The sequence below is a fragment of the Macaca fascicularis genome, chromosome 10 (assembly GCF_037993035.2).
Source record: "Macaca fascicularis isolate 582-1 chromosome 10, T2T-MFA8v1.1".
NCBI lineage: Eukaryota > Metazoa > Chordata > Mammalia > Primates > Cercopithecidae > Macaca > Macaca fascicularis.
Window position 1 is genome coordinate 82,987,714 of NC_088384.1, and position 143,000 is coordinate 83,130,713.

At 48.6% G+C, this 143,000-nt stretch overlaps 2 protein-coding genes, 2 long non-coding RNA genes and 1 pseudogene across 15 annotated transcripts; 3 read left to right on the top strand and 2 right to left on the bottom strand.

Moving 5' to 3' along the window:
* The first annotated feature begins 38,225 nt into the window (after positions 1 to 38,225).
* Positions 38,226 to 66,687, top strand: ADRA1D (adrenoceptor alpha 1D). The gene is made up of 2 exons (XM_045362554.2): positions 38,226 to 39,663; positions 65,247 to 66,687. Exons 1-2 carry the CDS (start codon positions 38,553 to 38,555, stop codon positions 65,846 to 65,848), a joined length of 1,713 nt encoding a protein of 570 aa, XP_045218489.1. The 5' UTR covers positions 38,226 to 38,552; the 3' UTR covers positions 65,849 to 66,687.
* On the bottom strand, positions 61,658 to 83,607 carry LOC123567120 (uncharacterized). 4 transcript variants are annotated; one of them, XR_006689812.3, is made up of 4 exons: positions 83,241 to 83,607; positions 71,025 to 71,263; positions 69,244 to 69,320; positions 64,059 to 68,193 (listed from the first exon to the last, which is right to left on the bottom strand). It is a non-coding gene; the product is annotated as an uncharacterized lncRNA (long non-coding RNA). The 4 variants fall into 4 exon arrangements; XR_012419172.1 differs by lacking the exon at positions 71,025 to 71,263; XR_012419171.1 differs by lacking the exons at positions 64,059 to 68,193; positions 71,025 to 71,263; positions 83,241 to 83,607 and adding an exon at positions 61,658 to 62,451 and having other exon boundaries at positions 69,244 to 70,729.
* LOC102129292 (large ribosomal subunit protein P2 pseudogene) lies at positions 71,033 to 87,514 on the top strand (annotated as a pseudogene).
* A 15,571-nt stretch (positions 87,515 to 103,085) lies between these two features.
* On the bottom strand, positions 103,086 to 142,537 carry SMOX (spermine oxidase). Of its 8 annotated transcripts, none has more exons than XM_065522805.1 (8): positions 142,388 to 142,537; positions 115,798 to 116,031; positions 113,499 to 113,725; positions 108,558 to 108,731; positions 107,686 to 108,040; positions 106,880 to 107,040; positions 103,972 to 104,061; positions 103,086 to 103,542 (listed from the first exon to the last, which is right to left on the bottom strand). In XM_065522805.1, exons 2-8 carry the CDS (start codon positions 116,003 to 116,005, stop codon positions 103,405 to 103,407), a joined length of 1,353 nt encoding a protein of 450 aa, XP_065378877.1. In that variant the 5' UTR covers positions 116,006 to 116,031; positions 142,388 to 142,537; the 3' UTR covers positions 103,086 to 103,404. The 8 variants fall into 8 exon arrangements, with proteins under 8 accessions (XP_065378877.1, XP_005568476.1, XP_073860929.1 ...); XM_005568419.4 differs by having other exon boundaries at positions 107,686 to 108,445; XM_074004828.1 differs by lacking the exon at positions 142,388 to 142,537 and adding an exon at positions 135,477 to 135,653.
* LOC123567121 (uncharacterized) lies at positions 118,440 to 120,454 on the top strand. Of its 2 annotated transcripts, XR_012419173.1 has the most exons (3): positions 118,440 to 118,638; positions 118,988 to 119,402; positions 120,147 to 120,454. It is a non-coding gene; the product is annotated as an uncharacterized lncRNA (long non-coding RNA). The 2 variants fall into 2 exon arrangements; XR_006689813.3 differs by lacking the exon at positions 118,440 to 118,638 and having other exon boundaries at positions 118,844 to 119,402.
* Positions 142,538 to 143,000: the final 463 nt, after the last annotated feature.

The following is a 143,000-nucleotide window of genomic DNA, read 5'->3' on the forward strand; positions in this document are numbered from 1 at the left end:
TATAAATAAATCTCCAAGCTATATTAAAGAATACAATTCACTGAAAAATAAGTAAGCCTTGATATAAATAAAAAGCCCAAGAGTATAACAGAAATGGTTTTATCTACAAACAAACACTCAAGACACCTCAGTAACAGTGGCTTAAACAATAAGGATGTTTAATCATCTCACAGAACAAGAAACACAGATTGGGAACCCAGGGTTGGTAATGAAATCAAGGACCTATCTTTCTGCTCATGATCGTCTTCCTGTTTCTGCTAGACACAGGGACTCTTTGGAGGTTCAAAGATATCAGAAAATGTCATAACCCAGGGAATGACAGTCTGTAGGAGGTTTCCAGCATTAGGGCAGGCAGGGTAGGGGAGGAAATAGAGAAGTAGAGGGTCTGTTCTAAATCCACGACCTGCTCAGAGGATCACTTGCTGTTACAAGATGGCTGCCTCTACTGCAGGCACCATATCCATACTCAAGGAAAGAAAAAGGTGGAAGATCTAATACCAATGACCACTCTTCACATGCCCATCTCTTTCATCTCATTGGTCAGAACTGTGTTCTTGACCACCCCCACCGCCATCTAGTTGCAAGAGTTTCTGGGAAAGTGAGTATTAGCAAAAAAAAAAAAAAAAAAAAAAAAAGGAATCTATTACCATGCTTGGCTTAACCAATCATGGTTTGTCTTCAGAGGCTGGGCACTTTGCCACTCTAAACAAACTCCTCAACAGGGTTTATCTGGGTGCTAGCCCATATTTTGTTAGAATTACAATTCATTAATTTAAGCCTAACTGTAAAAATATTTTAAATGAATGGGCAATGAACCATCTACACACTAGGGGTTTGGCCATCTGGTTGGCTTTACTGAGAGCCAATGATAGATAATAACTTATGTTAGTGACCCCAGGTGGGGCAACTTAGAAGTTCTGCCACCAGAGAAGATGGAAAAGCAATTCTCAGGTCTGTTTTAAGCTCCTATATCACTCCCAAAGGACTACCAACTGGACCCCAAATTTAACAATAGCCCCGTCTTTTTTGAGTACATAATTACCATAAGACCTGGGTCCAGGTCTCCTCCTTCAGGGGGCCGGGACTTCCCCTAGGGCACAGGTGGGTTACCCTGTCCGTGGTGCTGAGCGCCTCAGGTGATTTTTTTTTTTTAACTTAGCCCGAGCTACTGACTGGCGCCCCCTGCTGGACAAAGAAGTGATCCCACAAAACGCACAGGACTGGGGCAGGATCTGGGGCTCTTGCTGGGCTCCCACTCTTTCTAGCAAGTCTCTTCACTTTAAGGGAACTCCGCTCCCTCATTTGTAAAGTGGGTCAGGGAATCTATAAACTGAAAGGCCCTTTCCAGGTCTTCCAGGAAGTCGTTCCAAACATTCTCCCTCCATCACAGCCTCTGTGGGATTCACTTTCAGAGTGGTCCGACACACCTGGATTCAAATTCCAGCTCCTCCATTACAAGCTCTGCGACCTTCAGAAGTTATTTAACCCCTCTGGATTAATTTACTCGTTTAAATAACAGAAAAAAATAATAATACTTCTGGGGAGAGGAGGTTCACTTTGTTTCTACTCTAACATGGAGTCCCAAGTGGCCTCCACATTGTCAAACCCAGTGGGCACTCCTTTGTCCTCATCTTACCTCTTTGCACATCTGACAGAGTCCCTCACATCCTCTTCTTGTCTTTGAAGCTCGTTTATCCCCTTCTTTGACCCTCCTGGTTTTCTCCTCCTTCCTCAATCACTGCTTGTCATTCTCTCATTTTCTCATTCCCTCTCCTGGAAGTTTTTCTGCAATTACCCTTTAAATGTCAATGTTTTTAATCATATGAAAAGATGCTCAACCTCACTCAAAATAAGAGGAATGCAAAATTAAAACAATGCGAAATCATTTTCCACTAATTGGATTAGCAAACCATGAAGAGTTTGGCAGCAGGCTGTAGGCAGTGATGTAGGGAAACAGGCATATTCGTGCACTGTGGAAGTGCCCTGGCACAACCCCTTTGGATGACAATTTGGCACAGTCAAAATTTCAAATGTCTGGGAGTATTTAATCCAGCAATTTCATTTACAAAAATTGGTACTAGAGATAAAATCTACTAGACATCTACCCAGTGTCCATTCTCTCCTTTACAACAAAACCTGATTTTGTTGGCAAAAACAATGAGCCCAACTAAAAGACAACTCCAAGTCTCCCTTGAGATAGGAACAGTTGCTCGACACAGGTCTGGCCAATGAGATATAAGCAAAAATTATTTGGAAAGCTTCCAGAAAATCTTAAAAGGATATGACAGACTTAGCTTGTGATTAACTCTTCTCCCTCTTATTGTCTTCCCTCCCATGTCCTGCCTGGAATATGGATGTGGTGGCTGCAGCTTTAGCAACTGTCTTGTAACAATAAGAAAAGGGGCATGAGAACTCACTGTGACACTATTGAGCCACTAAACCATGTCAGTTTTGCCTAAGCTAAATTTCTTATTATATGAAAGAAAAAAAAATCTTTTCTGTTGTTTGATTTTTATGTTACATGCAGCCAAAATCAATACCTAAATGTTTGTATACACAAGAATATTTTTATGGCATTGTCTATATAGCAAAAGCCTGAAAACAGACTGAACCCCTACTAGTAGAGAACTGGTTAATTAAATTATGGGACATGTATATCTTGTGACATTATATTAATATTACCCAGCTATATAAAATAATGAGGTGGATTTCTAGTACTCATAAGGAATGATCACCACCATATTTAGCTAAATTTTAGAAGAAAGACATAGAAAGGTAAATGGAGTGTGCTAACATATATATATTGCTTCATAGACATAGAACATCTCTAAAAGAACACATAAGAAACTGATATATCTCTAGGGATGGGGTTTGTAGGGATCGGGAGGGAGAGGGGAACTCACTGTTCACTGTATACTCTTTTGTATTGTTTAAATATTAATTATGTGCATCTTTTATCATCCCAAAAGTTTGTTAAGTAGGTTTGTACTGCTTTACCAAAGAGAGAGAGAGAGAAATAGGTTGGGGGAAGTAAGGGAGGTCAGTCATTTCCAGGACTCATTCGTTTCACTGGGCAACCCTATCCCATGACCTCAACTGCCAGATATGTTAAGGGATTCAAACCTCAATATACAGCCACGAGTCCTCTGATGAACACCACATTTATCTCTCTGACCACCCACTGGACATCAGCACATGGAGGTCTCCTAGGAACCTGATTCAGCACGTCCGAACCTGCAACCCTACTCCTTCACTGTCTAGGTAATGTGCTTCAGCCTTCAGCTAGCAATGCCCACTCAGCGACCCTGCCAACTGTGAAAGAATAACTCCAAGTCCTGCCTTTCTCCCTCTGTCTCAAACCTCCCTCCTATCTGGGTTCCTTGGTGTCCCTAGAGACCCTGCACTAGTTAGAACCTTCCAAGAACTTAGCCAGATGCCCTAACCCACCTTAGGGGCCTCTTCCTCATCACTCAGTACCATGCACCACACTTGTCACTTTTAGTTCACTGTCTTTCCTCCTAGGCTGGAATCTTATGGGAAGAGGGCTCACTTTTGTGTCTTTCTCTGCTACATTTCTCATATCAGTAGCAGGATCTGAGAGCAAGAGTCCTGTACCAATTGCACAAGCTAAAAGAGGTGACCATTGCATCACTCCAACATTGATCATGTCGTCTCCATTCAACTTCCTGACTAGCCCTGGGACCATTCACTCCTCTCCACCTCTGAAGCTGCTGTCCTAACTCAGACCTGACACCATGCCAGGTACATAAACGTCCAACAAATTTACTTTTATTCCTTCCTTCCACTCTCCCATGATCCAGTTTCCCCAGGTCTTTCCAGCCTTTGTGTTTGTACAAGTAGGGTCACCGTGGCCGTAAGAAGGTGCATGTTGCTGGTGCTGCTCACGAAAGATACCTCCTCTTTGCTTGCTCAGTGATTCTGAGAGTCCCCAGAGGGTCTCACAAGATAACCCATCAGCTACCTTTGCCACATCACATTCAGCTTGTTTTTCCTCTTCTGCCCCAGCCTCACCTTCAGGACCCACTAAGCCACTGTCTGCAGGGCTCACAGGACAGTGTGAGTGCCCCTGCCCATAGCACTATCATGATGCTCCTTAACATCATACTTGCAGCATCTCCTTCCACCAGGTTTGACACGTGCCTGAAGCAGGGCCAGCATGTGAGGGGTGCCCCTCACCACGCTGGCCTCTCCCTCCTACCTTCTCTGCCCTCCCCTGAGTGGGCCCTTCCCCTCACATCCACTGTGGAACTCCCAAGAAGACAGCCCCTTTCCCTCCTTCCTCTCCCAGCCTGGGAGCTCACTCAGAGCTCTCCAAGTACATTTCTGTCTCTCTGGCCTGGCAGGAGCTGGATCCCTACAGCCGCCAAGAGGCCAGAGTGGACACAGTTTATTCCCATCACTGCTTCCCTCTAAATCTGAACCATGACCAAGGGAAAAAAAAAAAAAAAACAGGAGAGAGAGAGACAAAAAACCATAGGAACAGGACGTCCTTTTCAGTTGCCTCTCCAGTTCTGTCAGGGGCTTGATCCAAAAGAGGCTTTAATTGGTCAAACTATGTGTTTTTCACTGAAAGAAAATGCCATAAAATGAAATATGATTCACATTTGTACAGAAGGGTGAAGGGAGGGAAACCCTGCCTTTGTCAGGCCCTTCAAAGGGAAATTGGAGTAGGATGGGGTGGGGAGGGCCCAGAACCCCCATAATCCCCAGAAGGACAAGGACACATCCCCAAGCACCCTGGAGCTTGTGTCCCGAGCTGGACTATGGTGGCCAGTGATGGCCATCCTCAGCTTCCCAACTGGGCACCCAGTGCTGACCTCACGGCAGCCACCTATGCCACCCCGAGTGTGTGGAAGACAGGAAGGGCATCTGCAGCCTAGGAGCATGGGGACCACCATGGGAGGAGGCCAGGAGGGGCCCCCACCCCTAAGCAGAGGAGACATCTAGGGGATGTGGAGGAGGCCTGTGCAGGGAGCTTGAGCAGGAGCAGCAGCCACTCCTCTGCCCGTGTCTGCTCCCTTCTCCCATCTCCCGCCTCACTCAGCAGCACCCCATTTAGATATTCCTTCCAAGACGAGAAACATGCTCCATGTCTACTGGAAGATGAGTTGAAAACAAGATATGTCAAAATGACAGAAAGGTAGTCAATTCAGTGCCACATGTCACAAACCCGAACCCCCCCATTTATAAATTTCAGGAGCTCTCAGATGAACTCACAGCCTCACTCAAACCTGCCCCAGCTGAGGCCTGGAGCTCCACCACTAGTGCTGCATTTCATGACTCCAGATTGAAAAGACCCAGAGGAAGAGGTTTATTAGTTCCCACAACGTTTTGGTAAGAGGCATGGGAAGTAACCTTGAGGACACTGGAAATCCACTGTGTGTGTATGACGAGTCAGAGGAGAGGGAGAAGGAAACCAGGAAGGTGGGTGGAGAAAAGGTGGAGAAACGGACACTCCAAAAAAGTAGAAGGAAACTAGATGCCAGGGAGACCAGACGCTTCCAGTGGCAGGAATCCCTACCTTTGTGTGATGTTCTCCAACAGCCTGGCAATGTAGGTGCAGGAGTGGAGTGGGTGGTTGGGTTGATTTGATGTTAGACATTTTGAGGATGATATTGGTGGGGAAACAATGGGGACAAGAATTTTGAGACCCCTTAACAAGGAAAGTGACCAGAAATACATGCTTTCCAATGATGAGGAGAGACAGCAGGTGGCATGTATCACAAGCAAAGAATTTTTTTTCAAGGCTGTTATAAAGTGATGGTATAAAAGTGATACTTGCAACCCAACACAGCTCCATGTTTGATGAAAAGTGACATTTTACTCAAGGCAAGAAAGTCAAGGGAACTTTCCAGGAAAAACCCAACACTGTAAGAATATTTGTTTGCCTAGAAACTAGGCTAGAAAAGGCAGAGTGAAAAGGTGAAGACGGCAGTCAGCTAAGGATGGAAGGGTGTATAGGAGGTGAAGGGAATAGGCAGAGAGACCCTGGAGAGACCTTCTCCTGGAACAGAATTCCTGGTCAGTGGACTGACATACAAGGCAGCAGCTACAAGAAGAATTCACTAATGATCTTTTGCAATTATACTGGGAAAGATGGTCATTTGGTTGCTTAAATAAGTATGATCTCTCAGTAAGTGAAAATATTTAAGCTTCTTATTGGAATATAATGAAGGACCTCACATTTGTTAAAATGAAAGGAGGGAGAAAGGGAGGAAGTCAAGCATAGTGTTTTCTTTTTCACAGGCCATAAGTGCAAACAAAGAAACCACTATTACTTCTTAAAGGAGGAGGAAGAGGAAGAGGAGGAGGGGGATGAATATAAAGAAGCTGGGGCCTGGCGCCATGGCTCACGCCTGTAATTCCAACACTTTGGGAGGCCAAGGAGGGCGGATCACGAGGTCAGGAGATCGAGACCATCCTGGCTAACACAGTGAAACTCCATCTCTACCAAAAGTACAAAAAAAAATTAGCCGGGCGTGGTGGCGGGCACCTGTAGTCCCAGCTACTCAGGAGGCTGAGGCAGGAGAATGGCGTGAACCCAGGAGGCAGAGCTTGCAGTGAGCCAAGATCGTGCCACTGCATTCCAGCCTGGGCAACAGAGCAAGACTCCATCTCAAAAAAAAGAAAAAGAATAAGAAGAAGCTGGGGACCACAACCCCTTCTCAGTATATCACAAAAGCCCAAGATCAATGTGGACCAGAGCAATCAACAAAGGCTTCCTGGAGGAAGCAGTATTTGAGCAAGTCCTCCAAGGAAAGGTCAATGGGAAGTTCACATCTCAGGATGATAGCTTGGGCCAAGCTGAGAGGCAGTACCATCCTGAGAAGGCTCCTATAAAAACAGATAAATTTTACCCAGGGGACTGAGGAGATGTTCCCTGGCAAGCAGTTTGTTACATCCACAAGCAAAGAGAGCTGGATCCCAGGAAGGGGGAGATGGGGTAGGGAGCTCCCCTGGGGATGAGGCAGATGGAAACAGTGGGCCAAAGCAAGAGAGCCTGGGGCCAAGAATGAACAGGAGATGTGCCTGGGGCCAATGGAGCTGGTAGAAAGGCCAGCCCACAAGAGCAGGGAGCCCAGAAGGGGCACTGGAGATGAAGTGTGCCCACCTCACAGCTATGCCTGGCACTAGCCCTAGGAGATGAGGAGGTAAGGTGCCCTGCAGACCTCTTCACATATGGTGCTCTGCAAGCCCTAATGCTGGCTCACACATCTCATCCAGGTCTTGGTCCCAAGCTGGTGTCCAACACCTACTGTTTGCTTTCCTCTTCAGAACCTCATTCCCTGAATCCCGCTGACCCTACCCAAGCTAACATTCTGAAGAGTCTCTGCCCCAGCCTCCTGCCCTGCAGGCCCCACCAGATAGCCTCTCTCTCACTCTCTCCCAGTGTGGAAAGGGCCCTGGATGAGAAGTCTAGTTCTGATCAGGACCAGGAAAAGCCAGCACCCATCTCTGGTCCTCTCTGTCCCCCACTGGCACAACGGACGCCGTAACACCAATTCTGTCTATGTCGCAGAGTGCTTTAGGATGGAACGAGGTAAATGTGCAGGAAAGCACTTTGGAAACTTTCAAATGTTTTGAAGGTTTATTATGATTATTATTCATGTCTGATTTCGCCGCCTCTGTGGAGCCCCAGCTCGAGTTTGTGCCTACGCGATGCCAAAACAACCAGTCAAATCCATCAAAAAGTCACTCAATTGAGTGGGAAAAAATGCAGACAGCTCTGTTGTGTATTATCAAAAAAATTAAGCTGCAGGCAGATCACTAGTGTTTTTGAGAACGTGCAGTGGGTTGTTCCAGGCACTGTTTTGAGTTTTTCTATCTAAGGTTTTCACCTCTCATGAACCAATTTTTTAAAAAAGATGACAATGGAAAAACCAAGGCCCTCAGTTGTTTCCCAGGAGTAAATATGGCTTCGAGATGTCAAGCTTACGAGGGAAGAAGACAGATATTCTTGCAGAGGAGGGCCTATCTCTCTCTTGACCCCTCACTCACAGCAGGTCTCAGGCCAGCGGACCTTCCGTTGGGAAGGTCAGTTAAGAAGCAATTTTGAAAGCTCGCCACATGGGTTGGCATGGGGGTGGTGGGCAGTGGGGTGGGAATGAGACACCTGAACAGTCTGCCAACCCCACAAAGGCTGCAGGAGCCCTGGTCTTTACTGAAAGAGGCAAGCACCCAGGAGCTGAGGACCAGTGGTATGAGGGGTTGGCAACAGGGGATAGAGAAGATTTTGAGATAAGAAGATGTTTTTAAAACATAAATGTCCCAAGAGGGTTGCTCCAGAGTGGCAGAGGAGAAACTCAAGCCAGCTGATTTTCCTTCGTGTGAGCAGTTCCACTGAACATTTTGCTGGGGGAAAAGATGGAATCTAATTTTTAAGAAGAGGTTTGGCCATCATTCGTGACTTTTATTTATGCAGGCCTCCCTGACACATCATTCTCATCAGGAGGTATCTGGCTCAAAAATGAAATTTCTGGATGGAAATGGGAATACACATGAGTGAAAACTCATGTCACATCCTGAATTTAATTCTCTAGGTTAACAAGTCCTTCCTGAGCATCTGCGTGTTCCTAATCCCTTGCTAGGTGGGAGGTGGGAGAGGGGGAGGAGACAGTGTCAAAGAGGACAAGACCAACAAGTATGAGAAAGGCTAAATGAGGCCATGCCACTGGGTCATAGGAGTTTAGACTTGAGCGTGGGCCGGAGCCGTTCCCATGGACAAGGTAGGTTTTGAGACAGTAATTGTAAAGAGATTTGGGGAAACACTAACGCAAGCACCTCTATCCAAATACTATTTTGATTATGATAATTAGTATGCTGTAATGGAATTTGAAGGATAGTTACAGTAGTAGATACCATCAGTGCTCCACCTGTATCCCATCAGAACCAACAATTTCCATGATTTCCAACTGCCTGCACCTGCAACTCCTTTCCTAGGTGCTCCCCTTGGGCTGCTGGAGCTCTCCCTGCATGAGCTGGGGGCAGGCTAGGAGCAACAGGGAATTAACGCCCACCCCCAGCAGCCCACATCAGTGACTGATGGGAATGGGCATGTAGATACCTCACCTCCCTGACCCCACTATGGCGATAACTGTAAGGTGTTCGTTCCATGCTAGGTCCCAGAGTTCTGCAGTGGACAGAGCCCTACATGCCCACAGTGGTAACTGGCTTGAGATCTCATCTTTGTTGACTGCCTTCCCTTCTCTGTCTCCCTTCCCCACTCCCAACCAGTGTTTCCTCGGATCATCTCCCAGATAAACTACCTGTACTTGAAAATCTTATCTCATTGTCTGCTTCTTGGGAACTCAAATTGAAATAATATGTATCTTATCCTTTTGAGTGTAATTTCATATCTTTTATCCTATTTAATCTCCCAGCAGTCTAAAGAAGCAGGAATTATTCTCATTGTTAGGGTTTGGAATTGATATCCAAAAAGTTAAGATATCCAGCTGAAATCACATGACTAGTAGCCAGTGGATTTTGCATTGTGTTTAACATCGGCTTTGCTGATTCCTAGCCTGGTACTATCTCCACCACACCCTACTACCTCTGGTCATTCCCATCTCTAAATGAACACTGCATGCTAATTCAGCCCTAGAGCTCATGTTGGCAGCAACCTTAAAGGAGGGGTGCATAGAATTATACATTGTCTAAAACTTTGCGTATCTTGGCTATAACTAAATATAAATACACAAAGTCCTGTTACCTTTACATATGAACAACTTGGTGGAGCCAAGAATTTTTGGGTCACAATCCTGGAACTCTGCTGCTGAATAATTTCCAAAGTAGCAGTTTCTGAGACACTTTTATATGGACATTAATAAAAGTACAAAATTTTTTCTTGTAAGGGCATGCACAGTGGTTCATGCCTATAATCTCAGTACTTTGGGACCCTGAGGTGGGAGGATCTCTTGAGCCCAGGTTTGAGACCAGCCTGGGCAACTTAGTGAGACCTCCATCTCTGCATAAAATTAAAAATTAAAAAACTTTATTTGAAAATATGGATAAACAAAGATAAATCATTTTTTACTGAGCTAATAAGCTCTGTAAATTTCCAAAGGAAGCCTATAGCATTTCCCAAGCATGTTTGATTGATTAAGATATCTTCCTTTCCGAGCATACCTCTTGGTCTCCCAAAACAATGATGGGCATAACATCTACTTAAGAACCGATGCTGTACTATTCACCCCATTTTCTTGATAGAGAAGAGATCCAAGTTCAGACTGAATTTCTTTTCCCATTTACCCAAAACATAAAATCTTCACCAGGATGCATTGAAATATCAGACTCTGTTAATATTTTTTATATTTTTCAATATGTGTTGCTGAAACACAGTTCAGCTCTTTTGATCATCCTTTCTCATCCCAGAAAAATATTATTTTATGCCTTTGATTGTTACTTCCTTTCCATTTTTATGGTGGCTTTCTGGTTTGCTCTTCAGGAACTGTCATCCTTCCTTTTATTAATTTCATCTCTTTGGCCTGTTGCATGGCATCCTAGAAGCTTTTCCTGCATTCACTCCCTCCATAACTGATTTTATATTCCACAATGTCAGGTTCTTAACCACTTTCAACACATATTGAAACACATAGGCAAACAGTGAAAAGTATGTCCGTCTTCCAAACTTGCCCCTGTAGGTAAGAATTATATTACCAGTCTCTTAGAATCTTTCTAGAGATAATCTATACACAAATGTATGCACACACACAGGCACACATGAACACACACACATCTACATATGTATCTCTTTATATGTATTTAGTGGCAAATCCTTCTGTGGTTGGGGATGGCAATATGTCTGAAGATATATGTACATTTTCCAACCTCCTCCAGCCTCATGGTGTCAGTTATGACACTTATGGATCCAAATAACAGAAAGTCCAACTCAAAATAGTGTATAAGGACATGTATTGTTTTCCATGACAAAATGGCAGCTCCAGGGCTGCCATTGATTAAGTACTTCAACACAATCATCAAGAACCCAGAATCCTTCCATCTTTTTATTCTGCCAGCCCCGGCACGTTAACCTTTCAATCTGAGTTGCCTCATGGTCCCAAGATGGCTGCACGTATTCCAAGCATTACATCAGAAACAATCATTTCTAAAACTTACTGTCTTTTCCCTGTGTCTTTTTTTAAGAATGATAAAAAATTCCCAGAAGTCCCCAAAAGACATGGGGGTGGTTTCCCCCATGCTGTTCTCATGATAGTGAGTGAGTTCTCATGAGATCTGATGATCTCTTCCCCACTTCACTCGGCACTTCTTGCCACCATGTGAAGACGGATGTGTTTGCTTCCCCTTCTGCCATGATCGTAAGTTTCCTGAGGTTTCCCCAGCCATGCTGAACTGTGAGTCAATTAAACCTCTTTCCTTTATAAATTACCCAGTCTCAGATATGTCATTATTAGCAGCATGAGAACAGATTAATACAAGAGGTGACATCAGCAAAAATGAGAATTCTGAAAATTCTGTCCTCCACAAAAGCAATGAAAAACTGGCTGAGAAAAAAATAGTCAGAATCAACTTTTTTAGAACTCTGAAATTTAACCAGAGTTCATTGTTAACAGAGCATTTATTCAAGAAAAATGACCGAATCTCATTAAAAACAGCAAGCTTTGTGGCATTTTAACTTGCCTCTTCCTATTTTCCACTCCCTCGCTCCTTAATTGCCTTAAAAAAGAACAGCCTAAAAGGAAAAATAATAATAATAACAGCCTAGGCCAGTCACGGTGGCTCACAACTGTAATCCCAGAACTTTGGGAGGCCAAGGCGGGTGGATCACTTGAGGTTAGGAGTTCGAGACTAGCCTGGCCAACATGGTAAAACCCCATCTCTACTAAACATAGAAAAATTAGCCAGGCATGGTGGCACATGCCTGTAACCCCAGCTACTCAGGAGGCTGAGGGAGAAAAATCAATTGAACCTGGGAAGCGGAAGTTGCAGTGAGCTGAGATCGTGCCACTGCATTCCAGCCTGTGTGACAGAGCAAGACTCCATCTCAAAAGAAAAAAGAAAAAGAACATCCTGCACTCACAGAGCGAAGTAGCATCCTGGCAGCCACCAGACAGAGCAAGACAGAGCTGGAACACTTTCAAAGTCTCAATCCTAAAGAATTGTCATTATTTGACATGTGTGGTAATTCCCTGGAAGATCCCACTTGCAAGACTCTCTTTATTTCAATTTTTTTTTAACCTGACTCAGTACTTTCTCAGGGTGAAAAGGTTTTTTCCCCTTGGAGATATTGAAAACAATTAAAGACAAATGTTTAACTTCACACTATGTAAGGTGGTGGATAACAGTTGGAGCAAACATTAGACTAACCAAAAAGGAGGAGCTGGGGAATGGGATGTCCATGGGGGCTTTGAAAATCTCTGACATATTTCCAGGAACCTAAAAGGCCACATGCATGCTCAGGTCTGTGCACATGCTCAGGAAAGCCCTGTGGAGGCCCTCGGCCCTCACCTCTGGCTGAATTTGAGGACCTGTACAAGCAAATGAAGGCTGAGAAAGGCATGTCACTTGCCTGGCTGAGTGTTAAAAGTGTTTCCCAACACTCACATAGAGACCCCTTGGCAAAGACTGGGAGACTTACTGGTTTCAGGCATGTAAGGAATATCTGCCCAGTCATCATCTGACCACTAAACTCACCAAGCAGAGACTTCAGTGACCACACATGACAAAGAATACAGATTATAAGTTCAGAAAAGTCATTAAACAGACAGCAACAAGATCTACACCACAAGCAACAACAACAAACTCATGATGTTTAAAAACACAGCTAGTCAACTAGTAGTATGAAGTAATTTCCTTAAGCTAATCAGTAATCTGATTTCTGAAGTTGCCACACTATATTATTTTATACATATAGATTTAAACAAAAAAGGAGACATGCAAATAAATAAGAAAATATGATCCATATACAGGGAATAAAGCAATCAACAGACACAGCTCCTAAAGAAATCCAGATGGCAAATTTACTAGACAAAGACTTCAACTCAGCAATTTTATTTTGTTTGTTTGTTTAGAGATACGGGTCTCACTATGTTGCCCAGGCTAATCTCAAACTCGTGGGCAGTCCTCCTGCCTCAGTCTCCCAAAGTGCTGGAATTATAGGCATAAGCCATCATGCCCAGTTAAATCAGCTATTTTAAATGGAATGGAATAATATTCAGCCATACAAAGAATGAAGTGATGATACATGCTAAAGTTCCATCCATCAACATGGATGAACTTTGAAAACATTATGCTAAGTGAAAAAAGCTAGTCACAAAAGATTATATGATTCTATTTATATAAAATATCCAAAATAGAAAATTTATAGGGATAAAAAAATAGATTCATGATTGCCTAGAATGAGGGAAAATGGCTGTGGACGGATGGGGAGTGACTGCTAATGGATAGAAGGTTTTATAAAGGGATGATAAAAATGTTCTAAAACTGACTTTAATGATGGTTACACATCTGTGAATTTACTAAAAACCACTGAAGTGTATACTTTAAATAGGTGAACTGTGTGGTATATGATCTATACCAACAAAGCTGTCATCTTTAAATAAATAAAAAGACTAGGCCTAAGCAAAGAAGAGCAGCCAAAGAATGACTGTACAAAAAAAGAATAATTCCTTTGCCAAATGCTGCCTACTGGCTTCTTCACACCCAAAGTGACTCTGCAAGCATTTGTAATTATAAACCCATGTCTACTTTAACTTTGTTTGTGAAGAAATTGATTGCAGGTGGCCATAACAACTCCTTGCTCCCATTCAGAGTCAGCCTTCATGCCTTTGATGGAGGTCCACTAATAGCGGGTCGCTCGCTGGTTCAAGTTTCAACGTGGAACTAAAATGAAAGCCAGCCAGTATTCCTTTATTAATTACTTGAATAAATATTTGCCGGACACTTGCAGTTGAGAAGGTCCAGATGCCCCTGGAAGTCTCCAACAGGAAAGGAGCGAGAAAACATTCTGTTTCTTGATTTGGGTGATGGTTACACAGGTGTGTTTATTTTATGAAAATTCAGCAAGCTGTTTGCCTGTGATATGTGCATGTTTCTCTATATATGTATTACTTTAATACAAAGTTTACTTTAAAAATATTCCAACCAGGTGTGGTGGTACATGCTTGTAGTCACAGCTGCTTGAAATGCTGAGGCAGGAGAACTGCTTGGGCCCAGGAATTAGAGACTGCAGTGCACTATGATACCCTATGAATAGTCACTGTACGCCAGCCTGGGCAACATAGCAAGACTCTGTCTCTGAAGAAAAAAATATGTATTCCATTGCAAGGAATATTTGAAGAGGGTGGAGGGAGGGAACTGGTAGAGATGGGGTGTTTACAAGAAATGATGACAGTGAATATAGACCACTCTTTTTATTTAATTGTAAACTGTACAAAATAAACCCAAAAATGTGAAAGCATATATGCACAGGTTTCAAATGATCATAAAGCACTCATGTGTTTGTGCAAGGAAAAAATATAGGACATCACCAAGTGTTTACAGATGAATCGATATTCACAGATTTTTGTTAAAATACTTTGGCAAAAGAGGGTAGTGGAAAGTATAAATGAAATTTCCAGATAAGCTTAGAGAATAATTTCTCTTAATTTTTATTAAATTAGATTCTAGTTCTCTGGTGAAATTCTCCATCTTATCACTTATATTCTTAAGCATGCTAACCATGGTTATTTAAAACTCTGATACATTCAGTATCCAGATTTCCTGTGGGCTTTTTTTATTCCTTTGATTTCAAGTCAATTGCTTTGACCTCTTGATATCCCTGGTAATTTCTGATTGAATATCAGACATTGTTTAAGAAAAATTATAGACAGTTTAGGATTATGTTATAACCCTTTTTTTATGGCACACAGTAGAGAAAATTGCCTTAATCCAACCAAGGATGGAGATGCTTTGAGGTATCTTCACGGGTCTAATCTGAAAGTCTGGATGTTCACTGATGTCCCTCCCTGTTGGAAGGCTTTGAAAATTTATTTTTGCCTCCTCAGCACCACGAGAATTCCAAAGACTCTACTTAGTTTCAGAGTTGGATTCTCGATAGATGCAGAAAAAGCATTTGATAAAACTCAACACCTGTTTATGATTTTTGAAAACACAGTTAGCAAACTAATAGTATAATTTAGTATAATTTCCTTAAGCTAAAGAATAATATCAACAAAAGCCCTACATAAAATAAAAAGCTGAGGCTGGGCACAGTGGCTTGCTCCTGTAATCCCAGCACTTTGGGAGGCCAAGGCGGGTGGATCACAAGGTCAGGAGTTCAAGACCAGCCTGGCCAAGATGGTGAAGCCCCGTCTCTACTAAAAAACTACAAAAATTAGCCAGGCGCGGTGGCAGGCGCCTGTAATCCCAGCTACTCAGGAGGCTGAGGCAGGAGAATTGCTTGAACCCAGTCAGCAGAGATTGCCGTGAGCCAAAATTGCGTCACTGCACTCCAGCCTGGATGACAGAGAGAGACTCCATCTCAAAAAAAAAAAAAAAGAAAGATAGAAAAAAGAAAATAACGACAAATTTAAACCTTTCTACCATAGACTGAGTGTTGTATCCCCTTCAAATTCATGTTTTTGAAACCTAATCCCCTATGTCATGGTATTAGGAGGTAGAGCCTTTGGGAGGCGATTAGGCCACAAAGGTAGAGCCCTCACGAATGAAATTAGTACCCTTATGAAAAAAAAAAAAAAAAAGAAAAGACCCCAGAGAGATCCTTGGCCTCTTTTGCCATGTGAGAACACAGTGAAAAGATGGCTCTCTATGAACCAGGAAGGGAGCACTCACCAGACACTGAGTCCGCTGGTGCCTTGATCTTGAACTTCCCAGGCTCCAGAACCGTGAGAAATAAATTTCTGTTGCTTAAGGACCCCGGTCTATGGTATGTTGGTATGGCAGTCCAAACTGACTAAGACATGTCCCTCCTGAGATCAGAAATGAGACAAAGTTCCTACTGCTGGTTGTCACTTTAGCTTTCTTCCGTGTGAGTTTTCTCTGTGCCTCTAACTGTAGTGAACACACAGCAAACCTCCCCAGAAGGCTTGCTAATTGCTATGGACTGACTTTTTGTGTCCCTCCAAAATGCATATGTTGAAGCCCTAGTCCGCAACGTGATAGTATTTTGAGATGGAGCCTTTGGGAGGTAATTATTCCAAACGATAGAGCCCTCATTATGGGATTTAGCACCCTAATAGGAAGAGACATGAGCTGGGCATGGTGGCTTGCCCCTGTAATCCCAGCACTTTAGGAGGCCAAGGCAGGAGGATCACTTGAGCCCAGGAGTTCAGGACCAGTGTGGGCAACATGGTGAAACCCCATCTCTATCAAAAATACAAAAATTAGCCTGGCATGGTGGTGTGTGCCTGTGGTCTCAGCTACTCAGGAGGCTGAGTTGGAAGGACCACCTGAGCCCAGGAGTTTGAGGCTGCAGTCAGCTGTGATTGCACCACTACATTCCAGCCTGGGTGACAGAGTGAGACCCTGTCTCAAAAAAATAAATAAAATATTATAAAAAATAAGAAGAGATGAGAGATGATCTCTCTCCTCCTCATGCGAAGATACAGTGAGAAGGCGGCTGTTTACAAGTCAGGAGGCGGGTTCTCAGGAGGCACTCAATCAGCCAGAACCTTGACCTTGAACTTCCCAGCCTCCATTACTGTGAGAAATAAATGTTGTTTAAGCCACCCAGTCTATGGTACTTGTTACAGCAGCATGAGCTGACCAAGTCACTAACCTTAAAGTGAGGAGGCTACATCCTGCACCCCTCTCCACCTGGCATCCATGGTGAGGCCTCACCACAGAGCACTGACACATTCCAGAGGAATCTCCTCACCCAGTCCTCTCTTCTTCACTGTCTGGCCCTTCTGGTCTCCTTGCTCTGATTCTGGGGCTCAAGAATCACAGCCTTGGGGACCATTTCCTTTTTAAACTCTACTTACAGGGATCTTTCTCTGGGATGTCTCATCCGTGTCACTGGGAGCCCCAGTCAAAACTTCAGTTTTAACACCTACCATAAGACGTTTTGATTGTTGGCCAATGAGATGGGTAAGAAATGATGTCTCATTGTTGCCTCCCTTGCATTTCTTTAATTAGTGGTAGCACTGTGCATCTTTTCACATACGTGTTGGCTCTTCAAGCTTCCTTTTCTGCCTGCGTGTTCCTTCTTCAATTCACTTCAACCTGACTCCTCCTCCAACGTGACACGGGAGATGTTCTTGTCAAGGTCCCCAGGGACTTCCATGTTACCAAACCAACGGATAATTTTCTTTTCTCAGCATCATTCAGTATTTTCGACCACATCTTCCCTTTTAAAGCTTCGTTCCCTCCTGCTTTCATGTCGCCACGCTCCAGGTTTCCACCAACCTCCCTAGCAGTTCTTCCTCTGCTCCACTGCCAGCTCTTCCTCCTTTATCTTGTACCTCCAGAGGCATTTTTTTGCTCTCTACCTGCATTATTTTCCCAGGTGACTTTAGCCATTTCCAAGGCCATCTGTGTGCCCTCCACTCCCAAATTAACTTCCCTTAGACCTCTCCTCAGGACTCTAATCTAGTATCAAAATGCCTCCTGACGGCCAGGTGCAGTGGCTCACACCTGTAATCTCAGCACTTTGGGAGGCTGAGGCGAGAGGTTCACTTGAACCCAGGAGTTTGAAACAAGCCTGGGCAACATAGGGAGAACTCGTCTCTACAAAAAAAAAAAAAAAAAAAAAAGATTACCCAGTTGTGGCGGTGCATACCTGAGGTTCCAGCTACTCAGGAGACTAAGGCAGAAGGATCACGTAAACCTAGGGGATCGAGGCTGCAGTGAGCTGAGATCACTCACTGGCCTGGGCAACAGAGTAAGACCCTGTCTCAAGAAAAACAAATGCTTCCATACCTCCACTTGGCTGTCTCACAACATCTCAAATTTAATTTGTCCCAACATTAACTCTCAATGTTCACTAAAAATGTCCTTCTTCCCCCTCTCCATTCTTCCCCATGTCAGTAAATAGTACCTCCCACCATTCAGCCAGTTATGTAAGTCAGAAATCTGGGAGTCATCCCTGACGCCTTCCATTCCCTCAATCCCCCTCCACATCCAGTTCATCAGGAGTCAGTTCACCTCCAAAACACATCTCAACACTGACTCCTCTCCCTCTCAGAGCCACCACCAGCTCCTGTCTGGTGGTGTACCAAGTTCTGAATGAATTTCTGTAGCTTCCCATCACATCTAAAACAAAGCCCAGGCAGTTCATTACCACCCACAAAGCCCACCATAGCCCGGCCCCCACACTCGTTCCTGCCCACAGCCTTGGCTTCTTCTCCTGGCTCCTTCTTGTCACTCATATCGTAGCTCAGATGTCACCCCTTCAAAGAGAGATCCTCTCATTAGGAATCTCAAGACACTGCCTCCATGTTGTGTTAGCCTGTTTGGCTGTCTGCATATCACTAATCACCAGCTGCATCCAACTTGTTCGTTTCCTTGTACCTCCCCAAGAATGCAGGAACCTGCTTGGCTGTGTTCGCCACATCCCACAGCTGAAAAGAGTGTGTGACAGAGTAGGTGCTTCACAGGTATTTGTTTAATCAATAAGTGACTAATGAATGAGTTCCCACTCCTATTCTTGCCATTCGTAGCCTGGCACCCAAAGGAATGGGTTAAAAATAGACATCACGGTGAATCATTGCTCCTCTTAGTTTACTTTTCCCTATTTTGTGAAATGTTTGTAATGCACATGGTCATTTTTATAAAAGCAACAATCATGACTTTGTTTTATAGATGAGACCATTTATTTATTTATTTTAAGGTCTCACTCTGTTGCCCAGTCTGGAATGCAGTGGTACAAACATGGCTCATGGCAGCCTCAACCTCTGGGCTCAAGACATCTTCCCTCAGGAGGCTGAGGCAGGAGAATTGCTTGAGCCCGGGAGGCAGAGGTTGCAGTGAGCCAAGATTGCGTCACTGCACTTCCAGCCTGGGTGACAGAGCAAGACTACGTCTCAAAAAAATAAAAAACCCAAGAAACCCTCCCTGCTCAGCCTCCCAAAAAGCAGGAACTACAGGTGTGCGCCACAAAGCCCACACCATCAGAGTGCAGCCAATGTTTGTATTTTTGTAGAGATGGGGTTTCACCATGTTGCCCAGGCTGGTCTTGAACTCCTGGCCTTAAGTGAGTCACCTGACTGAACCTTCCAAAGTGCTGGAATTACAGGCATGAGCCACTGTGCCTGGCCATAAAATGAAACTATTATAAAGCCTAAACCCAATCATATTGTAACATTCCTACCTAAACTCCTCCTGGGCCTCCTCTTATATTTGCACTTTTCTGCATCTCCAAGTGGCCCCCAGCTTCCTCTCCAGCTGCACTTCGTGCCCTCAATCTCATCCTCTGTGCTCTAAATTCACCAGCCTTCATTTGGTGCCAGGAATGCCAAGGCTTTTCCACATGTTTTTCATCTGCTCTTCAGAACCTGGCATTTCCTCAATATCCAATCTCATTTGACGTCCCACCCTCAGATAGGCTTGCCCTCTCCCCTCCACCTAAGTAACCCATCCCCTCCATTATCCTGGCCGGTACCCTGTGTGTGTTCCTCATTGCACTTTTATTCTTATCACCTGTTTCCTATAATAGACTGTGAGATCCATGAAAGTCAAGGCTTTGTCCTACTCAACATTTTATCCCCAATAACCAGCAAAGTACTTGATACATAGTTTGCACCTGTAATAAATATGTGTGGCATGAATTAATGAAGATGTAGAAAGCAACGTTGGCCAGGTGTGGTGGCTCACACCCGTAATCCCACACTTTGGGAGGCCAAGGTGGGTGGTCACTTGAGGTCAGGAGTTCAAGACCAGCCTGGCCAACATGGCAAAACTCCATCTCTACTAAAAATACAAAAATAAATAAATTAATAAATAATAAATAGCCAGCATGGTGGCACATGCCTATAATCCCAGATATTCAGGAGGCTGAGGCACAAAAACAAAAAACAAAGAAAGCAATGTTCAACCTGAAAGAGTAGAGCAATAATGTAGCCTTTTAGGCACTGTGATAAGACAGTAAGTGAGGTTACCCCTCAATTCAATCACCCTAGATAGGCAATGAGCGAAAATTACGGATGATAGTTACTCCGACAGCCAACGTTTCATGGAGAAGGAAATGCATTAAACAGCATAATGAAAGGAACAAAGCCCCCTTTCATTCCCACCATCTCCTCACACCCCTACCAACCTGAGAGATCAGCCAGTCACAGCATCTCGATTCTTAACACAATGGCACAGGGGCAGTTCCGGCTTGTCAGAGGAGGGGGTCTAAGAGCACCTTCCTGTGCAGGTGAGATGATGCTTTCATCACACAGCAGGGAGAGACTGCAGGCTGCAGTTTCACCCTAGTTGCCTGTTATCAAAGCCATGCCACTTCCTCCCCAACCTTAGACTATGCCTAAAAGAATTCCCTCAAGGGACCAGGTGCAGCTGGAGGAAGTTTCTTCATGCCAACGAAATGTTAGGAAAGTAGGAAGAGCATGACCTTAAATCAGAGCTGGTCAGAGACAGGGCTAATTGGGCCAGGGTCACTGAGTCAGTCCTACATTGGTGACCTACCCTCTGAAAGAAGCTTCTGGCCAACTCCCTTGCCCTACTCTGACCACTCACCTATCCACAGCCCAAACCCTCACCTGAATACAACCCAGCCCTCCCTCTACCTGCAGCCTGACCTTCAGCCTGGCCTCATGCAGATGCCTGATCCCGGGAACAGACTATCTTGTTTTTGAATGTACATCTAATTGTCTTACTCTGACTGTGAACTTTTTGGAACAACGCAACAATACCTCCTCAGGGACTTAACATACAAATCCACAATGGCCAGACTGTATACAACAATAGAGTCTGCAGCAACCAGCGCAGGAAGCCAAATCCCTGCAGTAATCAACCCAGAATGGTGGGCAGGAATTGGTTAATGACTTTCTTTTCTTTTCTTTTTTTTTTTTTTTTTTTTTTTTCTTTTTGAGACAGAGTTTCCCTCTGTTACTCAGGCTGGAATACCATGGCACAATCTCGGCTCACTGCAACCTCTGCCTCCCAGGCTCAAGCAATCCTCCCACTTCAGCCTCCCAAGTAGCTGGAACTACAGGCATGCACCACCACACCCAGCTAATTTTTGTCTTTTTCGTAGAGATGGAGTTTCACCACATTGCCCAGGGCTGGTCTCAAAGCAATCCACTGGCCTCAGGCTCCCAAAGTGTTGGGATTACAGGCGTGAGCCACTGCACCTGGCCAGGAATTGGTCAATGACTTTCAGCTTCCCTGTTTTTTGCCCCTGCTTCCAACTCAAGACCAATTAGAAAAAGTCAAATATGCTCCCCAGTCAACCATATAAGATGGCCCTCTTCCAGTTTGCCCACCTCTGGTGTCCCCATGCCAGCAACCTCCAATCACAGCATACCTGCAGTCTTCCCTTTTTTTTTTTTTTCCCCACTGTGAAGTTTCCCAGTCTCTGCCTGCTTTTGAGTCACTTCCAAATGCAAATGATGGCTGACTCCTTTGCAAGTTCTGAGTAAATGGCTTCTGTCTTTTCTCATGTGGGTGGTCTTCATTTATCTCCACGGTTTTCCTGGAGGTCCTGCTGAGATACAGTCTGCACTGCCCATCACCACGGACCTCAGCCCCTGGCCAGGTGCAGTACTTGCAGAGGTTTCTTGTGCCTTGTCGCCTGTGGCTTGTCAAATCCATACCAGCGTGGGAAGTCAGCGCTAGGTTTGAACTCCACTCTCTTTGCAGTGAGTTCTCAGCTATTTATTATTAGTTTTGCCCCTGATTTTTATTATTCTTCCCATTTGTTTGCATCTTTGGTACAATCAGACCATTCTTTTTCTTTTCTTTTGTTCTTCCATTTTCTGCTGTGCTGTCAAAATTATTGTTTGTCACAGAACAAGAATCACAGGGTAGAACACAGGCATACATCCCACAGGCCTGTTGATCAAGTCAACCTCCTAGACTGGTGAGTTTGTGGTTCTTAGTGGATCAGAATCCATTCAGACAAACTTTGCTGTGAGTCTCCAATAAACTTGGGTAAGGTTTGTCTGCCATCTTTTGTCCAGAGAGAATGTTCTCTCTGGTTTTCTGCAAGAAGTGCAAATTGTTAGGTCTCCCTTTGGAGACCATTAGCCATCAGGCTGGGGACCCAAGACACAAGGTACCCAAGGGCTCTCATGGGGTCATCTGAATAAAAATCCTCTCCTCTTCCAGGAAAAACTCCTGATTCTTACATAAACCTTCATTAGAATTCTAATTATTGTGCCTCATCTCTCTTAATAGCCAAACTCCATCAAGAATCATTTGGATCTCCAATGGCCACTGTGGAGAATGTGTGACTTGAACAAAATTGTTCATTTGAGAGGCACCTTAAAAAGCAAAGAGAATAAGATACTTTGATCAGGGTGCAGAGGCCTGCAGATACAATTCCGATTTTAAAATTGCTTCACTGAAACATTATCTACCCAAAGGTAATGAGCAAGTTGAAAAACTTAACAGCAGACTAGACACATTCTCCTAGTCAATCTGCAGCTCCTTGTCCTCAAGTTCCTTCCCTGGATCCAGTCCTCGCTCTCCCCCCTTATTGCTCTCCCTCTGCACTTCTACTGACTCCTCCCTCCTCTTCCCTTACCCAGTTCCCAATCCTTTGTCAACAATTCCTAAGATCTTTAAATGCCAGGTGCCTCAAAGATACATCCCCTTCCATGAGCCAGATAGGCAAGCAACTGTGGAATTTAAACCTTGGGACGGAATTGAATTAATAACCATAAGAACAGATTTTCCTAAACCCAGACAAGACCAGCAACTATTCACAGATGAATTTAGAATTATTTGGGGTGCATGTGACCTAGGGTTACCAGACCTCTATCAATTTTACACACGTTGGTCACCTTTGTGACACATTACACACCTTTGTGAATCAGAGTTAGACAAAGATTTATTAGTTACAACATCAAGTACATGATCCATAAAAGAAAATTAGATCAGATGCTAAATCCTACTAAAGGTGATTGGACCGACCTGGATCCCTCTTTCCACAACAAACCTCAAGATGAAAAAACAGGCCCAAAAAGTAGGGCAAAATCTCCTAAAAGCCCTACCTGAAATATTTCCGATAAAAATCTATTGGACTATAATCTCATCATGCAAAAAAAGAAAACCTAGGCTATGATACCCCATTGTTTGCTCAAACACTAGTCTAGATGCTGCTGTGAAGGTATTTTGTATTCATAGATGTGACTGACATCTCTAATCAGCTGACCTTAAGTAAAAGAGATTACCCTCCATTATGTGAGTGGGCCTCATCCAATCAGCTTAAGAGGCCCTAAGAGCACATACTGAGATTTTCCAGAGAGGAAAGAATTCTGCTTCAAAACTGTAACAGAAATGCCGCCTGAGTTTCCAGCCTGTAGCCTGCCCTACAGATTTCAGACTTGTCAGCCCCCACAATTGAGTGAGTCAATTCCTTAAAATAAAGAAAAAAATGTTATACACACACACACACACACACACATATATATATGTATATATATCCCAGAGAAACAGACCCAGACCAAACAGGTATATATATATACACACACATATATATATCCTGTTGGTTCTGTTCCGCCAGGAGAGGGACAGTGGGAGAACCCAACTGTTACAACCCTGCAGATCAAAGAGCTCTGGATGGCTCACTACCAAACTGGTCACCTGTACTAATGACGATATATTTAGATATCATAAACAGAAGGGACACTGGAAAAAAAAAAAAACATCCCATTAAAAAAAAAAAAAAAGTCTCTCAATTTAGATGAATGAGGGATGAGGGTTCTCTAAGGAAAGAAAAAGTACTCAATATCCTGCCTTACCCTTAAACATCTAAGGCAAATTAACTATTATAAATATAGATGGTCAACCTCATTGACTCCTGGTAGACATGGGTGCTGTTATTTCTACAATGAATGCTGCCACCTTCGTTCAACCTCTTCTTTAAACACACCACACAGGTGGCAGATATGTCAAATAGCCCACAAAATTTCCCGATGTCTTAGCCCTTAAATGTAACCTTTGGGCCCTTCTTAAATGACGGCCCTGAATTAATGACTGCCAAGTGGGGGTGGAACTAAGAATCCGGCTCCTTCATTCTTCTGGAGACATTTCTGAGGCATAATGTATATTTCAGAGCTTCCCTGCAGGATCGGGTTAAAGCTTCCTCTGTGGGACATTGCGGGAGACAATACCCTTGCTTGGCTTTCTCCCTTGCCTTGTGTCCCAAACGTTACCTATTTCTCCTGGGAGAATCATTATACATGAGTCAAGATCTGTTTCTGGAGAGCTGAAGATATGCAGGGAGCTTTTTTCTAAGTTGGCCTTATCAGAATTCCACTTCTAGCCAAGACTGCTTAACAAAGATCAGATTTACTTTCCACTGGAAGCAAACAAAAAACTGGACAAAATATATAATAAAATGGCTTTCAAGGTATTGAACATTAATAAGTAGGAACAGTGATCCCTGAGAGATGAAAAACAAATGAGTCCTAAAATTGCCTCACATTACTCCCTTGAGAGATTTTCCAGGCCAAGCCAAAGAGAAGGGGCACCCAGGTGGAGTCCTGAAACTCCCTGAGGTGAGAAGATGGGGCAAGGAACTCAGGGAGCCAGGGAAGCTAGAATGTGTAGAATAGAGCACCAAAGAGGAGACAGCCGCATGGAAAGAGAGCTCTTGAGATGTGCACCCAGTCCCCCTTCAACACTCAGCAAAGCAATGATCTGTGCATGAATGTGAGGAAACTACCCAAGCTGGGGGAAAAAACACCCTAAAGGATTAGACCTATGATTCCTGACACTCACATATGGCCCTGAATAGTACCTGTTTCCACTAACCAAACTGGAAAAGCTCACAATTCACAGACCACTAGGAATAGTACTGAAAAGGGTTTTGACTTAGTAGCAGGGCAAAATTACCCCTATATCAAGCATTGTGGTGGTCCCATCTAAAAGAAAAACATAAAAACAGTATCTAAAAGGACCGAACTATTTCCGAGTAACTTAACTGCATCCCAGAACAAAGTTCAAGAATATTTATAATGACACAAAAAATATCCAGCACTCAAACAGGCAAAATCCACAATGTCTATAAATTCAATCCACAACTAAAATTTACCAGATCTTCAAAGAAGTAGAAAAATATCACCTGTAATAAGGAGAAAAATCAGCGCATCAAAATCACACCACAGCTGACATAGATGTTAAGTGAGAAAAGACATTAAAACATCTGTAACAGTATTTCACATATTCAAAAAGTTAAATAGATTCATGGAAAGTATTTAAAAGACCCAAGTCAAACTTGTATAAAGGAAAACTAAAATATCTGAGATAAAAAATATACTACAGGCCGGGCGCGGTGGCTCAAGCCTGTAATCCCAGCACTTTGGGAGGCCGAGGCGGGCGGATCACGAGGTCAGGAGATCAAGACCATCCTGGCTAACACGGTGAAACCCCGTCTCTACTAAAAATACAAAAAGAAATTAGCCGGGCGCGGTGGCGGGCGCCTGTAGTCCCAGCTACTCCGGAGGCTGAGGCAGGAGAATGGCGTGAACCCGGGAGGTGGAGCTTGCAGTGAGCCCAGATCGCGCCACTGCACTCCAGTCTGGGCGACAGAGCGAGACTCCGTCTCAAAAAAAAAAAAAAAAAAAAAAAAAAAATATACTACAGGAAATTAACAACAGATTAGACATTGCAGACGAAAAGATTAGTAACATGAAGACATGGCAAGATAAACTGTCCAAAATAAAACACACAGAGAAAAAAAAAACAATTAGAGGAAAAGGAGGACAAAGAGAAGGAAGAGAAAGAAGATGGGGAAAATATACCATGAGTGAGGTATGAGACAACTTCAGGTGGTATAATATATGGGTAATTGGAGTCCCTAAAGCAGGCAGGAAGGATGAGGAAAAATATTTGAAGATATAATGGCTGAAGATTTCCCAAATTTGATGCAAACTATAAATCTAGCAATCTAACACACATCATAACCAAATTTTTTAAGTGTAAAAGAGAAAGTCTTAAAAGTAGACTGAGGGAGAAGATGTATGACATATAGAGGAACAAAGATAAGTATGACAGCACACCAAACTACAGGCTGGCTACAACAAATATATTAGGTTGGTTCAAAAGTAATTGCAGTTTTCACCATGACTTTCAATACTTTACCTATAAAGACAAAAATAGGTTAAAGCAAAAGGATAGGGAAATATATACTTTATGTAATTATTTATATAGCTAAGTTTAGATCTGTCATCTCATTTTTAATTTGTTCTTCGTGTTTGAAATAAATTTTTGCTGGGCACAAAATTCTAGGTTGCCATTTTTTTTTTCAGTATTTTAAAGATATTGCTTTGCTGCATTCTTTCCTGCATTGTTTCCAGTGAGAAGAAAACATAGGAGGAAACCTTTGTGAATCAGAGTTAGACAAAGATTTATTAGTTACAACATCAAGTACATGATCCATAAAAGAAAATTTGATCATTTGAACTTCAACTAAATTAAAAACATCTGCTCTTCAAAAGACACTGTCAAGAGAATGAAAAGACAAGCCGCAGACCGGGAGAAACACCTGCAAATCATATATCTGATAAGTGGCTTGTATTCAGAATATATTAAGAACTCTCAACAGCCAATAATAAGAAAACCAACAACCCAATTTTTTAAAATGGGGAACGGTTTGAACTGATACTTCACCAAATATACATGGACGGCAAATAAGCTCCTTAAAATAACTCACCGTCATTAGGAAATGCAAATTAAAACCACTATAAGATATTATCACATACCTATTAGAGGAGCTAAATTTAAAACATCAGAGAAGATCTAGAGCAACTAGAACACTCATACAGGGCTAATGGAAATTTAAAGTGGTATGGCATTTTGGAAAAATGTTTGGTAGTTTCTTCAAAAGTCAAACACCTACCACATGACCATGCTACTCCCAGATATTTACCCAAGAGAAATGAAAGCCTGTGTCCCTACCAAGATTTGTACTTGAATGTTCACAGCAGCTTTGTTTGTAATAGCCAAATATTGGCTATGTCCATCAACAGGTGAATGGGTGAACGCATGGTGGCATCTACACACTATGGTATACTACTCAGCAACAAAAGATGAATTATTGATACATGAAACAATATCTCAAAATAATTAAGCTGAACGAAAGAAGCCAGACAATAAAAGAGTACATACTCTATGATTTCATTTGCATAAAATTCTTTAAAATACACACCAATTTATAGTGAAAAAAGCAGATCAGTGAAGAATTACAAAAGGGCATAAGGAAATCTGAGGGCTTATGTTTATGTTGATTATCTTAATTATGGTGACGGTTTCACAGTTGTACGTATAAGGTAAAACTAATCAAATTGTACACTTTAAATGTTCACGATTAACTGGATGCCCATTATCTTTCAATAAAGTTGTCTGAAAAAAAAAGTCAATCTTACCCAAAAGATAACAGCTGAGCCACTCTGCTTGGAGCAATAGAGGGAGAGACCTCCAAGGCCTCATCCACTGCCTTAAATGGCTTCTTAGATCCTCAGACTCACCAGGGTCTAAGGCACCAATCTCCTTATATCACTAAAAAGAGTAGGACTATTGCTGGGCGCGATGACTTATACCCTGTAATCCCAGCACTTTGGGAGGCTGAGGAGGGTGGATCACTTGAGGTCAGGAGTTCAAGACCAGCCTGGCCAACACAGTGAAACCCCACCTCTATTAAAAATACAAAAATTAGCCAGATGTCATGGTGGGCGCCTGTAATCCCAGCTACTTGGGAGGCTGAGGCAGGAGAATCACTTTAACTCAAGAAAGTGGAGGTTGTAATGAGCCAAGATCATGCCACCGCACTCTAGTCTGGGTGACAGAGTGAGATTCCGTCTCAAAAAAATAAAATAAAAGAGTAGGACTATTGAGTCCAACATGTATTCCTCCCACAGAATCACTAGCTCCGCAGGCTTCTCTATACCCTAAAATCCCAGACATAGAGCAGGCCAATCTCTTAATTTCTTGGTTCCCATATTCAGGTTGCTGAATCTTGTTAGAAAGCATCACAATTTCCTGGTCTCCAGCCTCTCAGCTGGACTTTTGGAACTTATTAGCAATCATATTTGCCCCTGGACAATCTTACTGGCCCCTTTATCATTTCCCACAATGGTTATTACAAATTCTCGTTATTCTTTTTAATTCCCCTAACTCCCCACCACCCACATCAGGAAGGACACTTCTGGATTTCTGACCCCAGCAACCTACAAACATCTTCATCTTCCTACCCTCTGTTCCAGTTTTCTCTCTGAAGCAAACTCCTGCATCTGGGCTTAGAATACCACGCCCTGCTACCTATTGAACATCTGACTCTATCCCTCTGCACCTCCTCCTGAACCTTCAACTTCTACCCCTTATTGAATCTTTTCTCAATGCTTATAAACACACTCAAACCTCTTCCATCAGAAAGATTCTGCTCTCATTTGTTCTTTCATCTCTTTTTGCATCCGCCACAACTTCCTGCCTCTACTTTCTCATTCCCATTCCCCCCTTGGCCTTCTGTGCTGTACTGGAGGACACCTGAGTTATTTCCAGGTTTAGTATTATGGCCGAAGTTGCTATGAATATTTTTATACATGTCTATGGGGGGACATAAGCTGATTATCTCCCCCGTAGGCATTTCTAGATCACAGGCTATATGTATATTAAGCTTTAGTAACTGCTGCCTTGCAAATTAAAGGCAGTAAATAATTTCCTCAACTGTCGATGTCAAAAAGCCTGAAATTTAAAAAACTCATTTCGCCTTGTATCAGTCAACTTTTGCTACATAACAAACTCCCTTGACATCTCCATAACATGTGGCTAGAAACATTTATTTCTCGTTCATATGTCCGCAGATTGGTTGGCATAGCTTCACTCCAGATGTCTCATTTTGGTGTCTGACATGAAGACGCAATGGCAACCTGAAATATGGTATTTTTGTGGTGATGGCAGAAGCACAAGAACACAAACCCAATCACACAAGCAAATTCAAGCTCCTGCTTTTGTCACATCTGCCAACGTCCCCTTGGCCAAAGTAAGTCATATGACCAACCTCAATATCAAGGGGCAGAGACAATTATTGTTCCCACCATGAGGCTATGGAAGGGGTACGGATGTATAATATTACTACAGAGGAGTGAAATGTGGTCACTAATTATTCCATCTTCATGCACTTATAGACCAATCTTTGCCTCAGCCACAATTGCTTTGGGGAAAAAATCCACCCACATAGTATGCAGCAGCATCTTCCTTGAGGTGAAAATCCAGTGTGCTAGGCTCCAACCTCTCTGCTAAATCCCAAGCCTGATGAGACAAGAGCCCCATGCTTAAGCAGATTTATCCACCCGCTACCAGGCAACACTATTCCTACACAGGTCTATCTACATGAATGTAGGGACTGCTCCTAAGGAAGGGATTCCTAGGTAGGGCTCATGGCTTACATCAGAGATAAGTTCTATTCCATGGGACAGTCACCCCCACGTTGACACCAGGGGCATGTACTCCTCTGATCCAACTCTGTGTTCGTGCCTCTCAAAGTGTTCCTCCTAGGAGAAAGGTCCCCAGTCCTACCCTCGACAGACTATGCTCCTTGGGATGAATGAAAGCCCTCTCCAATCATCTCTTGCAGAAGAGCTGACACCTTGGGACACAGACATATACTGTAACCCTCAGTGACACTCAGAGGTACACAGTCCTTCATGCATTCATTTGTTTACTCATTTGTTGATGCATGTTTTCATCCACTGACTCAACAAACATTCACTGAGCCACTTCAAGAAGCGAGCACTGCACTGGCTGCTGAGCATAAAAAGATAAATATGTTATAATCACTGAAAAACCCAAGAAGTTCACTATCTCCAGATAGGAATAGGACAGCTAAGCAACTAAATTACTAAATAGTACTCTACAGAGGAATAAATCAAAGACAATAGGGACACAATGGAGAAGATAAATGGGAGCTTCGCAGACACTTAATCCCCAAAGGGGGCAGGGTTATTATCACCATTTTACAAATGGGAAAATATAAGATCAGAAAGATTAAGTGACTAACTCACAGAGAGGAGAGGAAGGAGAGTTGTAGGAGCCCAAAGGATCAGGCATGGAGAACTCCGAAGTAGGAAAGGCCAGCCTCAATTCCTAATCTCTTTCCTGGGACAGTTGGAATTTTTTGCTTTCTCCATTCTTCCATTTCTCCAGGGAATCATTATCAAGGGAAGTCCTTCTTCACTGTCTTCTCCAGATATTGAATCTTGGCCCAGGAGAAAGGAAATGGAAAATGGCTCTGGGCCATCTTATTCATGAGCTGGAGGGTTGACATCCCAGCAGGAGTTATCTCAGCCTCCCTAATTGGGATTGGAGTCTGGCAACCCTGCCTAGCCTCTCAACCTGATTATAGGTCACTTCCTCTGAATGGACTGCCTATTTTAATTCTGTGTTAGGAAATCTCCCTCATTAGCACTTGCTGCTCCATTTGGGAGCCAGAGCACTTGTCAGGTTAGTAAAGTTTATCCCCGGAACTTTCTCACCTTTCCTTCCATCACCACCGAATATCCCCATTGGATGGGTTCCCTACTCCTCCTAGTTCACCATCCCACAATGGCTAAGCAGATCTAAGGGGCTGGAGGAGATAGTGACCTTGTATGTCACGTCTACTAGGAGATGAATTTAATATAATGAGAAACACACTTGCTCTTGGAGTTAGTAAACCCAGATTATAGGGGTGGAATTTCAGGTAAAATTCCTGATAAAGGAAGGTAAGAGAATCTCATGAGGTAGATTCTATAGGGAGGGATTGATTGCTTACTCTCTGTGAAGGTTAGGGCAATGTTAGCTGAGCCCCTGATGCCCACCTTAATTTTCCTATTGCATTCCCAGAGCTGAGTGAGTTGGAATTGTCACCAACTGTCAGCAGCACATCCCCAAATGGCATTCCCAATTCTAGCCCTTTTTAGCAAGCCATGCTGGAAATGTACATGTTGAGCCTGGTCTGGAAGAAACAGCAAACATGAAAAGTCATGGAAGAGTCTACTGGGCCTGGGTAGAGTTCTAGTGGGGGGGGGTGTTCAGGGCAGTCAATCTCTCTGCTCTTTTCACTATGCACCTCATAAGGCATTTCCTAGCCAAGACCCAAATTGAGTATTCCTGGGACGCTTGCTGTCCTGCACTATAGACAGGCTGGACAGTTGCCAAACCCATTCCCTATTCCTAGGTACCTGGCTAAACCACATTTCCCCCTTGCAAGTAAGTGAAGGCATGGGACTAATGGGTTTAGACACAACTGTTGTTTTTGGTTTCTAAAATATCCATGTAATTCTCCACAGTCTCCCTTTCTTCTTTGGATGTCTTTTATAGACAATCCAGAAGAGATCTCCAGGGTTCTGGAGCATTCCAAGTCTCTAGAAAACAATGAATTCACACATCAAAAGGAGCCTAGATCCCTGAGTGGTCCCATAGAGGAGATCTGTCCAGGACAGCTGTTCAATCAGGTACTTTCACATTGGCCTTTGAGTAAATGAGAAATGAAGTTGTATTGTGTTAAGTCACTGAAATGTGGGCATTGCTCATTATGGGTTTTAACATATCCTGACTAATCTCTGCCCTGAGAGTTTTCCACTCCAGTGTGTGTTCCAACTTTGTTCACTATCCTGCTTCCCAGCTTATCTCCTCTCCTGAAGAAAGTAAAAAGAAACAAAAGAATATCTCTTAGAAGCAGAAGCAAACACAGCTGCAAAGCAAAGAGCCATTCCAAGGGTCCCTAGAGCGGTGGGCTGCTAGCCAGGTTCTGAGTGGGAATTTCATTTCATTGCCACCCGCTACCATTTCTATTAATTTCCAACTCTATTAATTTTAGGCAAATATTAGCACAAATCATCAAATCATAACTGGCTCAAGTTCCCTCCAGCCTCTGCTGACATAGGAATGGGGCTGAGACTACTCAGAAATTCCTTCCTGCAGAAATCACATTCTTTCTCCAGATACTCCCTGGCCCATGACCTGAGCACCAAACTGTGCTGTCCTGAAGGTATGGGAGGGTCGCACTGAGACCTTACCCTTTCACCCAGTGCCCTTCCCTACCACAGCATGGATCTAGGGAAGAATGGCCTAATTAAGGGGATCAGGAAGGTTTTGGGTCAGTCAGTATTATGGGTTAGGATGTAGCCAGGGTAAGGATCAGGCATGGTAAGGTAAAAGGTCAAGCCAGGGCCAGAGATCAATGTGCAGCTGAAGAATGGAATGGATGTCCATATTCTTCATAGGAGCTGATCCCAGGAACTGGCAGCTTTAACGAAGTCTTCCAATGACATGCATGAATTTGCACCCTTTGCTCTGGCAATCAGCTCCCACTGCTATTCTAGGATGGGGAGGTTCTGGAAAAGGGTTCTTTTAGATTTAGATTTTCTTTGGCAATTTCATTGCAAAGAATCTTCAAGACCCAGATATCAAACCCAGAGAAAACTTTTGCCCATGGCAATGCGAAACTCTCCTCCTAACTCTTCTGGGTAGCACTCTCTGCCATTTGAATCAAGCCCCAGGATAGCAGGGAATTTGCTTTATTTACCATCATGAGCTGAGCGAGGTGGCTCATGCCTGTAATCCCAGCACTTTGGAAGGCTGAGGCAGGACAATAGCTTGAGCCCAGGAGTTTGAGACCAGCCTGGGCAACATAGCAAGGCCCTGTCTCTACAAAACAAAACAAAAAAATTAATTAGCCGAGCATGGTGGCACGTGCCTGTTGTCCCAGTTACTCAGGAGGCTGAGGCAAGAGGATGGCTTGTGCCTGGGAGGTTGAGTTCACAATGAGCTATGATCATGCCACTGCACTCCAGCCTGGGTAAACAGAGTGGGACCCTCTCTCTCAAAAAAAAGAAAATATATATATATACATATACATGTCCAGAACAGTTCTTTGGCATATAGCTGGTGCTTAGTTAACTTGTATTGAATGAATGAATAAAGGCTGCCCAGGCTTGATGAGGTGGGAGGAAACTGGGGGTTGACCAGCTGGTTCCCGCAAACAGGATACATCTGTCATGATTTCTTCTCCATCACCATTGTCTCCCATTTGGCATCCTGACTCTGACAGTGCCAACCAATCTGTATCATCTTCACAAGCAAGGAGGTGGTCCAGAACTCCTCATTGTCTTCATGACCCCTTGCAGGGTTCCGTCAAGCCTCCTCTTTAGGGGCTACAGTCCAGGGTTTGTCAGTATAGGAGTTAACTTCTCAGTTGTGAGACAAACCGCTCCTTTTTATTTGCTGTCACTCTAAAGATGTCTCATAAGGGAGAAGAGATAAATGCAGGTGCTTAGTCTTCCATGTAAACTGGGCGCCATACTGCCAAATCACACAGAACCCATAGACCAACAGGGTCTCCAGGCTCACTGGGCCAGGAATTTGCCCGCAAGGCTCCTGGACTCACAAGGCCATGAGAATGCCTCAGGGAACAGGATGCACCGTGACAGGGAGTCCTCAAGGGTCTCAGGACTTTGCCTATGATCCAATCAAAGCCTCTCCACAAATATCTGCTTGTTTATATTGGGCTTCTTTTTTTTTTTTTTTTTTTTTTTTGAGACAGGGTCTCACTCTGTCACCCAGGCTGAGTTCAGTGCTGCCATCACAGCTCACTGCAGCCTCAACCTCCCAAGCTCAAGCGATCCTCCCACCTCAGCCTCCAGAGTTGCTGGGACTTCAGCTGCACACCACCACAGTCAGCTTTTTCTTTTTTTCTTTTTCTTTTTTTTCTTTTTCTTTTTTTCTGGTAGGGACAAAGTCTCACTATATTGCCCGTGCTGGTCTTAAACTTCTGGGCTCAAGCAATCCTCTTGCCTTGGCCTCCCAAATTGCTAAGATTACAGACGTGAGCTCCCATACTCCAAGCTATACTGGGTTTCTATGAAGGCTTCACTTAAAGAATTACCTTGCTTTGATCTCTGATCTAGTTCAATCCCATTTGCCCCATTTTATAAAGGACACAACCAGGTCCAAATATTTGCCAAAGACTATATAGGGAGGAAGCACAGAACACCAATGTTTGGCTCTTAGGTAAGAGTTCCTGCCAAAACTGCTGATGACTTCCCTTGCTGCCCCAGGAAAGGCTCTGCATTTAGAAAATATATGGCCTGCTAGGAACTTGACTTTAATGGGGACAGCTGAGAGGATAGTTGATGGAATAAGGGAGAGGAGTTCACATCATATCACAATATCACAAATGATGCTACCACCAGCCCCAATCATTCTTCTTCTATCACCTACGGCAAATATTTTACCCAAAGGAATAAACCCAGTAGTATCCTTCAGCCGAGAACACTGACGGGTCATACACATGGTAGTTTCGGAAAGCCCACCAACATTTCTTTTTCTTTCTTTCTTTTTTTTTTGTTTTTTTTGTTTGTTTGTTTGTTTTTTGAGACAGAGTCTTGCTCTGTTGCCAGGCTGGAGTGCAGTGGCGCGATCTCAGCTCACTGCAACCTCTGCCTCCCAGGTTCAAGCAATTCTCCTACCTCAGCCTCCTGAGTAGCTGGGACTACAGGTACGCGCCACCACACCCAGCTAATTTTTGTATTTTTAGTAGAGACGGGGTTTCACCATGTTGGCCAGATGGTCTCGATCTCTTGACCTCGTGATCCTCCCACCTCGGCCTCCCAAAGTGCTGGGATTACAGGCGTAAGCCACTGCGCCCAGCCCCAACATTTCTTTAGAGAAAGATGGTCCCACTTTCACAGACCAAGTCAAAGTAGGGAATGATGAAGGAAGGAAGTTAATTCTTGACCCAAAGGGCATTTAAGCTCTCTCTAAAATTCACTTCCTCCAGGAAGCCCTTAAGGATAATCATCCTTAAGGATAATCTGGAGGTGACAGACTCCAGATCAAAATGCTTTGGAGGCCGGGTGCCATGGTGGCTCATGCCTGTAATCCCAGCACTTTGGGAGGTCAAGGTGGGAGGATCGCTTGAGCCCAGGAGTTTGAGACCAGCGTGGACAACATAACGAGATCCTGTCACTACAAAAACTAAGTAAATAAATAAACAAACAAACAAACAAAATGCTGTACCTATGTGCCTGAGAGACTCAGTTTCTGGACCCTGAGTTCAGATAGGAAAGGTTCTAGTCATTTTTCCAGAGCATGTCCCTCTGGATAGCATTCTATTCATGTATGAGATGCTAGAACACAAATCTCATGTAAGAATCATTTCAGGAACAAAAGCCTCTGATTCACATTCATTCATTTATAATCCAAATAAATCCCAGGGTCCCATGTGGCCCAGTTTCAAAGCAGCATCCATTTTAAAGAAACAACCACCTCAACATGCTTCCTACAAATCGCCTTCCAAACAACTTACTTTGAGCATTCCCCCACCAAAAAAAAAAAAAAAAAGTAAGAAACAGGAAAGAGTCCAGTCCCACTAGACTAAGTGTGCTATGAACTTAAAAGCAGTGGTGAGTCATCAAAGAAATATTTTTGAAAGAGTGAAATGATCAGATTTGGGAAGACCCATATGGCAACAGACTAGGAGGCATTATTGGAGTATGAATGAAAATCTGAGTGAGGCATGATCAGGGCCTGACCTTAGGCAGAGATGTTGGAGAGAAGGGGATGGGTTCACAAAGTCAAGTAGGCAAACATAATCAACACCACTCTAGGACTGGCTAAATTTGGGGTGGACAGTAAAACAGAAGGAGTTTAGGTTTCCAACTGCAGCAATTGCATAGATGCTGATTCCATTTTCATAAGTGAATACAGTAAGTTGAAGATTTTAGTGTCAGAGATGGTGAGTTTAACTTAGGAACATGCTTAATTCGAGGTGCTCATGAGGCATCCAAGCAAAGATCTGGGTGTGAATGGTGTGCTTGGGATGATATTGAGCTTTATCCCAGCCCTCCACTGCTAAGATCTCCTTTCAGAGAGAGACAGCTCTTTCTCTTGTTGCCCCTGCCACCAGCACGTTGTGCCGGCCCCTTCCCGGATTTCAGCGTCTGATAAGCAGGTACAGGAAACTCACAACGATCTCACAACCACTGTCCTTCCATATTCATTTCCCAAGAGCTCCAGAACGTCTGGAATCATCTTGCAGAACTTCTGAGGACCACCAAGACCTGAAATGGGGAAAGACTTCCCCATCTTCTTCCAGGCATTCTATCCCACAACTCTTCCTACCCTGCTGGCAGGAACACCTCCAACCAGCCTTCTGCTGGCTCCCCACACCAGAATCAGGCACACATCTCTATGTGACACCAGTCAAGTAGTCCCCAGCACCCCAGCCCCAGCTCTAGGTTTAACTATGTCTCCTCTTCCCAGTCTTTGAAAACTGGCCAATCCCAGAATCGAATGGATTCCACCAGGGTTGCACCTATTCCACACTATGTGACAGCAGCCACCCATGGACACTGACCTGCCATCTAACTCTCCCCAGAGAGGAGCTCCTGGCCTCCTCTTTCAGTTCCCACTGTCCCTTCCCTCTCAGAGAGGAAGCCCAAACCCAAGATTTTACTTTTGGTCAGCTGCTGGCTAATCCCTAGAAGTCACGTTGCTTTCATTTCAACTCACTATAGTAAGTTTCCAAAAACCAAAATAAAAGATTTAATGGGGAAGGCCATGGAAGAGCTGTTTCCAAGATATGATTATAAAAGCTTTATCTTCCTGGACTGGGCAATGGAGAGGAGGGAGGTCACCCATCTCTCAACATTTCTCCAGTTTTTTACTTTTTCTCCAAAGCAGCTTCTCATCTAAAACTCAGACATCCTGCCCCTGTGTTAACCACAACCAGTGGACACTAGGGCTATGGGTTCTCTGTCCCCTCCCAGACACTTCTGCAAACAGGCCCTCATCTCCCTGGTAGGGCTCAAGCCCTCCTCATTCTGCAACTATGAGATGGCATTACCCTCCTTACAGTTAGTGTATCCAGCATGGTGCCTGCCATGTGCCAGCAGCTGGTATTTTTATGTTGGCTAACTGTATGATTTCTTTGAGCCTCTCCCTACCCAGTCCTGCTGCTGCTCAAGAAGCTTCTCATACCCTCTCCCACACCTGCATCCGGAGTCCATACCAGCCCCACACCTCCTCTGCCTTCCATCCTCCCTGTTAAAAGCCTGTCCTGAACAAGCCCTACTCCGCTGACATACCCAAGCACTTCTCTGGGGCCCTCACCCATATTTACTCAGTTAACCCTCAGGCCAGGAGGTAGACATCACTTCTTATTCTCATTTTACAGATGAGGAACTGTGGCACAAAGAGGTCTCACAGTTAATATGGGGCGGAGCCTGGATTCAGATGCGGAGCCAGACTGTCTCACACCCGCCCCATTTAACCATCCTGCCAAGTGCCCTTTCCCACCCTCCGGCACTTACACCCTCCCTCTTAACAAGGCCAGAACAAGAACAAGGCCCCTTATTTAGGGTAGGTAGCTACAGAAAGATTTATTCCCGCATCTGGTACAGAGAAAAGTAACAGTGTATGTAGACCAGCGTGTCTTGGGCAGGGTCCGAGGGCTGTAGCCACAGCATCCTGCTCCTGAGCCCATCGTACCCAGCCTCAGCCCAGAACAGGTTTCCAACCCTTCCTGGGCGCTCTTCACGACATCGCACTGGGCAGAGGTGTCTGAAACCCTGCCCTGGCCAGTGGCCTGAGAAAAAGGAGGTGCGGCAGATCCATATGGGCAGTCCCAGGAGGCAACCCGCAGCGGCACTGCGCCGTCCGGTCCGCAGTCCCCAGATCCCAGGCGCTTGCTGCTCTCTGGCGGCCAAAGCCGGTATCCCGAAGACCCGGGACTCGCGCCTTCAACGCACCGCGCGCCCAAGGGCACCAGCGAGTGACCGAGAGACTCGGGGGAGAGGGCGGGAGGAACAGGGACGCCGCTGAGGACCAAGGGGGAGGGGGTCCGGGAGAGGAGCGGGAAGGAACGCAAAGGGCACCGCGAGGGGAGAGGGCGGGCTTGGGCACTTGCGGACAGGCGTGGGTGGCTGCTGCGGGACCCGAGCACGCGCCAGCGCCGCAGCCCCCCTAGACCCCGACACACTCGCTTGTCCTGAGCGAAGGGTCCCTTCTCCCCTGGGGTGTGGCGCCCCTCTCTCGGCCCGGGTCGCCCCCTCCTCCTTCCTGGCGCTGCCCCTCCTCGGTCCCGCCCCCCGCGCCGAGTTGGGAGCGCCGCAGTGGCCGCTGCCTGCACCGCCCGGCCCCGGAGCCGCCGCTTTGCCCGCTTGCTGGGCACGATCAGAGCGCCGCGCGCGTCGCCAGCCCCGGCTCTTCGGTGCTAGTCCACTGCCGGCCTCGGGGAGCCCGGCCGCCGCCCGGGCCAGGCAGCTCCGCTCTCGGACAGCCGCGCTCCGCGTCACAGGAACTTAGGCAGGACCCCAACAAGACCGTGCGGAGCTGCATCTGGAGCCCCGCGGCTATGCCCTGTGCTTCCCTCCCTGCCGGCCGCTCGTTCTGCGTCCCGGCCCGGCCACCGACGGCCGCGCGTTGAGATGACTTTCCGCGATCTCCTGAGCGTCAGTTTCGAGGGACCCCGCCCGGACAGCAGCGCAGGGGGCTCCAGCGCGGGCGGCGGCGGGGGCAGCGCGGGCGGCGCGGCCCCCTCGGAGGGCCCGGCGGTGGGCGGCGTGCCGGGGGGCGCGGGCGGCGGTGGCGGCGTGGTTGGCGCAGGCAGCGGCGAGGACAACCGGAGCTCCGCGGGGGAGCCGGGGAGCGCTGGCCCGGGCAGCGACGTGAATGGCACGGCGGCCGTCGGGGGACTGGTGGTGAGCGCGCAGGGCGTGGGTGTGGGCGTCTTCCTGGCAGCCTTCATCCTTATGGCCGTGGCAGGTAACTTGCTTGTCATCCTCTCAGTGGCCTGCAACCGACACCTGCAGACTGTCACCAACTATTTCATCGTGAACCTGGCCGTGGCCGACCTGCTGCTGAGTGCCACGGTACTGCCCTTCTCGGCCACCATGGAGGTTCTGGGCTTCTGGGCCTTTGGCCGGGCCTTCTGCGACGTGTGGGCCGCCGTGGACGTGCTGTGCTGCACGGCCTCCATCCTCAGCCTCTGCACCATCTCCGTGGACCGGTACGTGGGCGTGCGCCACTCACTCAAGTACCCAGCCATCATGACCGAGCGCAAGGCGGCCGCCATCCTGGCACTGCTTTGGGTCGTAGCCCTGGTGGTGTCCGTAGGGCCCTTGCTGGGCTGGAAGGAGCCCGTGCCCCCTGACGAGCGCTTTTGCGGTATCACCGAGGAGGCGGGCTACGCTGTCTTCTCCTCTGTGTGCTCCTTCTACCTGCCCATGGCGGTCATCGTGGTCATGTATTGCCGCGTGTACGTGGTCGCGCGCAGCACCACGCGCAGCCTCGAGGCGGGCGTCAAGCGCGAGCGAGGCAAGGCCTCCGAGGTGGTGCTGCGCATCCACTGTCGTGGCGCGGCCACGGGCGCCGACGGGGCGCACGGCCTGCGCAGCGCCAAGGGCCACACCTTCCGCAGCTCGCTCTCCGTGCGCCTGCTCAAGTTCTCCCGTGAGAAGAAAGCGGCCAAGACGCTGGCCATCGTCGTGGGCGTCTTCGTGCTCTGCTGGTTCCCTTTCTTCTTTGTCCTGCCGCTCGGTGAGTGACCCCTCTCCCACCGGCCCCTCCTGTTCTCCCTGAGCCTATGGCGGTGTCCTCGTGGCACCCAGACTTGGGCGACCCCCACCTGAACCTGGAAAGTTGACTTAGCAAGTCCTGAGTCTCCTAAGAGGCAGGTGTGCATGCACCATTTTGTGGAGTGCCAAAGAGAGGGTCTTCATCCTCGCCAGGTTTGTTTCACAGGCTTCTAACTTTTCTGTCCTTCCCTTCTTCTCTTCCAAGCCTTGGGCTTATGCTGCTGGCCCCTCTAAAAATAAAACATCTGTGAAAATCTGGGCAGGCATCTGCCCATATGTGGTCGGCAGTGTGTGTGTCCCCCTACAGATCCCCCTCCCTGGAGGTGGGTGCACAGAGTGGGTGGGCCTCCATGTGTTCATTCACGGGCAGCGAGCCCTGGCCAGTCAACAGGTACGTTAGCAGATGCCAGAAGCCACCCGCTTTTCCCCAGCACTCATTCAGTTTGGAAGCTGGCCCCATTTTGAGACCCTCCCCAGCTGTGTTTTTGAGTGCCCTGGGCTCTCATTTCTGAAATCCCCTCTTGGAAAGGAAGGAGGTTGTGTAGCGATGAGAAGCACAGGGATAGGGATAAATTATCAAACGGAAAGTTCATATTGTTAATCGTTATTTCTTGAGCTTACTGAGTCCTTGAGCTCTTCCGGGGAACTTTCCTGCTTCTTTCACAAGCTGCCCTGCAGTCCTGGGAGGTGGGCAGCTGTTTTCAGAGGCCGCCTTCTACCCCTTGAGGCCTCTCTTGGAAGCCCCGGGTCTGGGACTGGAGGCTGGACCAGTGCAAGGAGTAGAGGGGGAAGAGCATCTCCGGGGACAAATTTGCCGGGAGTCAGATCCACCCATGGCTGCAACCTCCGCAGGCCCAAGCTGGGCCTTCTCTGCCTTTCCCAGGCCTGGACCCTTCCACACTGCCAGGCTGAGTCAGGAAAGAGACAATGGCCTCCTTCCTGTGCCCCCGAAAGCCCTTTCCACACTGCAGCCACAGTGAACTTTATATATTATAAATTAGATGTGTCACTCTCCTATTAAAAGCCCTCAGTGCTTTCCCACTGTCCTGAGAACAAAATCCAAACTCTCTATCATCACCTATGAGAGGGTGACCTTCAAATGCATTGTTGTCCAAACCAAAATAGGACACTATGAATATTTACACCGGGACCACAGGCTAGAACTGGAGCCATGCAGACATGTGGTCCCCCTTCCTACAATGGAGATCTCAAATGAGAGCTGTCTCCCTCTCTGCCCTCTCCCCCTCTGCCCTCACGGCCTTGCCGCTTCCCTCTGCTCTGGGTTCCTCCCCTCTGACCCTTCCCGGGTTTCTTGCCGGAGCCCATGCCTGTCCTCAGGCCTTTGCACTTGCTGTTCTCTCTGTCTTCACTGCCCTTCCCAATCCCTCCTGGCCAACTCTATCCTTTAGGTCTTAAATGTTCCCTCTTCAGAGGGACCTTCTTGGACCCTTGACCCTCAGTCGTGTCCTTGTTTTCTCCCTTGAAGCACAAGGTTCTCTTCCTTCACTAGATCATCGGTCGTAATTACATCTGTGTGCTGCTTGGTGTGTCTCTGGAACTGGCCCAGAAGCTGTGTGAGGGCAGGGCGGTGTCACCTGGGTCATCACTGAGTCCACGGCACTCAGCACGGTGCCTGGTATGTGGGGAGCAATAGAGAGCACTGCAGTGGGGACTACAGGCTCTGGCGCCAATCCCAGCTCTGCCTCTCTCCTGCTAGCTGTGTAACCATGGGCAAATCCCTTAACCCCTCTCTGCTTGCTTTTTTATCTATAAAATAGAGAAGAGGTGATGGTAATAATGCCTATCTATAGGGCCATCGTGGAAATGTAGCTTTTGTAGTGGATACTCAATACGGGGTAAGAAATGAATAAGTAACCCTTGAAAATCAGCCAGCCAAAGGTTGTTGCAGGGATGGGGCAAGCAGCTGAACCTAAGCAACACACTAGGAGAAGGAGGTAAGTAAGCAGGGAGGAAAAAGTTGGTGCCCACCCCTTTAGACACCCAAGCCCATCCCCCAGGCCCATCGCCCCAACCCCTGCTCCAGCCTTGCCCAGCTGTGCTGGGCTCCTGGGTACCCTCATTCAACCCCTGCCCCTTGGTTCACACTGGGCCCCTGTAGGGAATGCCCGACCTGTGTAGAATGCCAGCTCCCTGTTTTTTTTTCCTTTTAACTTCCTTTAAAATTTTAGTTTAATGCACAAATAAGGAGAAAACAATAACGCAAGAATCCACATACCTGTAATCACGTATATTGAACAGATGTTAACGTTTTGCCATATTTGCCTTAGACCCCTTCCTCTCTCTTTTCAAATAAATAGAACAAGCCATAACTAGATCCCCTCCTCCTGTCCCTTCCTCTTTCTCTCCCTGCCTCCCCAGAGATAAATCTGGAGTTTATCACTCTTATACAGATGTTTATACTCTTGCTACAAACATCTGTATCCATAATAATATATTGTTTTGTGTGTCTTCGAGATTTATATGAATGGCACCATGCCATGCATATCATCATTCTTCAATTTGCCATTTCACCCAACATTATGTGGCTGAGATTTATCCATGCTGGGCCATTTTCACAGCAGTACATTTGAGAGTATTCCACAGTGTGCTGATCCTGCTGAATGTTAGGTTTTTCTACCTCTTCCTTGTTCCAATCAACACTGCAAAAGGCCACTGCTTTCTTTGAGGTCCACATCACGTGACTCCCTCTTCCAGGAAGTCATCCCTTAGTTTCCATGACCTTTGCTCCTTGCTGGCACACACAGCTCTTTCTCAATCCTTACATTTCTGCTGTGCCTCACATGTGATGTAGGGAATTGGGGGTGGAGGAGGCCCTACCTCCTCCTTCCTAATGGTCTGTGCTGCACCAGGCTTCTCAAGGCACCTTTCCGAGTGCCTCAGAGCAGGGCCGAGGGACACTGGTGAAGCTGAATTGAGTTGAATCTGGCAATGATGAGCAAACAGGACAGAGGCCAAACAAGGAAACAAAATATTGCGATCTGCCCCAGTATGGCTTGGAGGGCAGAAGCAGCAGAGAGGGAGGGCAGAGCCCATTTGGAGCAGGAGGGGTCTGAAGGTTGTGCAGGAAGGAGAGGGGGCCAGGAGGTCCTGACACCCCCAGCATGAGGCCCAGGCCTGGGAGGAGGGATACGCCTTTAAAGGAACAGGGAACACTGAGCAGCAACTTTTGGGGGAAATCCCAGGGGCTGGCATTTGTTGGTATGGAGGTACCAGGTATGTGGTAGGGGATAGAGAACATTGGAAACTTGGATGCAGGGATCAAAGACTGGGATGGTTGCAGGAGCATGGGGTGCAGTCTCCCAGAAAGAGGAGGGGAGAAAAGAGAAGAAAGGATCTCAGGACAGAGCTTCGGGGAGCATTAATGTTGAAAGACCCAAAGGAGGCAGAAAAAGAGGCAGCCAGGAGGAGCAGGATGGCTGTTGAGGTGGTACCTGCCTTCTTCCACGTCCTGATCACCACACCAGCTGTGACAAGCACCACAGATGGAGAGATTGAGAAACAATGTGTATGCCAGCAAGAAATGGGCCCACCTAGGCCCTGGAAGTAAAGGCACCCAGTAGGGCCACAGCAGACTGGGGTGCCCTCACTCACACTTCCGTACACAAAGCCAGGTGGTAGCAGCAGCCACAGTGGCCTGGAGGGCATCAAGAGCCTCAGGGAAGGGCCTGGAGTCCCAGAGGAACATTGGCACTGTGAGCCATGGGCTGTCACCTGTAAACCTGGAATGCTGTGGTCAGGCCAGAGAGGCAGCACCACAGGCGGGCTGTCCTGAACTGTGGGGGCATCTAAGGACCCAAGTCACTGGCTGGGAGAGACTGGGACACAGATGTGGGCACCTAAAATCCAGAGAATCCCAGAGAGTAGCTGGGGATCATCCCCCACACTTCCAGCTGCCCCACTTCCCCTGTGAGGACAAACTGCAGGGCATGTCCCCAAGGCAGGCAGAGGGTCACCGAGCACCTTAGACCTCAAGTGCCCGGATGCTGCTATTTCAGGGAGCAAGGCCAGGGAGGGCAGCACCGGCTCCTCTGGGACCCCCAGGAAGCTGCTGGTGCGGGAGGTGCGGAGGTGCATGTAGAACGCCCCTTGCCTAGAGAGAGGGGAGGGCACCCTCCTGCTGCGTTCCGTGGTGATGTCCAGTTGAGCCATCTGCTCCGTGCATAGTGACCCACGACAGTCCTGTTCCCTGCCTGTGACGGGGGGGGCGGGGATAGCTAGTAGTGCTCCGCTTTCAGTCAGAGGTGCTCCACTTTGGAGATGGAACGTAGGGACACCAATCCCTGGGGCCTGTGGAGGAGGCGCTCTTGGCAGCCCTGCCCATGCCAGGTACAATCCCCTACCCTCACCGCAGCAAGCTGGTGCAGAGCTGGGTGCCATGGAAAATCACAGGGAATTGTCTAAATCTGCCCTCCTCAACGGGATCCTTCAGCCGGATGCCCTGAGGAGCCCAGACTTGCAGAGTGAGTGTGGGAGGGGCCGCAGTGAGAGCCTGCTGCCTGCGGACTTCCAGGGAGGACCCAGAGAGAGGGGGCGTGGCTGCGTCGTTGGGACAGGTGGGCCTGTTGGAAAAGTCCCTGATAAAAGCCTCTGCAGCCTCTGCGCAGAGACACTTCGTGCGAGAATCCCCTGACCCTAGAGGTCTAGGCCAGTTGTGTGGTGTAGAATGCAGATTATCCTCCCTGTGGGTGTGAGGGGTACCGGAGGGGGTGGGGAAACCCTGCCCCAGGCAAGCACCCACCTGCAGAAAAGCTTCCTCCTCTCCCAAGAGCCTCCAGAGGCCGTGTCCCTCCTGCCTGTTTTCATGGCGGCAGCATCTCACTGCGTTTGGCTTTGGGCTGCCTGGCAAGTGTCCCCCAGCCATGCCCAGAGGTGGACTGTCTGCTGAGACCTACGTACACACACAAACACACACACACGCCAGCCCCACCCCTGTCATTCCTAGTGACCACTCACAGACCCCAGGCCTTCAATCCCAGCTCTCTCCTGTTGGACAGGTCACCGAGCATCACTGACCTCCGCCCTCCAAATGCCATCCACTCAAAGCAGCCCAGAGACTCACAGCAAAGGGCCCCCTCTCAAATGCACCTCAAGGCATACAAGCTGGGCAGAGGCTCTGATATCAGAAGTCCCAGGACAGCCCAGCCAATGTCCCACTCCAGCCATCTGAGAGCCACACCTGAGCCTCTCTCGTATCTTGTCAGTCTGTGCTCTGTGGCAGTGCCTGTGTCCCTCACCACCCCCAGACTTAGATGTCCCATGTATTCCTGAAACACTCTGCATGAACTTTTATCACAATGCACTGTAATTGTCAATATTCAGATATGTATCATGAAGTGTGAGGGCAAAGGGAACTACACATATGTAGGCACAGGAGTAGCAGTATTGCTGGGTTGCTATGTGGTTTGGGAGACCAAAAATGTGTAGCCTATGAGAAGAGGGGTCAAGAGATGAGGCCAGATGCCGGCTGCAGGAGAATGGATAAATAAACCATGTATTCATAGACTGGACCACTGTACAAGGAAAAATAGCAAACTACTGATGTGCACATGGATGAATTTCATGGATGTTTACACCGGACAAAATAAGCCAGATCTGAAACTAAAAGTGTACACTTATGATTCTGTGTAGATGAAGTTCAAAAACAGGGGAAACTTATCAATGGTGATAAAATCCAGGATAGTGGTTACCCACCTGTGTGTGTGCAGTGAGCGTACTAACTGGAAGAGAATGCTAGAAAACTTTCTGAAGGGCTGGGACAGCTCCATACCTTGACCTGGGCAGTGATGACATTGGTGCCTGCATATACAAGGCCATCAGGCTGTGTGCTTCAGACACACATGCTTTCTAAATTTAACTGTCTACATGTTATGCCTTCGTTATAGCTAGAGAGAAGGCAGGAAGAGGCAGGAGGGAGACTGTGAGCCATGCTTAGTGATTGGTGTCCAGGCTGGAAGGCATACTTTGGTGGCCCCATGTGGAGAGTGGATTATGCATATGTCTGAGAGTCGGCCAGGTGCTAAAGGACTCATCTCCACAGGCTGCCTGAGGTTGTGCAGGAGTCTGTGGATGAAGGGGAGACGCGAGGGGTGCTTTGTGGTAGGTCCTCAGTAATGGCATCATTGTCACCTGCCCCAAAAGCCTGAAGAAAGGGCTGGCATTACATCTCCTGTCTGTGCTTTTGTGGCACCTGGCACATAATAGGTGCTCAGTAAATGTGTGCAGAAGAAGGAAACAGTAGAACCCATGTTCTATTCCCATCCTGCCGTGCCAAGGGTCTGGGTGGCAAAGCACAGCCCTCCATTTATTTATTATTTTAATTTTCTTTTATTGTGGCAAGAGCATGTAGCATGAAAACTACCCTCTTAACACACTTTTAAGTGTAAATATCATATCATTAACTATCGCACACTGTTGCATATCAGATCCCTAGAACTTATCTATCTTGCCATACCGAAACTTTATGCCCGTTGATTAGCAATCCCCAATTTCCTGGCCCCCTTTCTCCCTGGAAACCACCATCCCACTCTTTGAGTCTATGAATTTGAGTATTTTAGAGACTCCCATACAAGTGGAATCATGCAGTATTTCTCCTTCTGTGACTGGCTTATTTCGCTTAGCATAACAGCCCTCTATTGAAAGACAACTCTTCTTATCTGTCATGGGTTGGGGGTGATTCCCCATTTTTGTGACCTAAAAAAAATCTTTAACAGAACAGTTAATATTTATTGAGTGATTATTATGAGTAAACAATGAGCTAGGGTTGGGGTTTTTTCATGTTTTTATCATGGAAAGTTTCAAACACATACATTGGTAGAAAGAACCCCTGTTAGTATAATGAACCCGTGTGTACCTGTGACCCAACTTCAACCCAAAAGCTAACCTCGATTCTTTCCATCCTCACCCACTTTCCCATCACTCCAGATTATTTTGGATTTTTTTTTTTTATTTTTTTTTTTATTTTTTTTTTTGAGATGGAGTCTCTCTGTCTCCCAGTATGGAGTGCAGTGGCGCAATCTCAGCTTACTGCAACCTCCACCTCCCAGATTCAAGTGATTCTCCTGCCTCAACCTCCCAAGTAGCTGGGATTATAGGTGTGCACCACCATGCCCAGCTAATTTTTGTATTTTTAGTAGAGATGAGGTTTCACCATGTTGGCCAGGCTGATATCTAAATCCTGACCTCCGGTGATCCACCTGCCTCGGCCTCCCAAAGTGCTGGTATCACAGGCATGAGCCACTGTGCCCGGCCAGTGTAGATTATTTTGAAGAACATCCAGATACGGTATCGCTTCATCTGTAAACCCTTCAATGTATAGTTCTAGGAGATAATAACTGTAAAAAAGGGCCACAATCCATTATAACACATAAAATAAAATCATTTAATATCATCAAATATCTACCTAGTGTTGAAATGTTGCTGTCTGCCTCGTAAATTTTTGGTTGGTTGGTTTGAAGCAGAATCCACAGAAGGAGCACACATCACATATGGTCAATTTGCCTACTAGGTTTCTTTACTTGGGAAGCCTCCACTGCTTTTTTTTCTTTCCATTTATTTAGTGAAGAAACCAGATTGTCCCCAGGTGTATCCCACAGTCTGGAGTTTGCATCTCCACAGTGCCATTTAACGTGTCCCTCTGTTCCCTGTCCTTCCTGGGTGCAGGTTTGGTCTGGCAAGAATTCTTCTCTTTTGTGATGTGAAGACTGACCAGAGTTCATGTGCTGTCAGCCTGCTCTGTCCATTACAAAGTGACCCATCAGCCTTTCACCCGTTGGTTTTGGCAGCCATTGACCAATGGCCTGGACCCATTATATCACTGGGGCTTGAAGTAGGGATATTCTAATCCTGTCATTCCTTCTGCATTTATTCACTAGCATTCTAAAATGATTTCACCACTAACTATTTGGTTTAAATAGAATCTGTACAGCAAAGGCAGGGAAGATGTTCAATATTCCTCTTTATTTATCAGAGAAAGAGTCAGTTCTCTAGCATTCTTTCCAGACGTGACCACTGAGGCTGCTTTAGTACCATGGTAATGTCATTATTTTTAGACATCCTTGCTGTTCCAGCACATCACAGACATCATTGTTTTGGGCTTGGCCAGTGGGTACTCCTTCCAGTTGGCTTCAGAGATGTTTGGCAGAACCTGGAGCATCTTGAGCTCTTCTTCACTTTCTGGTCTGATAAGATGCTTCAGGCTCAGCTTGCATTTTTTTCTGCCCTAGACCTGGAATTAGCCATTTCTCTAAAGAGCCCTAGTCTCTTTAAATGGAAGATGACTGTGTGAGCTGTTCATTGATACTGAGTTGGTCACTGATTCAATGGACAGATCTAGGAAATACATTTTATTTTCGGTAGAAGAAAAACACAACACTGTTGGGGGCTTCTGTCCTTGGGCATATATTCCTCCTCCGCCTCCCCTGAAGATCTTGTCCTCTGCCCAGCTCCTGCTGATATGTTTGTCCCAAACATCTGACGAACTGTTGATCACCCTGCTCCATTCATTAAAGATCTGGGCATCGGAATCACACTGTTTTTTCCCCACTCCCACCCCTACCCTGGTCATCAGTGTGACTCCACTGTACTGAGGATGACCCATGATGACACTCTGGCCTTGAGACTACAGTGACCTTCCCCTCCTCCTCTCCTCCAAGGCCTATGCCCTGGTCCATGTGCCCATTTTAATCTCCCTCCCCCAGAATTCTCGGCGAAGCTCTTCCTCCTGAGTCCATCTGCTCCTGTCCTCCCTGCTTGGCTCCCATTACACCTGCTTATCAACCCCAGCCTTGACCAAGCCTTCACCTTCCTGCCCTCACCTTGTCTCCCAGTCGATTATGCATCCCTTCCTCAGCCAGCTCCCATGATCTGTCGCCTCATCCTCTCTTGCCGTCTTTAATTCCCTCACTTCCTCCTAATTCTGTGAGCCCCAGATCCTGAATTACACCATTCCTCCCTATGATGTCCTGGTAAATTTTTACAATTGGCTCTGAGATGGAGGCTGATTTATAGCGTCTGCCTATTTTCATGGTGTAAATATTCCAAAGAGAGATCACAGCATTTCTGAAATTGTAGCAAACTAGTGCAAACCAAGGTCTAGCTGAGCACTTGCTGGAGAAAAGTCACACTTTCCATAGTCAGGCTGCTGCCTCGACACAGCCCTCAGGGTCTCCCCAAAAGTCCTGCAGATTCTCTGTGAGCTCTGACTCTCTAGAGCTCAACCCTTTTTCCTTTCTAAAGAGACTTACTCTTTCAGTTACTCCTCAAATGTCTTTGTCTCCCACCTGTCTCCTGTCCACACACACAGCACATTGACATGTCCAGAGCTTTCTTAAAGATTCTCCCTCAACCCGTGGACCCCTTTGTCCTCAGCCTTCCCCCACTTAGTGCTGTAGTCTTTCATATTCTTTGCTACTTACCCTCTTAATCTTTTTTTTAAAGATTAATAGCTGCTTTATTTTATTTTATTTTATTTGTTTGTTATTTTTTGAGACAGAGTCTTGCTCTGTCGCCCAGTTTGGAGTGCAGTGGCATGATCTCTGCTCACTGCAACCTCCGCCTCCCAGGTTCAAGTGATTCTCCTGCCTCAACCTCCCAAGTAGCTGGGACTACAGGCGCCCACCACCATGCCCAGCTAATGTTTTAAATTTTTAGTAGAGATGGAGTTTCACCATGTTGGCCAGGCTGGTCTCAAACTCCTGACCTCAAGTGATCTGCCCACCTTGGCCTCCCAAAGTGCTGGGATTACAGGCTTGAGCCACTGCACCTGGCCGACCCTCTTAACTCTTAAAAGAATATCCTGTCAGCTGGGCGTGGTGGCTCACACCTGTAATCCCAGCACTTTGGGAGGTTGAGGCCGGTGGATCACCTGAGGTCAGGATTTTGAGATCAGCCTGACCAACATGGCGAAACCCCATCTCTACTAAAATAAATAAATACATACATACATACATACAAACAAAAATTAGCCAGGCACGGTCGCATGCACCTATAGTCCCAGCTACTTGCGAGGCTGAGGCAGGAGAATCGTTTGAACCTGGGAGGCGGAGGTTGCAGTGAGCCGAGATGGAGCCGTTGCACTCCAACCTGGGTGACAGAGCAAGACTCCATCTCAAAAAAAAAAAAAAAAGTCCTGACATTGTCTTGATTAGAACACCTTTTTCCACCTGCCACATGCATCAGCCCCACTCAGGGTAGCTCCTGCCATTCTCACACCTGCCCCAGAGCTAAGGGCACACACTTCCCTGGATCTGCCTTGGCACTGTCACCAGAGGCTGCCAGATCCTCACATTCAGAGGGCTCTTTTTACTTTCTTTCTTTCTTTTTTTCAAGAGACAGAGTCTATCAGAGCAGAATAATGGAGTGAAATTTTCGTTTTAATTGTTTTTAAAGAAAGAGACAGGGTCTTACTCTGTTGCCCAGGCTGGGGTGCAGTCATATGATCACAGCTCACTGCAGCCTCCAACTCCTGGGCTCAAGCAGTCTCCCACATCTCAGCCTCCCCAGTAGCTGAGACCACATCTGGCTAGGGGTCTCTTTTAAGTCCTTTCATTCACTCCTGTATATCAGTTTGTCCCTCTCCCCTTTCTTCTTATGATCCTTAATATCTCTCTCCCATCCCCATCCTGGTCCTCTGGCTGCTCCTTCTCAGCCTTCCTCGGAGACCCCTCTCCCCTTCAGATCCACATTTCCAGACAAGCCCTCTTCAGCTCCAGCCCCAAGTCCAGCCGCTAAGGTGCCAGCAGCCCCTCAGACAAACTGTATTCATTTCCTGTTGCTGCTGTAACAAATTACCATAAACTGAGTGGCTTCAAAGAATATATTACCTCCCAGTTCTGAAGGCCAGAAGTCCAAACATCCAAGCCTCAGCAAGCCACGTTTCCTCTGGAGACTTGGGGAGAATTCCCCTTCCACCTTCTAGAGACCACTGGATGCCTCGGCTCGTGGCCCTGCCTCCATCCATCCGCAGAATGGTCCGACTGCCGCTTCTGTTGCCACCTCTCCCTCTCTGGCTCTGAGCCTCCTGCCTCCCTCCTTCCTGTCTGAGGAGTCTTGTCATTCCTTTGTGCCCACCTGGATCCTCCAGGACAATCTGCCCATCTCAGGATCCCTGTGCCATGGAAGGTGACATTCACAGGTCTGGACGTCTTGGGGGCATTATTCCATCTACCACACTCCCACACCCCAGCCACACTGTCCTCCTCTTCTAGGCCCACCTTTCTGCTTCTCCCCCTGAGCCTGCCACTCCCCGCAAATTCTTCATCTTGGCAAATGGCATCTCTGTCTGTCCTCTGGAGTCCAAGCCAGGAACCTGAGCATCAGCCTCAGCTCCTCCTCATGCCCCACTCAGACACTCCGACCTCCCAAACATCCCTCAGTCTGTTTTGTTTTTCCCATTCCCATTCTCCCACCTTAATTAATTAATTAATTAATCACAAACACATATATCCTGCGTGCCAGGTGCTGTTCGAATCATTTTATCCCCCAACAGTCCTATGAGGCAGATGCTAGTAGCAGCCCCATTTACAGATGAGAAAACTGAGGCACCAGAGAGGTTGAGTAATATGACCAAAGTCCCCCCAGCTTATAAGCGTCAGATCCAGCATTGTAACCCAACTACTTTGGCCCCAGAGTCCATGTTATTTCTTGCCTGGGTCAGAGGTCGGGCTGGGGCCAGGGTTAAGGGCCGTAGTTAGAAGCCACGTGTTCAGCTTTCCATCTCACCGAAGCCCAAAGCCCCTACACACATCCCCCAGGCTCACTTCCATGTCTTGGATACTGGCCACGAGGGGATCTTGAGGACTGCCATGGGACATGGCCCCTTCCTGCATGGCCCGATCCTCTCCCAGACCCTGGCAGATCCCCAAAGTCCCTGAGGAAGTCTCTGAGTCCCTAAGCCCATCTCTGCCCCCACCTGAGCCCAGGCCTGCCGTGCACCCCCCAGCCCCGCCATGTACCCTGTGCATGCTGGAGGGTAGGACTTCCCTCACTTTGCAACTGGTCACCTAGGAGAACAGGGTCTTGAGTCTCTGAAAGCCAGTGTAGAGCCCAGTGGGCAAAGCCCAGGCGGCTCAGTGCTGGGACTCCCAGACAGCACAGCCACTGCCTGAGAACCTTCTCTCCCCTACTATTAGTGCTGCTCTGCTCACACCCAGGAGCCATTTGTCAGTGTGGCCCCAGAGCCGAGAGGCTCATGCTTGGATCAGGGTCCAGCCTGGCCGTGGGGCAGAACTGCAGCCTTGGTCACTCAGAGCTTGGGTGTGGCCATTCCGAAACCACAAATCAGGAAATAAGTGAGTTAAGAAGTGACAACAAAGAGGAGAAAGAAGGGGGAGAAAGATGGAATGTGGGAAGAGAGAAGGAAGAAGAGGAGGCAAACAAAGAGTCAAAGAGAAATGGGTGGGGCGTGGTGGAGGCCTAGAGGAGGCAAGAGGATGTGGGACAGGCCTGTGGCTCATCTCCCTAACTTGGGCTCCATCAGGCAGCCTCCGTTGCTCTAGGAACTGCCCTCCCTTCACCTGCCCCTCAGCTACAGAAGGGAGTCAGGGGCCAGCCCCAGGTAGCTCAAGGATCCCAAAGCAAACACAAGGGCACAGAAGGACTTCTGACCTACACCTGGTGCATCTCAAGTGAGAGGACCCTGTCAGTTACCTCTCACCACAGAAAATTGGTGATGCAAGGAAGGCAAGAGACTTGGCTTGGCACAGCAGGCCCCATGGTGCCCTCGACTCACCCCTTCAAGTCTTCACAATCCATCTGAGATCTGGACCGTATCCAGGTCACCTCCTCCTGACAGGTTTCCATGATTGTGTCCCCTTCAAAACGGCCTTATCTCTTACCACTCTCCTCTCCTCCCGTTCTCCACTTTGGCAGTCCTAACTTCCTGGGTGTCTCTCCAACTTGTCAGGCACCCTGCTGCCTCAGGGCCTTTGCACATGCTTTTCCCTCTGCCTGGAATTTTCTTTCCTCCAATAGATGCGTGGCTCACTCCCTCACAGGGTCTTCAGGTCTCAGCTCAAGTGTACTGTATTAGAGAGGCTTGCTGACCCTTTATAATGTAGCAAAGAGGCCTGTGAACGACAGAGGTCCCAGCCTTTCCTGGGGAGGGCTGCTACTGAGCTCCAAGATTTGGGCCATTGCGTGAGCAGCTGAGCAAACTGGGGGAGAGGAAGGGAGTCTGGGACTGGGAATTCCTTCTCTTCTAGCCCTGGGAGGAGACTGAATATCTAGAAGGATGGGGTGTTTTTACTCCTCTGTATCTCTGTGGCCAGGGGAATGGCTTACTATGGATAGAAAAGTCCCAGTGGAGGAGAGGGTAGGAAGATGGGGGAGGCTGAGGTGCAGCCTGATATTTCATGGTCGTCTACAAGTTATGGAGCAAGGCTGGCTGTGAATTCTGTCAATCTGCCAAGAACAAGTTCCTTCTGGTGATGCCAAAAGAGTGCTATTAATCACACAGTCCGCCCCTTGACTTCAGCGCCGTCTGTCCTCAGCCAGCCTTGGCCAGTCAGTTGCTCGACTCCAGCCATGTCCCTCCCTGCCTTAGCAGCATCTCAGCAGCTCCTGCAGGCCTGGCCATTCCTGTTCCTTAGGAAAACGGACTGGCTTATGATAATCCGGGCTGTAAACAACCGCCTGCTTCAGTTTCCCCAGCAATATGTGGGCCAGGTCGGCCCAGCCAACACGCCAGAGAGTGGCTTTTCTTGCTGACACAGGAGAGGCCCCACTTCTTCTGACCAGAGGATGCACAGTCCCCCAAACGTTAGGTTAGATTCCTGACATGGGCACCCCAATACAGGGAATGGGGAAGGCAGGCTGGAGCAGCCCAGCCAGCTGGATGGCGACTCGCCACATGGGAGAACAAGAACAAGAAACAGAGAGGAGCAGGCGGGAGTGCTATTTTTGGCCGTCTCCTCCCTGCATCCTTACTGGGTCTCCTCAGAGGTGGGTTCATGCAGCCATGCTCACCCCTACCCCACTGCAAGTCTCCTGTTGAATGGGGAGAAATGAACACAAACGTACACACTCAGGTCCCACCTTTCCCCAGCAGGGGGCAGAAGAGTGATGATGGCCATTAAGGGCTAATCCCTGGCCCCAAGGTTTTGGGGATCAAGCAAAAACACTTGAAGACATGTCCATGCGCTGACAAAGAATGTCTTGGGTCGGGTTCCCTAGAAGCAGAGTTTGAGATGGGGCTTCTTCTTGAAGGATTTTGTTTTTTTTTTTTTCTAACAGATATCATGGTGCTGGGTGATCTTTTTTCTTTTCGAGACACCGTCTCAAAAAAAGGCAGGTACATGCAGCCACCTGCATAGTGGCTGCATGTACCCACCTCTGTTGCCCAGACTGGAGTGCAGTGGTGCAATCATAGCTCATTGCAGCCTCAACCTCCCATATTCAAGTGATCCTCTCACCTCAGTCTCCCAAGTAGCTGGGGCTACAGATGTGCACCACCACACCTGACTAATTTTTATATTTTTTTATAGAGATGGAGTTTTACCATGTTGCACAGGCTAGTCTGGAACTCTTGGGCTCAAGAGATTCACCTACTTCAGCCTCCCAAAGTGCTGGGATTTATGTGCGTGAGCCACCATATCCAGCCTGGATGATTTTTTTTAAAATAAATATTTTATTTTATTTTTTAGAGTCAGGGTTTCCCTAAATTGCCCAGGCTGGGTTTGAACTCCTGGGCTTAAGCAGTCCTCTCGCCTCAGCCTCCCAAGTAGCTGGGACTACAGACGTGCACCACTGTGCCCAGTTAGGAATTTTTTGAAAGAGGGATTTCAGGAGACACCTGTGAGGGAGGGCAGGAAGCCAGAGGGGAAGAGCTAAAGCCAGGATGTGGTTGAGGCAAAGCTTGGCCTTAGCCCAACCCCACAGGGATCCCTGGTGCAAGAAAGGCAGAACAGGACTGTGCTGAGGCAAGGGGCCCAGCCTTCTCTATCACCACACTGGCTGTCATTGGCTGCAGGCTGTCCCCTTGGGAAGCAGGTGTCATGGATCCAGTCGAAGTAGCTCCCACTGACTGAGGGCAGTTGTCCAGAGAAGGCGCAATGGCCAGCCTCTGACAGCAAACACAGCACCTGGGGGGCCCTGGGCAGGGCACCAACAGCACCTGACTTCAAGCCCAAAAGAGACTTTGTGAGCAAAGACTTGAAGGAGGTGAAAGAGATGGCCAAGCAGCTCTCTGGGTTCCTCCCAGGAGTCTGGGGTCATTCTGATACTCTCTCCAGCTAGCAAGCCCCACCCCAACCCTTCTGAGCAGTCTGGATGGATGGACATGGAGCTGAACCTGATGTGGCAGGCCCTGCAAGGCGCCCTTGAGGACATGCAGGCCAGCAAATGCCACATGGCCTGGTGTAAGCAGAATGAAGCGTGCTCCAAGCACACACGCTCCAGAAGCCGCTATCACCCCCTCAAACCCCAGCAGAGTAAGCAATCACAGGAACATCCTTGGAGAAGGTTCTAGGCTGAGCCGAGGCTGAGCTCCAGGGGAAATGCCCCCTATGGAGAGAGGAGGACTAGCCTCCTCGATAGACCAGCCTTGTGAAAACCCAGAGGCTGCCGGGCGTGGTGGCTCATGCCTGTAATCCCAGCATTTTAGGAGGCCGAGGTGGGTGGATCACCTGAAGTCAGGAGTTCAAGACCAACCTGGCCAACATGGCAAAGCCCCATCTCTACTGAAAATACAAAAAATTAGCCGGGCGTGGCAATGGGCGCCTGTTTTCCCAGCTACTTGGGAGGCTGAGGCAGGAGAGTTGCTTGAACCTGGGAGGCGGAGGTTGCAGTGAGCCGGGATCACGCCATTGCACTCCAGCCTGGGCAAGAGAGCAATACTCTGTAAAAAAAAAAAAAACAAAAAAGACAGAAAGAAGGAAGGAAGGAAGGAGAAAAGAAGAAGGAAGGAAGGAAGGAGAATGGAAGAAGAAAGGAAGAAGAAAGGAAGACAGAGAGAGAAAACCCAGAGGTGGGATGGGCTCACCGCTGGTGGGGCAGCTACCAGGAAGAACAAAGGGAGTGGCTGTGCCTCCTGACCCCAGTGCCCCTGGAAGCCCAAGGGGAGTTCTGTTTCTATGTTTAAGTGACATCAGGAGAGGACCAGGAGCTTCAGGACTAGACCAACTCAGATACATGTCCTGACCCTAAGGGCTACTTGCTCTCTGGGTAACTAGAATCGTTCTGCAAAGCGGGATGCCATGAGGATTCATTGAGAACTACATAAAAGGCCCAGCACGGTGCCTAGAAGGTACTGAACACTCGGAAAACATCAGCTCCCTTTTCCTTCCTCTGCACATTAGAAGCCACCTATTCAAGTGCCATTTACTTGTTCATTCAACAGATATTTCAGAGTCCCTGCTTCGTTTGAGTCAGGCACTTGTGCTAGAGGCTGGGATAAAAAGAAAAACATATTGGACAGTGCAAAAACATGCCTTTTAGAAAATTTCTCAGGCCAAACACAGTGTCTTACTCCTGGAATCCCAGCACTTTGGGAGGCCGAGGCGGGAGGATCACTTGAGGCCAGGGTTTCAAGACTAGCCTAGGAAACATAGCAAGATCCTGTCTTTACAAAAAAATAATAATAATAATAACAATTAGCCAGGTGCAGTGGCACGTGCCTGTAGTCCCAACTAATTGGAAGACTGAGGCAAGAGGCTCACTTGAGCCTAGGAGTTCAGTGAGCCATGATTGCACCACTACACTCCAACCTGGGTGACAGCAAGACCCAGTCTCTAAAAACTTAATAAAGAAAAAGAAGGAAGGAAGGGAGGAAGGGAGGAAGGGAGGAAGGGAAGAAGGGAGGGAGGGAGGGAGGGAAATTCCATCCCTGCCTTCAAGAAACCAAGAGTCACATAGAGTAGATGGAGCAATAGCAAATTGTTTGAACCTGTAGTTACATGGGAAAGGACAGCTGAGCCAGGCTGGGTGGGGAGACACCTGACCTGGGGCTGCAGGGACTGGGGGAGGAGGCTCCTGGGAGCAGCAAGTCCTGGCAGAAAGGCAGAAGAAGCCCAGCTGTGGGAGGATCTGCTTGGGGCTTAACGTGACTGAATTTGGAGGAAGGCAGGACAAAGACAGCACTGGCCCTAGAAACGTTGTGTTTCCTTGTGCGCAGCAACATGTTTCGATTGATTCCTCTGAGCCACCGGAAGCCACTGACAGTTTTCAGAAGGGAAAGGAGAGAAACCAGCTTTTAAGGAAAAGTCTCCCAGCAGCTGTGTGCAGAGTGGAAAGGATATGGGCTGAGGCCAGGGGCTGTGAGACCAGGGGCTGTCAGAGGCTGCTGTCGCCACCTAAGCAAAATGAAATGACAGAGCAAGCCAAGGCTTAACGAACATGGTGAAGTGCGGGGAACCTGCTAAAAAGCACATCTACCGCACAGGACGTGGTGACCAGTTGGATGTGTAGGATACAGAGGAGGGATTCATTCAGCAAACTCAGCAAGTATTGTGCACCTGCTGTGTGCATGATATGCCTGTGAGGTCTTCTCGGCAATGGGAATGCAGCACCAAGCAAAACAGACCCCGGCCCCACCCCAGGGATGTTCGTTGCAGGGAGAGAGACAATAGACATATGAATCGTGACTCAAATAGGACACGAGGTGACAAGTACCATGAGGCACAACAGAGCAAGCTGAGCCAGGCAGGGAGCACAGAGTTGGGGGATATTGCAATTATAAAGATGAAGTCAGCATGATCTCATCACAAAGGTGAGGGTGTGAATCACGTGGATATTGGAGGAAGAAAATTCTGGGGGAAAAGTGCAGAGGTCCAAGGTGGGTGTGCATCTGGCATGTCCAAAAAGCAACAGGGAAGGCAGTGTGGCTGGAACAGAGTAGGCAGGGGAAGGAGAGGAGAGGAGAGATTTGGGGGCACATGTTGAGCTGTGTAGGTCATAGGCTCTTGCCAGGAAGAGGCAGATGAGCTGTTGGAGGGTTCTGAGCAGAGGAGTGACATGACCAGTCTTTTAAATCTTTCTAACTGCCAGGTTGAGAAAAGATTCAGGGGGCAGGGGCACAAGCAGTGAGGGGGCTGCTGGATTCATCAAGGCAAGTGATGATGGTGTCTCAGACAGGGTGGGAGGGCACATTGAGGGTGGGTGGTTGAATTCTAACCTCGTCTGCTTCCTCTCTGCCCTCAGTCACTGCATTCTGTCCACACCAACCTTGTCATCATTCTGCAAACATACCAGGGCCACCTCAGGGCCTTTGCACTTGCCGTTTCCTCTGCTGGAATGTTCCTCCCCAGATCTCCACATACCTCATTCACTCACTTCATTCAGCTCTTTACTTAAACGTCACGTTCTCTTCAGGACTTTCCTGGCCACCTTATCCAGAATTTATACCGCCACTCCCAGCCACATATCACAGGCACATTCACCTCCTATCTTCCTTCCCACTTCATTTTTTTCTCCTAGTATACCTTTACCCTTTGATACCTTTACATTTTCCTTGTTTATCCTGTTTATTTCCTGTCTTCCCCAATGAAATGTAAGCTTCATGAGGACAGGATAAGTGTGAGATCCACTAGACACCCAAATGGAGATGTCTAGGAGGCAGCTGGATCTATGAGTCTAGAGAATTAAGGAGAGAAATCTGAGCTGTAAAGTCAATATTTAACACCGTGAGCCTGGATGACATTGACAGGAGAATGCAAAGACAGGAAACTGCAAGACTAAATGAGGCACTCCTACATTTTAGCAGTGAGGATGTGAGGAAGGAGCAGCAAGGGAACTGACAAGGAGTAGTAAAAACCAAGAGACTGCCATCCTGGAAGCCACAGATGAGATGAGCGGCACCCAGGAGGATGAGGGCAGTGTCCGCAGGTTGAAGGCCTGGGAGGGGTGGAACATGTGGGGTAAAGCATCAGAGCAAAGAGTGAGGGTCAGGTGGGGACGAGGAGACTGTAGGTGAGGGCTGGAGAGGTGGAGAGAACAAGGTGGTAGCCAGGGAGCCAGCAGAGAGGCAGCAGCTATAACCAAGGCAGGCTCATGGGCGGCTTAAGGATCGAGGGCTCCACCATACAAGTAGGGACACTAACCTTGGGTGGGAGGAGATATCCCTTCCTTACCAAAGAAGATGAGAGGTGAGGAAGGCGGGGCGAGTGCCTAGTTTCTGTGGCCTCTGCTTTCCCTGTGAAACAGGAGGTAAGATTAACTGCTCCGGAGAAGAAGGGGCAGGCTGCAAGGCTTGGAGAGAGGGGTAAAGATTTGGTATAGGAAAGGCTACACTGTAGGTAACTCTGTTTCCTCTTTATTTCACCTTTTAAGGCTAAGCTCCCCACACCATGCTTGGCACATAGTAGGTACCTCATACATTCTTGGACTCTTTGTATCACACCTTGCACCTCATCCATTTGGCTGCCAAATCCCCCCAACTTTGGCTGCCAAATCCCCCCAACTTTTTGGCTGCCAAATCCCCCCAACTTTGCGCCACCTCCTTAATGCCACCTTGATCAACACTCCCATCATTGTCTACCTACAATGCAGTAAAGAGCCATACAGGAAAAGGGAGAGAGCTGGAAGAGGACAGGAGCCTTGATCACTGGAAATATGCGACAGAGAGCTGAGGTCAGAGACCCCAAGCGTGTTCAGGGAGTGCTCCAGAGTCAGGATCTGGCTGGATGAGTCTCCCTAGATCCAGAAGGATGAGGAGGTGGGGTGGTGGAAAAGAGAACAGTTGAGGTGCTGGTGAGTAGGAGTCTCAGCTAAGCAGAGAAGGAGATGACAGGAGTAATCCAAGGAGTTGGCAGGAGGTCAAAGTACAGATAAGGAAGAGAGAGAGAAGGCAGGAAGTTGCACTCAGTGGCTAATGGGTTTTAAGTGAAGAAGTGAAATGCTCAGGCTTGTATTTTAAAAGGATCCCCAGCTGTGTATAGAGAGCAAGCTTTGGGGGCACAAGGCAGGAGCAGTAAGCCTGCTTAGAAAGGCACTGCAGGGGCCAGGAGCAGTGGCTCATGCCTGTAATCCCAGCACTTTGGGAGGCCAAGGCCGAGGCGGATCACCTGAGGTCAGGAGTTGGAGACCAGCCTGGCCAACATGGTGAAACCCCCATGTCAAAAAAAAAAAAAAAGGAAGGAAGGAAGGAAGGAAGGGAGGGAGGGAGGGAAGGAAGGAAGGAAAAGAAAGAGGCACTGCAGGTAGACAACGATGGTAGCCTGGACTAGGGTAGTAACATGAAAGTGATACAAAGTAGAGGGGACTTAGGAGCCAACAGGAGTTGGTGATGGCTGAGCTGCAAGATGCGATACACAGAAAAGAGTCCAAGAATGTATCAGGTACCTACTAGATGCCAAGCATGGTAGGGGGAGCTTAGCCTTTACAGGTGAAATAGACAGGAAATTGATCATTACCTATACTGCTCTAGGCACTTAAAAGGGAGTGTGATGTTCTGCGGGTGGGAGAGGAGTAAAATAGCTCAGCTGGGTCAGGAGCAGGTGGCGTAAGAGAGACTTCCAGAAGGAGGTGCCACTGGAGCTGGCACTACCAGATATAGAGGAAGGGCATTCCAGGATAATCATGTGCAAGAGCCTAGAGGCAAAACTGGGGAGCCCCTTGTGGCCAGAGTGCAGCATGACTCAGCATGGCCACTTGGCTGTTGCACATGAAGACAGAGGACTGCAGAGAGACACTGGAGCCACAAGAGAACAAGACCCGTGAGCCACGTGCCCATGCTCAGGGGTCTTGGGGCAGTTCCCCATTTCACACTCATGGTATGCCACAGCGAAGGAAATGCCCAGTTGTCGTTCTGACTCCCAGAGATCCCTGCATGAGGCTGTGGGCCCATGAGAGAATGCTGAGGGGTGCAGCCAAGAGAGTGGGCAAGTGCAGGGAGGTGTAGGTGGTGGATTGGAGCACTGTGGGCAGAGGCGGGTGTGAAGTTCAGACCTGCCATCTGTGAGCAGAACAGGAGAAGTCTCTTGAGAGCCACTGCCTGTGGAATCCGGAGCCCAACGCACAGATTGTTTGTATTTCCAGGCAACATGTCTACATGTAGTGGGCAGAGAGCACGTAAAACAAAGCTGTGGCAGATGCCACTGGTTCCCCACCCATCTCCCCCAGAGCTTTAGTGCATGAGGGCCAAATTCTGTTGAAGCACCTGCCTGCATTTCTTTGCCCAGGGACTTCTCTGCACACTCATGTGGCAGACAGAAAGTGTGGAAAATTAACACCAGAGGGAGCAGCCCAAACAATGACTGATGGGAATGGGCGTAGAAATACCCCACCTCCCTTACCCTACTGGTGTGAGAACACTGAGGTTTGTCCTCTTCATAGCCACCCGGAGCTACCCCATTGCCCATAGTGATCAATAACTTGATAACACACATTTTATTGGTTTCCTTCTCTTCCCTGTCTCTTTCTCCCACTCCACTCAAGCTGTTTTATTTATCTCCCAAATTAACAACTTGTATTTCTATTCTTGTCAATCTGCTCTGGGAGAGCCCAAAGTTAGACAAAACCTCAACAGGATACAGTGGGAAAACCTTGGAGGTTAAAGGCTGAGTTTGTATTACAGCTCCTTCTCGTGTAAGGACTTCCCTGCTCACAGCAGACTTCAGGTTGATTGAGCATAAATTACCACATTAATGTTTACGTGACCTGGCCATACTACAGTATACCATGTTGCCCACCAGTCTGAATAAAAACCATGCAAATAACAATGCCCTCTGGCCAGCTTCAGGCTCACCACTGAAAAGCATAGTCCACTGATTTGTCATCCTGGGCTAAATATAAAAGAATTGTAGCCTGAGTCAGAAGGCTATTTTCAGCACTCTGTCTTACTTCGCAGCCATTGAGCAATGCTGTTCTTGAGGGCCACTTTCCTGGAGGCTGAGGTCAACACTAGTGGCCGCCACATTCCAGGGACGGCCCAACCCCTCTCCCAGGGAAAATAATCTCCTTCACACATCCTGACTGATGCACCAGTGGCCCCTAAACCCACTAGGTCTCAGCTGCTGTTTCTGGCCACTCTCCAGAGCTAGAAACTGGGTCCCTTCCCAGATCTGAGGTCTCTTCACTCAAAAGCCACAGAAATGGGGGTAAGTAATAGATACTAATAGGCCAGGCACAGTGGCTCACACCTGTAATCCCAGCACTTTGGGAGGCTGAGGCAGGCAGATCACTTGAGGTCAGTAGTTCAAGACCAGCCTGGCCAACATGGCAAAACACTACTACAAATACAAAAATTAGCTGGGTATGATGATGCACGCCTGTAGTCCCAGCTACTCAGGAGGCCGAGGCAGGGGGATTGCTTGAGCCTAGGAGGAGGAGGTTGTAATGAGCCAAGAGCGTACCACCGAAGTCCAGCCTGGGCGATGGGAGAGAAACACTGTCTCAAAAAAAAAAAAAAAAAAAAAAGTAATAGGTACCAATACTTTTTAAGAACCTGCTAAGTGCTGGGACCTAAAATATATGAATCTTCACAAAATTCCTTCTAGAAAAATAATATTAAAAGAAAAAAAAGTAAGACTTAGATGGGCCAGGCACAGTGACTCACACTTGTAATCCCAGCACTTTTGGAGGCTGAGGCAGGTGGATCACAGGTCAGGAGTTGGAGACCAGCCTGACCAACATGGTGAAACCCCGCCTCTACCAAACAAAAATTAGCCAGGCATGGTGGCGTGTCCCAGCTACTCAGGAGGTTGAGGCAGGAGAATTGCTTGAACCCAGAAGGCGGAGATTGCAGTGAGCCAAGATCGCACCAGTGTCCTCCAGCCTGGGCGACAGAGCGAGACTCCATCTAAAAAAACAAACAAACAAACAAACAAACAAACTTAGATGGCCACATAACTTGCTCAGGGCCACATGACCAAGGTTTGAGAAGCCTGTGCCATGATGCTATGGGACCCTCCTCTTCCCCTGCGGTGGCTGTTAGCACCAGAAACTGTCCCTGTATAATGGGAGGAGAAGTGATCAGTAAAGTTAATAATCCCCAGGTCGAAGAGAGGGGAACGGTGCCTCTGCCTCCTCAGTAGGGATCCCTGCTCTTTTTTCTTTGAAGGCAAGAGGAAGAGAGAGAATGTCCCATAATTTGTCAAGGACGTCCCCACCCCTGGCCTGCTTGGTCTCACAGGCACCTGCAGCCTCTATCCAGGAGGGAACACCCCTGGCCCCCTGCTCTCTTGCCCCTACTGTTGCTGAGGGTAAGTGAGGGTGAAAGAGTGGCCTCTGCTGCCTGGATCGTACCTTTGCATTTGGTCATGTGCCTTTCTGGAAAAATGACCTTTTCTGGGTCCATGGTAGGGATGTCAAGGGAGATGTTTGTGGAAAGGAAGGTCTTCCTGGCACAACTCAGATCCTAGTGTCCCTGCCCCATCCTACCTGGCACTCTCCTTTTTCAAAGCCATCCCAGGAGCCTTTCCTGACCACTTCCACTGGAACAGCCCCATTGCCCTGCATTTCAACAGCCCATGAGCAGTGTGTTTATGGAGGCTTAATTCCAGGCTCTATCTCTCACCTACTTAAAAATATTCACAGCTTGTAAGCATCCACAAAATGAAAGCTGAACTTCACAGCATGTAAGCCCCTTCACTGTTTGTCCCAAATGAGATTTTCTGAGTTTCTCCTATAGGATATTCCCAGGACCCAAACTTGGTATTTTCTTGCCCACCTGTCCCTTCCACTTGTAATACCCTCTGCGATGCCTCATCCTGGCTGACTCTTGTACATCCTCTAAAACCCGTAAGCTACCTGTGAGCCTGTGGCTGCCACCCTACATGCACACACAGCAGCAATGGGGAGCTACAATGGGGGTTATGTCCTGTTAAACCTGTCATAAATTGAAAATATCATAGGTCAAAATGCATTTAATACATATAACTTACCGAACATCATAGCTTACCCTAGTCTATCTTAAACACACTCAGAACACTTATATTCACCTACAGTTGGGCAAAATCATCTAGCACAAAACCTATTTTATAATAAAGTGTTGCGTATCTCATGTAATTTATTAACTACTATATTGAAAGTGAAAAACAGGACGGTTGTTTGGGTACTTGAAGTATGGTTTCTACTGAACGCATATCACTTTTGCACCATTGTAAAGTCAAAAAATTAAGTCAAACCATCAAAAGTCAGGGACTGTCTACACTGAGCACCACCATCATCACCCCACCTGCATCTCAAAGATATTGATTCACATACTAGCTAGGAAATAAGGGCCATGTGTAATGCCTCCTCATGTGTGTGAACCCAGCACAGCACCTGGCAGGGAGCAAACCTTGGCCAACATTTAATTAGAAGGTTCTTACCCCTTTTTGTTGCAGACTACTTAGGCACCTAGGGAAGCATATGGGTCCCTTCTCAGAGTCACGCTTGCAAAAGCATAAAACAAAATACAAAAGATTACAAATGAAACTGATTTTATTGGAAAAGCCATCAAAATATTTTTACAGGAAATGCGTGACTTGGTAATGAATATGCTTCTGCATTAAGGTATTACATAACAAGATCTAGTTCAATTGTTCTAGGATCATTTGTTGAAAAGACAAATGAAAAGACTACCCTTTCTCTATTGAATTATCTTTGTACCTTTATCACAAATAAATTGACTCTGTGGGTCTAAAAAAAAAAAAACAAGATCTGTGGTGCATTCTAATGACTGTCACTTCCCAAAAGTGAGCATAGAGAGTATTTCAAAACATCTGCAACAACTGAAAGTGAAAGGAAAGTATCTGTGGGGACTGCTAATATTCGTTTGAATCATATTATCAATTAAAGAAAAAAAGCTTTTAAAAATTAACATTAGTTTTATTTAGAAGTATTATTGAGGACTATAGACTAAGCCCTGTAGCCCAGCCCTTCAGAGAGGTTATATCAGACTGCTCCAGCACAGTATTTTAATCTACTGTTTATATATAGGTGGTGGGGGTTCCATATGTACAAAATTATATTGAACTTGTTCAGAAGTTCTATTAAAGCAGAATTATATTGAGTTTGGGGTGTAAGAGTATATCTGTTCATAGCAGGATAATTACTAACCTAGTCAGACGTTATCTTCTGTGTAGGAAGAGGCAAGAACTAGGGTCATTTATCATTTCAGGAATATAGTGACTCAGACAAGAGATGTGGCAGGGAGGCGGGGGCATATGTTCTATCCTATTTTATCTTCAACGCATCTTTCCAGAGAGCCGTACTTTGTCACAGAGTCGGGGACTTTGTGAAATTATGCTGGCACGCAGAAATGAGCAAACATGGCTATGTTTGTTACTTTGTCTCATAATTCGAAACTGCCAATATTGAACCGGTTTTGAGCTACAAATACAGCAATTGCACTTGGTTTTGTCTAACTACTCTGGTTTGTTGCCTACATTCATTGAAGGTAATCTTCAATATCAGGTAGAGGTGAGTGAAAACAATTATTATTTTTCTCTATCCAAGTTCATGGACCTCCTGATTTACAGCACGGATCCCTTGAGAACTCCTAGTCAATGACTCAGCCAAGGCTACTGAAGGATCTCCCCTTTGCGCCCAGATCCGCCTGGCCTCCCCCTCCCCAAGCAGCTAACCAGTATCGGTCTCTGCTCCCTACAGGCTCCTTGTTCCCGCAGCTGAAGCCATCGGAGGGCGTCTTCAAGGTCATCTTCTGGCTCGGCTACTTCAACAGCTGCGTGAACCCGCTCATCTACCCCTGTTCCAGCCGCGAATTCAAGCGCGCCTTCCTCCGTCTCCTGCGCTGCCAGTGCCGTCGTCGCCGGCGCCGCCGCCCTCTCTGGCGCGTCTACGGCCACCACTGGCGGGCCTCCACCAGCGGCCTGCGCCAGGATTGCACCCGGAGCTCGGGCGACGCGCCTCCCGGAGCGCCGCTGGCCCTCACCGCGCTCCCCGACCCCGACCCCCCAGGCACGCCGGAGATGCAGGCTCCCGTGGCCAGTCGTCGAAAGCCACCCAGCGCCTTCCGCGAGTGGAGGCTGCTGGGGCCTCTCCGGAGACCCACCACCCAGCTGCGCGCCAAAGTCTCCAGCCTGTCGCACAAGATCCGCGCCGGGGGCGCGCAGCGCGCAGAGGCAGCGTGCTCCCAGCGCTCAGAGGTGGAGGCCGTGTCCCTAGGCGTCCCCCACGAGGTGGCCGAGGGCGCCGCCTGCCAGGCCTACGAATTGGCCGACTACAGTAACCTGCGGGAGACTGATATTTAAGGACCCCAGAGCTAGGCCGCGGAGTGTGCTGGGCTTGGGGGTAAGGGGGACTAGAGAGGGAGGCTGGCGTTGTTCTAAGAGACCCCGTGCAAATCGGAGACCCGGAAACTGATCAGGGCAGCTGCTCTGTGGCATCCCTGAGGAACTGGGTGGAGCTTGAGGCTGGAGCCCTCGAAAGGTGAAAAGTAATGGGGCCCCCTGCTGGACTCAGGTGCCCAGAACTCTTTTCTTAGAAGGGAGGGGCTGCGGGCTCCGTGGGGCCATTTGCTCCCAATCCCTATTTGAGAAACACTGCCCCATCCTCCATGCCCTGAACCCTGAGTAGACAGCCCCAAGCATGCCCAGGAAGGCCTGCCCCTCCTCTTCTGGGGAATGGGCACAGAAGCTTTGGCCGGCTACCCCAGTGCCTCCCTTAGGGAAAAAGTCAGTGGGACCAGGGCTCCTCAATGGACAAATTTCTCCTTCTTACTGCCGACTGGAGGAACCCAGTGGACCTACCACCACCACACAAGCTTTGGTGGCAGATTGTATGGCCGTCATACAAGCCTGTTGTATTTATCCTTGGGCCCACTCTCCGCCACCCAGGCTCCTCCGTGCACACCCCATCACCTGGCCCTAGCCCTTATTACTTCCCCTCAAGGGCCTTACTGTTTACACTCTGTACATAGCTCATCGTGCCTGTGCCCATCACTTCTTGCTGGGATTCCGAGCCACCAATTGGAGAGCTTTATTTGTCATTTTGAGACATATTTATTGGTAAGAGTACTTCTATTTTGTCCAAACTGTGCAAACTGTCCCTCTTTAGCTCATAACCCATTAAAAAAAAAAAAAAAAAAAAACTACTTTTTTCCCCTAAAGTCTGTCAAGAACTAAAGACCCGCAACAGAAAAGATTGGGTCTATATTCGCCTTTCTAGTTTCAACTTCACTGACTCCTTAACTGATGGCTGCTGTCTGTTGGGAGTTTTAGCATGACCAAAGGACCTGGGGAGGGCGGGTTGTTCGGGTTGTTAGGTTTTAAAACTCACATGATCAGTCTTGTGAACCAAATAGTAATCCTAAGCACAGATTGTCCTTTTGTCAGTCTCCCCTGATGCTTATGTGATGCTCTGAGGGCCTCAGTGAGGAAGGTGGCCATCAGGTAAATGGGTGAAATATAACTTTACATGAAAAGATATACAAGCCCGAGTAGATAGCTGTACATGGCTAGCAAAAGAACCCATACCTAGGAATCATGCTTGTTAGCTTTGAGTAAAATGTCATATTCCTACTTGTCACATTCCCATGAGATTGCAGGCATTTCAGTCTTCAGCTGGATAGTATCAACCACATACATCCAACCAGCATGGAGGTGATGGCTGTGGCCCACTGGACCCTTGGGAGAACAGTGGGTTAGACAATACACTGGGCTGTCTGGGGTGCTCTGAACTGGATGACCCAGCTGCTGCGGCCACATAGACCAATATTTTGAGCCCAAAGTTTCCATTCTTTACCAGGCAGGTAGTCTATCTGAAAGGTCACCCACAATTTCAGGCATCTCACCCAAGTTTTACAGAGTTAAAAAGGCAGCCAGTATTACGGCCTGGAAGCAGACATTTCACACCGTGAGTCTACAGCAGGTTCTGGGCTTTCAGGCCTGGCCTCCCTGGAGGCACAGGAAGGGAAGTTTATGGCTGGGAGCATGTTGGGTGCTGACAGAATGTTGCATACTCCAAAGAGGGCTCCACTTTGCAGCACATTGGCTGCCCCAAAGCTGGGGACACCAGGAGACAGCCTCACTGTCTTCTGGCAGAGGTAGGGGCCATCTGTCAAATCAGTGGTGAGTAAGGGGGCAGACTGCAGTGTCAAAGAATTGAACATTGGCCTCTGGGACAGGGAAGAGCAAGACCTCTTTCAACAGCAGCCTTGGGTTTGCAGAGGGTCTCCAAGCAGAGTGAAAGTTGGTCATGTTACCAGAAAGCGGTCCCTATCGAGACCCTAAGAGAGGGTTTTTGGGTCTTGCACAAGAAAGAATTCAGGGCAAGTCCATAGAGTAAAGTGAAGGCAAGTTTATTAAGAAAGTAAAGGAATAGGCTGAGCACGGTGGCTTATACCTGTAATCCCAGCACTTTGAGAGGCCGAGGCGGGTGAATCACCTGAGGTCAGGAGTTCGAGACCAGCCTGGCCAACATGGTGAATGAAACCCTGTCTCTACTAAAAATACAAAAAAATTAGCCAGGTGTGATGGCAGGCACCTGTAATCCCAGCTACACAGAAGACTGAGGCAGAAAAATCGCTTGAACCCGGGAGGCAGAGGTTGCAGTGAGCCAAGATCATACCATTGCATTCCAACCTGGTCAACTCCATCTCAAAAAAAAAGAAAAAAGGAATAAAAGTGGCTACTCCATAGGCAGAGCAGCAGCATGGGCTGCTCAGCGGCTCATACTTATTTTTACTTCTTGATTATATGCTGAACAAGTGGTGGACTATTCATGAGTTTTCCAGGAAAGGGGTGGGTAATTCCCAGAACTGGTGGTTCCTTCCCTTTACAGACCGTATAGGGTAACTTCCTTGCATTGCCATGGCATTTATAAACTCTCGTGGTGCTGGTGGGAGCGTATTTTAGCCAGCTAATACATTATAATTAGCATGTAATGAGCAGTGAGGACAATCAGAGGTCACTTTCTTTGCCATCGTGGTTTTGGTGAGTTTTGGTCGGATTCTTTCCTGCAACCTGTTTTATCAGCAAGGTCTTTATGACTTGTATTTTGTGTCTATCTCCTGTCTCTTCCTGTGACTAAGAATGCCTAACCTCCTGAGAATGCAGCCCAGTAGGTCTCAGCCTTATTTTACCCAGCCCCTATTTAAGATGGAGTAACTTTGGTTCCAGCACCTCTGACAGTCCCACATGCCAGGGCAGCTGATCCCACAGAAAGTCAACAGTGGGGCAAAAGGGGAGGGAGGGAATGGAACCTTCATCAGGAGGATTTGTGGGCCTCCCTGCCCCAGTTAACCGAGTGGGAGTGGAGGCAGGAAGGCCAGCAGCTTGCCCTGTACTTGCTCTAGGCATGGTAAGCAATCTGGAAAATATGTCTGATGTTTGAACCTCAGCCTGTCTCTGGGATACAGGGGCCCCAGATACAGCTACCTCCTCCTGTATCCCTGCACCAGGCTGTGAGCCTACAGGAGGTGCAGGAGGGCTTCAGAGCCCCCAGAGAGACCATGCCACAGCAAGGGCATCCAGGTACCTTGTTCTAATCATCAGTAAAGCACTGTGCTGCTGAATTTGGTTCTGGGACATGGCAAAGGGTCATAGGGTGGCCAAGAGGATGGGAAAAAATAACAACAGCCCTTCTGGAGGAGGCAGCCTCTTGCTAGTGATTTGGGGACCATCTGAAAGAAGTGCATTCACTGTACCATTTGCTGGGTCCTCAGGTAGCTCAGATCCCCAGCCGGGCCCACACATCTGATTAGAAAGACTGTCCCTGAGACGCCTGTGGAAAAAAAAAAAAAATGGGGCCATTGTCTCCAGCCAGTAGGAATTTCTTTACATGATCTTCAAGGGATGGGGTGAGGCCTGAGGGAGTTTGTGAATGAGAAAGGGATGGTCTTGTGAGATGTGACAGGGACAGAAGCAAGCCTCCAAGGACACTAGCATTCACCCAAGTGCCCACCTCCATCCTTAAAGAGCCTCATTCCTGCTTCCCACTCAAGGACCCCAGCTCCAGTCTGCCCTCCCTCTCCAGCTGGGCTGTCACTGCCCACCTTGCTTTCTTCCCACACTCTTCCCGGGACCTCTGTCCCCAGCATCCCCAGGGCTGCTTTTGCAAGTCACCTGGGACCTTCCATTTCCCTGGTCTCCTCCCCTCCTTCTCTGCTGCAGTCCACACTGGTGGCCACTCCCTGATTCCTGGAATGTTCCCTCCCTGCCTCTGAGCCATGCCTCTGGGATCTCTTCTGACCTGCTGACCCTACTCTCTCTCTGCCTCCTCCACAGGCTTCTCTCTCCACTCTTAAATGCTCCCCGGGGTTTTATTCCTCTTTTTCTCAACTCTTCACACAATTTCATCCACTCCATGTCATCTCAATGACCACTTGTACAGAAATGACTCCCAAGAGGCTGTCGCTAGCTCCAGATGTTAGTGCTCGTCCTTCCCCTGGGTGACCCCCAGACACCCCAAATACAAGCCCCAAGGCCACTCGCCTACTGTAGTATCTCCTATCTCCTCTACTGTCTTTGGGCATGATGATGCCCCTGACCCTGCTGGCCCTTTCCACTCCCCATTTTCCAGAGTCTTCATCTTCCTCCTGCCATACACAGATCCCCTGCCAAGCCCTGCACTTCTTGCAGCCTCCCTCGTAGCTCACACCCAGTCATCCTGGGTTGCGATAGAATCTGCACCTGCATCCACCACAGGGGACAGGGCTCTGTCCCCTGGGCTACTTGGGGTTGGGCTGAAGTGTTTACTAAATACTGGATCTGAGGAGTTGGCCCACTGACCCTTCTCTGGGACACTGCCCTGTTGCCTGTCTGGCGGCTGACTCACCATCACCAACCTTGCAAGGCCCTCACCCCCACTGGTCCCACCAGTCCTCTGGGGGCTAGAGGCTGCAAGGAACCAGCTGCGCCCTGGACTTTGGCAGGAACATGGGCTCTACGCGCCCTCCAGGTCACCTAACCCTCCCATCTGGAGCCCCACCCTGCCCCCAAAGGCTCCTCACTGTCATGCTGCAAGCCAGACCCTTAGTCCCTCCTCCAATGGGTGGTGACAGGTCCTGGAGAAAGTTTTGGGACCTCAGTCACCCTCCCTCAGTGCCCTGTCAGAGCTTTAACTCCTCAGAGACCTCCTGATCCTGTTTCTATTCCCATCCTACTACACCCACAGGGGTTGCATGTTCACCATCCACTTGGAAAAAATTTTCCTTTTTTTTTTTTTTTTTTTTTTGTGGCTTCAGGAAAGCATAAAACCAGATGCTTGTAAAGGGTAAACTGGTCCCGCAGCCTCTCTGCTCGGAATGGCTCTCTGGGGAGCCCAGTGGACCCGTACTCACTGGGCCCAAGTGGTGCTGGGGCCTTTGGGCAAGAGGGCATGGCACTGCTGTCAAGGGTCTGGCCAGGACTTTCTTCCCTTCCCCAGTCCCCAGCCCTTTCGGGAAGCAGTGAAACAAAGGGAATGCTGAGCAGGACGCCAGCCTACATTCTAAAATTGCTGCGGTCTGGGGAGGAACTAAGTGGAACTTGCGGGATATGCTTGGAACCAAGAAGAAATCCAGGAGCTAGGGCCACAACAGGCTGAACTTTCAGAGCCAGGAGCTGGAGGTAAGGATGCATCAGAAGCATTTGCAGACACCTCAGCCATGACATTTAGGGATGTTTCTTCCAGGATTCACCATTCACGTGACTCCACCATTTTGTTTTGGTCCACCTCCTTCTGCCCTGCCAGAACCCAAAAAAGAAATCTCCGTTCCTTTTCCTGAGAGAGGGAGTCAGCTTGGTCCCATTCATCCACTGAGCCAAGCCACAAACATCATTGGTCACTGGCCAACCTATGGAGTGGCTAACTTTGGGTCAGGTCTGAACAGTGAGGGTGGGCACATGGGAGTGAGATGGATCATGTGAGGCAAAACACAGCTGTCTGGGCACCAGCATCTGAGGGTGGGGATGGGGCAGATAATGATGACATCCCTAGCACACCGGATCAGCTAAGAGCACAGCTGCAGGCAATAAGGAAGTGGATCAATAGCTGCATAAACCTGGGGCATTATTTTTCTCACTTGACAAGTTATAGGACAGGTGGTTGCTGGCATTGCCAGTCAAGAACTAAAGCTCTTTTTTTTTTTTTTTGAGACAGAGTCTTGCTCTGTTACCCAGGCTAGAGTGCAGTGGCGCCATCTCGGCTCACTGCAACCTCTGCCTCCCAAATTCAAGCGATTCTCTTGCCTCAGCCTTTCAAGTAGCTGGGATTACAGACATGAACCACCACGCCTGGCTAATTTTTTTTTTTTTTTTTTTTTTTTTTTTTTTGAGACAGAGTCTTGCTCTGTCACCCAGGCTGGAGTGCAGTGGCGCGATCTCAGCTCACTGCCAGCTCCGCCTCCCAGGTTCATGCCATTCTCCTGCCTTAGCCTCCCAAGTAGCTGGGACTACAGGCGCCTACTGCCATGCCCGGCTAATTTTTTGTATTTTTAGTAGAGACGGGGTTTCACCATATTAGCCAGGATGGTCTCGATCTCCTGACCTTGTGATCTGCCCTCCTCAGCCTCCCAAAGTGCTGGGATTATAGGTGTGAGCCACCGCTCCAAGCCAATTTTGTATTTTTAGTAGAGACAGGGTTTCACCATGTTGGCCAGGCTGGTCTCGAACTTCTGACCTCAAGTGATCCACCCACCTCGGCCTCCCAAAGTGCTGGGATTACAAGCATGAGTCACCGCACCTGGCCGGACCCAAATTCTTCCTAACTGCTTCTTATTCTGTGGTGTGTTGGCTTCTGACCTTTTTGTTGCCCCATTGTGATCCTCATGTTCTTGTTCAAGGCAGAGAGAGGAGAAGGATCTGGGCTGTTGCATCCACCACCTTTTATCAAGATAGCAAAAGCTCACCTGAAACCATCTCTCTGCATACCTCCACCCAGGGTCTTACGAGCCAGAACTGGGTGGCATGACCACTCTCCCCAGGAGACTGGTAAAGTGAGGAACAGGATGGTGTGGTTGGCTTAGAGCAGGGGTGCAAAAATGTTGCAGGCCAAACTCATCCCACTACAAACTAAGAATGAGTTTTACATTTTTTGTTTTGTTTTGTTTTGTGAGGGAGTCTTGCTCTGTCACCCAGGCTGAAGTGCAGGCTGGTCTCCATCTGCTGACCTCGTGATCCACTCACCTCGGCCTCCCAAAGTGCTGGGATTACAGGCGTGAGCCACTGCACCTGGCCTGAATTTTACATTTTTAAATGATTGGAGGGGAAAGTCAAAAGAATAATATTTCATGACACATGAAAATTATATGAACATTACTACATAATATTCTCAAGTTTGCCTCTTGGCTCACAGAGCCTAAATTTTATTCTCTTGCCCTTTACAGAAAAAGTTTGTCAACCCTCGCTTTAGGATGATTGAGGATCATTGCCAAAATCAGGATTCTGACAGCAAGAAGAAACAGAGAATAGATTTCAGGTAGGCATTCCTGGTGTCTGCTACACATGCCATCACACATTTCAAGCCTGTATCCAGTTATCTAATTTGCAAGCAACATAAGCTAAGAGGTCCCCCTCTCACCAAGAACCTAGCAAAAACAAGTTATCCCAGAAGCCATCTGCCTCAAGGATATCTTCCCAGACTGACCAAATGTTTAGGTTTTTGGGTTTGAGTTTTTGCTTTTCTTTTTTTGAGATGGAGTCTCGCTTTGTCTCCCAGACTGGAGAGCAGTGGCCCAATCTTGGCTCACTGCAACCTCCCCCTCTAGGGTTCAGGCAATTCTCCTGCCTCAGCCTCCCAAGTAGCTGGGACTATACCTGGCTAATTTTGTATTTTTAATGGAGACAGGGTTTCACCATGTTGGCCAGGCTGGTCTCGAACTCCTGACCTCAGGTGATCTACCTGCCTCATCCTCCCAAAGTGCTGGCATTACAGGCATGAGCCACAGCCCTGGTCAAATGTTTAGGATTTTGAAAGACAGCTGTGAAAAGGAAAGGGGGACACTAGGAAATCCCTGGCTAGCTGCATCCCAAAAGACTCTGTGCAGTATTATTTGCTCAGTGAACTTTCCCCCAGCCAGTCATTTATCTATTCTTCAGTATTACAGGTCCAGAAAGCAGATCTGATGACCAGTCTCATATAAGCTGACATGGACTTCCTAACTCACTAGGAAATAAAGTTTGTAAGCCCACGGCCAATGTGCTAATTTTTAGTGGGATATATAACTTAACCATCAACAAGCCAATGTATTTATGACAATAAATGAGCTTGATGGGAAGCCAGTCTGTGGTCTGAAAGCTGCTTCGTGAGCTCACAGGCAAAGCTGAGGAGTTAGGGAAAGGTTATTTATTTAGTGCACCAAGCACAGGACTTGGTCCCTGGGCCAGGGTTCCACCTCCTGGTGCATCCTGCCTCTGTTTCCAATACATCCCTCTCCATCCTCCCGTCTGACTCACACTTCATTCATAGCCTTTCATTTCGCTCTGTGCCTTTAAGTTCACATTGCTTGTCTCTAATCTCCTCCATTGTGGGTCCATTTCAGAGTAGAACTCACAGAAGACACTCTTAAGAACTTTTCTTTCCAAGCTCTTAGGGGGCATCTTACAGTCACCCTAGTGGACAAGCCTACGAATGCCGAATGCATGGGCTTCATACAGGTTAGGTAGTCGGTGTCCCCCTGACTCCAGCTATGAACTGCACCTTCACAGGTGGGGCACAGGGGCCCTCTGACACCCTTCAACCAGCCAGTACTCTCCAACCATCAACGAATGGCCAGGTGAGGTCATCAAATGCATGCATTTGGTAGTATTTACTACATACCTACTATATATGTAGTAGATGGGGATACATCAGTGTGCAAAAGAAAAGAAACCTGCCACCATGGAGTTCTTGTTCTAGGACAGGGTGATAGGTAAGAAACAACATATATGGTAGGTTAGAAGGTGATAAGCAAATATAACAGGAAATGTTGGGGATGGGGAAATTGTGCTTTTAGATCCAACACTCAGGGAAGTTCTCAGCTAGGTGATGTGTGAAGAGTGAGCCATGCAAATCCCCGAGGAGAGCATCTAAGGCAGAGGAGACAGCAAGTGCAAAAGTCCTGCCGTAAGAGGGTAACTGGCATAGTCAAAAATTAGCAAGGATGCCAGTTACTGTGGCAACTGCAACCGTCCAGGCAAGAGATGATGGTGGCTTTGCCAGAGGAATTGGGGTGGGAGTGAAGAGAGCGGGCAGAGAGATTCTGGAGACGAAGATTTTGGAGCTAAGCTAGCATTCCCATGTGCTCAACCCATGCTTAGCACACCCTTCCCAAGCTACCCTCTAGAACTGCCTGCCTTATTAGGAGCCCTCAGGAAATTTTTTTTTTTTTTTTTTTGAGACGGAGTTTCGCTCTTGTTACCCAGGCTGGAGTGCAATGGCATGATCTCGGCTCACCACAACCTCTGCCTCCCAGGTTCAAGTGATTCTCCTGCCTTAGCCTCCCGAGTAGCTGGGATTACAGGCGCCTGCCACCAAGCGTGGCTAATTTTTTTTGTATTTTTAGTAGGAACGGGGTTTCTACATGTTGGTCAGGCTGGTCTTGAACTCCTAACCTCAGATGATCCACCCGCCTCATCCTCCCAAAGTGCTAGGATTACAGGCGTGAGCCACCACACCTAGTCAATTTTTTTTTTTTTAATCAAAGACAGATACTACTAACTCATCTTGGTATTTAAGTCCTTTATAAGACCCCTCCCCTTAAAATACCAATAAAGAGCTAAAAAGAGGATAAAAATTCAAAACAGATCTAAAAAAATGAGGATATCAGCCAGCCATCTGCAAACAGTTAGGACTCCAGAGCTGAGGAAGCTGAATTAAAAGACTCAGAGCCCTTGCCAGAGTGTTACCCTGTGCATCAAAGTCACCCCTGGGGAAGGAAAAGGCTCAGCCCTCTCCACTGCATATAACCCACCCTTAACTCCAAGAAGAGTCCGTCTAATCATCAAACCTCCGGCCACTGTCCTGTTGCCCACACATTACTTTCTGAGTAGCTGAGGACAGAGTTATGATCCTCCATTCTCCTGATCCCCTTCAGGAACTTTCTTTTTTGTTGTTTATTTATTTGTTTGTGGGAGACAGGGTCTTGCTCTGTTGCCCAAGCTAGAGTGCAGTGGTGTGATCATAGCTCACAGCAGGCTTGAACTCCTGGGCTCAAGTGATTCTCCCACCTCAGGCTCCCCAGTAGCTGGGACTACAGGTGCATGCCACCATGCCCTGCTCATTTTTAAATTTTTGTAGAGACAGGGCCTTACTATGTTCCCCAGGCTGGTCTTGAACTCCTGGCCTCAAGTGATCCTCTCAACTCAGCCTCCCAAAGTGCTGGGATTGCAGATGTGAGCCACCAAGCTCAGCCCCTTTCAGAAACTTTCTACATCCAGTGAAGATTTCATGTCCACTGGACTGTACCAGTTTGTGGGTTGGGAATCAAAAGGGATCTTGAGAGCAGGGTAAGACACCATAGCTTTTCAGGTCTTAATCTGATGGAAGAGAAGTAGCCAGCAGCTTTGAATTATTTTTAATTTTTTTATTTATCTACTTTTTAGAGACCATGTCTCACTATGTTGCCAGGCTGGACTCCTGAGTTCAAGCAATCCTCTTGTTTCAGCCTACTGAGTAGCTGAGACTACAGGTGCGTGCTACCGCGCCCAGCTAGCTCTGAATATTTAGAATAAAGTTCTTCCTCATCAGCCAAGAATTGGGCAGTGGGGACAGAAGATCTTTCCTCAATCTCATAGATTAGAACTAAAAGAATGCCCGCTGGCTTCTATTCCCTACAGCCCCTTGGGCTAGAATCAAGTCATGAAATGCATCCTCCCCAGGGCCCTGAAGCCCTTGACCTACTCCTGCCAGGCCCCTTTGCTGGACCTGAGTCACAATAAGGGTAGGTTCCCATTCTGTGGATCCATTGCTCACTCCATCACCAGTGCCCAGAAAGCTCCCTCTTGGCCTGGATGACTCCCCCAAAGAAAGGTGTATTAGTCAGCTATAGCCACAGTAATGCTACAAAACAAGTCACCCCTTAATTCACAGGTTACAATAGCAAGCATTTATTTTTCTTGCTTAGGTGTCTGTCTGCAAATTCTAGGTTTGGTTCTAGGCTTTTATGGCTCAAATCCATTCCCCTTTTCTCTGTATTCTCCTTGAACCATCCACTGTCTGGGGCACATTCTTCCCATGACTAATAACAAATACGTGAAGCTTTAAAGCTTCTGTTCCTAACACATCATATCTATCTACATTTCACTGGCCAAAGCAAGTCATATGGCCAAGCCCAAAGCCAATGGGGCAGGAAAATATACTCTGCTCCAAGGAGAGGAAAGTGACTGAATATTTGCTAAAAATTTTCCAATATATCGCAAGAGGACTGGCTCTTCTGGCAGAATTGCCTTCTACCCTTCTCTAGCCACCAACCAGGAGACCTCAGGGTGCAACTCATGACCAGCCCAGGAATATCCTAAGGGACCTGGAGTCTACAACTGATGAGTGTTGGCCTCCTTTCAGCAAGCAAGGGTTCCTAAATTAAGGTGGACCACAGGCAGGGACAGTTGCTATAATATCTGGGATAACTTCCCCATGTAGACAAGCAAGGTATAACTGGGAGGGTGGGATTCACATTCTGAGGGTGGATACACTACTGGCAGGCAGTCTGGACATCACATTTCTGAGTCTCTAAACCTCTTTTTTGTTTGTTTGTTTGTTTGTTTGTTTTTTGACATGGAGTCTCGTTCTGTTGCCCAGGCTGGAATGCAGAGGCACGATCTTGGCTCACTGCAACCTCCATCTCCCGGGTTCAAGCGATTCTCCTTCCTCAGCCTCCCGAGTAGCTGGGACTACAGGCGCATGCCACCACATCCAGCTATTTTGTTGTATTTTTAGTAGTGACAATGTTTCACTTTGTTGGCCAGGTTGGTCTCGATCTCCCAACGTCAGGTGATCCACCTGCCTTGGCCTCCCAAAGTGCTGGGATTACAGGTGTGAGCCACCATGCCCAGCCAAAAACAACAATTTTCTTTCTTTTTTTTTTTTTTTAAAGGAGTCTCACTCTGTCACCCAGGCTGGAGTTCAGTGGCATGATCTCGGCTCACTGCAACCTCCGCTTCCCAGGTTCAAGTGATTCTCCTGCCTCAGCCTCCTGAGTAGCTGGGACTACAGGTGTGCACCACCACACTCAGCTAATTTTTGTGTTTTTAGTAAAGATGGGGTTTCACCATGTTGGTCAGGCTGGTCTCGAACTCCTGACCTCGTTATCCGCCTGCCTTGGCCTCCCAAAGTGCTTGGATTACAGGTGTGAGCCATCACACCTGGCCAAAACAACGTTTTTTTATTACACTGAGGAATGGCCAAGTTGTACAGATGCCAGTGCTCTCATACCCTAGCCGTGGGCATGTAAATAGGTAAACCTCTTCCCAGGGTAATTGGAGAGTGTCACCATGTGTCTTATGTGGCTCACACTGATTGCAGGTTGTGTCATATCCCTGAGGAGTTCACATCTATAATAGGGGTACAAAAAATATTTATTAAATGAAAGGCAACAGTATAATTGCTGGAAAATGCAAGTTTTAAAAAATTAATATTTACTGATGCAAATAGGCTTAAAAACATTCCTCGGGGGAAGAAAAGAAACTTTAAGGCCAGGCATGGTAGCTCACGCCTGTAATCCCAGCACTTTGAGAGGACAAGGCAGACGGATCACTTGAGGTCAGCAGTTTGAGATCAACCTGGCCAACATGGCAAAACCTTATCTCTACTAAAAATACAAAAATTAGCCAGGTGTGGCGGCACACACCTGTAATCCCAGCTACTCAGGAGGCTGAAGCAGGAGAATTGCTTGAACCTGAGAGACAGAGGTTCGTTGTGTGACCATACTTCATATAAGTATATAACTATCCACTGAGTATAGTATGGAAAGGAAGGAAAAAAGAATAACTTTACAGGGGAGAAACCTGATAAGCACTACTTTAGCCAGTTGATCAAGTTCAACATCAACAGTCATGAATCACATCAATAGTATATACCCTTGATATAAGATGAAAATGGTACTTTACCTCCTTCCAAAAAACCTCATTACCCAAGCCTAATTGTGAGAAAAACAGAAAAGGTGGGGCACAGTGGCTCACACCTGTAATCCCAGTACTTTGGGAGGCCAAGGTGAGTGGATCACCTGACGTCAGGAGTTCAAGAACAGCTTGGCCAACGTGGTGAAACCTCATCTCTACTAAAAATACAAAATTAGCCGGGCGTGGTGGTGCATGCCTGTAATCCCAGCTATTTGGGAGGCTTGAACCTGGGAGGCAGAGGTTGCAAGGAGCCGAGATCACGCCATTGCACTCCAGCCTGGGCAACAAGAGTGAAACTCCGTCCCAAAAAAAAAAAAAAAAAAAAAAAATTAGAAAAAAAATCCAATAGAGGGAGATCCTATAGTATACCTGACTTCTACTCCTCAAAAATTTCAAGGTCATCAAAAACAAGGAAAGCCTAAGAAAACGTCATAGCCAAGAGAAACAAAAACTGTTTTTTCTCTCTACTCACATTCAACACAGAACACTTCTGTGATCAGATGTGGTGGGCTTCCCTCCACATCAAGCAATTCTTCAGCAGACACCAACTGGTGTCTGTAATTCAGTTCCACTCTGGCACTACCCGGCTGAGATGGTGTCAGATCCCACAGGTCAAGGGCTCAGTCCCGCAAGATGCCTCCACTTCAGACGCCAATCACAAGTCCCAGGTAAAGACCCGTTGTAGAAACAACTTATAGCTGACTGATCAGCTATAAATCAGGGTTCCCATGACCTAGCACCTCAGGTTCAATACTTTTTTTTTTTTTTTTTGAGATGGAATCTCACTCTGTCGCCCAGGCGAGAATGCAGTGGTATAATCTCGGCTCACCGCAAACTCTGCCTCCCAGGTTCAAGCAATTCTCCTGACTCAGCCTTCAGAGTAGCTGAGACTACAGGCGTGTGCCACCACACCCAGCTAATTTTTGTATTTTTAGTAGAGACAGAGTTTCACCATGTTGACCAGGCTGGTCTTGAACTCCTGACCTCAGGTGATCCACCCACTTCAGCCTCCCAAAGTGCTGGGATTACAGATGCGAGCCACCGCATCCGGCCTCAATAATTTCTTAAAATGGCACACAAGACTCAGGGAAACACTTTACTTAAGTTTACCAGTTTATTATAAAGGATACAGATGAACAGCCAGATAAAGAGATGGATGGACAGGGCAAGGTGTGGGTGGACGTGGAGCTTCCATGCCTCCTCTGGGTGTGCCACCCTCCCAGCACCTCCACATGTTTAGCAACCCAGAAGCTCATCAGAGCTTGTTGTTCAAGAGGGGGTATTTTGGTTTTTGTTTTGAGACCAGGGTCTAACTCCGTCACCCAGGCTGGAGTATAATGGCACAAACATGGCTCACTGCATCCTCGACCACCTAGGCTCAGGTGATCCTCCTACCTCAGCTTCAGCCTCCTGGGTAGCCGGGACTACAGGCACACACCACTAAACCCAGCTAATTTTTTCTGCTTATTGTAGACATGGGGGTCTTGCTATATTGCCCAGGCTGGTCTCAAACTCCTGGATTCAAGCAGTCCTCCAACCTGAGCCTGCCAAAGTGCTGGAATTACAGATGTGAGCCACCATGCCCAACCCAAGAGTTGTAACAGAGCCACCCTGCTTCCCAAAAATTGGTGGGTGGGGATAAAAATTCCAACCCTCTAATCCTCTAATTACTTGGTCTTTCTGGTGACTGTCCCCACTCTGAGGTTATCTAGGGGACCAGCCCTAAATCACCTCATTAGCATTAACTCAGGTATGATCAAAAGGGGCTCATTATGAATAACACAGGACACTGCAATCATTCAGAAAATTCCAAGGGTTTTAGGAGCTCTGTGACAGGAACCAGGGACAAAGACACAATACTGTGTATATTTCCTATTATACCACAGAACCTAAGGAGACTCGACAACTAAATATAATGTGGTATTCTAGAAGAGAAAAGGGACATTAGGGAAAATATAAGGAAAGCTGCATAAATGACGGAGTTTAGTTAATAAGGTATCAATATTGGTTCATTAATTATGATAAATGTATCATACTAAGGTAAAATGTTCATAATAAGGGAAATTGGGGGGATGGCAGACTATCTTCTTGCCTCTTTAAGTCTAAAACTATTCTAAAAATAAAGTTTATTAATATAAGAACAGAATATAAGAAACAGAACAAAAATAAACAAATACACAATTACAGCTGGAAACTTCAACACTATTCTCTCAACAATTGATAGAACTAAACTGAACATCAGCAAGGATACAGAAGAATTCAACACCACCATCAGTCAACAGTATCTAATCAACATCTATAAAACACTCCACCCAACAAAAACAGAAGACATATTATTCTTTTCAAGCACCTATGGCTTGTGTACCAAGATCATGTAAACCAAAAAGTTTCTGAGACAGGCCTCGCTCAATGTAGAAGTTTATTTTGCCAAGGTTAAGGACATGCCCAGAAGTAAACTCAGAATCACAGAAACAGTCTGTGGTCTGTGCCTGTCTCTAAAGATGAATTTAAGGGCGTCAGTATTTAAAGGGGAAAAGTGGGCTGAAGAGGAACAGTCATTCACATGTCGCAAGAGAAAAGGAGCAAGTAGGGAAAGAGTCAATTATGTATTCGTCTCATGCTCAGTAAATCATTAAGATAAGGAGAACACAGAGTAGCTAGCTTTGGAGATAATTTAACCTGTTATCTGTAGCTGTCTGCTTAGGAACACAATGAAAGGCAGCCTCTTGCATGATTTGGCTCTCAGTTTAATTTTTTTCTTTTGGCCTCGTGAATTGGGATCCTGGGTTTTTATTTTCCTTTCATAATCATATACCATATCCTGGGCCATAAAACAAACCTGAACAAATTTAAAGGAATTGAAATCATGCCAAGTGTGTTCCCCAACCCCTGTGGAATCGAACTAGAAATCAATCAGAAAGATCAAAAGAAAATCTCCAAAAACTAGGAAACTAAAAAACACACTTCTAAATAATCCCTGAGTCACAGAGAAGTCTCAAGAGGAATCAAAACATATATTGAACTGAGTGAAAATGAAAACACATCAAAATTTGTGGGACGCAGCTTAAACAGTGGTGAGAGGGAAATTTAGGACACTAAATGCTTACATTCGAAAAGAAGAAATGTCCCAAATCTATAATCTGACCTCACACCTGTGAAACTGATACAGGAATTTAAAAAGGAATTATTTAGCAGGTAGTGAAGGTAAGGAAGTCCTCAGTAAGGTTTTCCTTTTAATACAAAGCAGCCCCCAAATCATTTCTTTTTTTTTTTTTTTTTTTTTTTTTTTTTTTTTTTTTGAAACGGAGTTTCACTCTTGTTGCCCCAGGCTGGAGTGCAATGGTGCGATCTCGGCTCACTGCAACCTCTGCCTCCCGGGTTCAAGCGATTCTCCTGCCTCACCCTCCCAAGTAGCTGGAATTACAGGCGCCCGCCACCACGCCACACTAATTTTATATTTTTAATAGAGACAGGGTTTGGCCATGTTGGTCAGGCTAGTCTCGAACTCCTGACCTCAGAGCTGGGATCACAGATGTGAGCCACCGCCCCCGGTCAATCATTTTCTTTTCTAACAAATAACAGCCTGTAAAATCGACCTGCAAACATGAAAAGGCAAGCTAGAAGCTTGCACGAGTGAATGCTTGCAGCTGTGCCAATAGGAAAGGGCCTACCTGGGGGCTAGGCATGTTCAACATGGCGGCTCCATCTTCCTTCACGTGTACGGTGAGGAGAAGACAATATGGCACCGGCCAAGTAACGACTCCATTTGTATAATAGAAGATTAGGATGGGGTCGCCAGCTTCCGCGCATACTATGTAGACGTCAAACCTGGTCCAACCAATCTTTGGGCGCTATAAATCAGACAGCGCCTCATCAAGCCAGTCTATAAAATCCAGAGCACTTTGCTGCGGGCCGAAGTCCCACTCGGAGCCCCTCTCTCTGGCGGGAGAGAGTGCTATTCTAGTCTCCTTTCTCTTTCTTTTGCCTATTAAACCTCAACTCCTAAACCCACTTCTTGGGTGTCCACATACTCAATTTTCCTTGTTGTGAGACTACGAACCTCGGGTATTTAGCCCAGACAACGACGCTGCTTCAAAACTAGAAAGAAGAGCAACGGCCGGACGTGATGGCTCACGCCTGTAATCCCAGCACTTTGGGAGGCCGAGGCGGGTGGATCACGAGGTCAGGAGATAGAGACCATCCTGGCTAACACGGTGAAACCCCGTGTCTACTAAAAATACAAAAAATTAGCCAGTCTCCCTGGCGGGCGCCTGTAGTCCCAGCTACTCGGGAGGCTGAGGCAGGAGAATGGCGTGAACATGAGAGGCGGAGCTTGCAGTGAGCCGAGGTCGCATCACTGCACTCCAGCCTGGGCGACAGAGCGAGACTCCATCTCAAAAATAAATAAATAAATAAAAATAAAATAAAAAACTTACGGGAGGAAGTCAAGGCCATGATTAACGGAAAATTCATAGCTTTAAAGGCACATGTTAGAAAGGAAGAAAGTCAAAATTAACAAGCGCCCACCTCAGAAAGAAAAAGAACAGTGCATTAAGCCTAAATAAAGTAGAAAACAGAAAATAATAAAGATAAGAACAGAAGTTAATAAAATTAAAAATCTACTTACAAAAGAGAGGATCATGAAGCCAAAAGTTGTTTCTTTTAAGACAATGTGCTTTGGGAGGCCGAGACGGGCGGATCACGAGGTCAGGAGATCGAGACCATCCTGACTAACACGGTGAAACCCCGTCTCTACTAAAAATACAAAAATTAGCCGGGCGCGGTGGCGGGCGCCTGTAGTCCCAGCTACTCGGGAGGCTGAGGCAGGAGAATGGCGGGAACCCGGGAAGGCGGAGCTTGCAGTGAGTGGAGATCGCGCCACTGCATTCCAGTCTGGGCGACAGAGCGAGACTGCGTCTCAAAAAAAAAAGACAATGTGCAATTATTTCCTGGTGAGCTTGAACAAGAGAAAAAGAGAAAGCGTCCATAGTCAAGAAAGAAGTCCGGGGAGGGAGGGGAGAAAGGGTTTAAAAATTAACTATTGCGTACTATTTTCACTACCTCAGCACTTGTGTGCCAGGATTATTCATATTCCAAACCTCAGCATCGCACAGTATACTGTGATCCCCAAATATCTGAGACAGTTCTCAGTCAATTTTGGAAGTTTATTTTGCCAAAGTTAAGGATGCGCACCCGTGACACAGCCTCAGGATGTTCTGAGGACATCTGCCCAAGGTAGCCAGGGCACAGCTTGGTTTTATACATTTTAGGGAGACATGAGACATCAATCAACACATGTAAGATGTACATTGGCTCCATCCAGAAAGGCGGGACAATTCAAATTGGGGAGGGGGATTCCAGGTCATAGGTAAGAGACAGTTGCATTCTTTTGAGTTTCTGATGAGCCTTTCCAAAGGAGGCAATCAGATAAGGATTTATCTCAGTGAGCAGAGGGATGACTTTGAGATCAGTCTGTTCTTTGTCCACAAGGAAATTCCTTGTGGGGATGTAGCTTTATTATCTAAGTTGCTAACTTTCTTAGGAAGAGAATGGGAGGCAGGTTTGCCCTCAGCAGTTTCCAGCTTGACTTTTCACTTTGGCTTAATGATTTGGGAGTTCCAAGATTTATTTTCCTTTTACGATACCCAGGTAACAAACCTTCACAGGTACCCCCCAAATCTAAAATAAAAGTTGAGACCAAGTGTGGTGGCTCAAGCCTGTAATCCCAGCACTTTGGGAGGCTGAAGCAGGCAGATCACTTGAGATCAGGAGTTTGAGACCAGCTTGGCCAACATGGTGAAACCCCATCCCTACTAAAAAATACAAAAATTAGCTGGGTGTGGTGGTAGGAGCTGGTAATCCCAACTACTCAGGAGGCTGAGGCAGGAGAATTGCTTGAACCCGGGAGGCAGCAGTTGCAGTGAGCCAAGATTGTGCCACTGCGCTCCATCCTGGGGGACAGGGTGAGACTCCATCTCAAAAAAATAAAGAAAGAAAAGAAAAGATGAAAAAAGAAAAGAAAAGAAAAGAATGGGTTATATATAAAAAAGTAAAGATTTGGCACTCAGCTTGGAGAAAGGAAGTTAAAGACATGATAATGGTTTCAAACATCTGTTGACATGAAGACCTAAAGAAGACTGAACAAAATAACATGAATTAAAATGCATCTGGCCAGGCACAGCGGCTCACGCCTGTAATCCCAGCAGTTTAGGAGGCCAAGGCAGGTGGATCACCTGAGGTCAGGAGTTCGAGACCAGCCTGGCCAACATGGTGAAACCCCATCTCTACTAAAAATATAAAAATTAGCTGGGCATGGTATTGGGTACCCGTAATGCCAGCTACTCAAGAGACTGAGGCAGGAGAATTGCTTGAACCCAGGAGACAGAGGTTGCAGTGAGTCAACACAGTGGCACTGCATTCCAGCCTGGGTGACAGAGTAAGACTCCGTCTCAAAAAAAAAAAAAAAAAGATGCATCACAGACTTTTTGATTTACATGAAGCAACATAATATGAAGAACTGCTTATGATGGAAGAAAATAAAAGAAAAGGATTTTACTACGAATTGAACTTTAAAATTTTAAGTGGTTAATCAAATTATGTTTATAATGAATAATTTACATAATATTTTGTTTGATTCAAATCTGTGGCTGAAGCAAACACAGTTTATCATATAGAATAGTTAGAAGACAGCAGAAACAATTTCACTGACACGACTAGATAGGTCTAGCTCACATTTTACAGGTATATAGTAAATCGCAACTGCAAAATTCTTCTAATTTTTAGGTACTGAAAGTCAAAGTGATGATTAATCAGATTGGGAATTTGTCCTGTAAAAGATTACCTTGACAATGGACTGAAATAATGGAGCTCCTACTCTAAGAAATATTCTCCCTAGAGCAATCTTACTCTTGCTGGAACTGGGTAAGAAAATTTTGATTCCCTTTGGATTCTCAAAGAATCGTGAACTCATGTGAAAATCAAGAAATTTCAGTTTTAAACTATTAAATAAGGAAGAGATGACACTAAAGGGCTAAAGATAAAATCCAAACCCATCAATTGCACCTTAGATTTTATTTTACTAAAGTGAGCAAAAAGATTTATCACTTATGTCTTAATAAGAGAATTAAGCAAATTGAATCAATTGTTTAAGTCATATTTATTGATAAGCCCATTTTTAGGCCACAGTTTAGCTTAATTGCCATTTAGCAGATCATCTGCTTACTTTTCTTTTTAAAATTTTATTTCTCCGTATCATTAAAATTTTTATATAGTGAAAATAGAGTTAATTTTTTAAAAAATAAAAATAGAAATCACTCATGAACATAAAACAATAATACATGGATATGATGAAGTTAAGCCAATAAATTTGAAAACCTAGTGAAATAAACAAATTCCTTTAAAAACACAATGTACAAAATCTCTCCTAAAAAAGATAACATGGGCTAGGCACGGTGGCTCACGCCTGTAATCCCAGCACTTTGGGAGGCCGAGGCGGGTGGATCACCTGAGGTCAGGAGTTCGAGACCAGCCTGACCAACACGGAGAAACCCCATCTCTACTAAAAATACAAAATTAGCCGGGCACAGTGGTACATACCTGTAATCCCAGCTACTCAGGAGGCTGAGGCAGGACAATCGCTTGAACCTGGGAGGCAGAGGTTGCAGTGAGCCGAGATCATGCCATTGCACTCCAGCCCGGGCAACAAGAGCGAAACTCTGCCTCAAAAAAAAAAAAAAGAAAGAAAGAAAAAGAAAATATGAATAATACTATAATAAAGAAATAAATTAAATCTGCAACTTAAAAAACTTTCTGAGACTAAATGGCTTCACTTGTGAATGCCATCCACACATCTAAGGGTGCAAATTTTATTTTATTTTATTTTATTTATTTATTTGAGACGGAGTTTGCTCAAATTTATTTATTTGAGATGGAGTGCAATGGCGTGATCTCACATCACTGCAACCTCTGCCTCCCGGGAGGAACACCAATTTTAAACAAACTCTTTCAAAGACTGAAAAAAGAGCGAACACTGCCAAATTCATGTTATGAGGCCAGAAAAACTTTGATACTAAAATCAGACAAGAAAGGATGGGGACGTTCCAAGAAAGGATGGGGAACAACTGGAAGTCTCATACCTGCTCCATTTGCCCCAGGCAGCTTTCCTGAGCCTTGGATGACCACTTCACAATTCTTATACTCCAGGTAAGTTTTATATCCCAGGGCCGCATGACTCACTGAACTAATGTATTGAAGGACATCCTGTTTCTGAACGGGACTAGAACAGAGTCCAGACAGTTTTATACCTGCAGGAGGGTATGTCCATTGGTACCACTACTTTGGGAAGCTGATTCAAATTATCACCTGAAGTTGAAGTGACTTTATGAACCATCAGTTCCACCTCCAGGCACATACCAATCAAAATGTGTTCCCGTTTTTTTTTTCCTCCCTGACACCACCGAGGTCGCACGCGTGAGGCCTCTCTGCCGCCCGCCGCAGCAGACAGGGCCCCGATGCGCTACATCGCCTCCTACCTGCTGGCTGCCCTCGGGGGTAACTCTTCCCCCAGCGTCAAGGACATCAAGAAGATCTTGGACAGTGTGGGCATCGAGGCGGACGACGACCGGCTCAACAAGGTTATTAGTGAGCTGAATGGAAAAAACATTGAAGATGTCATTGCCCAGGGTATTGGCAAGCTTGCCAGTGTACCTGCCGGTGGGGCTGTGGCCGTCTCCGCTGCCCCAGGCTCTGCAGCGTCTGCTGCTGGCTCCGCGCCTGCTGCAGCAGAGGAGAAGAAAGATGAGAAGAAGAAGGAGTCTGAAGAGTCAGACGATGACATGGGATTTGGCCTCTTTGATTAAATTCCTGCTTCCCTGCAAATAAAGTCTTTTTACACATTTAAAATATATATATATATATGTTCCCATGTGTACCATGTGACAAACATGCTCATTGCGATATTTATTCATAATAGCCACAAACTAGAAACAACCCAAATGTCGTGGTGGCTCACACCTGTAATCCCAGCACTTTGGGAGGCTGAGGTGGGCGGATCCCTTGAGACCAGGAGCTCCAGACCAGCCTGGCCAACATGGGGAAGCCCCGTCTCTACTCAAAATACAAAAAAAATTAGCCGGGCCTGGTGGCAGGTGCCTGTAATCCCTGCTACTCGGGAGGCTGAGGCAGGAGAATCGCATGAAACCAGGAGGCGGAGGTTGCAGTGAGCCAAGATCACGCCATTGCAATCCTTGGCAACAAGAGTGAAACTCCGTCTCAAAAAAATAAATTAATTAATTAAAATTAAAATTAAAAAAAGGATCAGATAAGAAAAATGTATTATATATAAAAATGCATGAGCTACTACCGCACACAACAACATAATGCATCTCATGAATATAATGCTTCACGAAAGAAGCCAAGCTTCAAAGAACACATTCTGTAAGATTCCAAATATGGAAAGTTCATGATAGGCAAACAATTAAAAATGATAGTGTTAGAAGTCAAGTCCTTTTGCAAAGTGGGAGGAACTTACGTTTCATGAAAGGGACTTTGGTAGTGCTGGCCATGTCTCATTTCTTTACCTGCCTCATGGTACAAAGCTGTTTACTCTACTAATTCATCATACATTTATATTTTGAGTAATTATCTCTGTGAAACAAGTTCACTGTGCACTTAGTTACCAACTTATCTGAGTCCAGTGAGACAAAACACCCACATATGCAACAAGTTACCTGAAGAGGATCTATTACTTACAGATAGGCACCAAGGGATAACAGAAGCCTAGGGTTCATTGTGAGCTGGTCACCTAAGGCTCAGGAAAGCAGCCTGGGGCAGAAGGCGTCTCAACTGTGCATGCCCCACTTGCACTGCAGCTGAGAGCCCCCAAGAAGCAGCCCACCCTGGGCTTTATACCCCGGAGATACATGATTCACTGGACTAAAGTGTTGAAGGACATCCTGTTTCTTTCTTTCTTTTTTTTTTTTTCTTGAGACAGAGTCTCGTTCTGTCGCCAAGACTGGAGTGCAGTGGTGCGATTTCGGCTCACTGCAACCTCCGCCTCCCAGGTTCAAGCGATTTCCCTGCCTGGCCTCCTGAGTAGCTGGGATTACAGGTGTCCACTACCACGCCAGGCTAATTTTTTGTATTTTAGTAGAGGCAGGGTTTCACCACGTTGGCCAGGCTGGTCTTGAACTCCTGACCTCAGGTCATCCATCCACCTCGGCCTCCCAAAGTGCTGGGATTACAGGCATGAACCACCGAGCCCAGCCAGGACATCCTGTTTCTGATGGGGACTGGAACAGAGCGCAGGCAGTTGTAGCGAATCCCTCCTTATCACAGGATGTTGCATTCCCAGCACATTCAAGTTATTTTGAGAACTATAAGCCAGAAAGGGGGAAGAGCTGGGTTGGTCCAAGGCCACCAGGAGAACTGTCCTGCACTCTGTATGCTATGTTTCAGTATAAAAAGTTGAAGAAAGGCCAGGTGCAGTGGCTCATGCCTTTAATCCTAACACTTTGGGATGTCAAGTCAGGAGGACTGCTTGAGCCCAGAAGTTAGATACTAGCCTGGCCAACATAGTGAGACCTTGACTCTACAAATAATTTTTAAAATTAGCTAGGTGTGGTGGTGCATGCCTGTGGTCCCAGCTACTCAGGAGGCAGATGTGGGAGGATGGCTTGAGCCCAGAAGATGGAGGCTGCAGTGAGCCACGATCACGCCACTGCACTCCAGACTGGGCGACAGAGCAAGAGCCTGTCAAAAAAAAAAAAAAAAAAAAAAGTTGAAGTAAAAAGGAGAAAGAATTATAGACCAAAGAGACTTAGGATATAGCAATGGTTCCTAATCAAATCTCTCTTTGACGATTCAGGCTGGGCGCGGTGACTCATGCCTATAATCCCATCACTTTGGGAGGCAGAGGCGGGCAGACCACTTGAGGTCAGGAGTTCGAGACCAGCCTGACCAATATGGTGAAACCCCATCCTCACTAAAAATCCAAAAAATAAAAAAATAAAAGCCAGGCATAGTGCTGCATGCGTGTAATCCCAGCTGCTCCTGAGGCTGAGGCAGGAGAATCACTTGAACCCAGGAAGCGGAGGTTGCAGTGAACTGAGATCAGGCCACTGCACTCCAACCTGGGTGATAGAGTGAGACTCCATCTCAAAAAAACAAAAAAAAAAAATCTCTCTTTGATGATTCAGAAGGTAATCTTCATGCCTCACAGGCATTGCTAAGCTTTATTATTGAATCCTGGCAGTGTGAAAATTTGATGGTGGAGAATATATTGTAACATAATAACTGTGCAAGGACAAAAAATGGCAAGTTTAAGGAAATAGACATGCGGACAAATTGTCCAAAAGGTTTTTCCTGAAATATGGCATACCCCGTGAAATTGATTAATCTGGATAAGTTTACTGTCCCAGAACCTCTTGAATAAAAGGAAGGCTGGGTACACTTGATCCACATGCTTTGTTTTGTAAACATCTTCCTTCTACAAAAGTATTTGTATGATTGTTCACTAGGGGTGGATAAAAACCTTTCAGAGATTAAATAACACTGATTACAGTGGGGACCATGTAGATAGTAAGTTAATGGAGCTTTGACCAAAGTCTGTCTTGCAGTAGCCCAAGAAATCTGAACCCCTGCAGGGTTAGTTCCCCAGTTCCTGCATGAAGAGCAAAGGCAGATATCCTTGGCAACAGTCAAGCTCATCTCTTTGGCCCCCTGACTTGTGAAATGAAAGCCATTATGGTAGGAAAAGTCACAAGGTGGCCCCTGATGGAATTAGCGGCAGGAGTTGCTGTCTACATTGAAGAACACGGGGGAAAGGCCAATTCAAACCAGTTCTAGGGGTGGCCCTGGGCATCCATGGCTTTTTTTTTTTTTTTTCTCTCTTATCGCCCAAGCTGGAGTGCAATGGCATGATCTCAGCTCACTGCAACCTCCGCCTCCTGGGTTCAAGTGATTCTCCCGCATCAGCCTCCAGAGTAGCTGGGATTACAGGCATGCACACCACACCCAGTTAATTTTTATTTTTATTTTATTTTTATTTATTTATTTATTTTTGAGATGGAGTTTCACTCTTGTTGCCCAGGCTGGAGTGCAATGGCACAGCCTCGGCTCAGTGCGACCTCCGCCCCATAGGTTCAAGCGATTATCCTGCCTCAGCCTCCTGAGTAGCTGGGATTACAGGCTCCCACCACCACGCTCAGCTAATTTTTTTGTATTTTTTTTAGTAGAGATGGGGTTTCACCATGTTGGCCAGGCTGGCTGGTCTTGAACTCCAGACCTCAGGAGATTCATCCACCTGAGCCTCACAGAGTGCTGGGACTACAGGTGTGAGCCACTGCACCTGGCCTACTTTTTGTATTTTCAGTAGAGACAGGGTTTCACCATGTTGGCCAGGCTGGTCTCAAACTCCTGACCTCAGGTGGTTTGCCTACCTCAGTCTCTCAAAGTGCTGGGATTACAGACGTGAGCCACTGCGCCTGGTCACCCATGGCTTTTAAAGCTTCAGGTGATCCAATGTGCAGTCAAGGGCAGGAACCATAACTCTAAGTTAAGCCAGGAACACTGAGTTGTTGGCTTTTTAAATCTCCCTAAATGATCCTAATGCCATGGTGAGGAACCAGTGGTGTAAACAGCACATCTCAGACTTTACTGTGCAATCAAATCACCTAGAGCTCGTGTTGGAAAAACTCAGGTTCTGATTGAGGTAGGAGGTGGGACTTGACTCCAGAGGTGGGGCTAGGACACCACAACAAATTGAGAACTAGCTGAAACAGGAAGAGACTAAAGCATCCCTCTATAAGACATGTCCATCAGTGTGCCATGTCAGTTTACCGTTGCCATGGCAACACCTGAAAGTTACCACCCCTTTCCATGGCAACCACCCAACGATCCAGCAGTTACCACCTTTTTCCTAAAAATGTCTGCAAAATTCACCCCTTAATTTGCATGTAATTAAAAGTAGGTATAAATATGACTGCAGAACTGCCTCTGAGCCGCTCCTCTGGGCACACTGCCTGTGGGGTAGCCCTGCCCCTCAAGGAACTGTGCCTCTGCTGCTGCTGTGCACTGCCACTTCAGTAAAAGTCGCTGTCTAACACCACCAGCTCACCCTTAAATTCTTTCCTGGGCAAAGCCAAAAACTCATAATGCAGGGCAGCTAAGCCCCAGTTTAGGGGCTCACCTGTCCTGCTTTATGATCCAGTAGGTCTGAAGATGGAGCCTGGCATTCTGACGCTCTAAAAAGCTCCCAGGTGAGGCCCATGCTGCTGATCCACTGAACACACTTAGAAGGGCAAGGCTCTAGACAGGCAAAAGAAATAGAAGGCCACTGCAGCACTGGAACACTCACAGGCTGTGGGGAAGCCCTAACACCTGCCTGCAAAATAACTTAAAGATGGGCAAACTCTCCCTGGGAGGTGAGCTCTAGAAATGTATGACAAGGGGCATGAAGGAGAGGGATGTAAGGAGATTATTAACCCCTGCTGTCTGAAAAGCATGAGGCACAGCTGAGCCTCAGTATTAGTGAGGTATTATAGTTAGCACAGATCAAGCCAAATGTGCACACAAATCACCTGGAGATCTTGTTAAAATGCAGATTCTGATTCAGGTCGGAAGAGGAGCCTGATGTTCTGCATTTCTACTGAGTTCCCGGGAGATGCTGATGCTGCTAGTCAGGGGGCCACACTTGGAAAAACAACAGTATAGACAAAAAGCAAGGAGGACCAGAGTGGAGGACGGATAGTCAACTTAACCCAGCTGGGAATGGACAGGGCCTGGCAGCCAGCCCTGGAATAGCCCAGGGCCTCTGCTCACTGAGCCTTGGCCACTGGGACTTGTGCTGGCTGCCCTGGTATCTGTGGTGGCCCCAAGAACCTCCAAAGATGCTTTGATAGAAATGAGGGCTGCAGAACCCCCAGACACCAGCTGTGGTGATATTAACTAGAAGGAGGCTCAGGTGAATTTTCTCAGGGAGAAGAGAACTAAGATGCATAATGACTCAGTGTCAATACCCTCGGAGGAGAACCAGAGATAAATCTACACTTCCTGCTAGTGTGGAATGTGGGAGCTTGGAGCCATTACACCTTGAACTCCCAAAGCTAAACCACTCCTAAGCTGTGACCCATCCGTTCTTCTCCTGGGTATAGAGCCAATAGAAATGCATACATAGGCCAGGTGCGGTGGCTCACACCTTTAATCCCAGCACTTTGAGAGGCCGAGGCAGGCAGATCACTTGAGGTCAGGAGTTCAAGACCTGCCTGGCCATCGTGGTAAAACCAGGTCTCTACTAAAAATACAAAAATCAGCTGGGCATGGTGGCGGGTACCCATAATCCCAGTTACTCGGGAGGCTGTGGCAGGAGAATCGCTTGAACCCAGGAGGCATAGGTTGCAGTGAGCCAAGATTGCACCACTGTACTCCGGCCTGGGCAACAGAGCAAAACTCCATCTCAAAAAAGAAAAGAAAAAAAAATGCACATCTATACACACATATATGTATATTCAGCAGAAGACTAATACTAGAATGTTGGTAGCGGCACTGTTTTTTGTTTTGTTTTGTTTTTTTAGACGGAGTCTCCCTCTGTCGCCCAGGGTGGAGTGCAGTGGCGTGATCTCTGCTCACTGCAATCTCCGCCTCCAGGGTTCAAGCAATTATTCTGCCTCAGCCTCCTAAGTAGCTGGGACTACAGGCACATGCCACCACACCCAGCTAATTTTTGTATTTTTAGTAGCGACGGGGTTTCACCATATCGCCCAGGCTGGTCTTGAACTCCTGACCTTGTGATCAGCCTGCCTCAGCCTCCCAAAGTGCTAGTAGTACAGGCATGAGCCACCGCGCCTGGCTAGCTACACTGCTTTTAATAGCCAAAAACTTGAAACAATTCTAATGTCCATCACCAGGAGAAAGGATACACAAATCATGGCATATCACACAATGGAATACGATCCTGCAGCAAGAATGAACAAATGCTTGCTACACGAAACAACATGGATGGATCTCACAGACACAAGCTAAAGAAACCAAATAAAGAAACCAAGTGAGATAAAGAAACCAAATGGGGCATGTTTACATGAAGTACAAAAATGAGCACAGGTTAAACTAAAGCGTTAGAAGTCAAGATAATGGTAGCTTGTGACTGGAAGAACAAAGGGATACTTCTGTTTCCTGATCTGGGTGCCAGTTACATAGGTAGGTTCAAAATTTATAAAGCTGTACACTCGTGATCTGTGTATTTTTATTTTTTTATATATTTATTTATTTATTTTTGACACGGAATGGCACAATCTCGGCTCACTGCAACCTCTGCCTCTCGGATTCAAGCCATTCTCCTGCCTCAGCCTCCCAAGTAGCTGGGATTACAGGCATGTGCCACCATGCCTGGCTAATTATTTTTCTATTTAGTAGAGATGGGATTTTACCATGTTACCATTCTCGAACTCCTGACCTCAGGTGATCCACCCACCTCCACCTCCCAAAGTGCTGGGATTACAGGCGTGAGCCACCGCACCCAGCATCGTGATCCGTGTATTATTGTACACAAAATACTTCCAATAAATATGTTTATTATTTTTTTAAATGAGACCTTATTTTGTCCCCATTAGGAAGCCAGATTTAACAGGACACATAAGATATATCCACACCTATGACATTCCTCACACCCACATTACTTAATCCACACACACAACTATTACAAATACAACCCGTAAGTCCAGCTTCCCTTAGGGAACAAACTAAGGACACATTTCTTATTTATTTACTAAACTTATTTCTTAAAGCATAATGAAGCTCTTTTTTTAGCATATAGCCTGGCATACAAACGGAAATCATTAAAAGTCCGATAGATGAACAAAAAATGAGTGAACAATTGAACAAAAGTAAATATCTCATCTTGGGGGCCACTAAGCCCTCTTTTTTTTTTTTTTTTTTTTTTAGATGGAGTCATGCACTGTTAGCCAGGCTGGAGTGCATTGGCATGATCTCGGCTCACTGTAAGCTCCCCATCCTGGGTTCACACCATTCTCCTGCCTCAGCCTCTCGAGTAGCTGGGACTACAGGCACGAGCCACCACGCCTGGCTAATTTTTTGTACTTTTAGTAGAGATGGGGTTTCACCGTGTTAGCCAGGATGGTCTCGATATCCTGACCTTGTGATGCACCCGCCTCGGCCTCCCAAAGTGCTGGGATTACAGGCGAGCCACCGCGCCCAGCCAACAAGCCTTCTTTATAATGTTAAGAATGAAAAATAAATGATACTGTAGAATATTATAATCTTATTTTATTCACTTATTCAACATTAATTAAAGGCACTCCCATGATTTTATGTTGTTTGTTTAAATTCAGAAAAGCTCACGAAGAATCCAGGACACACATGTTCTCCGTGCAGCAAGAGGGCTGTGTCCCCATCTGGGCAGCAGATGGCGCCAGAGGATGTGGCTCAGCCTTTGAGGTTGTCCTTTCTTCCAGAGATCCTGGAAGCTGGGGTACCCCCCACCCCGCCCAGCCACAGTGAGAAGGGGAGTCAGTCTAGCCCTTCCTATGTCTCCATCTGCAGTCTGAAGAGCCTCACCAACAACTGCTTAGTGCAGGATAGTAAGGATGCAGCCAGAGTAAGTGTACAAAATGCTGCTGTGCAGCTTGACTGAAGGAGAGGCCCAGGAAGGTGGTTCCAGAGGAAGATGGCTGATGGGAAAGACGTGAGCATACTGAAATGTGGGTGGAAAGGATGAAGTAGAGAGATAGGGGACGGAAAGGACAAGGCAACGTCCCTGCACTTGAGGTATGGGAAGCACAGGTAGAGGGTCAGCCTCAGAGAGGCAGAAGCCTCACCTGCCACTGTCTGCAGGGAAGCTCCGAAGGATAGGCACGAAGGCTGGTGAGCTTGTCGATGGGGGAGGAAGTTGCCTCCAGGTGGCTTCTATTTTGTCTATGAAGCAAGAGACGAAGTTGCCTATTGACAAATGATGGTGGAGAGGGGTGTCCTCCGGATTTCTACCATTTATCTTGACTTCTTCAATCTCTTGCTTATTCCTTCTGCAAATATGTATTGATAACCTATTATGCTAGGCACTATTTTGGACTCACTGGACATGCAGAAGTGAACATAGAACTTATGTTCAGGGGTTGAGGGAAAATAGACAAGTAAACACATAAACATCAAAACCAAAAACATCGGGGAAAGAGAAGGACTATGAAGAAACAGGCAGGATGAGAGAGCAGAGAGTGCGGGAGGCTGTGGAAACAAGGTGCTCAAGGAGGTCTTTTGCTCAGGAAGTCTTCCCAAAGAAGTGACATCTGAGTAGAGATCAGAAGGCAGCAGCAAAGAGCCCTGCGAATATCTGGGGGACAGAGAGCATTTCAGTTAAAGAGGACAGCCAGGGTAAAGGGAAGGAGAGGGTGGAGAGGAGGTGCGACCCAGGGAGACAGATCACATAGGATGTTGGAAATCACCTTTGATCTTTAGCATGATTGTTGTTACTAAGAACTAGGGAAGTGACGTGGCTGGATTCATATTTTGAAAGGATCACGCTGCTGCTGTGCAAAGGACAGGCTAAAAGGGGCAGACGTGGAAAAAGGGACCCCACTTGGGAGGCTGTTGCAGTCATACACAGCAAAGATGTGAGGAGCAGTGAAGGAGGCTCGAAGTCATCACATTCAGGATGTGTTTTGCAGGGAGAGCCAACAGGATTTGCTGATGGCAAATCTGATGATCAGATGTGGAAGGTGAAACGAAAAAGAGGAGTTGATGATGACTCAGGTGTTTGCTCCGGGCCAAATGGTGGTACCACTCACTCAAATGTGGAAGACCAAAGGTAGATTAGATTTGGGAAGAAGCAGAACTTCTGCTTTAAATATGTTAAGTCCCTGGAAAGATTCTGCAGGCAGTACTGTTAGTTGCTTTGCTTTGCCCAGCAGGTGTGGCTCTGTTTTTCTCCAGCAGCACCTGTTGGTGGCCCAGCCATAGCTGTAGACTGATCCCTGATTGGAATTATGTCAACTGGCTTTAACAAAATAAGGGGTAAGAGAGTTGAGGGTATTAGAAGGAGACCCAGTGAAATGATAGACCAAATGTAAAACTCTAGTCCTGGAACCAATTTTAATTAGTCTGAACTGATCACAAGTGACAGAAGCCTAACCCAAGCAAAAGAGGAGGAACCAATGACTCAAGTAGCGGAAAGCACACCCAAGTAGCTCACAAATGAAAAGAAAGAGCTTCAAGGCATAATAAAGTGGCCACATGACCTTGAATCGGGGCTGAAAGACAACTGTGTAAGCCCACGTGCCCCATGTATGGGAGTGGGATGGTGGCAATCTAAGACAAAAGGGAGTGGCTGGGACTGCAGTGAAACGGAGAAGGAATACCCAATCCAACAGATCAAAATTGCACAAACACTGAGTTTGCCGAACTAAAATATGCCTGACACTCTGCATTCCCTGAGAGAGATCTAGGCTTTGAACATTCTGGCAAAATCAGTGTTAAACAACCACTGCTAGAATCATGGGAAGTGAGAAGACTTTTGTACCTATCAGTCTCAAGCTGAACAGTATGAAACAGGGCAGTGAACGACCCCCTTTTTTTAATACTAAATACATAACACAAGATTAGATGTCCTGAATGCCACCTTGGTAGAGCAACAACTCTTCCTGCATGTGGATGGCTTGATTGTCCTACACAAATAAGGAGTCTCAACAAACAGCCCAGCCAGTCATTATAAAGAGTACAGCCTTCGTAACTCTACCATTAAGTTTGGCAGACCACTAATTAGACAGGCAATTCTCAAGAACTGACCCAGCAACCTAACTCACTCTGCACCTTGGGGTTACCGTTGAGCTCACCCCAACAGGACCTAGTAAGTGCAGGTGACTCAAACTAGAGGTGCTTCACTCCTACATTTTTTGCAGGAGGGGCATACACTCCAGGCAGCTCCCAAGAAATAGGACATGACATATTACTCACCTGTCACACAGCAGCAAAGGCAGCAAGAGACAGTGCCTGCCAAATACCCCAGGCCCTTGGAGGAAACAGTTCTGAGGTTTGCACAAAGCCACAACTAAACACCTTGACCCTGAAGTCCCTGATGCCCACAGCATGAGAAACCATGCAACCAATTCTCCATAGAACCTGGTGCCGGAGAGAACTTTCCTCTCCTGTGAACTTCTATCAGGCAATGGGAATTTTATAGGAACCATTGGCATGGGTGTTGGCCTAAGCATGCCACATTTGCCATTCCTGATAGAGCCCCTTGGGTTTCAACCTATGCCAAGTCTATTTTGAAACTTCATCACAGCATGAAACATATCCTGTGTTCCTTGTATGTCATATCTCCTCACTTCTGAATGGCTCTTGCTCTTCCTTGCTCCTCTGTCTGGGGTGGGTTTGGTTTTTGGAACTGTCAATCGTAAATGGCACCCACATTATGCAATTAATGATGTGGAGGCAGCACACTGGAGGAGATGCCCCCTCTAGCACCTGTCCCTGCCTGTGTGTCCAAAGGCTCCCCATCGGCTTCCTCCCAGGGTTGCTCCCTTCCCCATGAGGTCATGTCCTCTCCAAGCTGAGTGGCCTTGCATGGCCGCCCCAAGGTCCTTCTGAGAACCTCCATTTCCTCTGCTGTGGAACAATCCCAACCCCCCTTTCGTGGTTGCAGATGCAGAGAAGATAATGGGATACAGGCAATGGAACTGGTAAACAGTGACATCCTATATGAATTTAAAGTCACTCCTTATCACCAGGCAGCCAGTGGGACCTAAGAGGGCCCTCCTCCCTTTATCTGCTCTCAGATGTGTCATCTCTGCTGTAAGGAGGAAATTAGCTGGGCCAACACAACCATGTTTTGGAATGGGAGAATGAAGGGAGGGCATTCTCAGACTCTTGAAACTTTCTTCCATGTATAACTTGATGCATTTTTACCAATGTGCATGCCCATGCAACCACCACCCACGTCAAGATGTAGAACACTTCCATAACCCCAAGAAGTGCCCCCATCCCACTTCTGCCCAGCCACCACCCCTAGTCCCTCATCTCCAACACAGTAGATTAGTTTTGCAAGTTCTTGAACATCACGTAAAAGAAATCATACAGTACAAAGCCTTTTGTCTGGCTTCTTTAACTCAACATAATGTTTTGGGGGTTGTTGTTGTTATTGTTGTTGGAGATGGAATCTTGCTATGTTGTTCAGGCTGGAGTGCAGTGGCATGATCACAGCTCACTGCAGCCTCAACCTTCTGGACTCAAGCAATCCTCCCACCTCAGCCTCCCCAGTAGCTGAGACTATAGGCATGCACCACCATGCCCAGCTAATTTCTGTTTTTTTGTGGAGACGGGGTTTCGCCATGTTGCCCAGCTGATGAACTCCTGGGCTCAAGCAATCCACCTGCCTTGGCCTCTCAAAGTGCTGGGAGTACATGAGCCATCCTATCCTGCCAACATAACATTTTTGAGATTATGTTGTTGCAAAAGTTTCCTTTTATTTATTGCTATATAGTATTCCATTGTATGAGTGCACTGCAATTTATCCATTCTACTGTTGATGGACATCTGGGTAGTTTCCAGTTTTTTAGCTATTAGGAACTATGTTGCTGTGGACACATTGGCATATATGTTTGTGAGCGTCTGCATACCTTTCTCCTGGGTGTATACCCAGGGGTGGGAATGCTGACCAGCATGTGGCCAGTTTTAGCTGACTCTGCCACAGTCCCCCGTGTGGTCGTACCACACCCATTCTCTCCAGCAATGGTCTTAAGCTTTTTTGGTGGCACCAGCCTCTTCTTTTCATCATACAATAGAACAAGGCTACACCGCGCGGTCAGACAGACTTCAGCTCATGTCTCGGCACCTCTGAGCAACCTTGGGCAAGTTACTTAACTTCTCTGAGGTTTCATTTGCCCACAGGAATAAATCACCCTCCCAAACCTGAGTTGGCATCACTGTCAAATCAGTATCACATCCACATGGCATAGTGCCAGGCAATTGGCACTAAGTGAATATTCTCTCCCTCCCTCTTACCTACCCGTGAAGTTCCCCGAAGTGCAGTCAAGTAAACATTTCCAGACCTTTCACCCCCACGGGGTCCTTTAAAATTCCTCTGCCTGTACACCGAGAACCTATTTATCACTTTCTTCCCCAATACTTATGTGATGGGGCTGCTTGTCTCCATCCCACTGCAGTGGGTGGGGAAATCCAACAACTGAGGAGTCAGAAGCAGACAGCAGACTGTGAGTCATGGAAGGTAACAGGTAATAGAAGGTGGCTTCCCATAAAGTGACCCTGGGAGGAGACAGACATGCTTTGACCAAAGTAAGGTCCAAATTTACATTGTCTGTTTATGTACTGTTATAGAAAGATGTCCAAGACATATTGTGGGTTTTTTTGTTTTTTGTTTGTTTGTTTGTATGTTTGTTTTTGAGATGGAGTTTTGCCCTTGTTGCCCAGGCTGGAGTGCAATGGTGCAATCTCGGCTCACTGCGACCTCCACCTCCTGGGTTCAAAAAATTCTCCTGCCTCAGCCTCCTGAGTAGCTGGGATTACAGGCACTCACCACCCACCCGGCTACTTTTTTATACTTTTAGTAGAGATGGGGTTTCACCATGTTGATCAGGCTTGTCTCAAACTCCTGACCTCAGGTGATCCACCCACCTTGGCCTCCCAAAGTGCTGGGACTACAGGCGTGAGCCACCACACCCAGCCTACAAGACATATTGTTAACTAAAATAAGCAAAATGCAGGACAGGATGAATACTTAGGCGCTTTTGTATACAAAGGAGGGAGAAGAGTGTTTTTATATTGACTTACATCTAGGAATGGATACCCATAGGGCTGTGGGAGAGGCAACAATGACTGAGGACACTGTGGGAGGGAACATTTCAGTGTATTGTATCCACATGGACAGCTTTTGGGCTTAAACTACATGAACAGATCCTTTATTCAGAGAATTTTTCATATATAGGCCGGGCGCAGTGGCTCATGCCTGTAATCCCAACACTTTGGGAGTCTGAGGCAGGTGGATCACCTGAGGTCAGGAGTTCGAGACGAGCCTGGCCAATACAGCAAAACCCCAAGTCTATTTAAAATAGAAAAATTAGCCAGGCATATGGTGCGTGCCTATAATCCCAGCTACTCAAGAAACTGAGGCAGGAGAATCGCTTGAGCCTGGGAGGTGGATGTTGCAATGAGCCGGGATCGTGCCACTGCACTCCAGCCTAGGCAACTTAGTGAAACTCCATCTCAAAAAAAAGAAAAATTCATATATATACTTAGATATTTTTCAGCTATGCCAGCAGGTGGGTATGAATCCCTTGATATAAGCTCCATGAAGATTTCTGGTGGATCAACCCTGGCAAAGCAAAATGTCTGCAAGGTTTGTGCACGTAGGTATGTGTGTGTAAGTGGATGTAGGTAAGCATGTGTGTAGGTGTGTCTGTGTGTTAGACATCTCCATCACAACCTACCAGCCTGGGCAATATAACAAGACACTGTCTCTATGAAAAAATCAAAATTAAAATTAGCCATGCATGGTGGCACATGCCTGTAGTCCCAGCTACTCCTGAGGAAGGAGGATCATTTAAGCCCAGGAGTCTGAGGCTGCAGTGAGCCATGATCGCACCACTGTACTCCAGCCTGAGCAACAGAGTGAGATGCTATCTCAATCAATCAATCAATCACCTGAGAGGAGGAAGGTGATGTCATGTCCTATCAAGGGCAGGGCCCTAAATGTCCATGGAGGGGACCTGACCTAAGCTCACATGGAATTAGACCAGGGGGGCCTACCTGGCTCTTCATAACTTCTCCCCATCACCCCACCCCTTCAACTCTATAGAATTCAAATTTCATCACTAGAAATCTAGGATAACAAAATGACTAACTCTTCTTTAAGATGACTGGGGATAGTGTGAATGGGGACATTTTAGTGTATTCTTATATAGCTTTTGGGCTTAAACCACATGGACAGATCCATGTGGATCTGGATTCAAATTTCATCACTAGAAATGTGGAGTAACAAAATGACTGTTCTTTAAGGTTCTGTGTGTGTATGTAGATGGGTATATGTGTAGGGTGTAGAGTGAGTGTATATAGGTGTGTGTACCTGTATATGCCATGTGGGTTATGTGTAAGGTGTAGTGGTGAGTATATGTAGATATGTGTACCTATATATGTGGGTGAGTATACGTAAGGGGGTAGGTGTGTCTTTTTACTCAGCAAAAAGAGAAGAAAAAGAAGTTTTTCTTTTTTTTAGAGACACCTGTAGAGATGGGGTATCACTGTGTTGCCCAGGCTGGTTTCAAGCTCCCACGCTCAAGCGATCCTCCTGCCTCAGCCTCCCAAAGTGCTGGGATTACAAGCATGAGCCACCATGTCCAGCCTAGGATGCTTTTCTAGATGCCTAGTATGTAAAGGAAAGTATTGATCACTTTATATTTGGTGTGTGAATTATTCCTTAATACTGAGAAGCTTGACAGCTTACATGTAAAGGATTACAAATAACACCTTCTTTTATTTTTCTGAGACAGGGTCTCACTCTGTCACCCAAGCTGGAGTGCAGTGGTACATTCATGGCTTACTGCAGCCTCAGACTCCTGGGCTCAAGCGATCCTCCCACCTTGGCCTCCCAAAGTGTTGGAAGCACTGAACCCAGCTGAAGAGAAGAAAAATCTATCCCCCAATAAATAGCAGGCCTTAGGATATTCCTCCTGCCAAAAAAATAAAGCCCAGAATGATCACCTGCCCAGATGTTCAAAAAGAGGCCACCCCAGGGGCCAGACCCACAGCCCAGTGGCCAGGTGACACTAATTAACAATGAACAGACCAGGCGCGATAGCTCACGCCTATAATCCCAGCACTTTGGGAGGCCAAGGTGGGTGGATCACCTGAGGTCAGGAGTTCGAGACCAGCCTGGCCAACATGACAAAACTCCATCTCTACGAAAAATACAAAAATTATCCAGGCATGGTGGCAGACACCTGTAATCCCAGCTACTCAGGAGGCTGAGGCAGAGAATTGCTTGAACCCAGGAGGCGGAGGTTGCAGTGAGCCGAGATTGCGCCATTGCACCCCAGCCTGGGCGACAGAGCAAGGCTCTGTCTTAAAAAAAAAAAAAAAAAGACAACAATGAACATACCTAGGCTTGGCATGGAGCCGCCACTGCTGGGGTCCCTCCCACAGAACTCCTTTACTCCAGGCAGCGTGTCACTCAATTAAACTCAGAGAAGTCCAGCAAAAAAAGGGCCAGCAGGCAGACTCAGGCCAGACCTGAAGGTGGACAGTGAGAGGCCTGTATTCCTGAGGGGCCTTACTGGCAGGAAGGTAAACACCCCAACAGATGTGGGGAGGGGACACCCCTTCCAGTAAAAGCAGCACCTTCCCTCTGGAGACACAGCCAGGCCAGGGCTCCCCCACCTTCTTCTCACTCAAAGGGGGTGTGACAGAAATAAACACACACACACATACACAGAGGCTGAGAAAACCAGAGAGAAGCTGAGGGGCAGGGGAGGGAGCCTCTTTTATTATCCCAAAATGCAAAGTATTGAAGGCACTTACAATAACAAGGCGGGACAGAGGGTAGGCAAGGGGGGCACAGGATCCAGCACAGAGGTAACCCAACAGCCCACCTGCTCATGGCCCGGCCTGGAGAAAAAGAAAAGCTACAGGGCCGGGTCTGAAGGCAGTCAGGGCAGCTAGCTCTAAAGAAGATAAAAATCCTTTCTACAGAGGATCAGGAAGGCAGGAGCACATGGCAGCAAGGGGCGGGCTGGAGGTCACAAGTTAGTGGCTCTTCTCGGCAGCAAGGACAGCCCTCAGGTCCCCTGCTGGAAGAGGTCTCGGTACATCTCGATGAGGCGGGCAGCCTCACGCTGGCCAGAGAGCAGAGCACCGTGGGTAGTGGAATAGTACTTGCGGTGGGTGGCCTCACCGGAAAACAGCACCTGCATGGGCTGGGGGGCGGCGATAGGGAGGTCAGGGTGGAGGAGCAGCAGAGGCCACGAGGCCACCCCTCTCCACCAGAACCCCCCATCCCAATGACAAATTAGAGAGGCTCTGAGACACAGGTGCTGCTGCTTCCACAGGATGAAGAGCTGCCCATCCTATCTGGCCACTTTCCCCTGCTTCTTCCCTCGGCTCTGCCTGTCTTGCGGCCATTAGGAGTCCTGGCTCTGCAGTCTCAAATGCTCTTTGTGCCTCTTACTTGTGAACTTGAGGCAGGTGGTTTAACCTCCCTAAGCCTTGCTTTTCTCATCTGCCAAATGGGTTTACACCACCTACTTCGGAGGGTGGTTGTAAGGATTAAGGGAAATCATGTATCTAAAGCACTTAGAACCTGGAAGAACAAAGCACTCAATAAAGTCGGTGGTAATTTGACAAACCTTTACGGCGCCCCTGTTAGCATCCAGGGGCTGTTCTGGGCACTTGGAAGAGAAAAGGTGACCAGGCTGCTGCTTTGTGGAGCTTCCATGCTGGTGAGGAAGCCAGACATGAAACCCAGTTACTAAACAGCATCATACGTGATGGAATGGGGTTTGCACGTGGTGCCAAAAGCCCAGAAAAGAGGCCCAGTGTCAGGGGATCCCACAAAGCTTCCCAGAGGACAGGACCTTTGAACTGGTTCTCAGAAGATGCTGAGTGAACGGACAGGCAAAGGACATTTCGGACAGAGAGAAAGGTGGGGGCAAAAATGTACGAAAGCAGGCCTTGCTCAGGGGACAGTGAGAATTTTGGCACAGCCAGGGCTCAGCCCTGAGAAAGCAGGCTGTCTAGGTGAGGTCTAGGCAAGGTACAAGTTCTTGGACCCCAAGTTTGCATTTAGACTTTATCCTGGTTCCTCTCAAATTCAGTGTGCAAGGCACCAGCTGTGGATCCTGATAAAATGCAGTTTTTATTTATTATTTTTGAGACAGTGTCTCACTCTATTGCTCCGGTTGGAGTGCAGTATCACAGCTCACTGCAGCCTTGGCCTCCTGGGCTCAAGTAATCCTCCCACCTAAGCTTCCTAAGTAGCTGGGACTACAAGCACACACCACCACATCTGGCTAATTTTTTTTTTTTTTTAATTTTTTGTAGAGATGGAGGTTTTACTTTTCTGCCCAGGCTGGTCTTGAACTCCTGAGCTCAAGCCATCCTCCCACTTCAGCCTCCCATAGTGCTGGGATTATAGGCAGGAGCCTGCATCCCTGGCCAGAATGCAGAGTTTTTAATCCAGCAGGTCTGGGGTGGGCTGAGAGTCTGCATTGCTTTTTATTTATTTATTTGTGTGTGTGTGTTTGAGGTGGCAGGGGTTGTTGTTTTTTGTTTTTTTGTTTTGAGACAGGGTCTCGCTCTGACACCCAGGCTGGAGTGCAATGGCATGATCTCCGCTCACTGCAACCTCCGCCTCCCGGGTTCAAGCAATTCTCATGCCTCAGCCTCCTGAGTAGCTAGAACTACAGGTGTGCACCACCATGCGTGGCTAATTTTGTATTTTTAGTAGAGACAGGGTTTCGCCATGTTGGCCAGGCTGAGAGTCTGCATTTCTAACCAGCTCCCAGGTGAGGCTGGTACTGATCTAGCTACCCTGAGTAGTGAGGCCCTATCCCACCACCAAGGAGCCCACAGAGGCTGTTACACTGAAAGGGGTGCTGTATACTGTGTCAGGGTACAAGCTGCCTACTCCCACATCCACCCATTCTCCTCTTTCTCCTCAATAACAAAGTCCTGATTTTTAACTGGGTCCATTGCCACCCAGAATAAATATGATACTACCCAGCCTCTCTAGCAGCTAGGTGCAGTCATGTGACTATGTTCTGGCCAATAAGCATTAAAGTCCACTGTTGCTTAGAGACACAGCTGACTCAGCTCCAAGGGTTCCCTTCTTGCCATCTGCCTTTCCTCCTCCTTCCAGCCTCAGATGCAGATGTGAGAACTGGAGCTTCTGCAGCCCTCTTGGACCACAAGATGGTCTTGAAGATGAGAGCCAGGTGCTAATGATACGGGATCCTGCTGCCTGCCTCCAGATTTCCTTTTGGTTTTCCTTGTTTAAGTCACAGGTGTGTTTGCTTTGCTTTGCTTTTTGTTACATGCACTAGTCCTAACTGATGCAAGTGAAAAGAGATTTGCTTTTTAGCAGGATGGCTGTGGCAGCAGAAAGGGCCTTTCTGAGGATCTCTCTTTCTTTAAACACCAGTCCTTTTCTCTTTCCCTCTGAGCACAGTTGGGCAGGCACAGTAGATGCTGGTTGACTGAACTCTTCTTCACCAATTATACCAAATAATTGTTTTAAATATAACTCTGTTGAGTTTTAACATTTACTGTGTGTGTCTACTTGATGGGGGAAATTCAAAATCCACTTTATGGGAGCAAAAATATATATTTCAGATTTTTTTTTTTTTTTTTTTTTTTTTTTACTGTACAGCTGGCATAATTGTGGAGAACATCAGTAATCTAAACTTTATTTTCTAAAATATATTGGGAAAACATTTCCATTGAATCAGTGCTGTCCAATAGGACATGCCATGATGCTGGAAATGTTCTATCACTATATAATTTACTATGGAGCCTCTAGCCACATGTGGCTATGCGACTAGTGCAACCAAGGAACAAAAACTTTACTATATTGGCCAAGTGTGGTGGCTCATTCCTATAATCCTAGCACTTCAGGAGGTTGAGGCGGGAGGCTAGCTTGAGCCCAGGAGTTCAAGACCAGCCTAGCAGGATGATGAAACCCTGTCTCTACCCAAAAAAATACAAAAATTAGCTGGATGTGGCGGCTTGCCAGCATGCCTGTGGTCCCAGCTACTTGGGAGGCTGAGGTGGGAGGATCACTTGAGCCTGGGAGGTCAAGGCTGCAGTGAGCTGTGATTGTACCACTACACCCCAGTCTGAAGTGTAGACAGAGCAAGACCCTGTCTCAAAAAAAGAAAAAAAAATAACTTAAATTTTAATTAAATTTTAATTAATCTTAAATTTAATTAAATTTTAATTAATTTAATTAAATTTTAATTAATTAATCTAAATTGAGTGATAGCTACCATATTGGCCAGCACAGCACGGAATAGCTCAGTTTTCATAATATCAAGAAAACACTTTAAGTTTCAATTTGATTCCATTTTTTCTTCCAGATATTAAGTGCACACTTTTCTCCTTGTGTTCTCTCTCATTACAGAAGCTACTCCACCCTCCATCCCTGCCTCACCTGAGCACCCCTTAGTGAACACTACCGTAGCCCTCCTCACCCTGGACCAGACACACATACGAAATACACCCACAACTCCCCTCCTCACCCCAAACGCCTCCGCTTACCGCTGTCTTCGAGCTCTCCGTGTACGGCAGGGGCTTGGCCAGCTTCTCCACATCCGCCCCACTGGAGCCCACCTGCGTGTATGAATAGGAGCCGCGGAAGTAGGGGTTGCTGCCCCAGGCCGAGCGCAGGATTCGCCGAGGTTTTGGAATGTTGGGGTTCCCTGATGGGGAGTCAGAAAAGCCAAGGGGAGGGAGAATAAGAAATGGCTGCATACAGAAGATGACCCCAAATGGACAATCCCCCACCCCACCTCCAGGGCTCCAGGAGGACCAGGCTGACAGGGGTAGGCACGGAGGATAGAGGAGGAAGGAGGGAGGCTGGGGCTCGAGCTGTGTACCCACTCGGCACCTCCTGTGACCCCCAGCAAAACACTCCACCTTACTTTTCCTATCTATCTGAAAAGAAGGGACAGATAATCATGTTTCCCTGCCTAATGTCGGGGGTTCTTGTGAGGCCCTCCTGGAATAGTGGGTGAAAAATGTTCAGCTGAAAGGCTCAGAGAGTAAAATACAAATCCAACTCTTAGCAACAGAGCACAATGGGCAGTGATGTTTGAGAGTTTTACCATTAGCCCTCAGAAAGAGGGAAGAGACACAGCGCCCATAATTCTGAGTGTTTCAAGTTCTAAACTGTCAGCAATTGAAGAGCCTTTGGCTGAATGTGGCACCCTGCAGTGGCGCTCCCGTGGGGCACAGCATCCGAGCTTCACAGTCTGGGGAGGAGAGAGCTGCCACGGGTCCACCAGAGGAGGGCAGGTGAGGAAGAAGTGGCGTGGGGGAAGCGGGTCGTGGGGCACATGGCACACCTGTGAACTGACGCAGCATCTCTGTGCAGATCTCGGCCACTGCCTCGTCATCACACTTCTCCATGACGAGGGCCTCCTCCCCGCAGATCCAGCCGCTCAGCACATGGCCATAGCGCTCAGGCGGGTAGAGGACATCAAAGCCGCAGATCTTGCGGTACCAGAGCTCAGATGGGTAGGTGAGGGTGCGGCTCTCCGCCTCGTCCTCCCACACAAACTGTAGGCTGTTGCACTCGGGGCCCCAGAAGGGCTCCTCGAATTCCAGAAAGATCTTGTCGGTGGTGCCAATGCCCAGGCGGTGGATGGCAGCCACCTTCTCTGTGGGCAGGCCTGGCCGGAAGAAACTGGTGTACTGCCTCTTCAGCACACCCAGCGACACGGTCACAATCACGTGGTCCGCTGGGATCAGCTCACAGTCCTCGCACTCCACCACCACCGGCCACTGCTCATCCTCATCCCACCTGCGCCCCTGGGGCTCCTCTCCCCCCTGGCTACCCTCCCCAGTGTCGTGATTATGGTCGCCCTCACCCCGGGGCTCAATCTCAGGGCCTCTGGGGCGGGCTGAGGCCTGGTCCCAGTGAATGCAGCGGACAGGTTTCCCTAGCTGGATGACGTGGGCAGGGATGCCCTCCGCCAGCAGCTCCACAACCCGCATGAAGCCTGAGGGGATGATGTGGTGAGCGCCCGGGATCTCGGTCCACTCCCCGAAGGCGCTCAGGGACACCTCGTCCATGCTGTGTGAGCTGCTCTCACAGCTCTCCACCTGCGGGAAGACCCAAGGAGAAGCCAGGTGACCGCCAGGGTTGGGCAGGGGTAGGAGCAGCGCAGCCCTCCTCAGACCCAGACGCCCCCAGAATCCGTCTTCCTCAAGATACCTTCAGGTACTGCTGGATCATGGCGAGCTTCAGGCGCTTGGTGGCCTCTGGGTCATCAGGGTCATTCCTGATGCGGTTACGCACCTCCTCTCGGGTGAACACCCCCACGCTATTTTGACTTTCAGCATTGACTGGTTTATCGTGCCGGAAGAACTCCTGGGTCAAGTTATAGACCTGCCAGAGAGACCCCATGAGAGAGACTGAAAACACCTCATCACACCTCCATCTCAAACAGAAGGCTCCCAACTCAAACCCACCAGTTCCCAGGTGTCCCCTGGATGCACTGAGCCCCTGGTCTCTGTCCCTTAGGGATCTGATGTTGCACTCAATGCTGCATCAGGACTGCACCAACAGCCAAGGCCCTGGGCAGCCACCTCCTCGCCTATGGCCTGTTGGGGAGGTGAGATGGGCCCTGGAGGCTTTCTTGCCGGGCCCTCGCTTAGGACGATGTGAAACATTTGGTGCCCATACAGTCTGTGGGAAAGAAGCCACCCCTCATGGACTCTGCATGGGCCTCCATGGGCTCTACCTCCCACTGGAGGATGGGCATTTGCACACATTTACCTGCTCCAAGAGCCATACATGTACTTTCCCTGCCACCCCTGCCCAAGTGTGTCTGCTTTGCCCACTCCCAAGAGGGCAGTCTGGAGCTGTGGCCTGGCCAGCAGAAGGGCCCCTGAAGTATGGAGACACCTCCCTGGGCCTGTGCAGGTCCGTACAAAGTACCCCCTTTGCTTCAGGCCTCAACCATGAGTAAGGAAGTGGGGAAGACAGGAACACAAAAGCCAGGGTCTCAGGAGGCCCCAGTGTGCCAAGGAAGGAAGATGCATTTCACAGGCACATTTCAGCAAGAACTCCAGCCCACACCTCATCAACAGGTAACGATGATCAGTCGCTTGGAAAGGGGTCTGACTGCCCGCCCACCCCCGTACCTGCCTCATCTACAGCCCCCACTAAGCACCAGGCAGAACTCTCTGAAGGAAGTAAGGCAGTCCAGGGGCAGTCCTGGGATCCCCAGAAGCAACATTTACTCAACATTTACTGAACTCTGCACAGGACACAGCTTGTGATGTGGGCGAAACAGTCCCTGCCCCTATCCTCACTCCAGGTGGGGAGACAGTCCACCATTGGGCTGCCGTGATATGAAAGAACCCGGGGCTGTGAGGTCAACACAGACAACCATGGGCAGCTGGGAGACAGCCAGGGTGGAGCAGGAGGGGGAAGAAAAGCATTTCAGGCAGAGGGAACAGCAACCTCAAAGATGGAGAAGCAGTCAGGAATCCTGAAGGAGTGTGGTTTTGCTGGAGGGGGCAGGAAGGAGAGAGGATCTGAGAGCCGACTTTAGAAAGGCAGGCAGGGTCCAGGGCATAAAGGACTGAGAGTCATTCCAAGAACTCTGGACTTGATCCAAGGCCCTGGCATCGCTGGAGGGCTGAGCAAAAAGGCAGCAGGATCACATGCCCACAGCTGTCATTCCCAGGACACCAGCTAATGGAGGCTCCTTGGCCGGGCCTCTGTGGCTGAGCTGATGAATGGTTTGTTTCCCTTCCTAAAGTGAGTGTGGTCAGCACACATGTCTGGGAATGGTGTCTGCCCTGTCCCCCAGCCCTGGGGCCACAGGGTGAAGGAAGATGGCAAAGCGCAGTGATGTCCACCACCCTCCACCACCACCATCTCACTCAAGGGGAAGGCCTCCACCTGAGACACAGACATGAATTAAACTTATCTCTGGAGACTAAATTATAAAGAAGAAAGTGAGGGAAATTGTTTTGTCTTGCCTCCCTGCAATCAGGAGATGCTGAGTGGTTAGCCTTAGCTGGAGTCCTCAGCAAATTCTTCACCCAGGACCACTGCCAAGGGTCAGGGTTTCAATTTGCCTCCTCCTCCCTGGGTTTTTCCCTTGGGCAATAAGCAACATGGTAGCCAGTCCTTAGCTTATGTTAACTAGAGGCCAAAACGCCCAGCTGAGGAGTAACAAATTTAGTCCATCGACATGACTCTTTGTATCAGCCACCAACTACGACAGCCTTCACTGCACATGGGTGTGCCATATGGCACAGTCTCATCTCCTGGATTATCTGACACCTTCCCAATGTGACCCAAGGAAAATGGGACACGTCTGTGTCAGCTAATAATACTCACCCCAATTCTCATTAAGCATTTATCATTGGATCTCATTCAATCCTCATAATACTATGAGGTAGGTACCACCATGCCCATTTTACAGAAGAGGAAAGTAAGGCTCAGAGAGGTTCAATAACCTGCTCAAGATTCCACAGCTAATAAATGGTAGAACTGGTATTTGATCAAGGCAGTCTTACTCCAGAAACTAAGCTCTAGATGATACTATTGCACAAACTCATTTATTTGCTAATAAATAAAATACATTCAAATGAGTGGCTCTTCAGAGTCATCATCTTTGGGGGGCTGCATATTTATTATGAAGCCACATTGAGGCAAGGCTTCACGTGCTTAGAGCACACCTCCTCAGAATGGCCTCTAGGATTGGTTAAAAGCCACACAAAGAAATCTTGACATCATCATCATGCCTTATCCTTTTGACTCAAAACATCACCACCTAGATGATAATCCACCATATCCACCCCATATTCACAATGCACACTCTTGACTTTCAAAAATCAAACCCACCTGCAGAATCTGATGATGATCTACTTTTAAACACATTTGAAAAAACAAACCATGGGCCCTGAAAGTCATTTTCAAAAGGCATCCATGTTTGAATCACTCACAATAACCTGGGAATCAGGCTGGGGCTGATTTCCAGCAGACCGGAGAGGTCTACTTTGAAGAATACTAGTTCTTATCTGACCCATTAACAATTCAGTCTCTTGGCACATGAGTGAGAATGCACAATACAATGGACTGCACACAACGTACCTTGTTGGTGCACACACACAAGACACCGAGTGTGCCTGTCCTCCATAGAGCAGGGACCACCCCAAAGCAAGGGTCATGTCTCCTTTCTCATGCCCAAGAGATTAGAAAATGCACAATAGGCTGGGCGCGGTGGCTCCCGCTTGTAAATCCCAGCACTTTGGGAGGCTGATCACCTGAGGTCAGGAGTTTGAGACCAGCCTGACCAACACGGAGAAACCCCGTTTCTACTAAACATACAAAATTAGCTGGGCATGGTGGTGCATGCCTGTAATCCCAGCTACTCAGAGGCTGAGGCAGGAGAACCACTTGAACCTGAGAGGCGGAGGTTGTGGTGAGCCGAGATCGTGCCATTGCACTCCAGTCTGGACAACGAGAGCAAAACGCCATCTCAAAAAAAAGAAAGAAAAGAAAGAAAGAAGGAAAAGAAACAAAGAAGGAAAGAAAGAAAGAAAAGAAAATGCACAATAGGTGTTTGCTGGCCAAATTACTGACCTGGAGTGAAGGATCATTACACCATAAATGACAAGCTATCAGATGACAGGGCCTACACATTACTTTGCTTGTTCAGTGCAGTTCACACAGCTAAAGAATACTAACAATATTAATAATTTTTTTTAAATCTGAATAAAACAAGGATGTGTGCCATTGCCACTTCTATCCAACACTTTACTGAGATACTAACCCGTGCAGTAAGGCAAGAAAAAAATAAAACTGTCTACAGCTGTGCTATCCAACACAGCAGCTACTAGACACCTGTAGCAATTTAAAATTAAGAAATTAGGCCGGGTACAGTGGCTCACATCTGTAATCCCAGCACTTTGGGAGGCCAAGGGGGCAGATCATGAAGTCAGGAGTTCGAGACCAACCTGAACAACATGGTGAAACTCTGTCTCTACTAAAAATACAAAGATTAGCTGGGCGTGGTGTTGCATGCCTGTAATCCCAGCTACTCAGGAGGCTGAGGCAGGAGAATCGCTTGAACTAGAGAGGTAGAGGTTGCAGTGAGCTGAGATTGTGCCACTGCACTCCAGCCTGGGCGACAGAGCGAGACTCCATCTCAAAAATAAACAACAACAACAACAAAATTAAATATTCAGTTCCTCGGTTTTACTTGCGTCATTTCAAGTGCTCAAGAGCCAAATGTGGCTAGTGACTGCCACACTGCATAGGGCAGGTCTAAAACATCACCGTCACTGTGGAAAGTTCTATTGGATAAATACTGGTCTAAGGACCAGAAAGGAAAAAAAGACAAAATTCTCATTTTTTGTGTAGAGTTCTATACATAAATTCCAAAATATTATTAGAATATAAATTAATATAATTAACATAATAGATATATTATTAGAATTAAAAATAATTTAGCAATGTAACAAATCAATATATAAAAATCAATTATATTTCTATATATCAGAAACAATTAGAAAATAAAGTTTTTAAAAATTACTATTTATGGCCAGGTGTGGTGGCTCACACCTGTAATCCCAGCACTTTGGGAGGCCAAGGCAGGCAGATCACGAGGTCAGGAGTTCAAAACCAGTCTGGCCAACACAGTGAAACCCTGTCTCTACTAAAAATACAAAAATTAGCCAGGCGTGGCGGCGCACGCCTGTAATCCCAGCTACTTACTCGGGAGGCAGAGGCAGGAGAATTGCTTGAACCCAGAAGGCAGAGGTTGCAGTAAGCTGAGATCACACCACTGCACTCCAGCCTGGGCGACAGAGCGAAACTCCGTCCCAAAAAGAAAAAAAACTACTACTTATAAGAGTATCCAAAAACAACAACAGCAACAACCATCAACACGACCCCCACATACCTAGTAATAAATCTAACAAAAAATGTTTAAGGACTTTGTAAAGGAATATTTAATCACACGTATCAATAATCTCTTGGCTAGTACTTTCCCACTCAATATCTTCATTTACCCTCACATTATCCTGGTTTTCCAAATGCAGGGCCCAGGGAGTGTGCAGAGACATGACCAGAATCACAGACCTCCCAGGTCTCCCCATGCCCTCATGCCCAGCTACTCTGCTCACACCTCACCTCGTTGTATAAATCGCTGAATTCCTCAACCACGTCCTTGGGGATCCTGCGGCCGTGGTTGGTAAGGTAGCAGGCCACGCCATTCTTGGAATAGAGGCTGATGCGGCCCACGCTGCGTTCCCCATCGGTTGTCTCTTCCAGGAGGCCGCTGGCTTCTGCTAGATGATAGATAGGGTTCCCATGGGAGCCATGGATCCAGGTGGCTCCCAGCTCAAAGGTGGCGTGTCCTGAGGGTGACAACAACAGGCCCTTAGAGGCTTAGGGACTTCTCCAGAGAAGGCCAGCACGGCTTCCCCCTCCTTCCTCCAAGAGGGTCTTTCCAGCCCTACAACAGGGCAGGAAAGAGATTGAACTCCCACTGCTGGCAAACAACAAAGGTCCTCAGTGAAAAGTTCCCACCGAAAAACACCTTATAGCTAACATAACTGCCACCTTGGATGACTCTGTGATTTGTCCCAGAGTCGCCTTACTGGACCAGTTAGAAGGCTCTTCTTTTTCAGTCCCACCTTTTTCTCAGGTAATACCAGATACCAGACCCCACTTCCTCACTGGTGCCTCCTCACCTGGGAGCAGCACTGTGGGCACCTGAGGGTCCCCACCTGGGCTTTTTTCAATTCTTCAACATCCCCAGTGGCTCCAAGATCTAAAGCACTTCCCAGACAGAAAATGGTCCCCTCCAAATTCAACATGGGGCAGGAGAGAAGGCCAAACATCCCAGTTGGCAAGATTCACCCATAAAGCAATCTAAAGCACACTTCCAGGGAAAGTGAAGCCCTCTACATCCTTTGGCGCAGTACAAAAAACCCTGAGAGCCGGACTGGGGCAGGGGACATCTCCTGGGTCCAAGTTGGGATGACCTGGGAACGAGGTCCACTACCCCATTCCCAGCCAAGGTACCATATACTCTGAGGCAAGTTGCCTCTGTGCCTGGGCCGCAGTTTCTTCTTCTGATGCTGCAGAAACTGTCTCCTCCCATTCATCTCCATCCCTACCTAGCTCCCAGGGAAGTTGAAACGATGACAGGAAAATAGAAATGTTGGGGGGTGTGTTTTGTTTTGTTTTTGCAGGCCTGCTTCAAGATATATGTGGTACATTTTTTGCCAAGATAGTCACAATGATTCCTCCTATCTTTGTACACACACCACTTTTGCAACGTGACTTTGCCATTCCTCCCATGAGAAGGCGGAGTCTGTTTCCCTGCCAGACACTGTTGTGTGTGCCAGGGGAAAAGGGACAACTTTGGTTATGCCTTGCAGGAAATGCTGTAGGGGAAGGCACTTAATGTGATCAAAGTTCCTAAAAGAGGCCGAGGCAGGCGGATCACCTGAGGTCAGGAGTTCAAGACCAGCCTGGCCAACATGGTGAAACGCCCATCTGTACTAAAAATACAAAAATTAGCCAGGTACGGTGGCACACACCTGTAATCCCAGCTACTCAGGAGGCTGAGGCTGGAGAATCTCCTGAACCCCGGAGGCGGAGGTTGCAGTGAACCAAGATCATGCCACGGCACTCCAGCCTGGGTGACACAGCAAGACTGTCTCAAAAAAAAAAAAAAAAAAATCCTCTAGAGGACCAGTGTAGCCACACATTCCAGGCCATGTGTGGTCTCACTGGGTCATTTTCATGGTTCCTACCCACCCAACCCCTCGTTGGTCAGATCTCACCACCCCCCACCCCCCGGTTGGGAAGCCCTGACCGGGGGATTTCGGGCAATTTCCCCACTCTCTGAGACCCCTGGCAAAGTCTGCCCACCCCTAAGGCAAGTCTCTTACCTGGCTGCTTTCTCCAGGGTCCTCACTGCTCTGCAACCTGGACAGATCCACTTCCCAGATAATCCCAAGACCTGCCCATCACACACATGGAGACCCAAAATCCCCTTTCACCTCTGCTAACCCAGGATCCTACTGCTGCAGGGCTAGCTCTCAGTCATGATAGACTAACTCACAATCAAAAGTTAACGACTACTAGGGCCTTGCAGAACAATTTCACTTCTGCACGTGAAATAGAAACTGGCCCACTCAGTACCAAGAGAGCGTGGATGTCCACTCCCTCCTAAACACTGTGAACGCTACGTCAGAATATAGCCAGCATTCTCCACAAGTGAAAGTCAGGGCCCTACCATGCCCACTTCAGAGGGCTGCCACGAGGAGCAAAGGAAGCTTCTGGAAAACGCCCAGGCAGGATGCACGATGGAACATTTATCCCAGAAGCTAAAATAATGAGACTTCAGGCAGAGCCGGGAATTAGGAGACTAAAGGTGACCTGGGGAGGTGGCTTGGCTAGACTGGGTGGCACTTACCAAGTTTCACACTCTGCACACGGCCTCCGATGTGGCTGGAAGCCTCAAGCACAGTGACATCCGTGAAGCCCTGCTCGAGAAGTGCTTTGGCTGCAGCCAGGCCAGCCAAGCCGGCGCCGATCACCACCACACGAGGCTGTCCCCTTCTCCGTAGGCCACGACTGAGAGGGTCATCCGCACTGTCGCCACTAGATTCACAACTTTGCATACCGTCCGCACTCACCTTCTAGGAACCTGCAGGAGGAGGTAGCACAGCTTACTGGCTCTGCCTTCACTTCCCACCTGCCCCAAGGGACACTCAGGGCTCCCATCACACTCTGCCCTCTGTTGCAGGTGGTGGAACCTGGAGTCCTCTCCCTCCCTCTCTGAGGACCTGGACAAGAAGAGCCACCTCCAAAGGGGCAGGGAGGGAGGGAAGAATAAATAAGAGAAGGCGGCAGGAAGGGAGGAAAAAAGGAAGAAAGGGAAGGAAGGAGAATGTAAGGGAGGGATGCATTTTGGGTCCCCACCAGCAGGCAGGAGACCTAGGAGCCCATCTTAAGCCCCTGAAATTCTCAATCCCACCCCCAAACTTGTTAGGCACTGTTTCTTCCCTGACCACAGGCCCCAAAGTAGAGATGAGAGGCGGCCAGTGAGGAGATGACCAAGAAGGCTACAGTCAGGAGAGACTGGGGCTTGGGGCTGCTGATTCTGGACCAGCTCAGCATGGCATAGCTGCTGTGGTCCACCTGGTGCCAATACCAGGATGCTCACACAGACCCCAGGATACTTGTCTGGACCCAAAGATACTCACACAGATGCCCCAGGATACACAGACCCCAGGATACTTGCCTGGACCCCAGGATACTTGACTGGACCCCAGGATACTTGCCTGGACCCGAAGATACTTGCATGGACCCCAAGATATTCACACAAACCTCAGGATACTCACACAGACCCCAGGATACATGTACACACAACCCTGGACCCTCTGTTCTCCCTCCTTTGCCTGGCTTTTCCCTGGCACTCTCTCTTTCCCTTGCCCCTTCTCTTGTCTCTGGCTTTCTGTTGGTCTTTCACAGCCTCAATGAAGTGGCAATTTGGTGGGCAGGACATAGTCCCGCCCTCCCCCAAGAAAGTGCCACGAGGCCTGCATCCAACAAGCCTGCTATTCCGGGTAGGTTGTTTTCCCAGCCACCCAGTCCCTCAGCCACCACAAAGCAGCAAGGAGCCCAGGAAACAGTGGACCAAGAGGACCCATGGCACCAGAGGCCAGACATGAAATTGACAGTTACACTAAACCAGTTTGCTCAGAGACGCCAGATTAGGGGAGCTGATGGCTGGGAAACCAAGGGGGTCCCCAAATCTGGCCCCAGGGCTAGGAGAGGCTGTGTTTCTCTTCCTAGAATGACCCGGAGGGTTTGGAGGTATCTGGGGGCCACCCTGAGGAACAACTCAACTCAGATGCTGTCCCTGTTCCTTCCCTGATTCAAGCAATTTCGATTCCAGCTGTCTTTGCTGAGGTTTAAGTGGCAGCAGTTGCAGAATCTAATAGTATCCAGGATCTAACAGGGAACAAATGTGGGTGGAAGGTGGCTGCCGGACAGCAAACAAGGGGCACTGTCACCCGTACCTAATAAAGCTGTGCATAACTGTTCCCATGACATAGCAATCCCACTCTAAAGCATACACCCAACAGAAAGGGGGCAGATTCCACCAAAGACGCATGTTAAAGAGTGTGCACAGCAGCTACATTCATAACAGCCTGAAAATAAAAACACCCCACAAGTCTATCAGCAGGAGGACAGATACATATCCGGTGCTGTAAGTAGCATATCCATACCACGCACTACTCTTCAGCAATAAACAGAACCCAACTACTGATACTCCCAACCACACAGATGCACCTCAACCACACACTGAGCAAAAGAAGCCAGACACAAAAAGGCACAGACTATGACCTCATTCCCACGAAGCTCAGGAAGAGGCAAACCCAATCTGTGAAGCCAGAGGTCAGAAGAGAGGTTAGGAGGCAGGGAGATGACTGAAGGGGGCAGGAGGGGACTTTCTTACGTAGAGGGAATAAGTATCTTAATCTGAAGAGTGGGTACCCAGTGCACATATGAAGATTCGCTGAGTTACACATTTGAGATATGTGTAATTCACTGTATATATCTACATACACCTCACTAACAAGATAGTCATTCCTGCCTTCCAATCAATCCGTCAAAGGCTGCCACACTGACTTTCTTCTCTATGCATTTCAGGGTCTGACCACTGAGGTTTCCATCCTGCTTTGAACCGCAGCGTCCTTAACATGACTTAAGTGACATGGGTGAGCAAAGGAGGCTTTTTTCGAAATACGCTCAGGCTGAGAAGCTGCTCTTTGTGCCTCCCCCCCACCGCCCCCGCCCATTCCACCTACCCTTGCAATACCTGGGCCTGGACTGGAATCCTCCCTCCACCCCCCTCCCCGCCCACCCTCCAGCCCCTAAAAGTCCTCCGAGCTCCCTGAGACCCAGGCCCGCCAACTCTGTGCAGAATCGGTTCCCAAAAAGGCCGGTAGGTGGCGCCCGAGACCCGGAGCCCCATCCGGGCAGCCTCCAGTTCCGAGGCAAGGGCTCCCGCTCCCCTTCCCAGACAGCGGGTGTCGCGCTTTCTCTGGGGATGAGGCCACGCCGGGAGCAGGGCCGCTCGGCGCTTTCCTCCTCGCCGCCTCTGTCCTCTTGACTCCCGTCCCTCTCCTCCCTCACCCCAGAGATGCTATGTCCTGCCTCCCTCCCAGGAGGACAGGCATCAGGGCTGGCTCCAGTCCTCCCCCACCCTACCCCAGGTTCTCCTTCCTGCAGACTAAATTTAGAGGTAAGGATGTGGCCGCCTGCATGGGGCGGGCGGGGAGGGTCAGCGGTGATGCTGCCGGATGTCTGCCAGCCGGGCCGGGACGCTGCGTCAGGTCGGTAAACACGCGGCGTGCTCCGGAGGGGCCGCGCCAGCTGCGAGGGGGACGCCGCCACCCTGCGCACCCTGGACTGACGTGGCGCCGCAACCCGCCCGGCGGCACTGCCCCAGGCAACCCCCCACACAGTCTCCTATCCACTACGGAAAGGCATGGCGGCAGTGGCTCTCACGCCTTACTGGTGGAACCCCTTAAAAAGCTGCTATGGAGGTCAGGGTGTAGCAGGTATTAAACTGCGGGTCCCCCTCACCCCAGGCTCCCTGGAGCACCACCTCTGAAAACCAGGGGACCAGATAAGCTCCAGCCTTGGGAAGCCAGGATAGGCGAACAGCGCTCGGTGCCAGCAGGGCCGTCCTAGCCAGCTACCTGCCTTCCCAGCTCCCAGAGCCTTGCATGGGCCGCTTGTCCTCACCGCTCTGTTGTGGCCGTCAAATAAGACCCTCCATGGATGTCACAAGACTGTCAACATTTTCAAGGGCCTCGTGCATAAAAATAATTTGTCAAGTGCGGAAGCTACACCGTGAGCAGACTGTCTTTGGAACAAGCTGTGGAATGGACAATGTGAATGCAGGCAGCCTCCAAGATCAGCACAGAAAGAACCCCCAGCTCCCTGCACCTGGTCTCAGAGACTTTGAACTCAAACAGACATCGCACATGGAATGCCACGCAAGTAAGCAGGGGCCATGTGAGTCCCCTGTATCCTGACCCTCAGAGCTAATCCCACAGTCCTGTCCCTCCTCAGGCCCTGTCCTAGATAAGCCTGTCAACCCCCAGTGCCTCCAGGAAGCCAGAGGAGCCCCCTACACAGCCCACAGAGGGCAGAGAAATGAGTCTGTCCTGTGGCCCTAATACCATCCCATGGAGCCAGCACACCCTGGACAGCAGCGTCCTTAACATCACTTAATCATCCCATGGAGCCAGCATACCCTGGGGTCCAACCGAAAGGGAGAGAGAGAACATAGCCAGGACGCCTACTGTGTGCTAAACGCCTGGTGGGGAGTGGGGGCAGTAAGGGGCAACTTGTTTTCTGTTGGTTTGTGTCATCGTTTCCTTTCCCTTTTGGGGTTTGTTTTGTTTTGTTTTAATGTATGAGAAACTGCCTTATTGAGGAAGGACAATCGCTTAAATGGTCCTCGGTGCCTGCCCTGTCCTTCTCTCGCCTTGGGGAAAGAAAGAAAGAAATAACATCCACTCCTTGATCTGTATGCACAGGAGAAACAGAACACCCTGTACTTTTTGAGCAGATAAAGGAGAGAAGAAAAAAGTGCTGGCTCAGCCAGGCAGGGAAGAGGAGGAGGGCGGGCAACAGACACTTGCCTTCTTGCTCCTGCTTCCATGGCAAAGGGGGGGGTGTAAGCCTCTTGCCCAGTGCCTGCACCCACGCCTTGAGTTAATTCTTCATGTCCCCATGCAGGCAATGCCTGGGAGCATCAAGAAATCAGGCCAGCCAGGGCACGAGTGCACCCCCTGGTCCCCTGGCAATTTCATCCAAGATGCCGTGCAGCCAGTTCTCCAGCCTGCAGGACTCCGCCTCCCCCAGCTGTCCAGAGCCGCCACCACCCTGACTGAAGTGTCCCAAGAAGCCACATTGGACACAGGAAAGTAGCAGGATATGGAGAGAGGAAAAGAGGGAAGAAAAGCCCCGTCCTGTGGCAGGGTTGCCAAAGACGGATGAATAAAGACTCAGAGGTCAGGTGACCAGAGTGGGCATGAGCCACCAAACTTTGTGTGAACTGCCACTTCTTCATCCCATCCCTGGAACATCCTCCCCAATTTCATTTTGACACCCTCAGAAATTTACACTCTAGTTGCAGTGAGCTGAGATCGCATCACTGTGCTCCAGCCTGGGCAACAGAGTGAGACCCTGTCTCAGAAAAAAAAAAGTAAAGAAATTTACATTCCAGCAAGAACCTCCTAATGGCCAAATACTAGAGACACGTGTTAGTCCTGGTCTCCAACGTTTGACCCTGCCAAGCCCCCCTTGGAAGTGGCCAGAACTAAACTGGGGGCACCACCCAACTCCTGGCACTTTCCTCACTGAGGTCAAATCACAGGACCACCAAGCAGTCCCTAGGCTCAAATCTGGAGTCACCCTTAGTGGGAGACCCTCATCATTTGTCGGGTCAAGCCATGGCAACCCCACAGCCTGAATCATTGTCACCTCCACCCTAGCTGCCCCAGGAGCACCTCCCACCCCCCTCCTCTATCTGAGCCTCACCTATGCAGGTCTCAATCTCCCAGCCCCACTCTCCAAGGATAAGCACAGCTGGGCATCTCGTTGACCAGGGAATATAATTTAGCAATTCACCGAGTACCTACTATGTAGCAGGCCTGGGGAAGATCTCTGCATGTCAGCCTTGCCCTCTTGACCCAGCTGGCCTTTCTAGCTTCAGTTCTCACTCACAACTCCCCCTCCGAAACATACACACAGACCCCCAACTTCACCAAAAGCCGGGAGCCTCCCCAGCCCAGCCCAGCCCACCTGAAGGCCTGCAGGAAACAGCCTCCCTCATACACGTCAGAGAAGCTGGTTCTGGGTTCTCTTAACATATGCACACCCTTGTGTGATTTCAGGGCTGGGTGCTGCTCGAACCACCAGCAAGGCCTGCTCCATTACTGTTTCCTGAAGCAACAGACACCCTTGAAATGTGAGTCCCTCATACTGGTTCTGCACTGTCACCTGCCCCCGAGCCTACCCCAAAGCACAGGCATCTCACCCCAGGAAATTCTGTTGTCTATTATCTCAAGAATGAGGTTGGAGCCCCACAGCCACAAAGCAGGGCTGAGGTCCCAGGCTAGACTGGTGAGCCCCTGCCCAAGGTGAGCACAGCCAAGCCCTGTGAGTGAACCACAGTGGACTCAATCACCCAGCTGGGTGTGCGGTGCCCTTTCTTTAACATTGAAGCCCACCTCAGCATCACCCAAAAATCAGTACATCACGCCTCTCTCCAAGAGTGGTTACTGAAACAAAACAGTGCCAGGAGAGGCCAGCCTCCCGTACCCCACACCCTTCCAAGACACCCCTCACAAGACATAAAAATCTGGCCAGGTGTGGTCAGAGCCGTTACAGGTGGCTCATGCCTGTAATCCTGGCACTTTGGGAGGCCAAAGTGGGAGGATCACTTGAGCCCAGGAGTTAAGAGACCAGCCTGGACAACATAGTGAGACCTAGTTTCTACTAAAAATCAAAAATCGCAAACATATTCAGACTATCGGAAACATAAACAAAAAAAAAATTTAAAAATTAGCTAGTTGTGGTGAAATGCGTCTGTAGTCCCAGCTACACAGGAGACCAAGGACGAAGGATGGCTTGAGCCTGGAAGTTTGAGGTTGCAATGAGCTATGATAGCGCCATGGCACTCTAGTCTGGGCAACAGAGCAAGACCCTGTCTCTAAAATAAACTAAAATAAAGCTTTACTTTTAAAAAGAGAGAGAGAGAACCAGGCATGGTGGCTCACGCCTATAATCCCAGTACTTTGGGAGGCCGAGGCAGGTGGATCACTTGAAGTCAGGAGTTTGAGACCAGCCTGGCCAACATGGTGAAACCCTGTCTCTACTAAAAATACAAAAATTAGCCGGGTGTGGTGGTGCGTGCCTGTAATCCCAGCTACTCGGGAGGCTGAGGCAGGAGAATCACTTGAACCCGGGAGGTAGAGAGTGCAGTGAGTCAAGATCACACCACTGCACTCCAGCCTGGGTGACAGAGTGAGACTCCCTCTCAAAAAAAAAAAAGAGAGAGAGAGAGAGAGAGAGAGAGAAAAAAAAACTCCTACCCATCTCTGGCCCCCTCTGAACACAGGCTATTCCCAAGTGTGCCTGAGCCCTGCCTTTTTCTCAAGGTCACCCCAGGATGAATTTCCTAATCCATTTCCCAGAGAAGAAGAGTGAGGCTCCCAGGAAGTTAGCCCACCTGGCTCACTTTGCCTGGCTCCCCTTGGAACCCAGGACTCCACCAGCTGAAGTGCCCCAAAATATACCCAGCCCTTCCACCAGCAGCCTCCTCCCTCCTTCAACCCCACATCTGCTCATGAGACCTGTCCAGGACTGTGGTGCCCTGGGCAGCAGGGGACAGCTCACTTGCCCCCTTCCCAACCAGCCTTGGGGACTTTAAACCTCTCTTCCCAATGGAGACTTCTAGTCCCTAAGGGCAGCCCCACCTCAGTTTCCCCATGCCTCCCGCCCCCGCCCTGCTCTTTCTCAGGTTTCTAACAGGAGGAAAGGGAGTGGGAGGGAAGCTGGGGAGCTGCTCCAGGGGCACATCTTTGGACTGCCTGGAAGTCTGGGGAGGGATTTGGATTCTTGAGGCCCCCCAGACAATGCAATTATTCTTCAAATGTAAAAACGCCCAGAAATCCCAGACCAGCTGCTTTGCACAAAGGCCCAGACAAAGGGGCTCTGTGTCTGCGGTGAGGCTCCTCCCACCCCTCAACCGGGGAGGGGCTGGGCCCCAACTCCTCCCAGCCAGACCCTCCCCAGCCTCCTCACTCAGGCCAGTCAGGAAGTAAAAGGACTGCTGGGCCAGGCTGGGCCGCCACGGAGGGAGAAGGGGGTGGCAGGTGTGGGGAACAGAGCAGGGGCAGCCCATGAGTCCAGGAAACACAAGGGGAGGGAGAGAACACTGGCCCAGGAGCCCGGAGACCTGGGTTCAGGCCCCAGCTCAATCTCTACCTTGCCAGGTGACCCCTGGGCCAGTGTCTTCCCTTCTCCAGGCCCCATTTGGCCAACACCTCTGAACTCACTCCAAGGATGCACCCTCTGTACCCCACCACTGCACACTTGTCTCAGCCCTATCTGATATCTGAAGGCTTCCTTTGGTCTTCAAGCTTTCCCATCTGTAAAATGGGGATAGGTACAGCTACTTTGTAGGACGATTAAATTAGCACAGGTAAAAGGTGTGGCCACTGTGAGGGTCATCTCAGAGCGGGTGGGAGAGGGAGAAAGATCCCCAAAGAGACCAGTACAGAAGTCACCTTTCCTAGGGCCCAGAGCTCTGTCTCACTTATAGAAGAGCCCCAATCTTCATCTGAGCTTAGAACCCAGCCTTCACCTTGGCCCCAACCCTAATATCAGGCTGGACCTTGACACTGACATCATGCAGGCACCCCACATCTGTATCTGGCTAACCCCAACCCAATACTGACTCGGCCTGAGCCTCTCAATCCTGACTCAGTCTGACCATCCTCCCCACTGCTGAGGGGAAGGGGGCATCAGAGGTGGTGGCCATTAGCTAGTTCCAAGCTCACGAAAGGGAAAAGCTGTGGGAGCCTCTTTCAGCAGAGCCCCCGCCCCCAGCAATGTCCCCTGGCCCTCACAGGCCAAAACCACGGAAGGGCTCCATCATCCTGCCTGGCACCCAGACTTCTCTCCAAGCACATTGTCATTGCTACCCACATTTCTTCCCTAAAATCATAAAGTCCCTAAAAGCACAACTTTAAAAAGGCTTTGTAAGCCAATTTCAGATGAGAAGAAGGAGCCAGGGGCCCTTGGCAGGCATGTGTTGCAAGGAGAGGCAGCCATTGGCTCAGTGCATGGAGGGACAGAGCCAAAGACACGGCCCCCACAGGCACTGGGAGGCAAAAGCAGGAGGGCCCCCCGGGAGAGGTGAGCACTTTGGGGCGTCTCTGTGTCCCTTGGTGTCCTGCACACCACCGAGGTTCATTGTTTCAGGACCCTTTTGCCTGGGAGGCATAAGGTGATTTTATAGCTCCCTGTAGGGGCAGACCCAGGAGACTACTCAACTAGAAACCTAATTGGGGGTGGAGGAGGGGAAGAAAGCTCAGAAAGAAGCCAGAGAGGCTGGGGGGTGGCTACATTGGCTCACACCTGCAATCCCAGCACTTTGGGAGGCCAAGGCAGGAGGATTGCTTCAGTCTAGAAAGTCAAGGCTACAGTGAACCATGATCACACCACTGCACTCCAGCTTGGGAGACAGAGCAAGACTTTGTCTCAAAAAACAGAAGCCAGACAAAGGGCAGGGTCTTTCTGATGGGCAGAAAGCTCACTGAGGGCCCTGATGACAGTGTCAGTCAGAGAGAGACACAGGTACAGATGGGCCAGAACAGAGGCTGGTACTGCAATTCCTTCCCCAGGCCACATCCCTGCAGCTTTATCCCAATCCCCACCCTATAGGTCCCACCTTCAGCAAAAATTAGCCACTTGATCACACTCTGACAATAGATTAGGTCAGGCCCTGGGCACAATTGCTCTGAACACCTCTGAACCTTTCAAGCTCTGGGCCAGCCCCACCAACTCAGTTTCCACTTTCAGTCTCCTCACACCCCACACCCTGCTTCCCATCTTTGTGTATGTCTATCTGCAGACGTCCCTGGCTTGCCAGATAGATAGTCATCACTCAGCAGACAGAACCCACATTCTTCCAATCAGATTCCAGATCTTCCAGAGGTAGGCAAGCTCCATGCCCTCTCAGCAACCAGAGATCTGCTGGGAGGATATGCCACTCCAGGATGCTACTAGAGAAGATGAATTGCCCAGGCAGCAGCCTCTGCCACTAACCAGTGTGGCCTTGGGAGAGTCTGTTAGCACTTGAACCTCATTTTCCCCATTTGTCTAATAGGGAAAATCACCCCTACCCTGAGAGAGGCCAGCCCTGACTCCCGAACCTATTCACCAGCCTCCTGTAACCCCAGCAAAGTCTACTGCAGCTTCCTTTAGTGGCTCTCAAGATAAGACCCCATGGTCTGGATTCCCTCCCTGTAAGCAAGACCTAACACCCCAACTCTGAATTCCCCTGCAGGAAGTCATCAACCACACAGGTGTAAGAAAGACCAGGCCCAGCATGGCGGCTCATGCCTATAATTCCAGTGCTTTAGGAAGCTGAGGCAGGAGGATTGCTTGAGGTCAGGAAGTTGAGACCAGCCTGGGCAACACAGCAAGACCCTGTCTCTACAAAAATAAAAATTTAAAAGTTAGCTAGGGCTGGGGACAGTGGTTCACGCCTGTAATCCCAGCATTTTGGGAGGCCGAGGCAGGTGAATCACGAGGTCAGGAGTTCGAGACCAGCCTGGCCAACAGGGTGAAACACCGTCTCTACTAAAAATACAAAAATTAGCCAGAAGGGGTGACATGCACCTGTTAATCCCAGCTACTTAGGAGGCTGAGGCAGGAGAATCGCTTGAACCTGGGAGGCAGAGGTTACAGTGAGCCAAGATCACCCCGCTGCACTCCAGCCTGGGCGACAGAGCGAGACTCCATGTCAAAAAAAAAAAAAACTTAGCTAGGGCATGGTGATGCACAACTGGAGTCCCAGCTACTCCAAAGGCTGAGGTGGGAGGATCACCCGAGCCCAGGTGTGTAAGGCTGCAATGAGCTATGATCATGCCACTCTACTCCACTATGGGCGACCTTGTCTCTAAATAAAAAAAAAGACCACAGAACCGGTCACTGCCCTGGCGAATACGCTGGTGCAAGGCTGCCCTTGATAACAGCAGACGAGGCCACTGGCAGGAGAGGGTCAATAGGTGATGGTGCTCACAGCTGCTCGCTTCCTTAGAAAAAAAGTCTCCTAACACAGCTGAAACCCAGAGAGGGAATACTAGCCTCAAGACCAAGGTATCAGCCTTGTTTTGAGGTACCCAAGTCACCACAGCCCTTGGGGAACCCCAGGAAGAGACACTTCTCTTACACACACACACAAATCATGAAAGCATATTTCCTTATGTTTCATTTGATGACCCAACTTAATAAACAGGCCTATCCTTTGGGAACACCTTATAGTACCACAGTTTTCACACAGGTCCTGGGGTGTGATACTGGCTTTTGAATACCAGTCATTTGAATCCCCACCACTTATTAGATGAGTGATCTGAGCCTCAGTTTCCTCATCAGTAAAATGGGGATAAAGTGTGCCTGCCCCACAGGGGTGTGTGACAATGCATGCAGAGGGCTTATCCCAGAGCCAGGTGTGTAGCAGCAACAGTCCTTATGTTTTCCTACAGGCCCCAGTCTGCACACTAGTGGTAGTCACTGCAGGGAAGATTGGGCCGGGTAAGAGGCAGGGGTGGGGATGAAGGAAGCCCAGCCAGTAGAAAGATCACAGATCCCCCTGCAGAATGATTCCAGAGCAGAGCCACCAGGCCTCAGAGAGAGCCACCATACCCCACAGAGATACAGTTATGGACTAACAATGGGAAGAACAGGATAGAAGGGTCGCCCTGCTATCCTACTTGGTAGGGGTGCTTGGAGCTCCTAGGCTAGGGCTGTGAGGCTGCAGGTGCAACAACAGAACAATCTGTGTGGCCACCAGCCTCTAAGATGCCCCTCAGTGATCCCCGCCTCCTGGGATTCATGCCTTGGTGTAGTTCTCTCCCAAGCTGACCATTGCAGCCAATAGGATATGGCAGAAATTATGGAATGTTACTTCTGAAACTAGACATAAAAGACACTGTGGCTTCCACCTTGCTCCCTGGGGCAGCTTACTCTGGGAGAAGCCAGTCACCATGTGGGAAGGACACTCAGGCAACCCTGGGGCAGCCCACAGGGCACGGAACTGAGCCCTCCCATAAACAGCCAAACCGTCCTGCCACGCATGTGAGCTCACTGTCTCAGAAGCAAATCCTCCTGCCCCTTCAGATGTCTGCAGCGCTGGCTGACACTGTGACTGCAACCTCATGAGAGAGCCCGAGCCAGAACCACCCAACTGAACTGCTACCAAATTCCCGACCTACACAAACTGTGAGCGTAATAAATGTTTACTGCCATTTTAAGCTACCGGTTTTGGGGTCACTGGTTAGCCGACAATAGATAACTAAGAGTCAGCGTCTCTCTCCCCACAGAGACTCCCCAAAGTGGATCAGGTAAACACTCCCCCAACCAATCCCACTCAGGGCCTCAGACCCCGCTGTTCTGACATGCAGAGCTAGGATGAAGTGGGCAGGTAGCCTGCTCCAGGTCCTACAGCTTACAAGGCCCAAGAGACAGGAACGTCTTCCAGACAGTACATTAGACTCACCTGGAGATTTTTACAAATAACCCCTACCTATACCAGGTCATCTCTGGGGTGGGGCCCAACCATGGACTTTTTTTTTTCTTTAAGGACCTACATGATGCTAATGTACAGCCAAGGCTCAGGTTCCAATCGCAGCCTCCTGGCCAGCCCAGAGCCACTGGGGTCTGACAGTGCAGGAGAGGAGGAGGCAGAGAGAGCCACAAGGCCAGGCAGTGCCCAAGCTCTCCACCCTGGCCTTAGGCTTGGGTCTCCCTCCACCCCGCTGCTGCCCAGCTCCCAAAGCCCCCTGCTCTCCAGGCATACAAAGCACCTCAGGCCACACAGATGTCCTTGCCCAACCTTGTTCACACACCGCCACACATAGTCGCATCTTCCCCGTCTTTCTCTCTGCATCTCAACACCCTCTTCAGGTCCAACCTCTGTGCTGGGACTGCTCCCCTAGAGGACGGGAGCCAGGAAGCAGGGATGGGGTCTAGCTCTGAGTGATCTTGGAAAGACTGTTTCCTCATCCACAAAATGGGAATGACCATCACATCTGTTCTGCTCTCTGCTGGGTCCCAGGCTCCTCATCAGAAGCCCTTAGAGAGACCTATATTTGTATGTTTTGTCTCCCACAAGATGCACCCTTGCCTGGCCCTGCATCAGCCCCTGGAGATTCCGCAGCAGTGGATTAAAGAGACAGGGCCCTGCCCTGAGGCTCACAGCCAGTGAACTCAAAGGTACAGAAATAAGGATCATGATGAATTCAAGAGACGATGGGAAGGAAGACCTAATGGAGGGTGGAAGAGGAGGCGGAAATTCCCAGGAGAGAGAAGTGAGCTCCACGCAGGGAAACTGCACATGCAGAGGCTCAGAGGCACTGCTAACAGGATCATCTCTCAACATGTGATTCCAAAGCTGTCCCTTTTCGCTCTCTCCCAGAACTCACCTGGACCGGCTTGGAATCCCCTGGTCCCACGCTATGCACTCTCCTGAGCTTCCTCCATAACTTTGGCAGCCGCCTCACCCCGCCCTGGGAGTTGGGAGTCGGAAGTGGGGAGTGGGGAAGCCTTCCAGCGTCAGGTGGGGAGAACACACCTCCCGCCTCCGCTCAGGGCCTGCCCCAGCCCCACCCGTGCCGCCCTGTGCTTCCTGGGCAAGTCAGCCATGCAGGTTGGCTCCCTGAGGCACCCTGGGGAAGGGCAGGACGCACACCTGCCAGGAGGCACACGACCTGCCACCCAAGGCACCAGGAAGGGGGCGGGGCAGGCACAGGCGCTGGAGACACACAGGCCCTGCAACCCGGTGGCCGCCGCGAATGGGAGTCTGGATGGGCACCGGGCAGGTGGGGGGCACGTTTCCAGCCTAGGGTGGGGCCAGTGCTAAGGAGACTGGAGAAAAGCACAGACACGGTTCGTGAGTGAGGCCTAAGGCAGGGAGGGGAGTAGCAGGGGACAGATTTTTCATTCATTCAAAAAGCTTTCTGGAGGGCTACCTGTGCCAGGCACTGTCTGAGGCACTGGGGATACTGCAACACCCAGATGCCCCCCTTAAGGATCTGTCAGGTCAGGGAAAAGCAGGGCGGAGAGACCGGAAACTGTTTGCACAGGGGCGTCAGGGAAAGCCTCCTGCCAAGGCAACGCTGCAGCAGAGGTGCAGTGCTGTGTCAACCTCCTGGGGACTTGCTGAATGGCAGGATGTGGGGTGAGGGCAAGGGCCACATCAGCATGACCTGGGTGAGCAGGCATGACACCACTGGGACAAACCCAGACCAGTTCTAACTGTGTCAACTGGTCATCATCTTTGCCCTTCACAACAAGCTGGTGGGGTCAGAAAAATGACAGAAGCCAAATACCTCAGTGCAGGACTGCAGTGGGGAGGTCAGCCCAGGGGTCTGATTACTAAGCCCAGTTCTCTCCTCCTGGCTAACAGCAGGGTTGGGAGAGTTTCTCCAAGCCGCCTGCTATTGCAGGGCCAAGCACACCCCGAAACACAGCCCCCTGCATCAGGCATCACCTGCAGGCACGGCCCCGATGTGAGTCAGTGTCCCCAGCACCACCCGGCACAGAGATCCGCCCATTCTGCAGCCTGGACACTTGACGCCTAGGAGGTGTGAGCTGGCAGCTGAGGGGGTGGCTTCCCAGTGGGGCTTCTCCCCTATCCCTGCCAGGAGCCGCAGCATCACAATTCTGGGGTGAAGGAGAACAGCCCAGTCAGCACTTTCCGCTGACTCTTTCAAAACCACTCACAAGAACTGAGGCCTGTGAGCTCAGCCCGGGCGCAGTTCCCCCTCAGCGGCCCCTCGTGACTCTGCACAAAGCCCAACTGTGCTTCAGCTCCAGCCCTGGGGAGGGGGTGGGGTCTCCGGCAAGCCCATCCTGTCTCCTGAGCCACAAGGTCCCACTCCGCCCAGCCTGGGACCTGTGCTTTCTGCCCACAGAGAGACACGACAGCCCCAGTGTCAGAGCTGTCTGAGCTGTGCTGGATCCGGGCAGCCTTCCTCCCAGAAGGTGGGGAAGGGTCTTCCTCCACTGTAAACCCTTTTCCAGCACAAATACCTCTCTTACGGTGTCCACGCAACATAATTTATCATAGAGCAAAGGTGGCATACATAATCCCAAAACGAAAAAAGGAAAATATCCAAAGAAAAATCTAGTCACCAGATGAACCTCACAGCAAACCTCTATTTTGCCCCTCTTGTGCCAGGCCCTTTGCTGGGCACTTTCCATTCATTGCATCTTTTAATAATCATAAACTCCCTGCTGCCCATTTTACAGATGAGGAAACGGGCCCCAAGAGGTTCAGAGGCATGACAGAGGCCACCTGGACGGAGCGAGGGGCAGGGTGGGGCAACACTGCTCAACCCTTGCTCTGACCTCAGGCCCCCCCACTCAGCCTCCCCAGGGGTGCTGCAGGCCTGAGGACTGCCCTGACTTGGCAATTCTCCCATCTTACTCCTCCCCACATACTGATATGCACACATTGTGCCAGGCACTTGGGGCTGGCAGGAGTCATCTCAAGGCCTGACGGCTCACTCCAGCTTCACTGCCAAAGCCTGGGGCTGCCACAGCTACCTGCTTTCTGGCCTGGGCACTTAGTGGGGTCCCTGCAGGTCATCCTGGTCTCCCTGCCCCATGCAGCTGGATTAGGCTTGCCAGGCACTAAACTAGCCAGGCCCCAGTCCTTCACCCTCGATCTCCTCCTCCATAAACAGGGCCAGGGACAAGTTCTAATTGCTTTGGCCAGCACAAAAGAAAATTCAAAAAGCAAGTAACTCATAACTGCCTCTAGACGGTCCTCGATCACTGGCCCAAGACTTTCCCCTCCTGGTGACTTCAGGGCACATTAACTGTGCTCTCCTAGCAAGTCCACAGGACTAACCAATAAAGCACTTTCCATAGAATTCAACCATGAAGCCCAGTCCCCCACCCAAGTGAGAGCTGGAACCAGGTCTCAAAAGCCACTGAGGTTCATTTCAAAATGCACACATGGGCCATGCACCCATGATTTAATCCATAAAACCCCTACGGAGTTGAGACGCTGAGTTTGGACATAAACATATTCTTTAGGCCCTTTTGTGGAGTTCAAAGACAGAATAACTCACTAGCTTTTGAAGCATCAAGAAAGGTCTGTTCTTAAAATCCTGTCATCATTGTTATCACTCTATTTTTAGCTGAATAGGTCTGAGATACAGAGTGCAGTGCCAAGCGTTTTGTGTGGAATATCTCAATCCTCACATCAATACCCCCATACTACAGAGGAGGCAACTGAGATTCAGAGAGGTTCCACAGCCTGCCATGAGCCTGCCTCTGAACTTTACTTAGTAATATATTAAGCCTCAGGCCTTGCTCTTTTTAAAATCTAATGAAGAAGCAGCTGGGTGCAGTGGCTCATGCCTGTAATCTCAGCACTTTGGAAGGCCGAAGTGGGCGGATCACTTGAAGTCAGGAGTTTGAGACCAGCCTGGCCAACATGGTGAAACCCCGTCTCTACTAAAAATACAAAAATTAGCCGGGTATGGTGGCGGGTACCTGTAATCCTAGCTACTCGGGAGGCTAAGGCAGGAGAATGGCTTGAACCCAGGAGGTGGAGGTTGCAGTGAGCCAAGATCATGCCATTGCACTCCAGCCTGGGCAACAAGAGTAAAACTTTGTCTCAAAAAAAAAAAAAGAAAAAAGAAAAAAATCTAATGAAGAAGTCAAGTTCATTGTCTTTCCTTGAGTTACTTTTTAAACTCCGAACCTTTTCAGATTAACTCTCCAGGTTTTGCATTGCGTATGATTTTTTTTATTATTATTTTCCAAAATAAGAGAGAGAAAAAGGTCCCTGTGTGTTTAACATTTAAAGGCATCATTTAAAAATATTTCCTAAGAATATATGCCCCTTGGTGGTCCTGGGTGTCTCCTGCTTGAGTCATCCTAAAATCCAGCCAACTCAGCCTGCATGGAGTATCACCACCACCCGCCACAATCAGAGGTGCGGTGGCTGAGTTGGGCTGTCCCGGAGGTCTGGTTATGGGTGGGGAGCAGCTGAAGGTATGAGGACAGGCTCTGAGAGAGCCATGGGGTTGAGGAAAGGGCATCAAGCCAGATGTCCCAGAACCTGAGTGAGACCCATCATGCCTCACTCAGGCCCCATGAGGCTGTATGGGGAAGACAGGACCCATGTGTCTGCCAGGGCCTGGCACAGAGTTGGCAGGGGTGGCTAGATTCTTTGTTCTGTTTTCTAATAAATTGCAACTCATTCCCAGGTGCTCGTTCTTCTGGCTTTAAGTCACACCTTCCTTAATGCCATCCCTCAAGAAGCAGGTGAAGAAGGGAATCTGGACTAAGGGGTACTGCAATGGCCCCCAGCTAGGCCACCATGCTCCACCAGAACCCAGATGCTTTTCCTCATCCTCCAACCTCCCAGCCCTGGATTTAGAAAGCAGTGGGCTCCTACGTGCTTGAGGAAGAAAGGCAAAGGGGCAAAGGAGGACAAGAGAGTGGAGCTGGGGTTGGGTAGGAAAATCCACTGAGCATGCCCCACCAGGGCCTCCGGGTCAGGTCGGAGGGCCAACGTTGCCTCAAGCACCACCGTAGCTCCTCCTGGGTACTATTTAAAATACCACATCCCGGCAGGGCGCGGTAGCTCACGCCTGTAATCCCAGCACTTTGGGAGGCAGAAGCGGACAGATCACAAGGTCAGCAGATCGAGACCATCCTGGCTAATATGATGAAACCCCATCTCTACTAAAAATACAAAAAATTAGCCGGGCATGGTGGCGGGCGCCCGTAGTCCCAGCTACTTGGGAGGCTGAGGCAGGAGAATGGCGTGAACCGGGGAGGCACCACTGCACTCCAGCCTGGGCAACAGAGTGAGACTCTAAAAAAAAAAAAAAACAACCACACCCCATCTCCCCAACCTGAGCTGCTGAACAAAGAGCCTCACACTGAAGAGGAAAGGAGGTGTGGTAGAGGCAAGGCAGGGTAGCCTCACTGACTGCCCTGAGAGTCTGAGAATGAGGGTCACGACTGTAACCTGGCCCCTCCCCAAGCTTCAAGTCCATGAAGGGGCACAGCACCGTCCCCGCCCACAGCCCACCATCACTCACACCCTGCCTCCTTTCTCACTAATGCACTGCTCTGATCACATCACTGTCCTGCTCAAAACCTTCTGTGGGCTGCCACAGCCCAGTGAACCAAGGCAGTCCCTGACGCCTCCTCCCTGCCCGCAGGCCGCCTGTCTCCTACACACACCCACCAGGATCCTCTGACTCTCAGACCCAAACCTGTGACTTCTCATTCTGTCCAGATCTCCCCACCCCACTGGCCATTCCTCCAGGAAGCCAGTCCTGCTAGCTACTTGCACCCTCACTCTTCTCCTCTGCAGGCTGCTCTGGTCTAACCAGGACCCCACCCTAAGCCTTGTGCTGCTTTCTGCTGGTTCTTGCCTTCTTCCCTCATGTCCACGATGACAGGACCCTCCCCAGGGTCCCTCCTCCAGCCATGTCAATCACAGTAGTAAGAGCAGCCAACCGGTATTAGAGTGTCACAACAACCCAGCCACCCTAGGAGGGAGGAAATATTAGCCTCGTGGTACAAATGAGGGAACAGAGGCACAGAGAGGCTTAGCTTCTTGTTCAGAGTTCACAACCCTGCTGTGTTAAGCTCTGAGATGAAAGGCTGGGGAGAACTTGCAGAGCAAGGAGATGCCCAGGAGGTATAAGGAAAAGGCCCTCTCAGAATCCAGAAGACGGCCGGGCTGGCTCACATCTGTAATCCTAGCACTTTGGGAGGTCAAGGCGAGAAGACTGCCTGAGGTCAGGAGTTTCAGACCAGCCTGGCCAACACGGTGAAACCCCGTCTCTACTAAAAGCACAAAAATTAACCGGGCATGGTGGTGAGCGCCTGTAATCCCAGCTACTCAGGAGGCTGAGGCAAGATAATTGCTTGCACCCAGGAGGTGGAGGTTGCAGTGAGCCGAGATTACGCCACTGCACTCCAGCCTGGGCGACAGAGTGAGCCTCCATCTCAAAAAAAAGAAAAAGAATCCAGAAGACCCAGGCCCAGCTACCTGGGGATCCCAGGCACCAGACAGGTCCTTCCAGATCCTTCCTCGCTTACCCAGTGAGGCACAGCCATTGCCAAAAGAACCCAGGGCTGGCTCTCAGCCCAGAAATACCAGGGAGAAAAGGAAGGATGGCGGGGAGCTTCCTGGTAGAGGTGGAATAGGCACATCTGAGGGCCCTGGTCAGTTGAGGTCCCCACAGGCACTGGCAGGGAGGTAGCAGTCACTACACCCAAAGGAAGGTGGGGAGGCAGACATGGAGGGCAAAGATTTACAGAGATGAAGAAACTGAGGCCTCAGAGGGGAGCCTGGCATCTCTCTCTCTCTGCAGTGCTCTTTTCTTCTACTGATTGTCCAAATGTGCCCATCCCACCAAGTCCACCTCTACCAGGAAGTCCACCTGTGCTACCACGTTCATAGCCTTCCAGTGGGCAGCATCTTTCCACATCAGCTCCTCCCAGCAGGTGTTTTCCTGGTGGGTGGGACATTATTGGCAGTCGTTTAAAAAAAGATTTCCATGGTCAGATCAGGCTGGGAAACACTCAACAGTTTCTTTTCTACAGGACTTGTCAGGGCCTTTAATTCTCTTAAACGTATTCTGAACCTCCCATAGGGTAGTGGAGTGAATTTGCCAGTTTCTACCCTTATTTGTCCCGTGAACCCTTGAGACTGCCCAGAACAGTCTTTGAGAAACGTTATCCCCTCCCATCCCGCAGGACAGCCTGGCCCAGGGGCAGGGATCAAAGTGGGGTGTGATTGGCTTGGCCTTGCCCTCCTTTGAGGAGGCGTATGTGGGATATCTAGGGAGCTCAGACTGAAAGCCAGTCAACTCCTACCCTGCCAGCCCCTCATGGCACTGCCCAGGGCAGCTGAACCTTTGCCCTTTGTGTCTGCCCTCTGCACCTTCCTTTAGGTGTGGTGACTGCTACCCCCCTGCTAGCATCTGGGGGGACTCAACCGACCAGTGTCCTCAGATACCCACCGCAGGCCATTTAGAGTCTGAGGTGCAAAGGGCCTTGGGAGAGCCACAAAGCAACCTGGTTTCTTGCAAGCAAATTGCTAATTCGACCCCATGTAAGTTTTAATGTTAACTTTAATATTTAAGATTAAACTAAAATGTGTTAAGCTGACTTTCTGGGAAGATGCAATGCCCCACCCAACAAACCCTGTGATAACCCCCCAAGGAGGGACCTGAACCCCTCAGTTTACAGATGAGGAGACTGACACCTCAGAGAGGAGCAGACACTTGCCTGTAGTGGCCCAGCCAGGGCAGAGCAGAGAGAAGCATCCAGGCCCCCGCTACTCCCATGTATACCGCAGAGGTGGCCAGAGTGGGATAAGATCCCCCAACAGCAGCTCACGTAACCATCAGGCAACAAGGACTTGAGTCAGGGTGACGGGCACTGCACATACTGGGGTGATGGCCCGGCAGCTGTGGAGACTATGGTCTTTTATGAGGACACGTCACAACTGGAGCTAGAGGGCTGGATCAGCTGTTTCCCCAATCTCTCCGCCCTGCCCTGGCTGGAGGAAGGCTGCTCACTCCAGATTGGTTGCTGTCAGTGCCAAGCTCAGCTGTGGGCAGAGATAAGGTGCCCCCCGTGCTGTCTGCATGTCACCCTGCCCTGGGATACAGTCACTCAAGGTACCCACTCATAGTCTTGGGAGCTCCTTACAGTTAGGGGCCCTGGAAATCAGACCTATGTTCCTGGCCTATGACCCAAGCACCTGGAGGCCCTCACACAGCTCCAGCTCCCAGCAGAGCCCCTGCATCTCACATCTTCTACAGTCCCCTCTGTCCTGCCCCCAGCCCACCTACACCGCCCCCACCCCCTACACCGGCAGCTCCCTACACATCCTGAAACACAGGAGCCGCAGGAGCCAAGGTGGTTCCCTTTACCTGTTCCACCCACCTGAACTGCACTCATCCCTCAAGACTCCAGTCTAAATCCTTGCTATACAAAGCACGCTCCATGGAGCAGCAGCACTGCACTGCCAAGAAGCTTGTTAGAAATGCAGTCTCAGGCGGGGCACAGCGGCTCACGCCTGTAATCCCAGCACTTTGGGAGACTGAGGCAGGCGGATCACTTGAAGCCAGGAGTTCGAGCCCAGCCTGACCAACATGGTGAAACCCTGTCTCTACTAAAGATGGTGGTGGGCACCTGTAATCCCAGCTACTCAGAAGGCTGAGGCAGGAGAATCGTTTGAACCCAGGAGGCGAAGGTTGCAGTGAGCCGAGATCCTGTCATTGCACTCCAGCTTGGACAACAGAGCAAGACACCGTCTCAAAAAAAAAAAAAAAAAAAGAAAGAAAGAAATGCAGAGTCACAGGCCTCACCCCAGACCTGCTGAATCAGACAGGACAGACCTGCATTTTAACAAGCTGCCTAGGTGATCTATGTGCACTCGAGTCTGAAAAGCACTTTTATAGACCACTGCTCTAATCAGGTAATTGCCCCCATGCCCTATAACCTTCAAAGGCTCCCCAGGGCCTACTGAATCAAGGCCAGACTCAGCAGCTTGGCAGCCAAGGCCTTTCCCAACCTGGCTTCAAACCACTCCAGGCCTGGCTTCAACCCACTTCTCCTCCACCTTAGGAATGCCATCCCCTCCTCTGTCAGCCAAAGCCGCCCAAGATTTCAGAACCCTCCCAAAGCACCACCTCCTCTGGGAGGAGGACCTCATTGTATCACACCTGGCATGGCTCACGTTTATTTCCTGGAGAGCAGGAACCATGTCCTGTGTTCCCAAAGGCTCTGAACACCAGGCTGGGGCACAGGAGATGCCAGGTGCTAACCACAGCTAACAAGGCCCAGTGTCTACTTGTCAGGAAGTCCACCTCAGCTCTAGCCTGTCCACCTCAGGCTCAGCCACAGCCTTCACTGCAACTCAGCAGACAAGGACTTGGGCATCGTGGACAGGCCTCCTCCATGCTCCCCTGCCAGAGAAGGGAGCCCTTCCTGACAACCATGAAGGCTGGTGAGCTTCCGACAGCAATGTTTTCCCTGTGCCTCAGTTTCCACGAACCCTGCTCCCTGTCTTCCTAGGAGGCTGGCAGGATCTGTCCAGATAGATGAGCAGATCCCCTCAACTCTGGGGCTCAGAATTCGGAGAAAACAGACCCCATCCCTGTGTGGTCAGCAAACCGTTCCTCAGCCAGCCAGTCAGGTCCTTGGGAGGCCAGGTCACCTGCCCAGAGCCATCCTCATGCCAAACAGGAAAGCCTCCCAGGGCAGAGCTGTCACACCCTCCTCCCCCCTTCCTGGCCCAGTTCCTCAGCCTGGCATCCCAGGGGAAGCCTTTCCTCCTTTCAGAGTCTACAAGGAGAAGGCACTCAAGCATGTGACCTCCAGGGAGCAAAGAAAAAAAGTCCCTCTAATCCCATTTTACAGGCAGATGACGAGGGCAATGCTAAACCCAGAAGGGTGACATTCTAATGATGGCATCTCAGGCAGAAAGCAGTAGCTGACCAGAAGCAGCAGACCTTCCCAGCACCCCAAAATCACAGTGTACGTGATGCCCAACCCATTGGTCTGGGTCTGGAGCCCCTCCTGGAAGAAAAAGCGGGGCATGAAGCAGAAAAATTCGGTTACCCACTCCAAGCGAGGATCCCTTCTACCTTAAAGGGTGTAACTTCTTTCCCACCTCCCCAGCCCCCAAGGCCAGGCACTCTGGGAGGCAGGAAAAGCCTCTTCTTAGGAAGCCCTTGGCTGACACATAACTGAGAGGCATGAGAGAAGTAGCAGAGTGTACTGATTTTGAACATGGATTCTGGAGTCAAGTTGCTTAGATTCAATCCTCACTTTGTCATTATTTAGTTGTATGACTATGACTCAGTCTTCCCATCCGTAAAATGTTTGGATTCAATCCTCATTCTGTCATTATTTAGTTGTATGACTTTGCCTCAGTCTTCCCATCTGTAAAATGGGAATAAGACCTACCTTATAGAGCCTTTAGGAGGATTAAAGGAGTTAACATTTGCAAAGTCCTTAGAACAATGCAGGGCATCCAGTGAATATGCCAGGGCCCTGCCCTGCCTCTTGACCTCTGCTTGATTCCTCCCACCCAGGATGCCCTCCTCATCCCCACCTATCCCAGCTCAAGGCCTTTCCTAGGCATGCCAGCCCGATCCCAGATCTGGACCACTGCCCCTAGTTCTAGCACCCACGTCGTGGTGTTACCTTGGTCCACCCCTGTCCCCTGTCCAGGGCCCAGCTCCCCTCCCTTCCAGATCTGAGGTCCCCTAGCTCTCAGCCTTCCATTCTGAGAGTACCAGCCACACAATTTAACACTCAACTGGCTCCTCTGTGCAAACAGGAAAGCTGTGGGTAGAAAGGCAAGAGTCTAGAGAGAGACCACCCCAGGGCTAGGCACCCAGCAGTCCCCCAAGAGAGTGGGCTGAAATCAATTCCTGGCTGCCCAGGCTGCCCACATCTTGCGAGCTAGAGAATCTCCCTCCCACCCAACATGCACACATATCCTTCTGCTGACCCAGCCTGGATTTCTACCAAAGAAAGCAAAGGAAATCATTTACCCCAACCACAGTGACACGCACAGACTCACATCCCACCGGCTGCCCTCGACATACAGGCCTGCTCTCGAGCCACCCGTACCTTCTCCACTTCCCTTTTTCACATCCCATTGGCGCCCTTAGATTCTTGCAGCAATCTGCACAACTGCTTTTGTGGAAAAAAAATTAAAATCCTCAGGGTCACTTGAAGTTTAAAGGGGGCTCCTGTGCTCACTGCAATACCCACCTGTCTGCCCAACCCAGCCCCAATCTGCCCACCTGGCTTCAGATTTCCTGGGCATCAGCTATATGCCAGGCACTGTGCTAGAGGCTCCAGATACAGCACTGGTCCTTTCAGTCAAGGTTCCGGCCCTTAAGAAGCCAGATAAGTCAAATATACAAACAACTGTAACAAATGGTTGTAAACTGTGATAAATATAATATAGAAAGTAAGTCAGGTGCTATGATGAATTATGGGGGACTTCCCAAGACTGGGAAGGCATTTGAGGAAGGTATAATTAAGTGAAGACCTTAAAAATAAGAAGGAGAAAAGCCAGGCCAGTAAAGGGCACTGGAAAAACACTCGTGGCAGGAAAGATAGCACAAGCAAAGGCCCTGGGGCAGGAGAGAGCTTAGGGTGTCCAAAGGGCAGAAATGATTCAGATGTGTCTGTCAGGGAGAATGCAGAGGAGACAGTGGTCAAGATAAGGCTGGGGAGGTCAGCTGTGGCCAGAATGGGAAGGGTCTTGTAGGCTGAGGGAAAGCTTTGAGATTTTAATCAAGTGTGATAGGGAGCTATCAAGAATTTTAGAGAAATGAGATGGTCCCATCAACAGTTTCTATATCATTCTTGCTGCTCTACTAAAATAGATCAGAGGAGGGCAAGTGCAGACCTGGGGAGAGGGTTAGGTGGCTTGGCTTGGCTTGGGGCAGGTAGCCTGGGGCCGTAACAGTGGAGTCAGAGCACAGAGGGCAGGCCTGAGATCAATTTTGTGAAAAGAACCAAAAGGACTTGCTCTTGGTGGAGTTGTGCCCCTGGTTTCCCATCTTTCTTCCTCCCTTCCTTCCTTCCTTCCTTCCTTCCTTCCTTCCTTCCTTCCTTCCTTCCTCCCTCCCTCCCTCCCTCCCTCCCTTCCTTCCTTCCTGCCTCCCTCCCTCCCTCCCTTCCTTCCTTTCTTTCTTGACTGAGATGGAGCTTCACTTTTGTTGCCCAGGTTGGAGAGCGATGGCGCGATCTCGGCTCACGGCAACCTCCGCCTCCCAGGTTCAAGCAATTCCCAGCCTCAGCCTCCTGAGTAGCTGGGATTACAGGCATGTGCCACCATGCCTAGCTAATTTTGTATTTTTAGTAGAGACGGGGTTTCTCCACGTTGGTCAGGCTGGTCTTGAACTCCCGACCTCAGGTGATCCACCTGCCTTGGCCTCCCAAAGTGCTGGGATTACAGACGTGAGCCACCACGCCTGGCTAGGTTTCCCATCTTTAAAAGTGAGTAGATGGGCCAGGAGCAATGGCTCATGCCTGTAATCCCAGCACTTTGGGAGGCCAAGACAGGTGGATAACCTGAGGTCAGGAGTTTGAGACCAGCCTGGGCAACATGGTGAAACCCCATCTCTACTAAAAATATAAAAATTAGCCGGGCGTGGTGGCACATGCCTGTAATCCCAGCTACTTGGGAGGCTGAGGCAGGAGAATCACTTGAACCCAGGAGGCGGAGGTTGCAGTGAGCCGCGATCATGTCATCACACTCCAGCCTGGGCGAAAACAGCGAAACTCCGTCTCAAAAAATAAAAATAAGAATAAAAAAAGTGAGTAGATGATGGGTCATTCACTGAGATGGGAAGGCCTGGGAGTGCCATCAGGGTTCTATTTTCATCCATATTAAGTTTTTTGTCACCCAGGACATCAAAAATCATCAGATGGGGGTTAGGTAGAGAGGCTGGGGCTGGAGATAAAATCTGCTATTTAAAACTATCAGAATGATGTACATTTAAGATCTGTATGTTTGCAAATTGATGCTTGATTTTTTAAATCATAAGAAAGAATGAAACGGGGAAGAGTTTGTAAATAGACCGGGGAGAGAAGCGGCTGTGGACAGAGCCCTGGGGCCCTCCAACATTTGGAGCTGAGTGAAGGAGTTGTCTGAAAAGAAGTCTAAGAAAAACGGCAGCCAAGGAGGGAAGAAAACCAGGAGAAGCCAAGGGAGGATACTGGTTCTTGAAGGAGAGTGTTCAAGGAGACCAGGAGAGGTGGAAGAAGACTTGCTTGTGGGGGCGTGGAGCTCACTGGAGAGCTTGGCTAAGGCTGTTTCAGTCAAGGGGTGGGACCGAAGTCAGGGCAAGCCAGCTAAAGAACGGAAGAGCTGTGCTCCGAAGAAGCGAGTGCAGAAGGCTCTCCAGGGAAGTTTTGCTGTGAAGGGAAAAAGGTCTGAAGCTGGAGGGAATGAGGGAATAAGGCAAAAAGGGGGCTACAAAATTGGAGAGACAGGGTGCCAAAGCATATTTCTCATACAGCTATGGACGATCCAGGGGGAAAGAAGCCACTTCTAACACCGGAGAGAGCGGGGGTAACTGCAGAAAGGGGGACAGGGAGAGGACCTTGGAGCCCAAGCGGAGGCAGGGCCAGCGGCAGGAATTGGGATGCTTTCTCCGCCTAACAAGAGGCAAGGGGGCAGGGGTGGCCGAATGCAGATGTGCGGGCTTCACCGCACACACTTTCGGATGCATGGCACCCCGGCCCGCGCCGCTCCCGGTAACCCCAGGGCACCTACTGCTGGCTCCAATCATGGCCAACTTGCCCCCACAGATTGGTACGTGATATGCCACCAACAGCAATGTTCTGCAAACAACCTGTGGGCACCTCTCACTATACATGCCAGGAACCGCGCGTATCTCATCGGGCCAAGCCCCCTGGCTCAAGCGCCGCGGGCCCCTCAACTGCTCTAAAGGAGCCCTCGTCCCTACCCCAGGGCAGTGGCTTCCCTCAGCCCCTCCCCCAAAGTGAGCCGTCCAACACGCCCGAACCCTTTGCGAGCCCGGCTCCCGCCAAGCCCGGGGCATCCCGTAAGCCCCTAGTTGGCCCTTAGGAGAAAGCAGCTCCTCACCCTGCCCGGGGCCCCAAAGGGACCACCCGGACGCCCGGAGCCCAGAGCGGTCAGCACAGCCTCTCCTGGCGTTCGGGCCATCACTCGGGAGCCTTCTGTCCTCTCCCCGGTGCCCACCCTCCCGGCAGCCCGAGTCGTCGCGGGGCGTCCGCGCCCGGCTTTGTCTGCGCCCACGGGGCGCGCCTGCCGGGCACCCGGGACGCTCCCCTCCCGCACGCAGCCCGGGGGTCCGTCCGGCACTCTACCCCCGGCGCCCGGCCCGGGCCGCGCAGCCCTAGCGCCGGGATCACCGCCACCCCGGCCCACACCACTGCTTTCCCCCGCGGGAGCCAGGGGGGCGCGGCGCCCCCCGCTCCCCGCGAGCCTCCCGGAACGCCCCGCACCCCCGCCCGAGCGCCCGAGCGCCGCGCTGGCCGCCCAAGCCCCGCGCCGGCCGAGCCCTCGGGGACCGCTCCGGGCCCCTCACCCTCTCGCTGCGGCCGCAGCCCCTGCCTGCGCCCGAGGGAGGCTGAGAGCCGGGGCCCGGGGCCGGAGAGCGGGCGCACCGTACCTTTCCCTGCTGAGCCGGGGAAGTAAGTCTGCGGCGAGCGGTGCACCGGTCTCGGCCTCCTCCTTCTCTCCTCCTCCGCCAGCCGCCTGGCTTCCTCCTCCAGCCGCCGCCGGGACCGTAGGGGCCCGAGCCAGCCGCCGCGGCCTGTGTGGGGCCCCGCTCCGCCTCGCGTCCCCTACCCACCCCGCTCCGGCCCGGCCCTCCGTTCCGCCTCTGGGCGGGGAAGCGCCGAGCTCCTCCCCGGGCCCGCCCCGCCAGGAGCCGGGAAGCTGGAAGCCGCTGAAGCCGGAGACTGCTGGATTCCTGCCTCGGAAACCCAGGTCCCGCGCCCAAATCTGGGCCCGCACCTCCTCCCTCCCTATCAGGGGTCCCCCCTCCCGCAGGGGACCCACCGCAGGACAGGCAGCGACGTGTAGCATAGGACGGCGGCAGAGGTCCAGAAGCCAGGAGGGTAGAGGTGGCCCTGGAGAAATGGGGTTTGATGCTCCCCTCCAAGAGGGAACCGCTTGGGGACAGGCTTCAGGACTGGGGCAAGTGAATTTCAGGTGAGGTTTCCTCTCAGCAGAAAAGGCCTTGTCATTGCCCAAGCTGTTCCGTCCCCTGGAAGCCTCTT

Excerpts from the sequence above, each read along its gene's own strand:
- ADRA1D (XM_045362554.2), top strand. The coding sequence starts at position 38,553 with ATGACTTTCCGCGATCTCCTGAGCGTCAGTTTCGAGGGACCCCGCCCG. Across the intron at positions 39,664-65,246 it reads CTTCTTTGTCCTGCCGCTCG|GCTCCTTGTTCCCGCAGCTG; the intron begins GTGAGTGACCCC and ends TGCTCCCTACAG.
- SMOX (XM_005568419.4), bottom strand. The coding sequence starts at position 116,005 with ATGCAAAGTTGTGAATCTAGTGGCGACAGTGCGGATGACCCTCTCAGT. Across the intron at positions 108,446-108,557 it reads TGATCCAGCAGTACCTGAAG|GTGGAGAGCTGTGAGAGCAG; the intron begins GTATCTTGAGGA and ends GTCTTCCCGCAG. Across the intron at positions 104,062-106,879 it reads CGGAGAGCTCGAAGACAGCG|CATGGAAGCTCCACAAAGCA; the intron begins GTAAGCGGAGGC and ends CTTCCTCACCAG.